This window comes from Ischnura elegans, chromosome 2, assembly GCF_921293095.1.
Source record: "Ischnura elegans chromosome 2, ioIscEleg1.1, whole genome shotgun sequence".
In the NCBI taxonomy this organism is placed as follows: domain Eukaryota; kingdom Metazoa; phylum Arthropoda; class Insecta; order Odonata; family Coenagrionidae; genus Ischnura; species Ischnura elegans.
In genome coordinates this window covers 72265389-72372074 of record NC_060247.1, presented here as the reverse complement: position 1 = coordinate 72372074, position 106686 = coordinate 72265389, and the positions used below count along the sequence as shown (strand labels likewise).

Sequence of the window (106686 nt, the reverse complement as noted above, 5' to 3'; positions counted from 1 at the left end):
ATCTGACTTCTTCTACTATAATTTAAAATTTTTAGAACATGCACTTAGTTGCTATACCTAGTTTTTATAAATATTTTTGTGATTCTCATTTTATGAATAATTTTTTCAATTTCTTATATTTGCGAGCCATGATAATAACCATGGTAAAACGTGAGAGGAAGACAAAAAAGAAAAAATATTTTGGCTTCATACTTGGCGCTAGTCCATTCTCAACCTCTCACCGTCCCAAGAAGGGCCATTTATTGCCCTAGTCGAATGCAACACAAGTGGAGTGGGCACAAAGTTGTAACTCAATCTGAGGCATGCTTTATAGCAGGGGTTCCCAAACTTTTTTGTACCACGTCCCCCCCCCCGCTACACATATCAGCTTTCCATTTTGCAATACCCTATTTCCACGGAGCCGTACATACCAACTCCTACTTGTACAAGTACTTGTACTCGTACAAGTATGTGCCTGCTTGATACGGTAGATTTTAGTAGATAGTAGGTAGATTTTATTGTTCACTGTTGAATGCGGTAACGCAGAATGAAAAGATTCAATAATTGTACGTCTGATCTGAGGAAATTATTTTTGTAATTTTTTTATTTATTTCATTAGGGTGTCACGCCCCCCCTGGACTTTCTCCACGCCCCCCCAGTTTGGGAACCCCTGCTTTATAGGATAAGTGGTTCATTTTTTTATCCTGGACTGTGCTATACAGTTAAGGTTCTTCCTTATTCTGTATATTCTTTGCACTCTAGCAAAATCTTTAATCAGTGAAAGAAAAAGCTAAAATGAAGTTGTGCCACGTTGTAGTTTTTTGTTGTATTGTTCTCTGATATCTGTTATGAGCTGTTAGTACTACTGTTTAATAATAACTACAGAGCTTAAGTGTAGTATGAAAGATTTAGGTTGGTATCATATATTGATTGCTATTGTTGGTGTCATATTAAAAATGTACTGTGCCTCATTTTTCTTTGTGAATACAAGTTACGTCATTCGCCTTGTTCATGCAATCTGGTCCGTGATGAACCAGAAGATGTGTGCGCGAGGAGGTGTGCCCCAAGTTATGCTTAATAAGGGCAAGGACACCTTTAATCAAATTCGCTTTATTTCGCACGCGACTTCCAGTGAAGTCCATGCCAAAAAACTCCGCATCCACGCGCTCCCAGCTTTTGTAAAATACTGATTGACACCCACGCCGAAGGCAAGGGCATGGAGGAGACAAGATTACTGACCCTCGAGTTACGGCACTGCCTAGGAGCCCTCACTCCAAAAGGGTGCGAGTCGAGTCCCCTTGGTGGAGACTACCAGAAAGGAGAGAAAGGACCGAACCTGGAAATACCCTGAGCACGGCGACACTTGCGGAAAGAGCTGACAGGGAAGGGGAAAAGGACCCAACTCGCCTTGACCAGGATTCGAACCCGGATCCCTCTATTTCTGGCCTAGCGCTTTATCCAGTTAAGCTACCGAGGCGTCATTTTCCCCTGTGGAAATTTGTGCCCTATACTGGACAATCCCGAAATTTGTGGACTATACTGAACAATCTGAGGGATCCAGAATCGAATCCCGGTCAAGGCAAATGATTTTTTTCTCAGTGGATTTTTTACACAATATTTGCATAGTGGGTGACTCTGTAAAGTTATCACTGTGGCTAGTCCTGGTATACTTAAACAATTACATGTTACAAGTGTTTTGAATAATCCATTTTTGCTATCTGCACCACCTGAAATTTAACTGATTTGAATTTAAAAAATTTAATTTCAGCAACTCTTGGGTTTGAAGAGGAAACGAGATGATCCAATTGCTCAGGCAAGCTCTGCCCTTTTAACTCTGCAAGATGGTGGAAGCACATCTACCCCTCCCCCGCCACGCAAGCCCGGTGTGAAGAGACAGCATGGATCCATTGGAAGTTTAGCTATAAAGCATGGTAAATTATGAAAAGCCCTTCTTTTTATTTTCATGGGTTCCTTTTTCGTTCAAATGAAAATTTTACCCTTGGAAATCATTCGGAAAGAAATGGACATGTAAAAAAACAGAAGCAGTAAGTACATACAATGCCATAAATTTTTGTAAGCGATTGGGCACTTTTTTCTATTTTCCCTCAATCATATATGGGTTATGAAATCATGATCCCCGAGTTCCAGAGCTCCAAATTCAATGGTGCACCTCCTTACTTTCATTTGTTTCTTTTAAGTGATTAATTGGTGTTAGGTGCATTTCTTCACTTATTATTAGTGATTATCATCTTACGCTCATGATGCCTGGTGATTTTTTGGTCCAGTGATGTCAGTTTCTTACATTGTCATCACTTAGATTAATTGATTTGTGAGCATAAGAGATCACAGAATCTGGCTGAATGCATCCATTGCGCTGGTGGATTAAGGGGGAGGTGGCTTCGTCTCGCAATTTCAAGAAAAATGGAAAAGATAATCTTTAGGGTGGCTCTCCAATCAAAGTTTTTATTTCACTAGCGTAACAAACTATGTTTATAAATAATTTATGAACTTTTAAAAGCCACTAGTCTATGTACATCAGACCAAAGCATTATCACTGAGAGTAATTGCATATCATAAGGGTACCGAGGAAAGTAATGAATAGCACCCTAAATACACCCCAGACACATGGTCACTTTAAGTTAGTTTTATGTGAAATGAAAAGTAGACAACCTTGGTAACTTGTTTAAAGTTACCAAGGTTTTTTATTTTTCATTTCAACATGTATTTTCACAAAGTTAAAGCCGAATCGATCGATTTCTTAGTTTAACGTGATGCAAACTTCACAGTTTCATATTTTTTGATTGTTTTCATGTCTATTTTTCAGAACCACCAGATGAAAATACTACGCATCTATCCTTCCTGGATTGGTTGGGCTCTGTGGCTGAAAGGATTAACCAAACAATGCACTATCAGTTTGATGGAAAACCAGAACCATTAGTCTTTCATATATCTCATGTGAGTTGCCTATTGCTACAGTGGTAAATTATCGATATTCTTCTTATACCTATATCTTACTCATTAATAGTTAAGATTTAAAGTTTTATTCATATTTAGCCCAATATTTGGCTCACTAAAGTTTTGTACATTGAGCAATATATGTAGATATGATGCCTTTTGAGAATCCAGATCATAGTGGGTTTGAAGGCCAGCCTTCAATATGAATCTAGAGATTATATATTCATTAGTGGCTTCTGGCCACTGTACAGTAGACAATTAGAGAATTACCGACACTCAATTTTTATTAGCACTGATTGGAGAAGAACAGTCTGATTATAGGTCTCATTTATTAGCTAGAAGATGAGATCTATAAGAGATATTATAGTCAAAGGATTTGAATAACTATGTCTGTAATTCCCTGAACACTAGAATGTAGGGTTCAGGGAAGTGTATGATTAGGATGAATGTGGTCATTTTCATCATTTTGTGTGGAATAGGTGAAACAATCAAAATGCACACTTTAAGCTAATAGTAACAATGTTAGATTTTACTATTTTCTATTAAAAGATTTGACTTTGTTTGTATAAATTTTTTTCTCGCAAATAGAAAAAATTGAAAATGAATTGGTCCTAATGGTTATAAATCCATCCTTAGAATATTTATCATCTACAAGAACAGAATAAACCAATTTTCCCATGATTTATCAACTGCCATGAAAAGCCGCGAAGGCTGGTGGTAGCGAATTTTTGTGAACCAAGATAATGTGACAATGGAACGAAATTTATTTGGTTTTGCAAAAATCCATGTTTCAGCACTTTTCATATGAAATGCTGGCCTAAGACAAAAATTCTGGTAGTGCAAATTCTTTCGCTGGGGTTTTGTAAGAAATAGAATCATCCTCCATCCAAACTTCAGTGTGTTGCTGTAACACCCACATGAGTGGTGAGCATAATTGAAATCTGGGAAAACCTAGAATTGTCTGAGAATTTTGAAATGCTGGAGAGGAGAGAATTTTCATGAAAGTCAGGGAAAAGCTTGGGTAGGAAACTCTCCTCATTTTGCTGCCAATGCTTTTTGTCTTTCAGTCTTTCCCTATCTTTCTTTCAATTAATAATACATATTAATTTTTGTTGGTCACAGCCTTAGAATATTACGGGTAAAATTCTGGTAATTCCACATTATGTATTTTCTATCTCAAAATTTATATTTTGACCTCTCGGATTGTGATATGGGAAGTGTTAGGTTATAAGTTTATAATAGTTATGGTCATTTATGTGCTCATTTATTTTATTAGTACTATTTTATACATTGCAGGCCTTCTTCGAATGCTTAAGGGAGCGAATATCTTGTGGTGGAAAGAAGAAAAGACTACCTAACTTTACCAGAGCTTTTGTGAGAAAGGATAAGCTGCCATTTGGGACTTTCACCAAGTACACTTGGCATATTACTAATGTTCTTCAAGTCAAACAAATATTTGACACTCCAAAGGTATGCAAATGTAATTGAATACATCTAATATACATTTTTGCTAACAAAATATTTGTTTGTAGATTTAAATTAAATAAAATCTAATATCTGATGAATAATTGTGAAGTTTCACAAAATATTTTCAGTAAACATACTCTTGTTTTCTCTTAAACAATGTCAGTGTCTTCTCATAAATCATGATGATTTTGCAGTGAACCAATGCTATTATATTAATTTTCTAGTTGTTAATTAATTAAAAGTGAAATTTAAATAAGCCCTTATTTAAGGAAGAAGAAAAATACAAAAATTATCAGGGTCACTATGGTACTATTTAGGGGTACCAAATTGCCCTTAATATGTGTATGGAGCTCATGTGTTTATTGAATTGAAGTAGCAGCTCTGTTACTATGTAGTTAAGCTAAATTTTAGTGAGAACTCCTCTCTAAATCCTTCAAATATTTGCATCAATTATACTTATGATTGTAATTTTTCCTTGAATCGATTCTACTTATGGGCTTTTTCCTATATCCTAAATTCAGATGCCACTGGAAGTCACTCAGAGTTTTGTTCAGAGGCGGGATGGCACGTACGAACTTTATGAACAGCCCCAGGACAAGAGTGAATTGTTCAGAAAGATGGAAGGCCAACCACTGATCAAACCGTTAGAGCTGAAGACTTTCTTGAAAGTTGGTGAGTCTGTTTTCTCAATGCTCATTTTCTAACTCCGCAATGACTGCTTTCTTCCTTGGAAGTAGTTTGTTAAATGCCATTTGAAAATGTTGTCCTTCATCATCATGAGAACTGAAGTGAACTTGATTATCGACGCTTTCAAACACACTTGCACATAAAAGGAAATAACCAGTGGCGCCGACTCCATGGGGCCTGAGCCCCCTCAAAAATTCGTTATGGGCGTGAGGAAAAAATGTGTCAGGCTTGCTGATTTTCCCCGGAGTGTCAAGATATCGAGATTCGAGTTTCAGGGTTCTAATTTTGATCATAAGACTCTTCTAAAATGCTTAAAAAACATTAAACTCACTACTTAAAAAATTTCCCGGGGCAAGATCCCCGGTTTGGGCTCCCCCAATATTTTTTCTGAGTCGGCATCCCTGGAAATAACATACCTGAATGATGATACTTTTTTGAAAATGGTGTGGTGCTGTGTTTTCATTCCTTAGGAATAGATAAGTATGCAAAATTAGATGTTCATAGAGAGATAGTGATAATAGTTTAAAAGGAAGAAATGGAATTGTAGTAAGGTGGTCAGATGAATGCTTTTTATTTACGATTGATCCTCTCTTACATTTCCTTGAATTCCTTCAAAAATATATTGTTTGCAAGGGCTGGTCCAGGATATTTTTCTGTGTGGGGGGGCACAAAGGGTCTGACAGGCAAACGGTCTTCTCATATTTGGGTTTAAAAACTGTATAGATTTTAATTAGGGATGGGTCGAATAGTAGATTTCTCGAATTCGAATATCGAATTCGAATATCAAATCATTGCTCGAATATTCGAATACCTCGAATTTCGAATACCTCGAATACTAAACGATGAATGTGAAAATGTGTGACTAGGTCGCTTATGCAGCAGGAAACCCAAGATTTTGGCGAGTAATTGTGACTACCTTTAAAGGATTCAAACAGGAATTTAGCTGATTAATGGAATATTTTAATTTTATATAAACAATAGGGTAGTTTCCTTTATTAAAGAAAATGAAAGGCATTGATTGTGATTTGTTACCCACCATTGGTGTATTCATAATATACAAATTATTTGGTTCTAGCAATACCGGTTTCGACCAATGGCAATGGCCAATTTTATCCTCATTTGAAAAAGGCCAGATTGGCACCCATGTAATGCCACTCCAGTTGACATCACAGGGACCTATTTTCTACACGAGAGGATAGGAGTTTACATCGTCTAAGGTTACCAATGCATGCATGAGGCACAAAGATCAGGGAAACATGTCTTAATAATCACTTATTAAAACTGGCTGTGGTCGGAAAGTTTTCTTCGCTTGATAAGGTATTAATAATCCTTATTTTAGCCAAGCGCTACCAGCTAGCATGGTGCTCGGCTACCTGCTAGCATCCTGCGTCGTGTTAGCGCTCAGAGCCTCGCCCCAAGGTCACCTCACTCGCGGCAGCGGGAAGCAGAACAACGTCACGCGGAGTTTTTCCCGGCATTCATACTTACCCGTCGCGTTTTCGCGCGCTTGAAAATTTTCACTTTTAATTTAATCGCGAAAAATAGATATCGTCTTATAAAAATCTAGAATCGTTAAATACGTACTCCAGGAGTATTAATATTTCGATTGAGGCTATAAAAAATAATAGGAGAGCACCGTATTTGAGCATTACGCCAAAATGCTAAGCCTCCGTCGTATTTCTTCGTCTTTCCGGCATTTATTTTCCTGCGTAAAATGCTTAAATAAAGTCAGAAATATGTCGTGTTTGGTCTTATTCTTTTTTAAATTACGCGCTTATTACTAATATTTCAATCCAATAAAAGCGTAATATCAATAGCCGAAAGTCATTGTTAGACAACTTTTGGGCTAGTAGATGACTCATGCAGCAGTTGACCTCCAGAAATGGGGAACTTCGAAGCAGGTAAGCAGAAAAAGGCCAGTGGGTGAGTAGAGGGGGGGCGTGAGACACGTTTTTATTGTTCTCGTGTAACTTGATATTTTTTTCGAAGCTAAGGTCTTCGTAATACGATCCCTGCGTGAGCTGGGACCTTTTGTTTGATTTCGGAGAAGAGGAAATCGTCGGAGGGGGTGGGGCGAACGCTGAATGGAGGGGGATAGCAGATCGTGGGAAATGCGCCAATGTCACTATCCCACGGCACTGATGAGTTCCTCCCTATGGTAGTTTCATCTCCTGGGGAAGAAGGGTGAAATGCGATTCTATTTTTTTCCGGTAACTTGATATTTTTTTCGAAGCTGAGGTCTTCGTAATACGATCCCTGGGCAAGCCGGGACCTTTTGTTTGATTTCGGAGAAGAGGAAATCGTCGGACGGGGTGGGGCGAACGCTGAATTGAGGTGGATAGCGGATCGTGGGAAATGCGCCAATGTCACTATCCCACGGCACTGAGCTTCTCCTGATGGGGGACACCTTTTTTTTCACCCGATCAATTTCGGTTCCCCACGTTGAACTCTATTCACCGCTCTAACCCGCGAATTTGATGTAGTTCGTCAGCTTGCCTAAAACGGCGCTGCATGCACTAAACGTCTCTAGAGTTCTCCTCATTTTTTCGAGTCAACTAGCAACGACGTGCGAGCGACAGTGTATGACGCAAAATTAAAAGTATTCGAGGTATTCGAGACGGCACCTTTGGCATAAATATTCGAGATCTCGAATATCGAATACTTTCTAGTATTCGAGGTATTCGAGTATTCGCGGATACTATTCGCACATCTCTAATTTTAATATAAAAGTTATTTATATGTAACTATTAATAAGTTTTATGTTAAAATATAAAATATATTAATATTCGTATTAAAAATCTCTTCTATTTTGTAAGTGCTGGGGGGATCACGTGCCCCCCCTCTAAATCTGCCTATGATTGTTTGTATTTGCAAGAAGAAGCAATGATTCCATAAGAAGAATCTATTTAATGAGTTCTCTTGGGCAAGGATATAATTAAATTTCAAAATTTTGAACAGGTTTTTAGGGCACAATTTAATTTCCATTGCTGTGAAGTGGTTTGACCCTTATTTGCTAGGTACTGTCTTAGACCCATGATCACATCCCTTTGCATATCTAAGCCATTGATTTGTGATTCTTGACAGCCAGCACTTAAATTAGTGAAACTCACTAAATTTACTCAATACAAGAAGGCAAAATAAATATGTAATCATTCTTTTGCGTAAATTCACTACATTGTGGATCCCTTGAATTTTGTTGTATTGAGGCTCTACTATAGTGTTAAGTTTCTTCTCTGGATTGGGTCCTTTTTTTGTGAAATAAAACTTTATGGGAGACTTTTTTTTTAAGGCCTTTCGGTCATGTGATTGCAGCTCCCTTGCCAAAACTATGCATGTGCCACTATTTTTTGTCATTTGGATTTTGTGAGAAAACTTCAATTTTTTTTTTAGGAAACATGTCACCTGGGCAGTCCAATCCAACTCCATTCATAATTGAATGGATCCCAGATTATTTGCCCCGGTCTCGAATTGGTGAACTCAGGGTTGAGTTTGAATATGGCCACCAGCGAAATGGTCTCTTTGAAAAGCGTGATGGATCAGTGAACAGTGTACTCTTGTCCACCCCAGAGAAGCCTTTAGTTGCTATACCTAGTCAGGTGAGTTTATGTTTCATTACAAGATAATTTTAGAGAGCACAAATGTGGATGTATGCTAAAGGAAAGAGTTCTTTAATGGTATGTGCAGCAAATAAGAATGTACACCCATGTCTCGTATAGCGCAAGGGATGCGTTCCTTGGGGTCTTTGCGCTATACGAATTTGCGTTATACGAGAGCATTTTAACATTGGGAAGATAGGGATGCGTTCCTGGTAGCATAGGTCTTGGGTATTGAATTTCCTCTAAAACATCTAATTCCCACAAAAAGCCTTATAAAACATTATTTAAATAAATTTTTATAGTTTAAAACATCTTTAAAGATAGTATGCACGCATTCGAAGACTTTTATTCACGTTAAAAAAAATTCTTACGTGCTTTTGAAATTCCCTCCTGACGTGCGGGTGGGCTAACATCTGCTATCTCAGGCGATCGTAATGCGTTGCCGGCAGTTGACGATTTTTCAAACTAGTCTAAAAAAAAAACCATTGCGTCACCCAGGCCCTTTTGTCGCTCATCGAAATGACAGGAAAATGCTACTTTGAATGCCATTTCATAGCTAGCGGAGTTTATGAATGATAAATCATTTTAATTTGAAGTCCTCCGAGTCATTAGCAGCTACGTGAAACAGTCTTTAAATGCCTTGAAACCTGACCCAGGTTTTCCTTCCCTGAAAATGAATGAACGAGATTGCATTCTTTTCCAAAACAATATCGTCTCGTCAACATTAAAAACTGGTTAAGGGGGAAAGGAGCCACTTTCAATTACAGCTTGGAGTTCATCAGAAAATGTTGCGGTGACTGCGCTATCCACACTTGCAGATTCACCAGATATCGCCGCACTGAAAATACTTGCTTGCCGTTTAAATTCTGGAACCAACCGGAGCTTTCACTAAATGTCTCGGAGCGATTACCACTCTCGTCTTTTTGTACTGATTCACTATGACCTTTCCGTATGTGTAGACCGCTTGGTTGAAGTTGGTGCGGCTGAGGTCACTTATGTTTTAACTTCGTCTTTATTCAGAATAAGGCATCGTGCGTTTAAACTTCCGCGCAATATCGCTTTGACGCTCTCCATTTTCAAAGCAATTGACCTCTTTCAATTCCTCTTCTAGGTTTATAGTTTTTCTTGATAAATTCTTGATTTTTCTACACGCATTCCTATTTTTTGCCATATTCTCTTGGTTTTTACTCTGTATGGCTCTATCTAAATCACCTTCCACTGCTGAACTGTATTCCTGAGACGCAAAAGGCCTACGACTGCGGGGAGGGAACGAAGCCATTGTGTTTGAGACACTATAGCGGACCCTTTTATGTGTTGATGCTATTCATGCGCAACTCGGCCACCTCTCCATTTCTCCCCCGTGAATACCGATGACCTTGAAGGCTTTAGCGTAGACCCCCTACCTGGAAGTCAACCGCCCGATAACCTGTGACGGAGAAAATACGTCTCAAACCGTATTGCTGAAAAAAATCATTTCCACTAGCCCCTTGCATAATTAACGATCTAAATTATTTATCATCATTCTGTTAAGGAGACGGGATAAATTACTTCGGTAGGCTGGCTATCTGGACCCAATGACGAGTAATACTTTTGGCCATTGCACAGCAATTGATTTCGATTAATATATAAACAAAAAAGAAGAATTGAGGCAAGCAATAATATTAATATGCGTAAAATGATAGAAATTTCGTGTGTACTTAGCGCAAGTTCACGTTTTATCATGAGAGCGTTTAAGATTTTGGATTAGGTTACACTGCGTTGCAATGTTTCCCCGCGAATTTGCGCTATATCGAAATTGCGCTAATCGAAATTGCGCTATACGAGACATGGGTGTAAATGGATTGCTGTAAAGTTTGGTCTTATTGAATATCTGATCAATCCTACTTACTTATTTTAACATAATTATTTTCAAATGTATTTTATCCTTAAAATCAATTTGAAACACGTGCTTACCGTATTTCTCCGAATATAGTCCCCCTCTGAATATAGTCCCCCCCTAATTTTTTGGCTTTAGTTTCGGGAAAAGTTGAAAAAAATGCGTTTGAATGTTGTCTTCCCCTTTACTTTTACCACGGGCATTTTTGGAGAAAAAGGGGGGACTATATTCAGACATATACGGTATGTATCTAGAAAATATTTGTGGAAATATAGGTTTTAGACTTATGTATGGTGTTTACTTTCCTCATCATGTAGACTATTGAATTATGTGCGGTTAATTCAAGTGACACGAGTCATAGTGGTTCACTTGGGTAATTTTTATAAAATTTATGTAATCATTGAGCATCATTAGTATTGTGTATTGTTCTATCCTCAAGTTACTCATTACTTACACCAAAAGTGAAAGCTGGAATTATTTATATTCCTTGATATGAGAAAATATCAATATGATGTCAGCTTTTTCTCACTACATCATCTAATCTCTCACAGGTGACTACCTTTTTCCTTTGTCTGTAAGTATATGTTTCGCTGTAGTTTAATCTAGTAAAGCAAAATAGGTGAAGGGGTCACAGCAAGGTATAAATATGTACCCAAACGGTAATATTATGCAGAAACAAACTATGTGCTTCGGTTAGCTTAGGTATAAAATGTGAAATATTTATGCATGGTTTTAGGAAACAAATTTGATTGAGGAGTTCATTATTTACTTTCAAATTTCGATCAAAGAATATTAATTAATCAATTTACAAATCGATGCTCTAAATTTTATTCCAGAAGCCATATTCCATCTCGGATATTGCAAGAGCTTTATGACCTTAAGTTTTAGATTTTTTCTGTGTGGCTGATGTCTACTTTGTCATTTTTTCTATTTCTATAAATTTCACGCAAGGGAATAGGTTTTCTGAAGTGTGAGAGAGAGTATTTAATTAGTGGATAAAATTAATGCTGTGTAGCAGTGCATAAAATTACGTGCAAGGAAGGCAACGCAAATTTCGCCTAGTGCCATTGGCAGTACTTGGTACCGGCAGAAAAAGAAAAACAAAACTCAAGTTCAAGACATATTAAAATGAAGTCAGGAAGCATGTAACCCTAAGCACTGAGTACACGGGTGACTGGTAATCCCAAATCTTTATGTAATTTTTGCGGTGTTGGGTGATGGTGAGGGTTCAAGTAGTTTCAGTTTTGCAAGTGCAAATTCCTTAAAATATGCTCTGCTATGCATCAGTCTACCCTGTCTATCAGTCTACTGTAATTTATATTTTTAATTTACATAATCCTGATTGAAATGGATGACATAAGGCCACTTCAACTCTTTAGTTTTTGTAGAAAACTGTAAAATTATTATTCCATTTTTAGAATTAATTGCATTACATTGTTATCCTTTTATCAGGCAAGACAGAGGCAAAATAATTCATCACTGGTTAAAGTGGCACGCAAGGAAACAGCCTCACAAAGTAGTTCAACAGCTGCAAGGACAACAACGCTTGTGACAGCTGATGGCAGTTTACTAACTATATCGTGATGGGAGAATGTGAGGAAATTAATGGTGGTTAAATTTAGCTCTTGGATCATTTGGGGTGAGGTGATATTTTTATCTCATTTGATCTGCTTTAGTGATGAGATTTTTTTCAGACTGTACTGATGCTAAAGTCTTTGTATGTATTTGAAGCTGGAAGTGAAGATTTTAGTTGTCACCTTTTCATTTTGTGCATTACTCTGATAGATATTATGAAGGGTGTTCATGAAAAACATGGTCTGTGTCAATTCCTGTACAACACAAGTTTAGCATCTGCCTGTAACATGGGAAAAATATGTAGCCTTTAGTGTGAAGGCTGCTGAGCAATGTTTTACTGTGTAAATTTTAATTTTGAGCACTTGGGCTGAAGTGTTTTGTCATGCATAATTTATTTGCACACCCTTCTTTTGGAGAAGATTCTGATTCTTTTTAATTTATGCATATATCTGATCATGATTCCTAATAAGTCTCCATGGAGTTATGCATACTATTGAGCAGGTTTGGCAGGTTCATATTACATATTGCTCTTTCAGTCCTCATGATTGCGATATCATTGATTCTTGTTGCCATTACATATTGTTTTTATTTTTGGAATCGAATATATACAGTATATTGCTGTCAGTAAAAAGTTCCCTGTTTTGAGTCACACGCTTATTGGAAAAAAGAGATGATGTATGTTTGCTATCTTTCTATTTTCTTGAAAGTGCCAGATATTAGTTGTATCTGAAAATAAGAAAAGTTATATCTGCTTGGGTTATTTCTCGATTTCAGTTTAAAATTCTTATTGGCCATACATTGTTACTGAAGTGGTGATCATTGGATCGAAAGGTGAAATTTTCACTTTTCCATTATTTTGAGTTATTTGAAAACTTTTTCTTGACCATCATTTTTGCTTGTGAAGCAACATCATTTAGCTGGTCGCAGTATGATCAACTCCAGAAAATGTTGAATTACAAGGGAGTCATGGTCTTCAACAATTAAATATTTATAGGAAATATTTGGTTATCATTGTAAAGGTCATTCCATAGATGAAATATATCCATTATAACTTGATGGAGGCTCATGTATCCCTGGTATTGTTGAAATTTTCGCGGAAAAAAAATTTAAAAAATTTACACAAATTCCTATTGCTAGTTTTGGGGATATGGTTTGCCAAAACCATTCTTTTGAAATTGTCTTTGAGACTCAAGTGGAACGTAATGTTAGCCATACAGCTGATTCTGGATTCTGTGTGGATTTCCAGGTTTGAGTACTCCATACACACGTATTGGGTTATACATTCAATATCCAGCAAGTGCAGTATCTAGTCAATGAAGAAGGGAAAGCATTCAAGTCTTCTATATTGGTCAGTTTTGTAAATATGTAAAAAGAGTGGAAATGGGGGTGTTTTTCCCCGCAATTTATTTGTAAATAGCTTATTAATTTTGTTGTTAGTGATTTTATTATTGAAGCATTTTATTGGACAGTTGTTATGAGATGGTATTATATGTGATTAGATGCATTGCCAGCATAAATAATGGAGACATTTTGTGTAACTGAAAATGAAGAGGAGTCATCCTAAATAATCCATCTGACAATATTTTTCACTGTATTCCACATTTTATTTTCTGTAGTCTTTTTTTTTTATATTATCACATTGCATCTTTTTCCATTTAGTATTTCTATCATAAATTTATTTGTGCATAATAACAGTTACTTCCTGGTACACACATTCTGTATACCAAAAGAGTTGCAGCTAAATTTTGTTTCGTCTGAATGCATTCATTTAGTCTAAGAATAAGAATGACTAACAATTGTATTGATTCATAGTGAATTAATTTACTTTCAAAAGCAACTTGATCGTTCTTATAAATGAATTGTCATTGGTATTGTTACATAATGGCTTTCATGAATAAAGACTTTGGCTACTCACATTGAAGAAAAAAATATGTCTTATTAGTTCATCAAAGTGGTTTTTATTCTTCAAATTGAATTAATTTTTAGTGTCTCGTAATTAATGCTATTTGGTAAATTATGAAATTTTTAGTTGGATGTTTTGCTAACATATTATCTTCTGCTGGAGCATAGCATTTTATACACATCTTCACACAGTTCAGGCGGGATTCAATCTTTTGTTCCAGGTACAATGTTTTGGATCTTGTTGATACAATGGAACCTTGTAACCACATCATGCTTCCTCAGGATCCTTGCAATACTTTCCAATACTCCCGTGATGTATGGAATTGAAATTTGTGATGCAGGCTTATTCAATTCCCCTTCCTCGGTGACCTGGTGTTCTGCAGATGGTCATGAGGGCATCTGCTTCACCTTTGAAAAAAGACAAAATACCACTGGTCGAGAGGGTGTGATCAGGCTTGTAGGGCTTTGGTGGCTTTAGCCCTCCCTCCTTCCCCACGAATTGTTTTCCTTTCTAGTGACTACCCATGATACATATGCTGAATAGGCCAGTATCCTAGAGGCATCTATCATCTGACAATCCATTATCTGATTTTGCAACATTTCATTATGTCTGCCGATATCCAACGATGAATTAAACATTCAGCATTGTGAAAACAGATTATATTGCTTTTTATACGAAATATATGATATCTGATGAATTGAATGTGCGAGTTGAAAATAAATATCATGATTGGCAACCTGCACAAAACCTAGTGAATTTCTGGGTTCGTGCCTCGGTGTGATGCTTCCTCTTAACCTCAAGTTCTTTCCAAGCAACGTTACACTAAACCGCATGACTTTGGTCTTAAAGTGATTTATGGAGATGGATAGACAAACGAAAAAGTAGCTGACAATGACCTCAGAGTATGCAGAATTTTGCGCGTAGGAATAATACGTCAGTTCACATAAAGTTCTTACTATATGCCAGTCGATGCAATCATGAAGGGAAAGTAATGATTACTTTCAGAAAGCAATTAGCAAATTACCAGGAATAGGTGCATTTTTTTGAATGCAATGGTTACAAGTACATAATTAATACCTGGAATGTAACTCAGTTACCGGTAACGGTTACTGAGCTACATTTACTCACAATCGGTTATCCCCATCTCTGGTAATTTGCCTTTGGGGTACCTAGCGTAGCCAGCATTTTGAAATAGGTGGGGGGAGGGGAAATTTTTACCGGAGATTTCGGGGCCCTTTCAGATCATACGGAAAACACCCCAGGGCAAAGGGGGGTAAGCGTTTTTTGATGTTGAAAACATGATTTTTAGGACTCAAAAATATTAATTTTGTATGAGTATGTTTTTATTATTATCAATAAGGCCATCTTAATTGTTTTTGGAGCCCCTTTAAAAGGCTCAATGGTGGGGGAGGGGAGCTCAAGGGTTGTAGCCCAGAAAAGCCCCCGTGGCTATGTAGCCCTATTCCTCTTACCCAGGGCCGGATTTAGGATGTGGATGGCCCGGGGCACATTTAGGGGTAACTGTTTAGCTTTAAATTTGTAACTTAACAGCGGGAAATTCAAGTAACACAATTTTCAGCAAATTTATTAACAATATACACACATATAACCAGTGGCATAACTAGGAATATGCTTTGGGGTGGGGGGGATGGAAGGTCCTGGGGTCCCCCCCCCCCTAGTCAGGGAAAATTTTTGAAAAATGGCATACCTGGAAATAAAGTTTACATCATCTTGGCTCTTAAAATTTAACTTTAAGCAGATATAGAGATGTAGCTATTACATATATGCCAAAACTAGACGATAGTTTTAAATAATTTATTATTTCTCTGAGGCTTTGGGGGGGGGGACTATCCCTTCATCCCCCCAATAGTTATGCCAGTGCATATAACTATCGCACAATCACAATCCAGGCACTTTACTTGATTTCTGTCCTGCAAATTCAGCGATGATGCCATGCTGACGACTGCAATTAACAGAAAATCAACCCTGCTTCACTTCGAATTCCCTCATACATGATGGTATTTTTTTTCTATTTTTCCGATTTTGTGAGATTTGCCCCTATGTTGGCGGAAGGGTCATGCTTCGTGGGTGGCCCAGAGATTGAGCCCCCACTTTGATCGGGTCTTGCTCGTACCGTTTATTTGAGGCAGAAATGGGAGAGGAATAACAATGCAGGTTGACCTCCATCCCCAAGCTTTGTGTATGCATGGGAGCCTATCCCTCCCTTCCATTCCTATCCTATTTACATTGCTACCTCTGATTGTGGTCGATCCTTGCTGCGAAAACATGATACACATACATGGTGGTGACGTGCCACCAGTGGCGGATACATAAGGGGGGTGCAGGACAGTGGCGTAGTCAGGAATTTCGTTCGAGGGGGTGTCCGAAATCAGGGTGGAAAATTTTTTCAAGATACTAAGGACAGGGTTTTAAACTAATTTTAACACTTTTCATTAGCAAAAAAACTTCATTTGTCTAATAAATCTTATGTAAATTCATAATTTTTCAATACTTTGTTTTCTTTTATCAAGGAAATAAATTGTGTTTTTATATATTTGGGGGTTGGGGGAGGTCCGGACCCACCGGACCCCCCCTCGCTATGCCACTGGCAGAGGGGGCGCGTGCTCCCCCCTTTGCAGGGTGGTTTCCTTTTATTTTTTTATTGACTAAATCGACGGATTATATCTCCTGGAGTACGTATTTCACGCTTTTAGATTTTTAAATGACGATACCTATTTTTCACGATGAAATGAAAAGTGAAAATTGTCAAGCGCACGAAAATGCGACGGCTAAGTATGAATGCTGGGAAAAGCCCGTATGACGTCATTCTGGTTCCGGCTGCAACTGTGTGAGGCCACCTTGGTGTGAGGCTATGAGCGCTGCAACGATGCAAGCTGCTAGCAGGTAGCGCTTGGCTTAAATATGGATTATTATTACCCTATCAAGCAAAGGAAACTTTCAGACCATAAGGTATTTTAATAAGTGATTATTAAGAAATGCTTCCCTAAGCTCTGTGCCACATGCATGAATTGGTATTCTCAGGCGATGTAAAACTCCTGACTACCTCCGACGGCACATAATCCTCCGTATCTAATTCGTATGTAGATAGTATCCATTGACAAAAAGCGACGGAGAGGTAGTCAATGGATACTATCTGCATACGAATTAGATACGGACGATTCTGTGCCAACTGGGACTCGTATAGCATCTAGGTCCCTGTGACGTGGGGTGGTATTACATAGCCACCAATCATGCCGTTTTCAAATGAGGTTAAAATTGACCATTAACATTCGTCTAAACTGGTATTTCTAAAACAAAAAATAATTTGTGTATTATGAATACACTAAAGGTGGGTAACGAATCACAATCAATACCTTTCGTTTCTTTGATAAAGGAAACTACCCTATTGTAACTTTTTTTATATCATAAGTTAGCATTGTCTTGAATATGCGTATAGTCAGTTTAAATAAAACTATTTTACATTTTGTATGTAACTTGCTTATTTTTCATTACGATAAAAATATAGGTTGCTCAAAATATCTTTTGCGCCCCCCCCCCCTTTAGTTTTTCCTGTAACCGTTACTGCGTGCCACGGCGTGGTGGGAGCGTATTAAGATCATTTTTGTTGTGGGGGAAAAAAGCTCGTGACTTTCCCCGGCGCCCTCGTGGTGTGCAATACCTCTCTGCGATAAGGGGGCGTCCATCAATTACGTGAGGTGATTTGGCGATTTTAGGACCCCCTCCACCCACCTAGTGAGATATCGTGAGATTTGGCTCGACCCCCTCCCTCTAATCTCCCGTGCGATAGTTCAAAATACGTATTTTCAGCGTAAATACAATGTTCTATGCTTCATTTCGTTGGGTATATTAAAAAACAATTGGATGAATAATTTTCATTTAAGATTCGTTAAGACTAGTATCTAAGATTACTAATTACGTGCTCAATAGGGTAGTTTCCTTCATCAAAGAAAACGAAAAGCATTGATTGCGATTCGTTACCCACCATTAGTGTATTCAAAATATACAAATTATTTCGTTTTAGAAATAGCGGTTTAGACGAATGGCAATGGTCCATTTTTATCCTCATTTGAAAAGGGCCAGATTGGCGCCCATGCGATGCCACTCCACGTGACGTCACAGGGACCTAGTTTCTATAGAAGAAGATAGGATTTATACATCGTCTGAGGTTACCAATGCATGCATGAGGCGTAGAGCTCAGGGAAACATGTCTTAATAATCACTTACTAAAACTGGCTAAGGTCAGAAAGTTTTCTTCATTTGATAGGGTATTAATAATCCTTATTTAAGACAAGCGCTACCAGCCAGCAGGGTACTCAGCTACCCGCTTGTAGCCTGTGTCGTATAAGCGCTAAGCCTCGCCTCAAGGTCACCTCACAGGGGGTCAGCGGGAACCAGAAATAAGTCTCACGGAGAGATTTCCCGGCATTCATACTTACGCGTCGCGTTTTCGCGCGCTTGAAATTTTTCACTTTTCATTTAATCGCGAAAAATAGATATCGTCATTTAAAAATCTAAATGCGTGAAATACGTACTCCAGGAGTAATAATCTTTCGATTTAGGCAATAAAAAAATAATAGGAAACCACCCTATTCAACCCAGTTTTCTCGCAATTTCATCCTGTTTTTGTTGTGTAAAAAAAATTACGTGATGCTTGCCAGGACCCCCCCCCCCCCTATCCCCTACGTGAGATTGGATGTGAATCGGCTTAACCCCCGACCCCCCACAAAACTCCTCACGTAATTAATGCAGCCTAATGTGCTTTCTTACGCAATCGACTTTTGACATTCTCCAGTAATCTGTCAGCGTTGTTTGTTAATTTGGTGAATTAAAAATTTGCCTTGGAGATCCAACTTAATAATTACCATCCTTAAAAATTTTACAGAAATGACGGGGATAGTCCCCTAAATCCTCCCCCGAGGTTTGGACACCCCCAAATAAAAATCCTCGAAGATCGAGATAGCCCAGGGAATGTAACTGGCCCCGCTACCCTGAATGTGTGGTATTCATCCGCCTATGACCAAGTCTGCGGTGTGCTCTAACCTCACCTATCCATATCCATGCCTATCTTTGGGTTGAATCATTTAAGTGAGGGTGATCGTGACCAGTGGCGGATCTAAGTGAGCTAAACCCCCCCCCCCCCCCCCATTGGGTCGAAACACGAAATAGATAAAAATGAAATTTTAGGAGGCTGCCACTTTGTACTAAAGTGCCGATTTAGTTATATGTTCTGATATATTTACGTACTTTATCGAAACAAATGAGTTCTAAACTTAGGGCCTATTTTACACGCGTTTGGTATATTACAATCCAGGGGCAGATCCAGAGAGGGGCTAGGGGTATCCAATTACACCATCCTCCCCTTAGGTATCCAATTTACACTAGATAGAATGGTAATTTTTCCCGGATCCCCTTTACTGCTGGGATGTTACCCCACCTTGCCCCCCTCTTGTTCCTATCCTGGATTCACCACTGATCGTGACTAATAAAAATGTAGATTTATAAACTCTCTTGACCGCTGGCTTAGAAAACCGCAAATCTCGCAGATATGAATCCACGACACGAGTACCTACTTGAGGAGTGAGATATTAAATTCATTACGAGTTGGGAAGTTCTTCGCGAGAGAAATTAAATCGATTATTTTACAGAAACATAGGTCATGAGGGCGGTTGCATAACTTTGAATCTGATATTCATTTAAAGGGTAAAGGAAACTACGCGGGAGTTCGTATTTGTGGGACTTGGAAATTATGTCAGCATGACGACCGCGTAGTAGGTAACCGCATCGGCCGGGAAACCTTATTGTCTCAGGCTCGATTCTTGCGGCGGGCAAGTTTTCATCCAAGACGTTGCTCAGTTCAATTATTTAATTTCCAACAAGAAATGCCGAATTACCTATGCTCGCTTTGAAAACAATGCCCTTTTAAGGATAGGTGGGAAATGTAACTTTTAAAGTCAAAATATCTTGTCCTTTGTATATTAAAGTGCAGCCTGCTCTTTTTTTTTGTGTAGGGGCTTCCTCGAACCATCTTTTTTCTACGATTATCCTTGTAGTAATAACTAATTGAAGCTTTCGCAGCTCGTGATGATAAATTAGACTTACGGGTGTATGCCACGTGATTCACCAAAATGTTTGGCCCTATATTTCTTTAATCTCCGCCGGTCACCTACACATGGGGAAAGCTTAGATAAGCGACTGATCTGATAACGATAGGAAATCAACGGTGAGAGTGGCCGTAATAATGACGGAATTGAGATGAAATGAAAGCTTTACATGCCAATTTTGCGGTACTAGGAGTTGCAGCTTTAATCATCCCTGATCAGGCATACAACAATTGTTCTTGTGATTTAGAATATAACAGTGAAATGCTCAAAAACTATCCGCCAAATACCTGATGCGAATCTGGCTTGCGGATCAGTAGGTACTATTGTTTTCAATAATATGTCGACACCCACGCCACCCGACCCATTTTACTGATGGAACCGGGTCAGTGAAAAATTGGAGGGTTGGCACTCTAGGCAAGCTGGATCCTTTACTATTACGCCATCAAGAGCCGATGAGAAAATACAATATTAACTTTTTCTTGAGTCAACTTTATAGATTGTTGTAATTCTAAGAATGCATCTTTTACATTATGAAAAATAATTATGATAACTTAGAATTCTAACCCTTCCAGAACCTCATACTCACTACCGAGCATTGAATTTACCAACTCAGCTAAGTCTTTGTTAAATATAAAAGGTGAATCCAAGTATGAATCTAAGGAGAGGGAATACCTTGCCATGGAGCCCGAAAGAAAACACTCCGACGGCCCAACGTGTGTGTGCGGACGTAAAGTTCCTCAGTGCATTCCTTCCTCTGGTCCTTTTTCCCTTGGAGTTACGCTCCTTTCACACAGCACGGTTTCGCCCGTACGGGGGAAAACCGTACGGTTGTAAGTGGTTTAAAAGTAGTTTTCACACAGCACGGTCCCGTCGTACGGTGAGAGACTTCAGTTGAGCATTGGCTTGAGTCGGATGTGCACCTGTCTGTGTGTACTGCTTAGCTAAAATGGATCGAGAACAAGCAATTTTTTAAATTAATTATTATCTATCGATGACATCAAAATCAGGTTTCGGCGCCAAACAAACTCCAAGCATTTCACGTCGCATTTCTATATTTAAATACTGCAAGAGTCTTGTCCCACAACACAGGCTTAGATTCTACCAAAGATATAAGCACCTGAGCGTCAATTTCATACATTTTTCCACAGTGAACTGAGCAGCGTGCACTCACTAGCGAACCAACCGTACGACTGAAACCGGGCTGTGTGAAAGGGGCTGTTTACTCCAATGCGCTACTACGCAGTTCGACGGGGACGGCGACCGTATGGTTCTAGTGGCAGACGGCAGCTGTATCACGGCGATAAACCGTCACCGTATCAGTGTGAAAGCTCCCATCTGATTCTTTGCGCCACTATTGGAATGTGTCCCGTACGGTTTTCCGCCGTACGGGCGAAACCGTGCTGTGTGAAAGGAGCGTTAGACTTCAGGTTCGCTATCCCGGTCGTATCCGCGTCCATTCGTCGCCGACACTTGGATGAGTAAAAACGAAAGATGCAGCTAACCTTGGGCGTCAACCCTCCAAGTTTTCACCAACCCGGCAGCATCATTAAAATGACACTCGTTTTATCTACTTAAATATTATTGAAAACGGTGGTACATAGCTAGATTCTATAGTAATTTTCGATAGGCTATTAGTCGCCGACTCATGGTCCGCGCCATAATTATATAACAAAGCTGTTTTCCCATGAAGTAGTGACCAGCAATGCCTCAAGCACGTAGTCAAAAATTCTACTTTGGGGAGAGCTAAGGCTGCACGCGAGCTAAGATTGACTAAGCTGATATTTTGTGTCAGTTCGCACGCATTCGGAGACCTTAAATTTCATTATATTAGCAATATATATCGTTTTAATTATGGCGAAAGTTAAATTCATCGTTGTTTATTGGCAGACATTGACAAAAAATTTAACTACATGTATCTGAAAATGGAGTCTCAGAGGATAGGTGCCCCTTGGCCATGTCTCCTCAATACATGTAATACGGGCAGTCGCTACGAGGGAAAAATTCGAGGGAGGGCCTTTTCCCCTTGTCTCCCCCCTCCCTGGCTACGTGCTTGGTCGCGGAATGTCAGGCCTAAACTCCTGCGCGCTGCGTTCATTACGCGGCGTACATCCGTGTCCAATTTATCTACTTAGAACACGATTTACACTCCACCACATTGGTGCTTGTGCAAATTCCTTGTACTGAAAATATTATTTTATTTCTAATAACACTTTTTTCACAAATATAAAGTTCCTTCAAATACCCAACTGGCATTGGAAATGTACAAAAATGAAGTGAACAGTTTCTGGTGGCATTACTATTGAATTACGTCATACTTTCACTCTTCTGGTAATAGCGGTCTGCCAAGGAATTATTCGCAGCTCATCAGAACGCGTAAATTATCGCAAGCGTGGCGTAGGTGGTGGCTATCAGCGAGTCTGTTGATCTTTTTCCTTGATAAATCAAAGCCACTCTGCGAGAAAAAGACAAACAGGATTAATCTAGATACCGGTCGACGTGAAGAACTTGAGTATATATTACGATTGTATAGTACATGTTTCCACGAGTGTTTGCTGCTTCCATTAGTATGGTGAGCGCATTAAAATGAAGCTGTTTCAATGTTGCGCGGAAGAAAAATTATAAATAACGATGGGAACTAAAATCGAAGTGATTACAAGCATCAATATTACGCATAGGTACCTTCATAATTTATTTTATCCCTCTACTTTAATATCTGAAGTTATTATTTTCTATGTGCACCAGTTACATAATCACCCTTCACGCACTGAAATTTAAATTTGTAGAGGTATCATGTGATTCTTGTGTATTTGTCTAGACACCGAATGAGTGAATTTCATAAACATATTTGAAAACTTAATGCTTTCAGTGAAATCTATAGAGAACTTAGGTAAGCCGTTTTTAAGTTGATGACTCCTAGCGGGATAATAGCATACAAATTTCCCGATCCGATTAACCATTATACCACATTCATATTTTTCTTGGGCTGCAAGTGTTCATGATTTCGGGATATAGATGGCAGAAAGGTTTTCAGTGAAGAAACGTATATTCAGCGTAAACTATCGCGATTCAACGAAAGAGCCGGATGATTTCGGAAATTCGGATACTCTACTAGTTCGATGCTTCGTCACCGATCGGGCATTAACTTGAACTTTATGGTAACTATTCGAAAACCGGAAATACACATCCGAAAATTTTCTGGGATCATGGTGGCCTAGAGTGTTTGGCTGCTGACTCGTGGGTTCCGAGTTCAAATCCACGGTGAAGCCCATGAAGACTCCAATGGAAATCCTCGCGGAAGGAAAGGGAACTACCTGTAACTCCTACTGATTGTGAGTTTAAGTCCAAGGTGCACAGCGTTTGGGGTGGGGTCTTTACACAACAATCAAAAACCAATCTTTCGCATGAAGCGCTAGGGGAGTTTAAAAAATCTTAGATTCCATTCCATTGTTTTTTAATTATTCCTCCGATTGCGGTAGGTTCACAAGACTACTAAGAATTACTATGAAGAATATTACAGAACTACGCCGGCCTGTCTCACCTTTTTTTCATTTTTTTCATTCTTTTTCATTTAACATCAGGGCCTGCTCGCTTAAATTTAATCCATTAGATTAGGTAAGGGGTCTCCTCACAACAGCCCGCGGGGCCGCGGAAATTTGATTTCCAGGGCCTCAAATCCAAGTCATAAATGTTTGCTATTTTAGTATTCAGGACATAATTTCACGATTTTTGATTACACGGGTGCAGTGTATCAATATGTTATTGAAGAATGACCGAATAAAGTAATATGAAATAAATTATTTATCATAACGTTGTTGTTTTCATTATTTTTCACGTGGAGCTCGAGAGTGAGTAGTCGTCCCCAAAACTGTTCGAAGATTTTCGCGACGTGGATCAGATGATTTCTCCATTGTCTTCGGGTTCTCAGTGCGTCTGTTGGCTTTTGTTGACAACAGTTTCGATGTGAAGACGCTGGCTGCAATGTTAGCGAAACTTTTGTCAACAAAAGAAAGCCAACGGACGCTGTGAGAATCCGAAGAAAATGCAGAAATATTCTGTTGTTTGATAGTCAATGCGGTCCTCGGGTTGAAAACTGTGAAGACACCTGGATACGGGAATAAAAACATTTGATGAACTAAGCCGCTCTATGCGTGGGCGATGCGAATCGAGGTTTTCGACCCCGCTGATTCTCTTTGTTTATTTCCCTCGCAACGGCAGTGCAGCGGCGCGGTTGAAACCCCATGCCATCCATCCATGAGTTCTCAACGTTCTCATCCCCTCCCCTCCACTTCGCGTGCATCTTCCCCTTCACACCCTCCCCTCCTATCCCCCACCCACTCTCTACGATCCCCCTCCGTGCGCTCCGCTTTCCATGACCGCCTCCTCCTCGTATTCAGCGGGCACCCATCCATCGGAACTCTACTGTGGACGCGGACACGCGAAATGGCAGATAAGCTCTCGACTTTTTTGCCCCATCGCATTCTGGTTACTCCTGGTGCTTCCGATGGTCGTCCACTTGCGGAACCGTCGGAACGTGTCCAGTGAAGAAAAGAAGAGATAGACGCCGATAGTCCTTATCTGTGCGGGTTTGGCCCATTTTGATTATTCGTGTTAGCGTCTTGATACTGTTTTTGCTCCTGCTCCACAACATTGGCCGCTTTATCGAGAACTGGAGGTGGGCTGGAAAACTTTGTCTGAGGAGGGAAGTCTGTAAAAGAAAGTAAGTTGGAAGTAGGGGGCGTGTTTTGCATTTTTTTGCGACTTCTCTGATTATTGCATTAGTCCGCACTATCGTGTTATTTATTGCTGCGTATCGTACTGTGGAACAGCACATGGCTCGTGGACTCTATCCTATGTGACACCTCGGAGGCGGTATCGCCATTTGTTATGATTTTGCTCCCGCGATCGCTGCATCCTCTTAGCTCCGTGTGTGAACCCGTGTGACATTTAAGAGGAAGAATTGAAGTTAGGCGTGTATCTTGATCGTTGAGAGACCTCGAAGCGTCTTAAAAGGAGACTCGTGTCGGCGGTCCTACTTCAAGTCCCGCTTACATGTAGGTACCTCGCTTCCTGGTTTAGTTTTTTGGTCCAGGTTAATGGCCACCCATTTTTAATCGTCCATTTCTGGGATATTAACGAGTTACAACCGGATAGTGTTCTTGTTTCTCTCGGGGGCCATTCAATTTCCACGAAGGCGGTACTCCTGAGTTTTTTGATAGGCTCCGGCATTTCGGCTCGTTTTATATTTTGAAACTTTCACTTTGAGATTGCCCTAATCGTCTGGCTGCGTCGAGTGGGGGATTTTTCGTGGAACAATTTCTGTGTCTCCTTCACCGGGACCTGTGGTGTTCGCCCATAGAAATTGCAATCGCTTCATCATCTAGCATATTCATCGATCGTCTAGTCCGAGATGTGCGGGTAACTTTGACGATTGTTCTTCTGGCGCTTTGCATTCCGTTCCTATATTTGCCGTGGTGAACTCAACGGCTGCGCTCGTGCGACCCTGAGTGAAGTGAATTTCGCGAAAGGAAACGGGCATGTATGTGCTGCGTTGACTCACCGTCTCGCTTGAATTCTCAGGGCCAAGGGCAGTGTTTCAGTCACCTGGGAAAAGGTGATAGATTCTAAAATATTACCGTGTCAAATCGGGACAATTAAGGCGAATAAGGTATCAAATTAGAGAGTGTTTGCACCTTTTTGCCTTTCATCAGCATAACACAGTATTTAATTGACTGAGTGAATCGTTATTGAAGGCCATAGTTGTGTTTTTGTGGTACTTTTCCGCCTTCGTCGTTTTATTTTGGAATAAATTTTCTTTTCGTTCCTATCTGTCTTCCTCCAGCTTTTGCAAAAGTTTCTTGAGTTGAAGCCACATCATCTTTCTTTCCTGTACTTAATTTAAAATTTCACTAAGATTTCTGAGGGAGCGTTTAAGATTTTTTTGATGGTATTTCTACCTTTTTATTTTGTTTTACTTTCTCGCTTAGGTTTGCCCTTTTTCTACCACTGGATTTGTTTTAGTGGAAATTAATTACTTATCATCTTTGGAAGGAATCAGTTACGTTAGTTGCGTTTGAAGTTTTGGGAACAGCCCGTTGCAGGCGCGTACTCGCGTCTCACAGTCTTTCGTCAATGTCTCCCCCAACTCACCCGCCCCTCATTGCCGACAGCCATCTCGAGAACTGCCTCGAGGATCTCGGTCGATCCGTCGCGTCGGAAGTCGAAGACGCGATGCGGCCGGTGGGGCCTCGCGAAGACGACGCCGTGGTCGCGGCAAGCGAGCCGACGTCGCCGCCGTACGTCTGCACGTTGCCCGAGGATGCGAGGCTTTGCGCGGAGAAGGAGCTAGGCGAGGACGCGGACAAGAGGGAGGAGCTCATCCGGGAGGTGCAGGAGTGGCTCAAGAGGGAGGCGGCATACCTACGCGCCCGCACAGGTCAGTATTTTTCTTATTGCATGACCGTTGGGAATTTATACACAATCATGGTTGAAATACAACTGGGCGTATGAGCTCGAATCGTTAGAAGTTTATTCCTAAATTTTTTGCGGGTTGTTCCTGACACTGATCGGAATTATTTCGATCGATTTTTATTCCGAACGGTTAATTCCGAATGGTTAGCAATGCGATCGGAATTTGTTCTGCTTGAAAACGTTCATTCTAACAACGATATGAGCTCTCGTACAGAGCCGCCGGAGTGGAAATTTTCAACCACGTCAAATTTCGACCGCATTGCAACCAATCATTGTCAATTATTTGGAATGGAAACCGATCGAAATAATTTCGATCAGTGCCAAGCACTTACCCCCCGGAGGAGTATGTTTGACATTGATCGAAAATATTCTAATCGGTTTTCTGACGGTAAATATACGGTAAATACGGCACGAAAATATTCTAATCGGTTGTTTAAGAATGGTTATAAACGCGATCGGAATTGGTAGTGTTTGACCGACGACGATATCATCATTTAAATGGGCGCTGACAGTAAAGATTCGATGGCGGCGGCGTCCGGGCATATTTTTAGCGGCGTCCGGCGATCCAGCGTTGGTTGATGATGTGATTGGCGTTCGATGTAACCCTGATACACGAGAATTAGTATTTATTTTCATTTACCTTCGCTAAATAAATTTTCCTGTAAATTTGATGACTATAATGTAAAATCGTTAATGTTGGCAAGCTTACTAAACTTTTATTTGCGTATAAAAACTCTGACTTCTCTTTGACTGTCATACTGCTTTAGGAAAATATCATGGCTAGTGGCAGTTATTTAAGGGTTAATTTAATGCCAGGTATCAGGGGTGGATTTCTTTCTGGGGGGGGGGGGCACAATCAAGGCTATATCTAGGATTTTGTTCTTGGGGGGCACAAGAATACCTCGTAATAGATAATGAACGCAATGATAATGGGACCGTATTAAAAATCTTGCATATTTTTTAAGGGTCTGGGGGGGTGGGGGGGCACGTGCCCCCCTTGATCCGCCTATGCCAGGTATTTATTTTCCACATTCTTGTGGCAATTAAGATTCTGTTTCATAACCAAAGATTTAGCCTGCAGCAAGAGCTCGGGATTTTTCCTTTCCGAAATCAGTCTCTGGCGATTCAAGCACACAACCCAAAGTCCCCGATATTCAGTATTTTAGGGCACCGTAAATCACACAGCTGACCGTGGGACGTTATTTACACAGAGACTACCATTGTTATAAGCATTTTAGTAATTTCAAGAATTCATGAAGTGCCGTTTATAGATCCTCATTTCGGGGACGGCCCGGCCGTACTCTCTTATATTCGCTCCAAAGAGGACTTCTGTTTGCAATTCTTTAAATGTGTTTGGCCCTAAGGTTTACTCATATCAAAGGAAATAACAAGATAATATGAATTGTGTATATTTAAATATATACGAATAAAATTAAATATGGCGAGATATCACCGCATGCCGCCGTTATGACCTCGCGCATAATGCATTAATTTCATTCGGACTACTTTACTCATTTTATCTCCTTATTTTTCTATGTACATATACGCATAATCTTTATTGATATGCATATTTTATGTATTTTACTTAATTTTTATGCATATGTACATAGATATACGCAAATTATGTCGTACATTATTTTAAAGACTTTGCTCATGAAATGCGTCTCCTGATGTTGATGGTTTTTTGTATACCGAATTAATGGATGATTAATTTAGAATCTAAAAACGAGTCTCCGTTAAACACACAAGGCGTACTCACTGAAAACGAATAACGTAAGCGTATGTGATATCACATAGTTCTGCGGATGAGGTAAATGGATGCTTGACATAATTCTTGAATTCCTCGTTCTTGAATTTGATTCTTGAAATTTGGTTTTGGAAATCTTGAATTTGTATACGATATTGAATTCTCCTCTCTAACCTTCATGTCACCAGCATTTCGTCTTCGGACGTGGTGACAGCAGAGACAGTCAGTTGATACGATGTTTGCAAAAGTGGTTTTGTTCCACTCCGCCCACGCTAGGCGTCGTACCGATCACTGATTATTGCTGGATTGCAGGCCTCACTGCGAACCGCTTTGGCTCTTTTGCTCGCGATGGCTCGATGACCATCGCACCTCTTATCTATTCGTGGCGTGCGTTCCTTATTTCTCCCGTCCACTCCTGTTTGGTCATCTCCTTAGAGTAAGTGCATGTAGATATTCAAGAGATCTAATGACGGCTGCTCAGTAATCAAAAGCTGAAGAATTGAATCGCTCAATTGTAATATTGCTTTGAGAATCAGAAAAAATTGTAACTTTAATAATTATGCATACATTTTATTAAAATAGTCATACACCTCCCTCGTGTGTGTAAAATTTAAACGATACATATAATTTTCAATCTAAAGCATAAATCACGCGGTAATTTTTTCTATCCCTTTGAGCTCAAGCGATGGCGAAAAAATTACCCTTTCTGGCAATCATTTTCGGCGTTGGATTTTAATGAAAAAAAAAATCGAATGGCAGTTGTTTATATGGAAAGTGACGCAATTACAGATGGCGAAAGGGACGGTGGGAATGACCGTGTGATTCAGAAAATCATAGGTCGAGTGATCATTTCTTTGGTCCCTGAAAAGCTATCGCTGGAGCTATTTCTCAGAGGGAAGGAAAGAATGATCGAATGATTCAGGCTTAAATAAAAAGACAAGGAAACAAACGCTATCGACGGAATCGGCCAATAAGCGACCTCTTCTGACAGAGGAAATGTGATTGGCTGAGGTGTGAGGTTCTCATGATTTCGGATTTTCCCAATTCTATCTTGTTGGCATGCGCAGTAGCCGACGATTGCTCTTGTAGGTATATATTTACTCTGGAGTCTTTTCTGATGGAGGAACATTTTTCTTGGGGTCGCTAACGCAATTTGTCTCCATGGAGTCAATGTCATCACTAGAAGAAATGCGGGGCGAACAGGGAGATAGCAAGCAGCACAGGTCGACGCCAAAATAAAAATTAATAATGTCTATAAATCTATTTAACTCTGTTATCACATTTTTCAGCCTAGTGAAAGATGTTTACCGTTAAAATACTCATCATAGTATCCATGATTTATTAGTTATTTATTAGAAAAATGTTATAGTTTTTCCTTGTGTAATATCTCCTCTAGATCGGCAAGGGGGTGAAACCTACCTTGGAGACACCTCTGCATGAGGTAGAGCTTCAATCTGAAGCTTGAGATTTACAAATTATGTATAATTCGTCCAGATAATATAATATACACTGAACATTTTTCCTGCATTCATTGCTAGGATGCGGTAAATACAGATTTTGTTTTACGATGTCTGTAACCCATAACTTCATGTTGTTGAACTTAAAGTGTCATTTGTAAATTACTTGACCTGGTATTGCTCATTCTTCAAATAATTGCTTCTAAATACCGGTCGCTTTTGCAATGTTCAATTAATTGTCATTAAAATGCTATCAAAAATCAATTACTTTCGCCATTAATTAGGAATATTCAAAATGTTTTCTTGCAGTACTATCCATTTAGACGATTACATGTGTGCCGGAAAACAATTAGTCGTTGCGTGTATAGAGTAAGCTGTATAAACTTTATTGATGCAAGCGCTACCATGATTCCTGACAAAAATCTTTGGTCCTTGGATCTTATGGATCCACTTCACATGATAAAGTACGCCGAAGGCGCGTTTCCGCTGTTCCGGTAAGCCATGTTTACCATAATCAGCCCGTTTACAGTACAACATTTTTAGCACATTTTTTACGTTGTGAGTGTAGTATAATGTTTGCGGTAGCAGAAACTTAAACTCTAAATATTGGATGATTTTTTATTAATACATGATGAAAACAACTGGAAAGATTATTCAATTAATCCACATGCTACATAGTTTTTTTGTAATAAGCAATCATCTTCATTTAACTTATTTATTATTGTAATTATTATTCAATTTTTTTATTATTTTGATTTATTTTCTTTTTTTGTATTGATTTTTTTTCTATTTTTTGTCAATTTTTCGTACAATTACATGGTACATAGAACGATTACCGTAAATTTACTAACACAAAAGAAGGCAAGACATAGGATAGAGTGATAGTTCCAACACGATTAACAGTTTTTATATTCGAGGATTGGCGAAGTTTTGAAATAATGCCGTACTCGGAATGGTTCTTTCATTCATTTTCCTCGGTTTCCAAATCAGGTTATTCTGTTTTTCCTGTATGAGTTCAGCTCCTCTGCAATATGTTATGTCACGGCTATAAGTCGACCCCATCACGCATAGTGGTAAATCTGGCATTGTAAACCAATTGGATAAGATGATTGTTGCATGTTAGTCCAATAATGTTAGTCTTCCCGCTATCCCATTCATTTTCGTGAGAAAAGAGCTTACAATTAGATCTAGTTAGCGGAAGACTTGTAGGTACTTCTTCACTCGGGGTGCCAACGCCATTAATGAGATTGCCTTCACGGAGGTGTGACGTAATTTGTCAGTGCAATGTCTCCCTGTAGCGCCAATTAATAGGGAGGGAGGGTCAATACCGCGCGTCAAGCAGTAAATTTCCATGCACGGATCTCTTGCTTGGAATCTTTGAGAGGCGTAGATTGTTGGATGCGACGCCGATTTTTATTTGGTTGTAACGTGGAGGTATTTTTAGCGGAATCATTATTAAGATATATTGCAAATAACATGAGAGAAGCAGCAATAAAAGTTGTTGTTTGATTGAAAATATGGGCGTACCCAAGGGGGTTGATCAGGGAAGGACAGAGGTCCCTTAAAGAAGAAGCCGTTGATAATTTCATTAGCTGCTTGCTGAATTGTGCCAGCCACTAGGTTCCTTGCCCCTCTGGAATGGTTTGGAATGAGTCCTGGCTTGGCCCAAGAGTGGAGTTAATTTCTAATTTATTGGCAAATGAGAGCCTGCTATTGTGGTTTAGAGATGAGTAATTTGGTAAAAATATTACGGGGCCAAAAATGTACGTATATTTATTGTTTTTATCTATTTTATCACGTAGTAAATATTTCCGTTTTTTGTTGAGTCGATGAAGTCAGAATTACTTAACTAATATTAGCTTAGGTTTGAATAGGTACTTACATAGTTGAAGTTTTAAAAAAAATTTTTAATTTATCTTGATTAAATGTCCCAAGACATTTCTCCGGCTGCAAAATTTGATCATAGCTTGACTTCGTCCATTGAATACCTCACCATTTTTTTAAAATAAATGACAGTTTAAACGCATTTTTCCCAACCATACCTACCTTCCTATATTCCCAACGCTGTTTCGTCGCACAAAAATATTAATTCAATTGACTAATTCAAATAAATGATTATATTTCGCACAAATTCTGTCCATTTTTCGGGATAATGATGCCAACCTTTCTTTGGAAAAACGACGGTGTAAATGCTTGTTAGTGTTGAATTAGTAGTAAAAGTTTCTTTTACTTCAAAGTCAACTTTTACTCTTCCCTTTTTATTTAAAAACTGGACTAGATTTCGGTAACTCATTATAATTGAAATCAATTAAAATTTACGGAGTCTAGACCCCAAACTTTTATGGTACGATCGCAAGTGATCGTCATGGGGTCATAACGGCAGTATTCCGCACATCAGCAATCGTCGTGGGGATACCGCACCAGGGATCCAATCTAAGTGCCTGAAAATTCTAAAAACTTTCCGAATTCTTAATACCTTTCTTTCTAGACTGTCCTGTCCTCGATGGAACGCGTGACTTTGATGCAATAGGGTGGTTTCCTTTTATTTTTTTAATGCCTAAATCGAAAGATTATTATTCCTGGAGCACGTATTTCACGCTTTTAGATTTTCAAATGACGATATCTATTTTTCGTGATTAAATGAAAAGTGAAAATTGTCAAGCGCACGAAAATGCGACGGCTAAGTATGAACGCTGGGAAAAGCCCGTGTGACGTCGTTCTGGTTCCCGCTGTCGCAGTGTGAGGTGACCTTGGGGCGAGGCTTTGAGCGCTGATTCGATGCAGGCTGCTAGCAGGTAGCTGAGTATCCTGCTAGCAGGTAGCGCTTGGCTTAAATAAGGATTATTAATACCCTATCAAACGAAGAAAACTTTCCGACCTTAGGCAGTTTTAATAGGTTATAATTAAGATATGTTACCCTGAGCTCTGTGCCTCATGCATGCATTGGTACTATCAGACGATGTAAAACTCCTATGTACTCGTATAGAATCTAAGTCCCTGTGACGTCACGTGGAGTGGCTTCGTATGGGCGCCAATCTGGCCTTTTTCAAATGCGGTTATAATTGAACATTGCCATTCGTCTGAACTGGGATTTCTAAAATCAAATAGTTTGTATATTATGAATACACTAACGGTGGGTAACGAATCGAAATCAATACCTTTCGTTTCCTTTGATGAAGGAAACTATCCTATTGCCGGTTGTCTCGACTGACATTTTTGATTGGTGACTTAATTGACGTTTACTTTAAACGTAAATAAAGTTATTATTTGACTATAGACAAAATTTAAGTCTTAAATCCCAAGAATTTAGTCCCTTTCCAGCAATACCGAATTCCCTCTTACCAACTCTTTTGCTCCACCAAAGTTGATTAGCGAAGTGAATTTGTTTGAAGTATCTATTTTAGCGGAGTCAAGCGTCGTGTTGATGCTTGATGTCCTTTGTTAACGTATTCCATGCTCGCTTTATTTAGCTCTTTCCAGAATTCCTTAGGTACATACACATGGTGTCCGAAAATTATGTTTTGACAATTTTTTTGAGAAATAAGTGTTTTAGCTCGTTTATGAATAAAGCCAACCCCTTCTCTCCTACTTCATATTTTGTCATCACTAATGATAACCCCGAGTACTGGCTAGCTGTAATCCTTGTCACTACATCAGACTTTCTTATAGAAGCATAGACTCAGGATTACCTTGTTTCATGAAGTATTAGGTGCTCCTTATCTCTAACATAGTGAGGAATGCTTACGCTAATCACAGATTATGATTAGTTCCCCTTTATTGAGCTATTATCGCAGAGATACGCTGGAAGAAAAGGTGGAACAATTGACTTAGAAAACTAAATTTTTTATCTCATATTCAAGTCATCATTTCTTATACAGTCTATCGCTTTTCGTCCGCTATCTAAATGTGATTGTTCGAGTCGTGCGTGGAAACAGGCACGTGGGTAGCTTACTTATAATTGTCAGGGGTTAAGCATATGATTGAAGAGGGAATGGCAAAGGTACCCTGTCGATAGTCTGGGAAAGTATCCACAGTAGGATGTATAGAATTTGATTTTACCTCCGTTTCTTCATGGCTGATGGCAATCTCCATTTCAAAGGCCGATATAAATTAATTCTAGTTTGTGAGAACCTCGTGTCTTTTCTGTATCCTTTCATAGGAGCAACAATCTATTTTATACGTTATGTCAATAAAGTACCAGAAAGGAAATAATATACTCTTTATTCTTCTTCAAGAGACAGTTGTTTTTCTTCGGTTATTAATGACTAGCTGGACACCCGGCCTTGCTCGGGAAGAATAATACTCAGAGAATTGAGAAACCTGGAACTTAGAATTCATGGTCACATAGCAGGATTATTTTGTTTTTTTCTTAGATCGTGTCAAGAGGTTTGCCTACCCATCAGGTTATCCAACTCCAGAAGTAGTATGAAGTGGCGTAACAAACGGTAATGAGAAATGATGCGTCTGACGCAACCGAATGTAGCACTACGGGATATAAGAGCATGAGATACACCTATGTACCAACTTCGGTCGCAATCCTTTCATCCGTATGGAAACGAATAGCGGACAGACAAACAGACTCCTCTTTTAAGTGAAAATTTCTGCAATGGATATATGTTGTTAGGTATGTGAAAAATATCCACAGGAGATACGTAATTGGATGAGAAATACCTGGAGCGCGGTCTTCGTGAGTTGCGTTGGAATTTCTAAGTCTCGACTCCTTCAGCATGCGATTAACGTATCGCATGAAGGCCATCACGTTCATCGGCGTTTAGACGAAGCTCCAACTTGGGGGACCTCTGTGCCTCACGAGTCCCTCCGTCGGCGATTCGACCTTGCCATCTTCTCGAAAAAAAAGAGAACGCGTCGATTTTTGTTCGCCTTTATTTCTTTCCTTAAAGACAGGTCAGTATGCTTGGCCATCGTTTTCCGCGAGTCTCGTCAGCGATAAAACATGAGAGGAGGAGGTTAGGGATTTCCTGGAGGGTAATCAGTGGGAAATGCGTGTATGCTTTCAAGGCCGCTGGGTGGACGGTTGCGATGGGCCTCTCTGGTGGCTTCTCAGGGCGTGCCAATTGGTCGGTGGGGAAGAGATTTATTTCTCGAAGACCTAGGACAACACGAGACGCTGAGTCTCGCGGTGTCCCGTTGGGCACCCATTTCGCCGGTTCCAATGCATTTCTTCACCAACCTTGTTTTCTTTCGGCTGCGGTGCTGTGGAATCGAGATTGAGAGAGGCTCGATCGAGACAGTACGGGAACACTTTTAGAAATGGGGACCTGCGGACAATAAGGAGTTACTCAGATCTTTCTATGAAATTTATATTAGGACGCAAATGATGACTTTCTAAATGCTCTTTGGCATTTACTTTGACTTCTCGCCCTTGCGGGCTTTAAGTCATTAGGGCTAATGTGCGCACCATTCCAATGCTTGCACTTGCGTTTATGGTTGGTGGGTGGCCAATTTTTATTTCCTTCACCACACCGAAAAGATCACTTTACAACAGGGTACATTAGCAGTCAATGACGATTGGGTGTCGCGATCATGTATGCCCAGGAACCTAGGAGGGACTCGAACTCGCGACCTTCGGTTTGACAGGCGAGGGCGTAATTCCACCGCCACTACTTGAGGCCGGGATTATATAGTTGTAACAAACACTCCTGTTGACTTATTAGCAACTTATTTGCGGAGACGCAACCTTGGCTAGTGTAAGTGGTTATTTGCTGGATTAGAGGACTTTCTAGGCGGACTAGGAAGGTCGGGAAAATGAGAAGACTGAATGATGAAAGCATTCGATTTGCAATGATATATAATGGAGGTTTGGCTTTCAAGTAAAGGTTTTCAACGATCAGTTTTCTCTGAAGAGATATTTTTTTAAAATAAGTCTGTTTGGAAAACAAGTTTAAGCCCTTTTCAGGCAATTCACTGCATGTCTGCGACGCCCATGCTATAATAGTTGTGGGGATGCAGAATATCAAATTTGAAATGCACAAAAATTATCCTCTTTTTTTTCTAAGAAATATGTGTTTTTACTTTTACCATTAAAAGATAAATATGGCATCACGATCTATGCTTTTTAAGTAATGAAATTGTTACATAAGCTTCGAATAAGGTAAAAATGTTGCTTTTTTTAAATTGTACAAGTTATGGTAGAAAATTTGGTGTAATGAGTGATTTAGTTTTTGGGACAAGGTTTCTTGTCTCATTCAAGTTTGATGTGAAATTGGTCAAAAATTAAAAACGTATTGAATACATTAATAACTCTCAGCCAATATTTTTCCGAGTATTTTAAAAGAAAATGTATGAGTACAATGCTTAAGCAAAAAAATTTTTAAAAATTATTCGAGAGTAACTCAAGGGTAGTGAAATTCATAGCTGTAAAGGTATTAATTTTATTTAGCTATAAATTTCTTAGCTACCTAAATTACTGATAAACTTAAACTGATAATTCAGGATAGCTTTAGGACAATCGAACCTATCGATGTCGACATATTTTGCTTTACGGATTGGTAGTATGATAGCCTTTGGTCGAGCTGAGTTGAAGATAGTCATGAGCAGGTCAACTTACTATTGATAATTGTAATGGCTGTTGATAAGGGAGTTCATTTTTTCTATGCAACATTTTGCACGTTTGCTGTGTAAGCCTTTATCGGAATTTTCTTTATTAGCGTCACGCTGTCCAGTTGATTGAGTATAAAATATACCAATTGTATCCATTTTTGTTGGTAGAAAGCTACACCCTAGGTAAGCCTACAACACTATTACTAATAATATTATCAACTTACCTACCCTCGTATTGAACTGATATTTTAGTCCACATGGACGCTTCCATGGAGACTCGAATATGAGGAGACGAGTGTACCGGGATTTCACACGCATAATTTCATATATCGATGGTTAAGTTATAGCAACACGTATCTCAAAAATGGCAAATTTTCAGGAGAGCAAAAGAAACGATTTATATCTTTAATTGTACACTGAAATTAACAACCAAAAATTCATAAAACTGAAAAAGGATACATTAACAAAGAAAGAGTTTTTTTGCTTGAATTTTATTTTTTAAATGTCATTACACTTTGTTTAAGATACCTGTCTCAAACTGGCTAAATTTTGAGATTCGTGTTGTTAGAACTTAGCCATCGATATGTGCATAATATTACGAAAATACTGAAGTTGACTGCTTTAGATCCACTACAGTTGTCAGTATATATATAATGGACCAAAGGCAGCCAACCTGAACGTTAGCGAAATATTATCTAAAGATATGGATAGATGCGGGGAAGACCCAGAGAACTAGCCAGTTTTGTTTACTTATTCGTTCGCTAAAATGATCAATTTGATATGCTCATTAAAATGTTTTTCCGTAGTCTTCACGAGAACCATTTTACTGGCTTGCGTTTTTCCCTGTATTCGAATCGGAATTGTCATTCTATTTGCGATACTGAGATAGGACCTGTCGTTTTGGATCGTAAAACCTTAATACACTTTAAATCAGCCGCAATACGATGGCAAACCACGCCATCGAAACATCGGTGCCATGGACCCAGTGGGAAACCCGAGAGTTCTTCCCACTATTTTTTTTAAATATTCGCTAAAATATAACGTCAATGAGCAAAGGTAGGCTTTGAAAATAAAACATCAGCTCCAAGTTATTGTAATAAATTAGAGGATCACTTGCCGCAGTAATTATCCGTAAAACGGGTTCAAGGGGCTCTTTCTCTCATCGCCACAGTTTATAAGACTGTCTTTCACTTCTCTTCTGGGTTAACTCAATTAATGAAGGGTCATCAATATACCATCGTGGCGGCTAAAGAGCTAAGAGACTTGGGAGAGATCGAATTATTGTCCCAGATCACCAGCTGGACCTAACAGTCGCACTCGTGAGGCAGAAGTGACCCTCCCCCTAGCATTTAGGCGTACTTGATGCAACTATATTTTTAAAATTACGTTTAAAATTATACTTTTTTCAAATACATATACCTGAAATTCTAGTACATAAATCAGGGAAATGTGATGCGGTCACCATATAATTAACTCATTATATATAGGAAATAAAAAAATGAACAAAATATGTTGTAGTTTCGGCATGATGTACGTTATAATATTTTGAAATAGACTTCAATGAAGATTTAAAATGTGGAAGAAAGAATGAATGTGGACTTGATATGATGAAATAGACATAAGTAGAGTGAAGCGCCTTGGACGAGTACCTGCACTTCTGTTTATTCGATTCCTCCACAGCAAAAACGCTCAACAATCGCCCACCGAATCAAATCTGCTCAACTAGTAGCCCAACAATACGAATCCGCTCAGCTGGCAGTGTCCGGAGCATAAAGGCTCATCTCCGATTCTCCAAGCTTGGAGGTGAGCGTTTATGCCCCGGACACTGCCAGCTGAGCGGATTCGTATTGTTGGGCTACTAGTTGAGCAGATTTGATTCGGTGGGCGATTTTTGAGCGTTTTTGCAGGGGAGGTATCATATTGTTTGTTTATGGGACGGTTCCTTTCGCAAGAGATCCCAAACGGCCTTTGCATCTTGTAGCCCTCCTGGATCGAGCGGCTGGGCTGAGGATTAGAAATTTTGATTTCTCTCCGCCACCCTTTTCTAGGAGTTGATACGATTTTTGTCTGGGGAGTTTGGGCAGTATGCAGTTGAACTGGGCAAAACTACTTGGGGTAACCAATACCCTACTTGCAAAACTGAGGGTTTAGATTCTACGGCTTCCAAAACTGTGAAAAAGGAAAAAACTCAAATGGCTGTATAATTCTCCCGCGTCTCGTCCACCGTACAAGTAAAAATTGTCACTGTGTTGGAGTGCGGGAAAGGGGAGAAATTCATCGCAGGGACCAAACCCCAGCCTCTCAACCGGAAAGCCAAAATCACACACACATTCACTCACAACGCACAAACAAAACAAGATCCTTTGTGAGGGCTGTAGGGACCTCCACTAAGGATTCTTGTTCCACAAAAAACCGGGAATCTTCACAGGATAGGCTTGATAGGGATAACCAGTGATTTGCGGAAACACATGCACTCAATAAGCAGTCACACACACATTCACTCACCCACAGATGGCTTCAATCTTCAGGTAGAAAAAATAGCTCCAGCGAGAGCGTGGTCAAGGTTCGGCAAGGGGACGAGGAACCACACGCATACGTATTTCGGCTACAAGGTAGCCCTCTTCAGCGCGCTGAAGGAAAACAAAAGCACTTCAGCATAGGGGTTTGGTCCCTGCGGTGAATTTCTCCCCCTTCCCGCACACCAACACAGTGACAATTTTTACTTGCTAGGTGGACGAGCCGTGGGAGAATTATGCGGCCATTTAATTTTTTTTCCTTTTTACAATACCCTACTAACTCAGTGGTGTACTTACTTCGTTGTCTAATTGGGGCTACTATGTCGCCCGATACCATTATCGTATTCCTCTCCGTAGCCTCAGACTGGCGCTCAGTATTAAGTTTTCCGTACTACTGCAGAAAGAACAGGACTAGCCTGTACAATTGTTAATTGGTAATATTCATTTCAGTGTTAATGTAACAGCAAATAACGTTTTTTTCTTTTGCTTAATATGCTCCCATGCAGTTTCCAACGGAAAAGTTATAATTTCACGTAATTTCGACTCAGAATTTCCTTCTATATTTGCATCGAAACTGCATGAATATTTACTGAATTTATGAATTGTACACATACTGTTTAGCATTTTCCCACTAGCACGTCCACTGCGTTAGCGAAATAACACTCAAAGCTTGAGCTCATGCCTTAAAATTCCAAAATGCAGCATCGAATAGTGTTTTAAAGCAAAGATAACAGACCAATCATTGCAGTTACTTTTCCATCGAGGAGAAAAAGTGAAACTTCTAGAGCTCCCATTATATAGTAGATAAAGGATTTCCCTTGACCCCAGATTTCGTCCTGAATCCTCGTTTACCCTGATGTCCTATAGAATGCTTAGCATGATGTGATCTCCTTTCTCGCTTATCAGCCGCCTTCTTGCAACAAAGGAATGCATGTGCAATGAAGTTGACTGCAGTGCTGGGTTTATTGATCTGGGATTTTATTGCCCCTTAGTCGTTAAACGCTTGTATATGGAGGTTATGTGAAATTGAAACAGTGCTCGTTTGACCTCTCTCCACTTTCTCCAAACGCGCAAGCTGTGAAGTACAATCATTGAATGCCCAGACTGAAGAATGCTCTGCGACTTTGTGTCGCGATTTTATCAGTTTGGCATTCATCTTAGGCGTCAGTCGATCAAATAAGCTTATGAATTTGATATAAACTGTGCAGCGCGTCTATATCACTTAATTTTTATCGCTAATTGATTTATAACATAAGTAATCTTAAAAATCGTAATTACAATTAGTTGAATGGCATCTTTTTAAGAATCTCTAACTAGTGGGAAATTAAAATATTGATAATTCCATAAAATCAAAAAAAACTATTATCACAATTAGGGGTTTTATGGCATCTTCAGGCAAGGTAAAAAGCGGCACTTGGGTCGTGATTTAAGTTTTTATTTTGTGGATTTAAGTATTTTTTATTTCCTGGAACGTTCCCACACCATTATGTCAGAATATGTCGAATTTAATTTGACAAACGTTCAATGGACGGCACCGTCCCCCCTTAGAACCACAAACTCCATTTAATTTTCGAAAAATTATTTTTATACTTTCCTGCTGTTAGGAAAATATCATATTTACTCCTACTACGCGTAGATCTTGTGATTATTTTGGCGGTACGAGTGCCTAATGGATGAAAATATATTGGTGCAAGAAAAATTGGTGTCAACTACTTTTTTATGTCTCATGTGCATTGCATGTATCAGAAGAAAATTGCGCATAGATGGTTGAAACTGATAACGTTGCGTGATGTCCCTAATGCGGTTCACCACTAAACGTAATTTAAGACCTGGCCTTATGCATAGAAAGCATTTAAAAATCATTAAACCAACACTTGCGGCCGTCCGAGGCATGTAGAGAATAATAAGAAGGATTAATTTCCAGTAAAATTGAACTAATGGAGTCTTTACGGTACTTTTATAAGTTCCGGTGTCGTAATGGAAATTTTAATATCCTCTTCAATATTTTCCCTATTCTTGTTTACGTTTCTATCTTGTGATATTTGATGTCACGTAGCCCTGTAGCATATATCTGCGGATGCTGACGTTTAGTTCCTCATCGCTGTATAAGTCACATTTTTGTGGTATAGTTGAGTTATCAGATTTATTTCGTTGGCTCTGTTTCTAAAGATTTCATTAAAGACATTAAAATATTGAAAAAAAATTACATTCCACTATTTTTTAGCGTAATAAGATGCGGAATAATTTCAATTGAACTCCTCACGCCTATTGTAAAATTATCTTTATTTTGATTCCATTCAATTCCCATAGTATTTTCTTAAAGGAAGTTTTTTTTCACTTCCTGGGTGGAAGCCTGTATTTTATATGTTATTGTGTGCAACTATGATCCCATGAATATTTTAAAACCGTTCAAGTAAAACTATAAAGCAGTTCTGACTTGAACTCTCTATTTATAATTTTCCGAATTTTGCCCTAATAATGTAAATTTTTATCAGTTTTTGTCCTTGTTCTTAAAATGATTTCATCATCCTTCGACATGTAGCCTGGTGTGGTAAATTCATTTTATAAATTTTATTTTCGATATTTGAAAATATTGTAAAATTATGTCCACAGGAATTAGAAATACCTCGATTCAATATTTTTAGCGAATTGGAAATTTACTCCAATGAAGTATCCGTAATTAGTATTTGAGTCTGCAAGACTCATGCTTGAACCGCGATATCGGAAATTTTCTATTTTCTTATACGTAGTGTATTGTGGCAATGACCTATTTGAGAAAATATCTCTCCCATGCTAAGTTCTCCTGAACTATTAATTAATTATATTAAAGAAGACGAGGCATCCGGCCACTCTACTCCCCTTCCATATAACATCAACTCTGAAAGCACCTATAGTTTTTAAATTAGTTATTCAACCAGTTATTTATCCGCCGATATTCCATTAAGATATCTTGGAAAAATTACGTGAAAATTGTATTGAATTTGAAAATATAATTTAATTTTCCAGGTTTTTTGCGAGGAAATAAATGTAATAAGTTTCGTGTGAGAAATCCTTAAGAGCGATGAAATAAACAGTTGAATACGATTTCTAGGAAACAGTATCGCGTGCAATTTCTATTGAATTGTACTTTAAGTCAGGAATGCAGACTATTCTAAACTGGCTTTATACGTTTAAATACGTTTTTTATTTATTTTAGTTAAAGATGTCGTCCCTGTTGAAGTTTGTCGTTTTCAGTTGTCAGTTTTATTTTTTTTCACCCGACCCTGCATAAATATTTGTAATTTGTTTCGGTTAGAATTCGATTCGAAGTCTATATTTCTTCTGAAAATTATTCGCTTTTAAAGCCCGTTTCACATGGACACGGACGGTCCGCGCTACGCCCGCGGTTAGGTTCCATTGACGTTAATCGATGCTTACACAAAGTGTTCAGGAGAAACTTTCCGTTTTGAAAATTATTTTTAGCGATCCTGTTCGAAGTCAAATCCCTGGTTCGCAAAGAACTGCATTGTTTATTTTCGACTTCTCGTACCCTTGACATCTTTGACTCACTCGAGATGGTGACGTTGACGTGAGGAAGGGAGAAAGAATGGCGATTGCATTTCTCATGGATGGCGATGTCGCTTATTATGGGAGATGATTAATAGCGTGAGCAGCTGACAGCCGTGAACATACTTACACTGCTTGTTCCATATAACTTGAGTTCGCTCTGCTCTTTCCCTGTTTATTGTGCGACGGAATTCACCGCGGTCTGTTTTCTCTCACTCAGATATCACAATCTCAAAAACATGGATGCGGATTTATCATTAGAGTAGCATTAGAGGAGTGGAGTATCAAAAAGAGGATATTTTTAAGCACTCGGTATAATATGTAGAAATGTAAGACTGACGTTATTTCCTAAACAAATTTGTGAATTTCCTAAGGATTTTATATCTATTTATGTCCACTATTGTAAAGAAACATGAGCATGTTTCTCTATGGGAGCGAGGCTTGGACGTAGAAGGCAGCAGAGAAGTCAAAGAGTGGAAGCATTCGAAATGTGGTGCTACCGAAAAATGAGAAAGATAAAATAGATCGACTGAGTAATTAATGAGGAAAAGCTAGGAAGAGTGGGAGAGAAGAGAATTCTTCAAACAACCTTAAGGAGAAAATTGGGCAACTTAGTTAGCCACATTATGAGGCATGATGGTCTGATGAAAACAGTCGAAGAAGGACAGCCGGAAGGGTAGAAGAGCAAGGGACGGCCCCTATTTAGTTACATTGGACAGATTATAAAGGATGTAAAAGAGAAGAAATTATTCACTATGAAAATGCCAGCAGATAGGAGAGAGGAATGGAGGGCTGCGTCAAAGCAATCTTAGGGTTGTTGATCAATCTTGATTATGTCCAGCAACTGATTGCCTTTAAGCAAGCATCATCTCGACAATGACACTCAATTTATGCGTGTCTGTATGATAAATTTACTGTGAAAATTTTCAAAACTGCCTCTATCTTAATACTTCTTGACTCATGAAATGGTAGAACATTCTTCTTCCTGTTGGAGCCTGGTATCATCGTCGACATCCTCTGTAAGGTGCTTATTAAGGATAGAGGAAAAAAACAATTTATGAGCTCCGATATCGACGTGAATTTGACGTCTGAACTTTTACAAAATTTGTTTCGATTCTTTTAATTGATCTTCTCTTTCTTCATATATTTCTCTCAGAACCCACGATGACTCCAAGGTCGCGAAGAACATGCTATTGTTTGTGCGGTTCAATGCTTTTTAGATTACTCAGCGGTACGCGCATAAATCCTGTTTCTTCTTTTTGCTGCGTCAGTATTACTAATTATTAAATACGCCATGGAAGTAGGCGATTCCAGAGTATAATTTCCGAGTTGCTGCAATATGAGGACTCGTTAGTTTCAGACCATTATTTTTGACCTTTTATCGTGCGTAAGGAGAATTAACTCACCAATATAACTTCCGCGCTCGTAAGTAAATTACTTTGCTCTAATGAAGCATAAGTATAACCATGGAATGGTTGCCAAGCATACTGTTTTATATATAAAAAGTAAAATCTTCACATTGCTGTTTTTGACCCTCCATCTTGCTACGGTTTTGGGTCAGAAATAAAATAACATGTGATCTACCGACAGAACTTGGTCTTGAATCGCCAGAGAAAACTTAAAATGATCCTTATTCAGGATAACTGAAGGAGCTGGTTATTTCTAAAACAGTAATTTAAAAAAAATCGGAAATAGTATTGGCATAGATGACACAACAATTGATCCCTAAGCAAACAATAAATTCATGGGTGCCCCTTATTACTATTATTTTTTAGGGTCTCTATTTGTCATTGGAATGTGAGAATGAGATTGAATATTATTATAAAGAATTGCTGAGAATTCTTTTGCACCAATTTTCTTAATTCTTCACGTCATAAATTTTCTTTCACGATCTAAAAAAATATCATATTCTGTGAATGCCCTCGGTTCATTTCGTTTACCTCGTTGTCTACCAAATTACAATGCATTTTATGGTCCAAATGTTTTCGTCATTTTCTCATGCGGTTAACGAAATTATCTACGAATTAACTTTTTGTGAAAATATAAATGTTATTGCTCTATTTAAGTATCATTCATTTTAATCATCAATGCATGTCGATTATCGTCTCAGAAGAACTCATGTCCTTGATTATATTTCTGCAGAAACACCACATTAAAATGTCAAATGCAGACTTATGACTGAATTTCAGTCAGTTGCCCTTGTGCTATCCTTGATCCCAAGAGGGACTGAAGTTCGACGCTGATCAAGCTTGCTAGCTGTCATTGTTGAGATTAAGAGGTAAATATGTGCATGTTCCGGAAATGAAATGTAGACTAGCGATATCATTTTTCCCTTCTGTTTTTCCTTCCAATTCTTTCGATGTTCTTTCCAGAATTCCTTCTTTATTTATGTCTCATATCCTATATGTCACGTCTCTGATAGGATAAAATCATTAAATATGTCCTTTTTTGAGCATAAATCTAATGATTGTTAATTATTAACCGAGTTACTCATTTCTAATGGTTCAGTTGCTCTCGCCTGTTTTCAATTAAAAAAAATAACGACGCAATAAACCTTCTTTGACGGATGTTATCAGAGGGCTGGGTGCCAGAGGTTATTCACCAGCCCCATACTGTCCTCATGATGCTATCAATTTTGACTCATCAATGCCAGAATTAACTATTTCCCTTGATCTTTGTTTTCTGGCGTGCGAAACATTTCATAATTCTATAGTCTTGTTGTTGAGGACATAATAATACAACACGATTAGATTTTGTCTGTACTTTGGTTTCCATTATACATGCGCGCGCTTTTTCTGAGAATTTTTGTATTTTAAAAGGTTTTTTTTTTTAACTTGATCTTTCGTTCCTTTTCGAATTTCTAATCTCGACGAACATAGTTACTGAGGTAACTGCACTGAGCTGGGCCCACATTCATCTTAGATCTCATGATTAATTCGGAAGACATTTTATTTTATGACCATTATTATTTATTTATTCACAGTTTCATTGCAATAGATATTACCCTTTCAGAAATGCAAATAGAAAATATTTACGGGAATAAGATTAACAATTGAATCTGAAATTAAATTGGGATTATTTTCTTTATATTACAATTTAAAGTACTCACATATTTGTCTGTTTTCTGAGGCAATAAGTAACGGATATTTAATCGAATTCTACTTGCATTTTATCTGAATATTACAATTTTCGTTAGAAGAGGTAATATTTTCTTTCCATAACCTCGGAGGCGAGTTATATTCTTGTATGTGATTAATGTATTCATCATGTAATGCAAGTACTTTAAATAAATGCTTATCATGTATGGCGCCGATTAACCCGTCGCAGTCGATGAATGTGCAGAATTGTGATTGGAAAATTGATCTAGCATATACGGCAACCTTCAATTGCATCACAAAGCAGGACATGATTTTGAAACGTAATTACTGATCCGTAGGTATTTCACCAGAACTACGTTCAGGGATATGAGTTTCACTAAATACCAACATGATCCTATCACGTGCCAAGAATTTAACCTTACCTGACCCCGTAATAATCAGCTATCTTGGCATTGGCTCCACGGAACACAAACATCACATTGTGCGTCTCATGTCGCACATGGTTGACAGGGTTGGCAGTTGACCTCAGCTGGGCACCGAGTTCAAATTCTAAAAATTCGAATATGATGGATCCGTGTACAATTGCCAACACCCAAGATCCGATATTCTTCATTAGAAAAAAATCATTCCCCTTTTCACTACATGCGCGGAATTTTATTGATGAATCAGTGATCTTGAATTTATCGCATAATTGCCACAAGCATTTAGTTTTTTTTTTAGCTTCAAAGCGGCACCGTAAAAAAAACTCTTAAAATTAGTCCGAAGTCCTGTACAAAATGACGAACATTCTGGTTTTCTTGGGTAACCGAAGTATTTCTACCAGTGTTGGATTAATTTTCTCTCCGGAGAGGAATCCATACATGAGATCATATTCATTATAGAAGAAATTGTCGAGGTATTGTAAAAATTAGCTCGGATACGATGGAGATAGCTTCCTTCGTCAGTTGGCAATGTGCTGATCTGTTTAGCTAATATCTTATATTCTTCATCAGAAAAAAATCATCCCCCTTTTCTCTGCATGCTCGGAATTTTATTGATGAATCAATGATCTTGAATTTAATTGCCACAGAAGCGTCGTTTGAAAAGGAAATATAGCTCCATATGAGGAAAGACACATTCTAAAAGTTAAGAGGAAATTCTGAGATGAAGGAAGAATTGACTATCCTCTTCATTACAGTAATTTTTTTTCGGTTTAGTTGTGGAAATTTCGGAGGGCGAGGAAATTTATATTACCAGAATCGTCGCTCACCATTTTTTTACTGACTTAGGACGGCATACTTTTTTGTCTGAGGTTGAATCAAAATCGAATTTCTCTAAGTTTGATTTGGTACTTTAAAAGTTCTAAAAACGGTTTACTTTCTAACAATTTCATAATTCTTCTGATATTTGATCCGTCTCGCTTCGATAAATAGTTCCTGATCCGCACGTGATAGCAGGTGTCCCATAGATTATTTCGCATGGATCACTTCAGCTATAAAAATGATCTTTTTCCACTATTCCGAAATGTTTTAGGGATTACTAGAGTATTGAATGTTTCACAGCTTAACCTTCTGTTCTGCTTGTTTGGAAAGTTAGGAAAATTTTACAGTATTACCAATCTAATCACTGGTAAGCTTTATTGACGCAATATCTCATGTCTTTCACAGATGACCTCTCCGTGCTGAAGTTCCTGCGTGGGTGCAAATTCGACCGAGTAGCCACCCAGACGAAGCTGCGGAACTTCTACGAGATGAGGGCTAAAGTCCCTGAGTGGTACAGCAAGAGGGACCCCGAGCTTCCCGAGGTCCAGGAGATGCTCAAGATGGGGTGAGTGACCCAGCAACCTCCGTTTGCCACTGCTCTTTTCCGTGTCGCTGCATTTTCATCTAGTGAAATATAAAAGAGGATGCCTGTTTGTATGTCCGTAAATAATTTACATACAGCTGAACGGAATGCAACCAAAGTTTGTGCGTAGGTGAATATGATGCTCTCAAAGCCCAACGTGCTACATTTGGTTGTGTCCAACGCGTTCTTTGCGTCGTTTTCTCATTACAGTTAGTTACGTCACGTCATTAAAATTATGTGGTTGGACATCCTGCCGGGTAGGCACACCTTTTGACAGACGAACGAACAGCAATTGATTTTTGTATAGATAGAGAGATGAAGGTGAAACGAAGTTCATTGGGTCATCTGGTATTAGTATATAAATTATTGTGAAGCACTAAGTCTTTCAGGTGACAAGAGAAATGAAATACTTCCTTTCCAATAAGGAGCGAGGAAAATGCCGCTTTGATGAAATTTACTCAATATGCTCTTCTAATTGAGTATTATCGAGTGACGATAAAAATACTAGCTGCCAAAGCTCTTTTTTCTATATGTTGGATGAAAAAAATCAGAGTTATTTTCATAGACTAATGCCATAGGTGATGTTGGTTTTTTTCTCGCAGCAATTCCTACCGCAGAATGGTTTGGATCGGTGAGGTTAGAGCTCACCCCAGACTAACATACTACATGTGAAGACCAGTGTGATATCACTAAGTCGAGGTATTTCAGATTGTTCTTTTCCCTGGAGCACCTCGCTCTTGGAGGTTTTTTGTTTTGGGGTTTCGAAAGGCTTGAGATTTTAACCTCGGATGTTACCATGCTCCCCATTATACTGGTCTTGACATAGGAAAAATATTGATTTATAAGTGAAATATGTCTTGTTTTAGAAAAGATAATATATAGTTTATTACAGTGGCGTAACTATGAGGGGATGAGGGGATAGACCCCCCCCCCCCCAGAGCCTCAGAGAAATAAAAAAATATTTATAACTAATGTCTAGTTTTGAGATATAATTACTGCATCTGCTTAAAGTTGAAGATCATTTATTAGTATCAGAGCAGTAAGTCATTTGAGACTTTGAGATGAGTCATTTTTTAAAAAATTTTACCCCCCGACTCTGGGGGGAGGAGGGGGTCGCCCCCCAGGCCCCTCTATCCCTCCCAAAGCATATTCCTAGTTACGCCATTGGTTTATTATACCATTATAATGATAAAATAACACGTATGCACATCATTTCAATATTTCTTGAATAATAAGTGAAAGAATGATGGAATTAAAGTCGATTTAGTTACTCGAAATGGCTCAAGGTTTGGCTAGTTTAACTTGAAAAATTTTCTTTTCAAGTTAAACTAGCCACTTTCCGGGTACTCTTTTTTTGCTATCCATCAACAATTCATTTCATCTGTGATTGCAAAAGTTTTTTTAATAGCATTATGCAGTTGTTGTTCAGTTCCTTCCGTGTTTTGCATTATCGAGCCAAGTAAAAGTTTTTGTCTTATGTTGTCGTACAAATGCAGATCAATTTTTTCGGTGTTCCGACCACGTACGATGTCTACGGCATTCATTATATGTGGCTGATACTGCGAGAAATAATTTTTCTGTGATACGAATGGAAATATAACATCCTTCAATGTTTTTATCCTCTGTCTACTTCGGGAGTTACCGGCGACGGAACATCGTTCTTACTTGATGTCTCCATGTTCCTGGGTTTCACCGCGTGGATTTTCTTTGTGAAGACAGTTTCGCCGGTATTCCAACCGGCGTCTTCAGGTCGATGTCGGGATTCAACTTTTGGTGACTTATATAGTTCATTTTTCGCGCCAATTTTTCATGCTGGATGCTGATTGGTCCACCTTCTTTTCTCTCGTATGACCCTCTTCCACGAGCTGTGGAGAGGGTAGTCGTCTTCTCTATTCATGTTTTCTGGTGTCTTGAATATTTCGATAGCCTCCTTTATTAGCCTGGGGTAATATCTATTTTCTTTTGCAACAACTGATGCTTCGTCAAAGAGTATCTGGTGTCCGGGTTCGCTCCATGCATGCTCCGCAATGGCGGAGAGCTGAAATCGCTTATTTCTTGTGGCTCTTCTGTGTGCATGCATGGAGCGATGAACTATATAAGTCACCAAAAGTTGAATCCCGACATCGACCTGAAGACGCCGGTTGGAATACCGGCGAAACTGTCGTCACAAAGAAAATCCACGCGGTGAAACCCAGGAACATGGAGACATCATCTAGACAACGCCGCGGAAAACTACGCATCAACATCGTTCTTACTTTTTAACGTTGCTCACATATTCCAATTGATTACCATGAGCCCTTGGCCGTGTTCATTTTTTCTGCCATCTTTCGGAACCCAGATAACGTCTCAAGTTTTGGGAGTGGGCTGCAACTTTTGTAATACTTTGGTCTTGACCGGCAACCGAGTTGTTGAATGCAAGGGATTTTTTTTGCTCGAATATTTTCCCTTTCATTCGCTTAATTCATTATCTTACTTCAGCTTCGAAATGGAAATATCGATGCCATCACACCTTGATATTTATTTTATGTTCTGCTGAGATGATAATGTGATAGGCTTTCCACATCTCTGGGTCATCATTTTTACACGGATTTAACGTAATGCTAACGAAGACTCTTTAAAATTTATCTTTTACCCATCGTGCTCTAACCAACTGAGTGTCCAAATTGTAGTAGTAATAGATTTTAAGAGGATGTAGTTACCTAGAAGATCTTATGAATAGAAGACCAGCATATGATGTCAAAACTCTCTCGGGTATGCAAGCGCTAAATTGGAAAGGAAAAAAATGGAAAAATGTATGGGAAGCCACTCTACGATTAAAATAAAAATGGATAAAGATTAAATAGAATTTCCTTATGAAAATGTGAAAATCTTACCAAATACTTTCTACCATAAACATATTCATGATGAAACATGGATATCCGCGATAGGTAGGTGATATGAAAAACCTGGGAACGAGGTTACAGCAGCAAGGTATAAAAGGGATAAAACAGAAGCTCGTTCGTGGATAGCTCGAGGCGCTGAATGCTGCATAGGCTGCAAATAGGTCAAGATAAAAAATGGGACAAAAAACAAGTATAGATAAGGGAAAAGGATGACGAAAGATAGACCAGATTATAATGATAGAAAATTTGTAGGATTCGTTGCTCTTGATGCAGAAGATCCCATTTCAACCTTCAGCATTGAATTGCTGTGGAAAAAAATATGAAAACAAATACGAAAAAATAATCACACGAATTAGTTGTGTATGAAAAGAGAACTTAAATGAGAAACCGCCGTTTATCGAAGACAGTGAGTCACTCATTGAAGGCTAACGGAAAGCAAAATAGGTATGGAGGCATATCAAGTTATTATTGTAGTAACGGGAAAATGGCTCAGAGAAGCTAAAAGGAACTACATCGAAGTAAAACACTGCAAGGAAGTGAAAGACCGATCAAAAAGAGTACATAAAAGTATTTTTTTTTCAAGGCAATACGATTTTTCAAAAGCTGTTATCGGGGGGGGGGGGGAGGGGTAACCAGTGGAGTGAAGGCTAACTTGGGGGGTATTGTTTATTATTATTAATATTATTTTTATTATTACTATAGCAATATTTGTTACAAATCGACCATAAAGTCGGGTGTTAACATAAAATTAGAAAATATATAAAGACAAAAATATAAGGTACGAAGTACCAGCTTGGTTGATAGGTTTCATCACACACAAAAATATACAAAAACCAAAATACAAAACATAAAATGCTAAGTACAAAATATTTAAAATTTTATAAACTCGAGTAAGATATGAAAATACCTGTTCAGTGGTGAGTTTAAGTTGAATAAGTGAAATGAGCCCTAAAAATATGGCTACCTGTTAGTTGAAGAGCCAAATTAGGAGCAATTATCTTTTTTTAAGTGCATTAAAATAGATAGTCCACAAGAGAATTCGAGTCGAAAAAAGTCTCCCTTTCATTCACTAAAAAAATTAATGCACTTTTGTAAAACCTCTGGGACTATCAACCTCCATTAAAACCTAAAAACCGCCGATCCAAATGTGCCCATCCCTTATCCCTATTCCTTTACCCCTCTCCAAGCTTTTTCAAATGCCATGACTCAGTATAATCAAAACTTGATCACATTATTGCTCCTGAGACGAAATTATAGCGCAACGCCAAGGAGTAAGCTAAAGCAGCTGGGAACGGCGACATTTAAAACAGTGATATCTACTTGGACTTGGACTAAAAGCCGATGATAAAGCATAAGTTGAAAAATTTCGCTCCATTGTTCAAAAAAGTATTTTTTTAATCATAACCAAAATGCTGGAAAAAGGCCACGATCCGTAATGTTCACTTAAAGAAAGCAAACTACATTAATTACAACGGTATAGCTCTGCCGAAAAGAACTTAAAAAATTCTTCCCAGAATAATAAGTCATACGCATGCAGGAGGACATTTATGAATTATGATGAATGTATCTGAGGAGAATAGAAAGTAGGAAATTCCGTAAACAAAAACTAAACTGAAACAGTCACTTGCGTTATGAAGGAAATATAATAAAAAGACACGCACTGTTTTTAGGCTGCTAGAAAACTAATGGCAGCGTAAATAGAAAATTTGGGAATGGGTTGGAAAAATTGAGATGTACCATAAAACGTATGGATGAATTTAGAAAATTTTTGCGTTACAGAATCCCAATTCAAATCCAAGGATAACGATGGATTCCTAACAGAAATACTTAACAAACTCGTTTTTTAAAAAACGGGAGATGTCTTGCTACCATTTGAATATTTGAAATAACGCCGAATCGTATGGGTGAAACCCAAATTTGGGATAATGGATCACTGAGACTTTATCATTGTTTCCAGATTAGTGGGAAATTTTTCATTTTTTCACTGAATATCCGTTTTTGCCCTCTGTTGAAAAAAAAGCTTGGGTTGAAAATAAGTGAACTTCCACATCAGAAAGAATCAGTTTAGCCCATCAACAGATGCGTGCTCCGTAGTGAAGAAATTTGTTCATCCCCTTGCAAATCTCGCATAAAATAATGCGACACTTTGTTGCACTTGCCAGTCGGAACGTCTCGGTCCCACTCTTTGAGGTCGAATGTCATTTAACTGTGTCAAAAAAATAAGACGAAGAGAGATAGTGAGCCGTCGCATCCGTTTGCCGATAAGTGAGCGAAGCGCCGACAACCCTAGCGATGAAATGTGAACGGCGGCGTAAGTGGCCGAAACGGAATTGCGACACTTACTCGAGCCGAGAATCAATAGTATCTTTCCGCTGATGAACACAATGGGCTGTGAGGTCAGCTATACGTGTACATGGCGGCATTTTTTTATGTCTTGTGTAGCCACCGCCGAGGTATTCCGCAACTGGGTCAGGCAGGAATCTATACGCATGCATAATAATCTATACTCATGCATAATATCTGCGAACCGCCTCTAGGGTATTTGGAAGGGGGTTACCAATCACCAACATATGGCATACTACAGGATCCCAACACGATTACCACACGGTCATTAAAAAATCATGCAACGACAAAAACAATTCATGCAATCCGAAATCGCAACAAAAATGTACTCGCATAGAAAGCCAAAAACTTCTCAAAGTTTAGTAATTTATGTAGTATATCTATGCATGTCATCCACAGAGGTATTCCTCAACTGGGCTAGGCAGCAATCTACTCATGGATAATACCCTGCGAGCCACCTCTAGGGTGTTCGGCAGGGGGTGACCAAAGGACTGCATAGAACAAGTGACTTTGTGCACAATCAATTGCTTTATGCAGTTCTTTGGAAAACGTCCGTCGCGGAATAGCGACAGAGAGGGGTTTATTCTCGGACAATGGCTTAGTAAGCACGACCTTAACCTCCCATACCACAGTGTAGACTTGAGATGCCAACACCTTGTTCGGTTAACCCAGTCTGAGCTGACAGTTTGGTGATATGACAGGTAGCATACCTGTTCGGCAATCGGGAGATCCGGGTTCGAATCCCGGCTAAGCCAAATGATTTTTTCATGGAAAATTTCAGCCTTTGTGGTGACCAATCACCAACATGCAGCATGCAACAGGATGCTCAACACTCGGCAATTAAAAAAACCACGCAATTATAAAAACAATACGTGCACATTCATGCAGGTGTTGTGTGCCCCATTAAGATTGCATCGCTTCATGCAATCCAAGACCGCAACATAAATATACTCGCATAGAGAGCCAAAACCTTCCAAACGGTTAGTAATTAATATAGTGTATCCATGCAAGGGTTGAGCAACGCACTGTTTACCGTGAAGAAACCACGGGACAAAAAGTTCATGCAGGATCCGGCAAATACTGTATTGTACATTTGTATTGTTCATCCAATATGTGTGAAATTTTGGATATAAAATAATATTTTTGCCATTTAATTTTCGTTGCTAATATTTTGTTTTTTAATTCATTGATATTTCTCCTGCTCGAGGACTTGTATTAGTATTGATAAAGAACTCTTGAGCAACGTTAGTGAACGGATTTAGTATGAGAGGAAATGAACTAACCGATTAGGGATTCCAGAAATTCGATTGAATTATAACAAATATTACCTCAGGAGGGTCATGACAATTGGAGGTTATGAATACTTATTAAACTAGATAAAGCCTACCTTAAAATTTGAAAATGTTAAAAATTTAATTTTTTTGGAGTTCTAAGGCTGTAAAATTGATAATGTATTTTGGCCGAATATATGCTCTTAGGCGTAACTGTAAAAATTGTCATTACTAGAAATTTCTCTGGGTCACACTGAAACTGCTTGAATTCTGTCAGAGAGGAGATTCTGTCCATCACTAGCCCGAGTAGCTATACGCGCGACTGTCTCCTCCGTCAAATGGGCTCGGATTATTTGGCATTGGATTACCTGTCACCCGTGCACTCGGGGCTCCGGGTTTAACGCTCCCTGACTTCGATTTAAACCCTTCCACTTCAATTTATTTTATGAATATCGTGCTCCTATCCTCTATTTATTTTTTTCCGTGGTTCTTTCTAAATGAAATGGTAGTAATGAAATGGTATTTTTTACTTTGTAATCAACGTAGAACAGTGAAATAAAAAGTTGTTATTGTCATTTGATATCGCAAAGTTAAATACAGAGACAAAACAGGTATCGTTACTCGTATAAAATCATTTAATTACTTCCAAGGATTCATATTTCATGAAATATGAGAGGGTGAGATGCCAAGGGGTACAAGTAATTTTTTCTGAATAGAGTTAGGTAAAGTTAATAGCAAGAAAAAATACACGAAAATTGGTTGCCTCCCTCCCCCCCGAAACATAAAAACAAAATTATTTTCCTTCATAAAAGAAAACAAAAAATTGAGAAGTCATGAATCAACAAAATATTTCTTTAACAAATGAAGTTTTTTTCGAATACGAGAAGTGTTGAAGATAGTTTAAAACTCTCTACCCTGTTTTTCAAAAATTTCTCCCCCCCCCCTGCTTTTGGACCCCCCCGAATGAAATTCCTGGCTGCGCCATTTATTTCGCAAAAAAAAACTATTTCATAATGCCGCTTGAATGACGTTGCATTGTTTAGCATCTGAGTAGAACATATCTACAGTAGAACTGTGATATAAAGAAAGAACGTACAGAAATAGATGAAGGAAAATAGTTTGTGCGGCTAAATGTAAACATGTAAACTAATTGTAAGAAGTAGTGACCCTAGGAGTGAGTGCGGTGGAAAATTTATCGTTTGAAATCCACGCAATGGGTAAAATGTATGGAGGTCGGAACAGAATTATACCTTGCTTCATCTGCGCCCGTGCGCGGTGCATGTAGACCAGCATTGAATTGTGTTCAGTGCAGTGCTTTCAAATGTAATTACAAGCATTGTCTCGAAACCAGAAATATTGAGTACAATAACGCACATCGTAATATAGGACCCTCGAAAATAATCGTTTTTCGAATCGGTGGTGGGAGTTCTGAGTGGCTCACTTTTCTGAATGTAATGAAATTATTGTTTGATAACGGATCATCCAAGAAAGGAAACATATTGTACGCCGGTTATCTAATGAAAAATTGCTGAAATTTTCAGAAGAAGAGAAAGTGGTCGGAGTGGTGACGTTGCAAAGCGAGGGCATCATTTGTACGAGCGTTGCACGCGTGGTGATAAGAGAGATTTTTATCACAGTCGATGGGACCGCCTTAAAGGGGCTTCGACCGGTGCGCATGATACTATTTGGAAATTATCAAAGTAAGAAAGGTAGTTATTAACTATTGATGGGATAGAAGTTAGACTTTATGGTAATTTCGTCTTCAATGAGGAATAGGAAAGGGTGCATCTTAGCTTAATCGCAGAGGAAAGTTGTACAACCAGAATCTGTTCATAAAACTCATTGACCGCTTTATTAAAAATTTTCAACTTCCTCGAAATTTTTTGTTTTAGCCTTAGGGCAGAGCTTGGGTATTATTTATATGTTTAATTACTTTCTGATTACTGGAAGCATGTTGTAATTAGCTATTTTAGGCGTGACTTTATGGAATCTACTTAACATAATGATATAAGTTTTCTTTACTTTTCATTACATCAAATAATTTTGTATCCGGAGACATTTTGAGATTTGTGATTTTTTACCGAATTCTTTCTTCTTATTGTTAGTATAATTACTTAAATGTACTCATATTCCATGGCTAAAGAGGCATTAGTATTCATAAACGCTGTGTGCGGCTGTATACTTTTAAGCAGAATGGAAGACAATTAGATTTTCAGTATCTTATCACATATTAATGCGAATATGATGAAGTAAGCATTGGTTTATTTCTTTACAAAGACTATTATGAGGGGTTCAAGATGAAAAGGGTTCACAATAAAGTGTGCCAAAATATGAAATCCTAAACTTACTCACGTTAGCTGGATTTGTAATGTCTATAGAAAACTGTACTATATTGAAGGAAAAACGAGGAGAAAAGATTGTATCCGTATCTTAATAATCAGTTTCCGAGCAATCAATTCCTTATTTAAACACATTGAAAGGCAATTTTAATAGTACTAACAATAAGATGAGTATTCTTATTTATGTTGACGCTGATATCATCGCCTCTCTCACAACTACGCTAATGCAGATCAAAATTATCAAATTCAAAAGTAGTGACTGTACAAGCACTTGGCCACATTATTCAGCGGCCGGTAAAACATCCTTTAAGGCCTGTTTACGCGATACATCTACACGTGCAAGTTAATGCCTGTTTGCGTGGATGATTTTTTTGGACCGGAACGGAACACGTACGAATGAATGGACCAAATTAGAACAGGTTCTATTTTCCGTTCATGAATTCGCACAAGTTGGGTGGGTACATGGTGCATTTTCGTGTTCATTCTCGCGTTCATAAATTTATGCATTAGCCCGTGCGGGTTAATGTACCGTGTAAACAGTCCTTTAGACGTATCTGGGCATTTTGAGCTTTAATTCAGTAGATACGTCGCTGGGGAAAAGGTATTGGTTCCAGCATCAAAACTTTCATAAGGAGAATGCTCTAGACCTCTAGCATATCACGCTCAATGATAGGCGCTATGTATGCGCAACAACATAAAAACCATGTTAGGAATGTGTTCCTGAGGTAAAAGCATAAAGTGTCACGTCAGGGGTCTGGTTTGATATGGAGACCAACCTGTCTCATTGATAAGTGCGTAATGGGAAATATCTGCAGAAATTCTTCTCGGGTATTCAACCGGATGAATATTTACATATTCCAGGTTTTGACAGCTCACTCTGATAATGCTTCAATCATCGGCTCTCTCTACAATGATAATATTTATGAAACTGTGCAAATTCAATAGTAATACCTATGACGGTTAACAACCCGAGAAGTTTTTGAGAAGATTAACCACCGGGAAATTTTCAAAATTTTCACCAAGGGCGTATGAATTTACGTTCTTCATCTGATCTTGAGGATAATAGCACATTGCGAATCGTAAACAACGCAACGCAGCGGCGTGTATCAACGTGATCACTCGGTCGGACACGCGAGATTTCTATGTACCTATTGTTAGCATAAGATGGAAGGATTTCATTCAGTTTAAAGTTTAATTTGGCTATGGCGAAATTCATCATTGACATGACGATGCTCACTACTTAAACAAGGCTTTCGGACTGATAGGAATCCCGCACGTGTACTTTGACGCGTGTCGCCCGTCGGACCAGCCTCAAATAGCAAGTACCTACTCTTCAGTGGTGGCGTGTGTCAAGGTGCTCCAGTTTGAGTTTGAGTGTTTTTAGGCTCGGATTTTTTTTCAAGTTCTCGATAAGATCATTGATTATCCTTTCGTTTCCTTTCTTCTTTTGCTCTGAAGTGACATTATATCAGTTCATCGGATAAATATAGTCCAAGAATATTAGTAACGCGAAATATTTATCCAAACCTTCCCTTTACTATCAAATATATGGTGAAGAACAGTGCTTGAAACTCTATGGCCATTGATAAAAGAGATGTCCCCTAACGCAGCGCGTGTCCACTTTTTTCACTTTGCGTGACTAACGTTATAGTATGTGGGATATCATGATAAAAATGCGTTCTGTCCATATTTAATGGTATCTTTTATATACAAACATGATACGGAAGACACGTGCAATATTTGTTCACGGCGTGCTACCTTGAAAAAAGTAGGTAGGTAGATAATTCCGGGAGCACACGTGGATAAAATGTACTGCAATGTTTCAGATTAGACATATTGTCAGTCAAAGCTTAAGAATATGACGACATATGTTTCAGAAAAAAATGCGCGATAACGAAAGCCCGATGAATGGATAATAAGGGTTTGTTTGTGATGGTTAATTCATATTTCAATTTAATCATTTTCAAAAACTTCTTACTCTTATATCTGTCTGACTAATGATATATGTTTTAGTAGAGCTGGAAATATCCATATTGTAAATCAAGAGATTAAGGATGTTTGAAGAGCCCTTAGGTATAGGGACGTTTACATGTTCTGAGGTTTAGTGTAATGCAAACTCCTTCAGAGCGAGTAATGCAATGGAAAAAAGGAATTAAATAACCGAGTAAACACAATGTAACGTTTGTAGCTTTATTTTTTTGGGAACAAGAAATAGGATTTGAAAATTCACTCGGTATATTCCATGAACATTGCTTTGACTGTAATTTGTCATTACTATGGCAGTATGACCTTGATATATTAATGTCGAAACCATGGTCTGTGATGAAATTGTGGAGTGGACTGTACTAATGAAATTTTCGTTTCCGACCTGTATGATGATATACTTTACATAACGAAGAATTTCGTGACATAATTAAATGCATGACTATACATCATCAACCCATATATTCTTTCGCATATTACGAAAACATCACTGCTTCGTAACTATATTAAAATTTTGAAAGATGATACAGTAAGGATGAACCCCACGGAAACCAAAAACAAAATCTTCGTAGTGCGAGGTGGCCCAGAGGAAGGAATAGACCCCCGTACCCGAAATGTGTGATATTCACACGCCTGTGTCTTAATCTGGGATCAGCTCTACCCTAATCTAGCAATAACAACTTCCGGGTTTAATCACTGAGTGAGTGAGAGAAAGGATACGAATAGGATTACAGAATTTACTCGAGCAGTGGTACCGTGAAAGAATGAATACAATAGGAAACAAAAGTAATGACAGCGTTACGAAACCCATGCCCACTAATCACATATTGAGAGCGTCATTATGAGTTCTATTTTTCTTCTATACAGTGGAAAGGTATAACGAAGTAAACCGTGAAGTCATTAGAAATATATACGACGATTTAGAAAGAAAATCCAAAAGATTTAGTAAAAGAAACGCAGTACCTTGTGACAGAAGCTATGTTTTGGGGAGGAGTCGAGGGTTTCTCCAGAGTTTATATAATGCTGAGACACGTGGCTCGACAAATTTTCCAGTCGACACCTTCCAGTAGTTCCAATATTCACGCTTCGATTACCTTGACAGGTTCGTGATCCAACCTCACTTTATCAAACCCATCTCTTTGCTTTGATACACAGAATGATGGATGAGTAGACAGATTTAGTAGGCGATTTAAATTTTTCCTGGTCAATTATATTCTGGCATTATTCTCAGGCTCTACACCGGGTTAATTCAGTCGTATTGGCCGACGTTTCGGAAAACGACTTGTCTTCCATTATCAAGGCGTGTTACTGTCTGAATGTACACTGCATGAATAAAATCACTAATGACTTATAATTAGTGTGCATGTAGACAGTCATTAATTTAATAATTTAATTATTTTATCTTTACAGAATGAATTTGGACATGGCAGAGTATGAAATAGAGATATTTCGGAGAATAATAGCAACATTCTCCGATAACTTTAACTCCCCTCAAATGTATTAAAAAGGCTTTAGGGACATAAATGCATCCTCTGACGTCCCCGCCCGATAAAATATATTGTGGCATGCGTAATTTCTGCTTCATCTTCAGTTCATTAGAGAGTGATATATATATTGTTTTCGTTTTAATCAGCAGTATGTGGAGTTATTTCGAGTACTATCAAACCACTCGTAGAGATACGTCACCTTTGAATGGGGTATTAAATCTAATAAAGTGGACTCTAATCGAATTATTTTTTTAATCTTATCTCAGCGATCATGCCTTCCGAGTGATGACGAAGGGATTCATAGAAGTATGGTAATCTTATTCATTTTACCGTGGAGGAAAAAAGTAACGCAAAGCTCATTGGCGTCTGAAAGTGGCCAGTTCAGGAACTACTTGTCATTTTTTTTGCCCTCGTAATGCTCTCGTTTGGCCGGGAATTTTAAAAGCAATATACCCCTTTTACCGGGGAAATAATCACATCCGTCGCATTATGACAACAAGCAAAAGATCCAGTTATGAATTCTTCCCACATTCTCCGAAGTGTACTTCGCTCAAGACTCACCTAGAATGAAGTTTACTCTCTTCGGGACAACTGTGGGCGCAGCCGACATATTGGGCATTGCTGCACCCACACTGCGGACATTTTTCTGATCTTAAACCTTTTAAAAACCTATCATAAGTTCCAGAGGATGTTGCATGGCTATTTAATTCTTATGCGCTTATTTATTTGTCGAAATTCAACTCCTTTATTGCATAACCAATTGGGAAGTTGACTGTGGAGTCAATGTTGACTACCTTTTCGCTTCTACGCTTCGAGGCCCCTAACTTTAGCCGCATGTGCGATGTGTCACGACTCCTCCTCCATCTTTTCAAGGGAAAATTCAGCGCACGTTCCGCAAAGCTGAGCGAAGGCAGAATATCGAGCCGCCCAAACTCAGTAGTTTTCTATCGGGTAATTTTGGGCGTCTGTGTATGTATTTCGTCAGAAACATTGAGAAAACGATCGAGGTAACAAAATGTTACGCTTGCCTTTAAAATTTCCGACAAAATGTGCACTACACATACATTAAAAGAATATTTCATCATTATCTTGCTACTAATTTTATTTCGAAGTCACCGAAATTTTTGACTGTTGGCGTTTTATGTTGTTTATTTAGTGCCTACTTTCAGCTTGTGATGACTTTTTAACAAACAACATAGGTTTAGTAATGGAATAGAGCTCAATTAAACGTGGATATTTCGCCTCAGAAAGGTGGTTGTGAGACAGTAATTTTAATTTTCATACTAATTTATAAAACCCCCTAATCTGGTATAGATTTTTGAAATAAAAGTGGGAGTATAGTCGGTTTATCTGTTACAAAATAGTGCTTACTATAACATGTAAAATAGTCGCTGAATCCCTAAATTAGCGGAAAGGGTAGAAGGTGAATATGTGGGAGAGAAATATGGAGCTGAAAGAAGGGTGTTTTGTCATTGGCTGGACATAATTATCGTTTAAGGGATAGGGAAGGAGATTACGGGGGAATGGATAGGTAGTACTATTCCTATACTCAGATATACTTCCACTATTAATTTTAAAAAAATAAATAAAACGGAAGGGCTTCATTTAAATATAAATTATACATGGCTTTACTCAATGGAGAGCGAAAATAAACTCGTACATAAAATACAGTCTACATACTACGTGTATTGTTAAATTTTACTCCTTGTTTACGTGTCATTTCTTTATTATTTGTGTGTCATACTGCTTTATTGTTATTACTTGATTTTTTTCGTGTACTTCGACCTTTATGATGAGCAAATTATTGTAATTTGTGTTTTGCTCCCAGGGTATACCCAGAGCATGAATAAAATATATATGTATTCTATTCTATTCTATTTTACTTGTTTTCCTAGTACTCACAGTGGTCACTGACTCCATCATGGATATATACTCTTAAAATTGGTTTGACGTTGATCTCTACTCAGTTCTCGCATGCGTTTATCATTTACATTAACTAATGTAGTTATTCACTTGATATATCTATATTTACATACTGGACATCATAATATTTGAAAATTTGCACAATACCTAAGTCAGGTGACGGTATCAAAAATATTCAAAAATATAGACACGCCAGTGCAATGAACGACTCCGCACACCGATAATTGTTAGCCGTTTTGTCACCTTCATGAACTCAACCTAAGGAAAACTACTGCGTCTACAGCCGACAGTAGGTTGAAGTGATGGGTGGGTGAGGACTGTTCCACGATTCATGGTGTCTAGTCCTCGCTCATGTTTTTCATAGCCCCGAAGTCGATATGCTAAATTTTTCTTTCACAGATAATTTATATTCATTGTCTGTATTTTCTATAAACTGGCCTTCTATGGAATTTCGGTTTGACCAAAGTTAATCATTAGCCAATTTTTTTTAACCCTGATGAAAATTTGCAAACCAATCAAAGCGTAAGCAAATATTCTTTTCTATATACTGAATAAAACCCAATGCCGACCACTCACGGACGGACTCACTCACCCATGCAAATGTTTGGGGTGGACGTGACGAGGTATGACAATTTTCATCGGAAAGATCCTTTCTTAAATCATCTGAAACCCAGGAATAATTGTCGAAAAACTAATTTTTCTATCTATTGCAGTGTTGCCAACAGTCTGTAATTATTGAGGGCATTTTGGGGTAAAAATCGATGGTAATGAGGAATTTGAACATCGCGGGTAATCTTGTTAATGGCACCGAATTCATTGTGGTAGGCATTAGTTCACGCCATGTAAATTAGTTCACACCACGTAATAGTCAGAAAGCCTGGAAGCCGATAACTGTATGGTATTCATAATATTCAATTTAAGTTGGTGAGAAATCAACGAAAAAAAAATATCCTTGAGTGACAAAAATTGGAATAACTAGCAGAATGACCAGAAAAGGCCGCAGGTCTTTCCCGAGGGATCTAGCGGCGAGCGAATGCGAGTTGTATTGTACGACCTTGTGATTAAGAAGTCCCAAAAATGCTTATTAAGAAGACCATTTGCCGCAACTGTATATTATTTCTTCTTATCATCTCCTGGTGATGAAAAACGTGCACGTGCCATCCCTTTCTCTCCCACTGCATGCTCGTGGATGAAACTGCTTCGGTGGCCTTCGATGGTGGTGGTCGATGAAGTGCTCGACGTTCCGAGATTCGGTGTCCTTAATTTTGAAGTATCTCTCGTGTTCTGATCCACGTGTCTTAAATTACCGACCCCTCTCCTCCAATTCCACCACGTCGTAGTTGTTTCTTTGAGTGAGTCTCCCCAGTGGCGCAGCGAGGGGAGGATTTTGGGGGATAAACCCCCCCCCCCCCCCAACAACTCAGAGAAATTTTAAAGTATAATCCATTTTACTTGATTGGATTAATATTAATAATAGAATATTGTGAGGATTAATTTAATATCCCTTAGAAAGCCGTAAAACTTACCAATTTGAACCATTTATCTTAAAATTCCGCAATTTATTAATCTCGCACCTACCGCTTATCCTGGTGGGTACCCCATACCCCCACACACACCGGTATTAGTTGCTCCTAAACCCCCCTCAGCCTTAATTCCTAGCTGCGCCACTGACTCTCCCATCTTTGTGAATGCTTTGTTGGGATTAAGTTGAGAGCAGTGCACACCATCAAGCACTAAATGTACTGTTATTCGATTCCGATTCGTTTCGTGTAACTTCGAAGCCAAAATAAATAAGCTTCAGAGTGGTAAAAATTTATCTTACTCATCGGCGATAAGAGTGCCAAAAGCAATTAAATCACCCATTTAGACTCTTAGCACAAGAGTTTTGAACACTTTCTACTCGCTGCAATCCGCAGTCTTCTGAAGGTGCCAGATTCATTTTGAAGATTAGAACGGTGTGCCGCGCCCTGAACTTTTGGAAGCCATTGAGAAATGCTGTTTTCTCGCCATCCTCCTTCCATCTTTATGAGCGCTAGAGAAAGTGTTTTGGGGGCCTGGACTACCTCTCGTACATATGTCTTTGAAGCGGGACTGTGAGAACATATATGCTCGTGAATGAACTTTAAGCCTAGTATTTTCCATAGAAGTTATACAATTGCCTTATACTTACGTCTTGTAATAGGTACTTTTGCTGTCTTTGTAACCGCTGAACTCATGTGACTCTTTTCACTAAAATTCCTTTAAAAAATATTCTTAGGCTTTGATTGGTGAATTGGTGTTTGGATGAGGCTACCAACTACTGAGGTCTTTTCCACCAATCTTCGCTTACTTCGATCCAAAATTATGTTACTTCTAACATGAATAGATACGAAAAAAGTATTAAAGAACTAGGATTTTAATGAAATAGTGGAAGAGAAGAGGCGGCCACCAAACTGAAACTAGGAAACCATAGACTTCTTCTTCTTTTCTTCTTTCTTCACTGCTATTGCTGATGGTGATGATGATAAGTCTCGGCAAGGATTTCGCATGTTCACAACCCCGAGGACCTTGCCGGCCTCGCTGCCGTGAGCGACACCCGCCCTTTGCGGACGGGTCCCGGGCGATGAGATTCCGAGGCTCATTTGGTTGTATTCCATGTTTTCAGGGAAGAGATAGTTGGTAGGCATAGGCGGATCTAGAGGGGGGGGGCGAGGAGGCACATGCCCCCCCAGACCCTTAAAAATATGGAAGATTTTTAATACGGTCCCATTATCATTGCGTTCGTTTAGTATTACGAGGTATCCTTGTGCCCCCAAGAACAAAATCTTGGATACGGTCTTGCTTGTGTCCCCCCAGAAAGAAATCCTGGATCTGCCCCTGTTGGTAGGGTTTCCCACTTCCATTCCAACAGTGTTTTCTGGGTAGCAGAGGAGAAGGGGTTCCGCTGCTTGGGTAGCCGAGTGACCAACGGTGGACGGAGCAAGAAAAAAATAGAAGAGTTCAAGTTAAGAGGGCGTTCATTAAAAAGAGGAGTTTCCTTATAGCTGAAGATATAAGCGTTGAAGTTAGGAAACACTTTATCAGGACTTTCATACGGAGCATGCTCCTCGACGGTAGTGAAGCATGGACGAAGGCATGTTGGAGAAATCGATTTGGAAGCTTTCGAAATGTGGTGTTGCAGACAGGGTCGGATTTACCGTAAGGCAAAATAGGCACGTGCCAAGGGGCGTCTTCACGGGCGGCAGTTCAATCAGTTACAGCAGTACGTAATATTTTTATTTTTGGGGTTACTCTTCTATTTTGTTGTATGAATTAAGGCTAGGCCTATTTTGGAAAGGGTACTCATACAGTGTTTTAGTTGCATAAAAGTTAATCAATTTCATGTAGTTTTACTCCAAACTGTTTTTCTTTAATTGAATTTTCTATGTTTTCCCTGCGTAAAAATTCAAGCATAAAGTTATGCTGTCAGCCAATTATCTTTTCATTCCTTTTTTTTGAACATCACCTCATGCGAGTGGCTATGCCTTATCATAAAAATCGGGAAGGGGAGGGGGCTCAAGTGAGGAGGGGCGCTCAATGGAGAGGTGCATATAGCGTAACTTTGGGTAAATCCGGCCCTGGTTATAGAATAATGATGTAGGTTGAATAGATGGATCGTGTGAGTGGCGCAGAATTTGTGGAATAATGAAGATAGAAGAGGTGGGTAGAAAAGGAGTCATATGTAAACCTAGGGAGGAAGGCGTGACAGTTAAACCGCCCAGATCATGAGACTCGATGATCTAATGAACATTGTATCGTATAAATGACAGGTGAAAGGGGAAAAAGTGGAGGTAAACAAGGGATGAGCTAAATAGAGCAGGTGTCGAAGGATGTAGAGCAGATTAAGGCGTTAAAAGATTAGCTGATAAGAGAATTGCGAGGAGATCTGCGTCAAAAAATCATAGGATTGATGACTGTTGATAAACTGTAGATGATGGTAATTTTCTTTGCGCTCTGAAAGCTGTCCTTTTTCCATTCCCGTCATAATGTTGGAGTGGGTGTTTTCATTGCTGGCCTCAGCTTTTTGTCATTTCGCAGTCACATTGGGCGCTCTCGTTTGCATGTACTCTGAGGTTTGCGCTTAGGAAACCTCTCAACTCTCCATCAATTCAGACTACGGACTGCTGTCCATGAAGTTTCCTCTGCACCCCACGCAAATAGAAATTAATCAAATTCCTCTGCCACCACTGGGTTTAAAGCCAGGTCTTCTGATTTGAGAAGGAATATCAAGTCTAAATCAGGTCGAATTCGTATAATTTAAGCTACTAAGGGCGCCTTCACTCCTGCGATGGCTTGTAAAATTTCATTCTTCTAAAAGCTACCATAACAAGAACGGGTCAAGCTTTCTTTATAGAATTATAGCTCTTTTATCCAATTCCGGGTAGCATCATACGTGTACATTTCTGCAGAGTTTAACCGTCTCTCTTCTTTTCCTTATCAATTTCATCGTAAAAATTTATACAATATTCTATAAATAATTTTCGCGACGCCATCGCTCCTTTTTATCTTGCAAAGATGAAACACGCTTGACCATTAGCTACTCGTAACTTCTTTCATCGAGATTGAAACATTAAATTGTAAATTAACTTAGTAACTGTGTCGTAGTAGGAATTAATTATTAGGTATATTATTGGTAAGGACTCGATTTAGAAAATGAATGGCAATTTTGTTCATGACCCTAACGGATCATCTGCATCACCAATCCGCAGTAGAAATGCTCGTCAGAAAAGCAACCGAGAAACCTCTTTTAAACAAACTTAATTGTAAGATGAAACCTGGTCAGACTGGCGTGTCTACATCCTTCTATATCCTGCAGCCTCCCATTAGGTACGCCATTCTATTCTTTCATCCCATTTGTCCATTGAAATTGAATTATTACCATTCTTTGGCTGTAAACACTTCACCGTCATCCTCGCTCAGCATAATGTAATTTTATTCGCATTTTTTCCAATTCATCACTTTCCTAATAGGTTTGACCAGGGATAGTTAATCGGCAACGCGTTTCTCTTTTCGTGAGACAATATTTTGGGATATGAAAGCAAATTTTTTTCTTCTAATGTTATACTATGATAAGAGATCGCATGTTGACGACGGTCAACTACCGGATTAAATATTTTTTGTACCGAATTCGTCGTTCATTTTTTACTCGTGCAAGGGATAGTGAAGACTTAGAAGAGTCGCATGTGAGATGGTTAGAAAAAGGCATACATCAACTTACTGTGAGAGATTTTCCTTATTCGACACAAATGACCTATAAAAAGTCTACGAATTCATTGGCCAAAAACTTGTTTCGGGAAAATTTTCGAAAGATAGTTCTATCCGATACCGTTTTTAGTTACTGCAAACTTTTCATAAATGGATTCGGAACAAGGTGTCCCTTCATTGGAGTAATTCCACAATGGTGAAACAATTTACTTTTGGAAACTCGTCTTAGCTCTCATATAGGTTCTTTGACTAGCTATATATAAATGGATAAAATACTATTCGCAATTGTCTACAAAAAGAATATATTTTGTGCATAAGAAGAAAGTACTGTAAAAATATTTTTTGTGAAAAAAATGTTTTTATCGCGAGCTTAAAAGAATGCAATACAATAGCGTACAAAGAATAGATTTTAAAAAATCAACTTTTCAACGAATTTTGATGTAAAAAATTATTTTTAAATGACTCTCCATCATTCTCTTTCCTTTGTGTGATCGCAGCGCCTCCATCGTATTTTGGTGGCAATTTTTTCACTAATCTCGTTATTTCATTTTCAATTCGGAATAACAATCGACAAACAGTTAAAATAATTATAAAAGTGTTGGAATTGTCGTACGGTTATGAGTTACCATGAAAATGCCAGCTTGAGAGTTAATCGGAGAGTGGGTTGAAACTGAGTTGCAAGATTTGACCCGGAAAAGATGACGAGCAACAAAGCGATGGGAGTTTATAAAAATGTTACCATAAAAAAAGAGTGTGAACTTTGGCTCAGCATGAAATTGGTGAATCGAATATGAAATAATCAAGAAAGTTGCAGCTGACACCGTAGCTTGGCTTCATTGGGCAATAAATGGTCCCATGCTGCTTGGTGCGTGAGGAGATGCGGAGTCATAACACTTTCCCTTTCAAATATTTGCAATATTCGGCGAGGAGAGGAAACCGAGGCTTAGGAGTTGAGGAAAACTGAATAAAAGCATTCATTCGCGGCGGCAAGCGAAAATTAACGGGGCAAGGTCGAGGGCGTCTAGATCCTTAATGTGATAATTTGTTACACACGACGGCTTTCACACCAATGTATTCAAATTTAGTTTTACTGTAAGTATTTTAACAATTTTTAGCTATGCGAAATTATGATCGAACGATACGTGGTAAAATAAATTCCTCTGTTGTATTTAGGTATTTATGTAACTTTACATAATAAGGATAAAATAAGAAAGTAAAAAGAATGTGAAATGTGGCTCAGCATGCAACTGGTGAATCGAATTGAATGATTGCATTCAGTTGCAGCTTGCTTCCTAGCTTGGCTGCTTTGGGCTATAAATGGTCCAATGGGTGCTTTGATTGTGCGGATATACGGGGCTGTAACACTTTCCCTCTACAATCGCTAAAGGAAGTGCAAATAAGCCCTGAAGAAGGTTAAGATAATATTGATACGTCGGCAAACATTTTCGCATTTCATTCCCTGATCTGTACTCCAAGACGTTATTAATTATTACATAAATTGAGGTAATGAAATAGAAATCGACAATAAGGAGTGAAATTTGTCAAAATTTATTATCCATTTGTGATCTTGGATAAAGTAGGATGAATTCATAAGGAATTAAGATTAAATTTGGAGGTTACATAGCTGGTAGCCTAACGCTCAGAAAATCGCACCTAGGAACATTCCCACGGGGCAGATTGTAGGTGGATAACTAATTGCTACAACCTGAAGTTCATGTTCATGTTCAATCAGGTCTCTCACTGAATATCTTGCCGAACTAAAGTCAGACCTCCAAACTTTAATGATTTGCATGTAGTTAAAAATAAAAACTAAATCACTCGGCGCCATAAGCGGTTTAAGGGGGGGGGGCACATGCCCTCCCCCAGACGCTTAAAAAATAGACAAGATTTTCAATACGGTTATCGTATTTTGTCGTGGGTGAGGAAGGCTGTCTTTTGGCTGATGATGTTTGTATCCTCGTATGTGTTCTTTTGTCCTTGTTGACAATCCTTTTTTTAATTGCGGGATATAGATCCGCTGTCGTAGCCTTCAAGACGTAGGATGGACTTCAGCTTCATAGTTTCTGAAGATTTTTATTAGGGTCACTCAGCCGGATCGATCGTTCAGTTGGTGACGTCATAATCGCGTTGAGTTGGGGAGGGTGATGATGAGAATTAGCAATAAGATACCGATTTGTTGATCGGTTTTCTACATACGGCGTGTCCTAGGTTCCCGTTGTTATCTTTCTCCTCCAATACGTCGAGGAATGGCATTTTTCCTGCTTTACCTATTAACATGGTGAATTTAATATCTAATATTATGACTATTGAAATATTCGAAAAATTCCTCTAACTTCTGTCGACCTTGCTTCCAAATGATCAATGTGTCATCTGTGTATCGTAACCAAATTTTCTGTGCAACTATTCCATGTATTCACTATCCCTTGCACGAATCAAACATTAGTGACGACTCGGTACGACTAATATTTAATCCGGTAGTTGACCATCGCCAAAATGCGATGTTTTAATAATATAACATTAAAAGGATAGCTTTTGCTTTCGTTTGCTCTCGTATCGTCTCTCCCGAATTGTTGTCTCACGAAGAGAGAAACGTATTACCGACTGACCATCTCTGGATGAATCTATTAGTAAAGTGATGAGTAGGAAAAAATGCAAATAAAATTACACGATACAAATCAAGGTGAAGTGCTTACAGCCCAGGAGTGGTAATAATACAATTTCAATTGACAAATGGGATAAGAAAATGGAACGACGTGCTAAATTGGAATGAATCATTCGTTCATTCACTCTACTACTCTTAAGTGAGTTGAGTTTATGTCCTAAAATCCGAACTCTAACTAGACTTGAGTCTGAAATACCGATGTATAGAGAGGAATCGGGATAAAACTACTAAGGTTCGCGTATTTCCCGGGATCCTGGTTCCAGTCGGAATAGTGGAAACGGAATCTATCAATCAGTGCCCCTAAAGAGCCTTTACGAGTGATGTTTCTTGGAAAATTCTATTTTACTTATACCACTACTTTTGGTACTTTTTTAAAAAAAAGTAGTGATATAAGTAAAAGTGAATTCTCCAAGGAACCTTAAAATGGAATACCACACAGTTAACAATGAGTTTGTGAATTTTGTTCTCACGAGTGGCTTCGAATGGGCTCATCTATGACTACTCCGAAGCTGTTACCATACAGTAAATATACTTACTCTATGCTGTTACTATAGTAACAGCATATATCATCAGCTCGCCTCGTAGTCGTAGAAAGAATCCAAATATCATTAAGAATATAACAGCTCTTCACTCAACTCAATCAGTATTGATTTTACAACGCTGAGGTCATTTTTCCTTTTAGTGTGCACCTACATTCTCAAATGAAGAATGAAATAATAAAAAAAACATGAATTATGGAGTGCATAGTACGAAGATTTTCGAATGGAAGATAATGGGAGTATTTCAACACATCTCTTTTTTCTCTGTTGTGCACCGCGACTAGATTATAAATATCATTTGAAGCATAGTTTATTAAAATAACTTTATGGAGATTAATTCTTATCTCTTTAATATAGATTATAAAAACAGTTGATTTGGTCATATCGCATCCACACGCTTGCGGCGTCAGCACACTCTCCGCCGCCGCCGCGCCGGCTGGAACCCGAGTCAACCGCACGCTCGGAAAAAACGATTTGAAATTCAGGATTGCAAGTATGGGCAGGGTTTTACTTTGATTGAGCAGGACTGTATCAGGTTATGGAATACGTCTCCAAGTATCTTGTTTAATAACTCCCAAGGGCATGCCTGTGTGTGTCTTACTCTAGGAGGTTGTCAATATCTGGAGGGGGCTCCACTGGTTTCGAGCGTGGAGCGAAGTGTGGCCGGAATGGGGGTGCTTGGGTAGGACGAGCCACGCCCACTGTGACCTAAACATTGACAATCCCATGAGGGTCAATGCTTACTATTTGGTGAAATTTTTTTGTCATAACTCGGTAATACATTATAATTAACTATGGAACGCGCAATTAAAATCTTTTTTCTGACTTCATTGATAGGCTTAGCGAATTTATGACTCAAACATCTTTTCCCTAGGAAAAAATATTATCAATCACCACGGTTACGTTCTACAACCAGCAAATTAAAATAAAATTTTACGAGAGTAAAATAGTCATTTACCTGCACTTGTACTGGCATTGAATTTCATTACAGCCATCGGAAATTAACAATTAAATTTATAAAGTATATTTTCAAGGATATCCCCACCAGTAAAGTGGCTAACAGACACAGAGTTAATACATTACTAGAAGTATCGAAAATGATGGGAAAAATCCTATGACAATCACCGGCGAATTACTAATGATTATGGTAGCATTTTCACTTAATGTAGTTCATTTTCAGAGCAAAACTTAGCCACCTCAAAATATCAGTTGAGAGCTAAGTCCGAAAATTGTCAAAACAAGATGGCGGAACTTTGACCACGCCAAAAACTCGTAAACAGCGCCTCCAGATATTTACAACCTCCTTTGTCTTACTTGTAAAATGTATGAGAGGATTTTTCATCTCTAATTTCGCAAGTAAAGTAGAGGCATATTTGGGGGGGTGAGACACCAAGTGATTTTTTTCTTACCAGAGTTAGGTATAGAAATTGAAAGAAGAAATTTACAAAAGCGTTGTGGCCAAGGGATGCGATTGAGTCTCTGTTCTGTGCTGACACCGAGATGAAAATCAAGCATACTACTGCTAAATATCTAGTTCATCTCGTTCGACTGATTCCTTTACCTAACTCTGTTTGGGGAACAAAATCACTTGCACCCCTTGGCTTCACACCCCTTCAATATCAGTGGCGCAGTGAGGTTTTGGGGGTCGAAACCCCCCCAGAGTTCAGAGAAATTTTTAAGTTTAATCAATTTTATTTATTTGGATCAGTATTGCTCATAGAATAGTGTAAGGATTAATCAAATATCCATCAGAAGGCCGTAAAACTCGCCATTTTGATCCATTGTTCTTAAAATTTTTCTAAAGGCCGTTTTACACGGGGCACGTACTTGCGTAATCTGACGTGTGTACGAAGGCGCAGTCAAAATTGCATCATGTAAAGCGGTGAATTGCTAGAACACATGCGAGAATGCGTGGACGTGAGATGGTAAAATAGCCCCTGCTCTAATTTTGTTCATGCATTCGCGCAATTCCACGCCATTTTAGAAATTAATTCAGCTCTAATCTGCGCAATTCCGTGCCCCGTGTATATCGGCCTTAAAGGAGGGCCCACGCAACTCCTGCTTACCCTGGCGGGTATGCAATGCCCCCGCACCCCTAAGTATTATTTGTACCTAAACCCCCCCCCCCCTAGCCTTAATTCTTCGCTGCGCCCCTGTTCAATATAACTTTTTAGTGTTTCTATCTTGAGGAATGATGTCTGTAACTTCTCTCATATCCACAGGACCTTCCTGCCTCTGCTGGACAAGAACGATAGGGGACAGCAGGTGGTGCTGATCCGTGCGGCCGTGCACGACCCCCGCAAGCACCAGCAGAACGACCTCTTCAAGACGTCCAACATGCTCGTGGACTTGATGGTGCACGAGGACGAGCTCATCTCCGTCTACGGCGTCGTGGCTATCGTCGACCTCAAAGGGGTGTCCCTGGGTCACGCTCTGCAGATGACCCCGTCCATCATCTGGAAGGCAGTCCACGCGTGGCAGGTCAGTCAACTGGCAGCCAATACCCCATCTCCACTTGTAAATAGCACTTCCACTGTAGTGACTTTCTACTCGCGAAATGCTAACAATCGAAAACACAAAAAACGAATAAGAATAGTGGAAGGCTGTTAGGGTTTTCCATTGAAATAATCTTCAGCCTTGAGTATGGAACCCACTGGGTTTCCGAAACAGTGGTAGCAATTTCATCATTATCCCGATGGAAAACTCGAATAGCCCTCCACGAATCTATGCACTGGGAAAACACAAGATAATGTTTCACAGAGGGAGGATTAAATGCACAGAACTTATAAGCGTACAAACGAATGAAAATTAATACGCGTTTGCTGTATCCCTAAAGAGCAACTACTTCAAATATGACACATATCCCCTTCGCAACAGTTAGTAGATACCTTTGATCGACCTGTATACGGTTGATTAAACCAGTATGGAAAAAATAAATAATTTTGTAGAAGATCATACACTCACAAATCACTTCACTTGTCGCTTCACTCTTTAATTCATCGTCTATATACAATCAATTCACTTAGGGGTTCACTAAATGCACACATTTTGTACACTTACACTAGAGGCACAAGTTCACTGCACTTCGTACTTTCCTTGCAGCTATTAAAAAAATTTCAATTTCTGTCAAAAATACACTACATACTGCCTGCCTTACTTGAAGAATGGATTTCCGTGTTCCATTTTGGCACAAATGCGTAAAACATCTATAAGAGTGTACGAATAGAACCGGAGTCAATCATCCACAATACAAATTTAGTAACTCTGTTAGACAAGGCCGGAGGGCGACTAATAGCCGGCTACTAATACTAAGCTTAGTAGTCCTTAGTGACGATCTATGAATACCATTGTGCTAGTATGCTACTACTTAGAACGCTACTTTACGCGTTAGTAGCTTACTAAGGAAACTATGAATAAGGCAGAAGGTATTTTAAAGACATTTAAAAAAATCGGAGTTCATCTTTTCCCAGCGAATGGCGGCAGTAAATTCTTCTCGGTATGTCATCCGCTTAGATGATCCGCAGTTAATTTTTAAATTCTGGAGCTGAATTATGTCTAATTCTTTCTTCTCTATTTTCTCCAGGATTGTTATCCAGTGAGAATAAAGAGTATGAACTTCATCAACGCTCCCTCCTATGTGGATGTGGTGCTCAATGTCTTCCGGAAATTCATGACCAAGAAGATGGCAAAACGAGTAAGTTTCTTTGCTTTTTAATGCATTTCCTTCATTTTTGAAGTTTCAAGTTCAACTATCGCAAAATTCTCTACTCCTGAACTTGTAACTGTAATAGAAGAACCTTTGATTGGGAATGAAAGTCTGGCCTTGTTCTACTCGTAATGAGTAACACATAAACCCTTTATTTAGTCCTGTTCATAAAAGTTTTGAACAATATGGTGCCGGTTGTGGTACCTTTTTTTAATGAATACTGATTATGGCAAATCGGTCGTAATTACTTCCAAAACCTTTAAAGATATTGCCCATGGATACATTGAAGTACACGTAGAACCACTTTACCTACTGACCAATGCTATGTAAAATTTTCCCTATGAACTGGTTCAAGCTTTAAAATTATTTCCTCTATGATATTGAATGCAGCCGAGTACGCCGCTTACATAATTCCCTCTGATTTTCGCAATCTCTATCTCACAAGGACACGTCGCCAAAGTGATGTTCAGGATCTGGATACGGATGTTATTTTCTAAAACTATATAGGTAAGGTAGAAAAAGTATCACGGCTTTCTTTCACATAGGCCCGGGTTCGATAGATATTCGTTTGTAAAGACTTCGCGCAAAATTACATCCCTTGAGTAATCGCCGAGGTAAGGCACAATTCGGAGTTTCGTTTAAACTCCATAAATTGATATTAAATTTGAAAAAATCACTAAGTAACTAAATAAAACGAATGGGGATAAAATGTAGCAGTGATTTCAAAAATTAGAAGAGAGAAAAACACGGCCGTAGTTAAGAGGTACCGATTACTCAAGGGATGCAATGCTGCGCGAAATATTTGCAAGCGAATATCTCTCGAACCCGAGCCTATGTGGAAGAAAGCCGTGACACTTTTTCTACCTTACCTATATAGTTTCACTTAATAACATCCACATGCAGATCCCGAACATCACTTTGGCGATGTCTCCTTGTCAGTGAAATCTGCCTTGTGTGGCAACATAATGCATACCCTCAAAAACACTAGGCTTGCACTAATTTTCAGAATATTAAAGAATATCCTCCACTTGATTTTAGATACTGGCATAAAAGGTAGGGTTGCGGGAATAAATAATAAAGTTTACCTTAAAAAATCAACGTAAACGATCTCTTTTTATATGTCCCAAAATTCGGGATATGCCAGTTTCAAGAAAAGACAGGTTCCATATTTAATAGGTACAGCTGTACCATATCTCTGTTCGTATTATTCGGTCGAGCATCGCATTTGGTTTCTTATGTTATTTCTGGATGTGAGATTGACGTATGATGATCATTCCGCAGATTCTTGTGCATGGCTACAACATCCAGTCTCTCCACAAAGTCGTCAGTCCGGAAATTTTGCCCAAAGAATACGGAGGAACCAAGGGAAAGTTGGAGGAACTGATTGGTAAGTGATGTTTGCTTAGGTATTTCATTTATGTAGTGATGAATCTTTCCTTTTAGCCATCCATTACGATGAAATAATTATCTCGTCGAAAGGATTCTATCATCGAAATGCATATAATTAATTATAATAAAAATGATATCAATACTAAATGAATTTGAGGCTTGTAAGGGCCGGTATTCGAAATGACGATGTTTTTTCGTGTGTTATCACGGTAAGCAGCCTTCAACTTTTGTTTATCATAGCGGAAAAGTATCCGCCATTCCACGTTCCGATCAATCACAATAACTTGATTAATTTGATCTTGAGTCTATTATAAACTGCCAATACGATATTTGACTGGGATTATTCTTCGTCTTCTGAGTACTAGCTACCAAGATTTTCGTGTTTTCTCTGCTTCAATTTCAAAATGCTTTGTATTTTCCTCAGACATGTGTTGTCATTTTTAGTACTCCCGGATGTATCATTACATGTACTCATTTTTTCACTCCAGACACATTCGTCTTATAAAAAGTTAAAATCAAATCGTCTTACCTGCCGATTTTTTTCATCGCAAACACCACTTGAATTTAATGAAATATAATCAACAAATTTATTAGGGATTAATGGGCATCACTTCAATTTCGGAACTTTCGATTAATGAGATGCTCTTTTCATGCACCCATTTCCTCACACTCTGTCATGAAGTCTTCACATGCTAATAAATTATGTATCTTTATACTTTTATGATTCAATTTTTCTGCTTTTGAATTGATTCATTCTTCGTTAAAACAACAAGACCAGAAGTATTCCTATACAACCGATGTAATAATAAATTCTAATCGGTTGGGAGAAACTAAATCAAAGTACAGAGGTGTAACAAATTGGTTAGGGTGGGAAACAGAGTTTTTTTCCTGATTTGTAATTAGGTTATTTGTATATTTTCGTCGGATGATCAGTGTGTCATGGAAATTCTGGAAGAGTATCGTCAAAGATATCTCTCCTCCACGTTTTAGCTGGGATGAAAATATCTTCGAACAAAACATCTGAACTAATATTTTTGAACTTAATAAATCTTAACACGTAATGAATAGAGCGTAAAATCATTGATTTTCACAGACCTTGAACTAAATAATACTCAAAGCCGCTCATACTGTCAATGAGACCGATAATTTCGAATTTTTTTGTCGTATTCAAAGACCCAGAGACTTGATCTCATTTCTTTTGCCCAAGGCTTTAAATGCATACGTAAAGGGACTATCACGTTTTGTCGTGGGAATTAAATGAAAAGTTCCATTACCTTTCAAGTTCAAAGTCGCCTCCTTAGACAATAAGAAGGGAAATATGCTAACTCTTTAAAACACTCTTGTTGTATCGTATCAATTTCACTGTCGAGTTTGTCAGGTACCTCTTCTTGTTGGAATTCCCATGAGCCCACTTACGTTTTGGAAAATACGTGGAATCGTTATCATGCTGAGAAAAAGTGATACATAACATAGCTAGATAGAATTGCAATGCCGTAGTCGATATCGTTTTTTAAGAGAATCATTTCTCAAAAAAAGTCATGATGACATTATTGGTACTTGAGTTCAGATGTTTCTGTATTATTACGGAGATAAGTAAGTCGCGATATGCAATGGAGTTTTGGCGGCAAACGTTCGGTAGGCAATTAGAAGTAATAATGCATAGAATTTTTCCCTTTATTTAGGCAAGGGAACCTTTTTTTGTAAATCGTTTTAAGTTCATAGTTAAGACTGATCTGCTTTACCCTACATTTTTACACAATATAGTTATATCATATTACTTATGCATCACTAAGTTTCAAGGGAAGACTGGTTGAATGACCATGAAAATCTAAAATGCGGAATTGAAATAATACTTGCAGTTTTCCACGATTATTAACTTTATTACAGGTTTCAATGTTACTAGATAACCTTAAAGGCCTTTAAGTGATGATGTAGTAATATTGAAACCAAAGTCGTGATAAATTTTATAATCGTGGAAATTCTCAAGAATGTATTTCAATTAGGGAAAAAATCCACTCCATCAAGCTTGAATCTTCGGCATTTTATTTCAAAATGCAAGCCTAAGATTAGTTTTATGAAGCATGGTATGGTTTGCAGTCGCATTTCTTGGCCTTACTATTCTTTTTATAAGTATATGAACGAAATGGTAGAATAATATCCCATACATAACAGAGAAATTCAATTAAAATCATTTATAGCATACATTTTTAATCTTAATTTTTGAATAATATCCATTTCTTACCGTTAACACTCTATCAATCTCCATTAATGTCATGCAGAACTCCCTTTGTCTTCCTCTCCTTTCCATTATTCTTCAACGATACTTCTTATCACCAATATTTTCAAGCCATAAGAGCATTGCAATTGATTTAAACTACCCATTGTCTTCTGTGACTTATCGTCGTACTTTGACCCCTGTCGCTTAGCTTTTCTTAAACTGGAATCGAAATGTTTCTATAGAAGTGCTGAAAATTTTCGTTATTGAAAATTTAAAAAAAGTTTAATAAATATAAAGATTTTTTGCCTATGATTATCTCCACCCTCACCCATCAAACCAACATCTTGGGCTGTATTACTGAGTGACTTCACTCTCATGCCTTTCAATGCCTAGCTGCGTGGTGTATGGTGCCATGGAGTATAGAAAAATTGGTTTGCGCTTATTCTTGCTCAGTTATAAAAGGGCATAGCATTAATAAACAAATAATATTAGGGTATGATCATCACTAATCAACAATCCTAAGATGATTTGACACAACTCTCCTCTCAATTCTCGTATTAGCTAATCTTTCCACACCTACGTATTTCTTCTCCTTCACATCCTTATTAACACGTGCCATATTTTTATTCGAGGTCTTTCTTTTCTGCTCTTTCCATCTGCTTGTCCCTTGACGATTGTCTTCATCACAACATAATGTCTCAAGATATGGCCGATAAGAATGTTTCGTCTTCCTGTCAAGGTTTTCACTAGCCTTCTCCTCTCTCCTACTTTTCCAAGAACCACCTCATTAGTTACTCGGTCGATCTATTTTATTCTCATAATTCTTCTGTGATACCGCATTTCTAAAGCCTCCGCTCTTGATTTATTCGATGCTGTCACTAAGGCATGACGAGTGAAAATACGTAGTTCCATGTGAATGCGTTCATTTTTTTCATGATTTAAGATAAATGGGAGTGGGCTTTCATTGTAATTCGGCGGAAAAATTGTATCTTTTAAAAATATTGGCCGTCTCCTTTGAGTTTTAAGTTATGTTGTCGTAAGAAACTTTTCTGAGTAGGGTACTTGGAATATTTATAACAGATTTCAACAAGTAAACGGGCAAAAAGAGCTCTTAAGTTTTTTCTTTGAACATAGAGCAAGCGTCACGAGTTTACGCTGAAGAGACGTTCCCTTTAGCGGTAATATTAGAACAGGAAACTGGAATCGAATTTATGTTATGTGTGGCGTTCGCAAGAAGAAATTTGAGGCTGTGAATAGTTCTTATATAATTATAATCTTACATGCATCACCGGTTATGTACACCTTAATAGCCTACGTAACCTACTAGCCTGATAACCAAAGGAAATGGAACTCTCTGCTGGCGCATCTAGCGAAAACACGTTCTGTTAAAAGTTGTGCATATGTTTTACCAACTTACACTCAAAAACACGTGAGATACAGCTGGAAAGTTTTTCTAATGCGAAAACAACTGCATGATATTGGTGTACTCACATATTCAATTTGCCAAGGAAAATCCACGAGGCAATGTTATCATTGCCATGCTCGACGCACAATGCAGCATTTTTTCAAACAACTACTGTACTACACCCGAAAAAAAAACCTTTTTGGGGGTGAGCGATCAGTGTAAGTTTGCGCGAACCCAAACGCTGCGAGTACTCATGAAGTCATGCGCGGTAGATAAATTGAAAAGCGTCGAGAAACATGCAGAAGTATGAACGCTTCCGATGATTATCGTTTAAATCTCCGATAAATGGAAAAATGTCTCGGTTATCGATTGCTAGTTTAATTGAAGTTGATGCTAATTTAATTATTATAAAGTGAGCCTTTGGCAAACGACTCTGGATGAGGTTCAGTCTGGTCCTTATCGGCCTATTTCGCACTGCTTTGGATACTTGAATAATTGTGATAGAATTTTCCGCGAGGCTTGAGTTTAGGTTCACTCTGGTTGATTTTCATTGATTTTCTCTTTGATTTTCGAATGATCGTGTGATAAATCCCGGATTTATACTCCGAATCTGGAAATTAAGGAGCATCGTGCCTTCTTTTTTGAGATAAGAATTCAAAGCATATCTCTAAAATAAAATGAAAAAAAAACTTAGATTTTGTGTGTTCAAAGTTAAATGACATAGAACTTATTTTTTAATACCAATTACTTAACCTGAAGGCTGCAATAACGTTTTCGCTTCGTTTACCTTTTCTTCAAACTAATATTATAAATAGAAAGCCTTGGTTTTGTCTTCGCCAATTGAACATTTGTTGCGGGGGTGAATTCATTGCCGACACTGGGTTGTTGCTAGGTGTGGCGTTGAAGCATTTGTTTAAACAGTAAAACAATGGTAGCTGTATTAAGTATCCACCCATTTCCGCCCAGCAAACTTGAAACTTGCGTTTGTGGAGACGATATTTAGTTAGGTTGTTCCAAAGGCCGTCTTTAGGATTCCAGTGAAATATTTTTTTTGGTGATATATCTACTTCTTTCTCCAGAATGGCCCTTTGCTATATACAGTAGCTACACTGGATGATAAATTACACTCTGAAAACAACGGACTTTGATCGAAAGTATGACGAGAGAGGTGTGATCATCAGATTTGTCCTCTTGGTATGATTTGTTTTCCTCATACCCCACGATAATATAAGGGCTTAGACACAATAGCGACAAGGAATAATGACTCAATTGTCAATATTACGATAACCATTTTAACCCATTTCCGCCCAGAATAATTTTTCCTTGTAATTTTTAAGATATATATAGGTACGTTGCTCCCATGGCCGTCTTAAGTAATACAGTGAAATATTTTGGTGATACATCAACTTGTTTCTCTAGAATTACTCGTAGTCATACAGCTACACTCGATGGTAACGAGGCCAGATCGCAATGTTGTTCAATTTCTACGAGTAACCTTGATAGAAAGGAAAAATCTTCAGGAGAAGCACATTTATGGGTGAAGGAAAGTGATAATAATCTATAAAATGCCAGCTCATGTTTACTTTTATGATACTCGTACGTAAATCGTAGACAGTAGGCGTCCATATTGAATTTACGTTTCGCACCCGTCACTTTCCGTCAGTGGGCTTATTTCGACCGGCTTCAGAAATAAACCAATAAATAGATTAAGTTAATACATGCTGCAACTAAAAATTCGTGAAAACTCTTCAGCATAAATGACTGCGGGTTTTCTTCAAGAGACCTATGCTCAGAATGGTAGGATGTAGTCATATGGCTACGGTAGGCGGGGATGGGTTAAAAAGGACTTTTTAAAGTTGATATCATTATTATTTTCTATTTCTAAATTCAGTGTTCCTATTATAATTACAAAAGTAGTTGGTACTATCCTTACCAAAATTTTTCATGAGCCAGGGGGGTGCAAGTTCAACCCTTTGGACGCCCCTCCCGCCGCTCACAGATTGCGGATTACGATAACTAAACCTTAATTCTTTATGTCTCGGCAGCTGACGACATGACAATATACACTGCGTCCTCTTTTTTTCATAATGTAAAGCAGCTTTAACCCGTAAGCATGTAATAATATTTCTTCACCGAAACTATGTGACATACTGATACTTTTGGTGATTCGCGAGGGATACCTATCATCAAAGTTTATTACGTAGAAAGGCCTTGCATTCTAACTTTTAGTTCTCAAATGAATACTCCGCTGTGAAAATTGTTAATACTGCCAATCGTTATCCATAATTTTGAAGTCTGTTTAACTCAGATCTTTTCTTCCTTTTCAGGCTATTGGAAGAAGGTCGCCATGGAGAAGAGGGAGTGGTTCATTGCGGAAGAGAAGTACAAGGCAGACATTTGAGAAGTTGATGTGCGACCGCTGTGCTTCGTTTTGTCGTCACTGACATGAACCAGACGCTCACTTCTCTTACAACGCTCGTCCATGAAGACTTGAAACAGTCTTTCGTACTTAGCAAACTTACTAGGTGACGGCTACGGTGGTCATTTCCGGAAAATACGGTGCTAACATCACTTAAGCATGATTAATGATCTCCTTGACAATTATTTCGTGGAAAATTGACGTACCATTACATTTCACCCTCGTATTGAACGTCATATCCACGGAATAGGTATTTCTCAGGGCTGTTATTGAGACTGTGATTACGGCTTCAAAGCCATCTCTACAATTCCGATCTATAATTAACAGTGATCAAAACTCGAGTGATATTCTCAATATTATGAGATGGGAAAGCTGTGGCATCTTACCCACGGAAAATTGCTGATGACACATCACCCATGAAGACTATATGATAAGTTTGTATGCTATTGTAATTTTTTACGTTGTGTACTTTTATCCATAGTCATCATGTTTATGTGGAAAATATTTTTATATTTTGAAATAGGGGTCTTATGTGAAAAGATACTATATTTCGTGCCTAGTGTATGAAATGTAGTGTTTATTGTTACTGTTATTATTGGACGAGAAAGACATAGTGAATGTAATTCAAAACCTTTCTCAGCTGAATTTGTCCTTGAAGAAAGATCTTCTTGGCGTATGTCGGTGCAAATCGGTTTATATAATTGAAATGGTGTTTTTCATGCATAATACTTGGATAGCTTAAGTCATCCAAGTTGCATTGTTGTATTTCTATTGTTAATTTGTTTAGAATATTTTTTATCTCCATCATACAGAAAATTTCAATTCTGTAGGTTGGCTATGTCCTCCTCAGAAAGAATTGGTGTCTTAGATTTGAGGGAGGTACCTATTTTCATTTTCATCTACTGCTCATTTCCGAGTAGTAAGTGAATTTTTGACTAATCGTTTCACAAGAATAATGCGAAGATTATCAGGAGTGCTTTTACTCAGCTGAGCAGATTTCATTCATTGAAATTTTCTTGGTGCTGACTGGTGTTTCATTCACTTTGTTGAAAGCAATTTAGCGTCAGTTTCACCATTGCTACCTCTACCTTTTGACATTCATGAACTGAGATTAGCAGGGAAAATAAAACCATTGAGTAGTCTGCATTCCGCGCAGTTGTATCCACACCCGATTGGTAGTATACTTTCCTCGTAAATTTGTGATTGATTATCTGGAACCTTAAAATGATGTGTTGCAGCTGTAAAGGACTACAGTTATCTAGAGATGCGAATGGGTCGCTTTTCTTTTTTCTCCTTGTCTATTATTTCTGCATTACACGTGTAACCTTCACTGCAGACAGGGTGGTACTTTATTTTCATTCGCTCTGATCTTATGAAGTCTAAAACTAATGCTAGAGAGGATTTGTAATGAACAATGCCACAATTAAGGAGTGGCTTTTCTTTTGCCTGTTTCCCCCTTTCAGCTTATCTGAAGCCTCCTTTTATTACTTCCTTTTTTTTAACTTTTCATAGCAACTGAGGGTTTTTATTTCAGCATATTCTCTCTAAATCCCACTTTCAGGGGTCGCAGACATAAGATTCGGAGCAATTTTTCTATTAATTAAGAATCCTGTCTGTTGTGTTACCCCTCGGTACATAGCCTTTACCTCCTCCCGGAATCTTCGCTTGTCGGCATAAGTTTCTTTCCAAAAGGACACGTCTCGTTTGATGCATGCTTGAATTACGGAAACGCTGTTTAAAAACAGGATTTTCCCTGATCATCCCTTTAAGGACTGTAGATCAACACCACAGTGATACTCCTAACAAAAACATAAACCACAAACGAGAGTCTGAGCATGTTAAGCCTTTCCGTGTGGGTAAGGACTTGATCTTCATTTCTCTGCCAAGCGTTGGCAGTGTTTCCGCTACGGAGGTTATATAAGTTCCTTCTAACGGTATCCCTGCATGGAAACCACGTCCATGAAATTTTTTCCTGGTGATAAATTGTGATATATCTGAGTTTGTGTCGCTCAATAATTTACCGTGATCAAAACTCGAGTGATTCTCAATACTATGAGATCAGATAGCTGTGAAGTCTTACCCAAGGAAAATTATTGATGACATATCAACCATTAGGGCTAAGTGATAAGTTTATATGGTATTGACATATTTTACGCTGTGCACTTATATGCTTAGATAAAATTTATGTGAAAATATTTTAATATTTAAATTAGACGGTTGTTTTGGAAAGATACTGAGCTACGTACTGAGTGTGTAAAACACCGTGTTTTATTGTTGCTCGCATCAATGGATGAGATAGGCATAATTCATAACTTGTCCTTGGAGAAAGATTGTGGTGGCCGAGTTATATGAAGAGTGTTCTCATTGTTGAAATGGAGATTTTATTGCCCAGCAGGCGGATGGCTCAAATCAATGAAGTTGTATTTCTGATTTTAATTTGTTTCTAATCTAATTTTATCAAATATATTTTATTTTCTTCAACATGCTCATCCCATTATTTTGTGCTCCTATTCCTGTGCGCTTAGAAGCTACGCATGAAATTAATAATAACAATTATAACAAGAATTTAAGTTTATTCACGGGTAAAATTACCCATTCACGATATACACGATTGGAAAAAAGAAAGATTACTACATTACTACAATATGCAAAGTAACAATAACATTCTTTGGCCAGAAAGTAACATAATACAATATTTCAATATTCAAACTGGCAACGGAGGATCCATTTTTTATGTTTGTGGGCAGGGTATTCCGGTATTCTGGTAATAAACTGAGATATTAGCTGAATTCAATCGTTTTTTATCGCTCATTAAGCTTGACAAAACAATTCACGACTTTTATCATAAGGTTCGCCTCACTAAAGGACTTGCATCGCTAAAGTTCTTGTTGCAGCTGATTCATTTAATTACGTTATATAAGGGTATGATCGCTGCAAATTCTCACGTCCTTATCGCAGATCAACTTCCTGTGCCGTACAAAAGCTTGAAAATCACTTGCACTCTCAAGAGTGACCTTAATCGGGCATTGCTGGCTTGACAAAAAACGGCCGATACGAGACATTCGAATACGCATTTTGTAGTGACTCATCAGGATTCACTTTTAACATGTTAATCACTTTTACCAATTCATCAGCATTAGGTGTATCAGGGTCTTCCGCGAGATCAAAAAAAAAAAGAAGATTTGATGCCCTTACTATCTCGAAACTCGATCTCTAAACCCGGCAAACATGGATTCAACCATTTCAAAGGAAGTGAAGGAAATTTGGTGGCTATCACGAGTGGGAGTTTTCACAGTTTGAACTCCTTCCTTGAGTAATTCAATTCCTTTTTTCACGTCCAGTAATAAATACTTGAGTTCTTCAATCACATTTTTGCTGCGCTGCTAATATGGTCAAGGGCATACCCATGATCATAACTAGGGGGGGCAAGGTCAAGGGCATACCTATGGTCAAGGATCATAACTAGGGGGGGCAAGCCAAAGGATTTATGAGATTATTTCCTTGACAAAACATTTTTATTTTTGTTGCATATCTTTTAATAATATATATCATCTTTCGTGGGTTAAAAGAAAATTTGTTGAATACTTTCGTTTCAATTCAGTACTGATTTTTCTTAAAGACTTTTGCGATTTTTGCTTCTAGGGGGGGGGGCAGTGCCCCCACCTGCCCCTTGCTGGGTACGCTCATGAATATGGTGTCACCATTTGGTTTCACTCTACGATTAAAACAATTACAAAACCATTCGATGTCCGGCTGACTAATAATTATCGAGAATGCATAGTCTTTGAGTTTAGAACATTTTTTTAAAACCGCAGAGGCTGCATATAATGTGCGCTCCTTACAAATCTACTTGACGAGTAAGGTCAGCGCCATATTGCGGTTTCTATTTGCGATGCACAAGATTAAATGTAAAGTGATCCCGGTTATTGGCCCAAGAGCTTGAACTACAGTGCGAGAGGACGATATTATGTAAGCAACCACATTGGAAATCTCCCTCCCGCTAGGCAGTAGTTCTCACGGTATTCAATATTGACAGGAGCAAATGATTCGAATATATGTTTTCACGGGCTTGCAAATTTGATCTGTGTCTCCATAAAGAAATTAACTTATTGTAAATTTGCTGTTTTCTTCTTTTGTTGCTAAGAGTTGCAGTTACTATCATTATTGAATCATTCTATTCCTCTCCTTTCTTAGCAAATTTCTTACATAGTTACTACGGTTGGGTTTGCGAATTAATTGGAAAGGTCACAATAAAATTTCGATGATTAAATAGAATTGGCAAAATTAAGATAAATAGTTTTTCTTAAAATTCTAGGATTAATAAAAACACCCCTCAGTCTTTTTTAACCTTCGCAAACCAAGCACTCTCGATGACATTCTGAAATATACGATTGTTCGGAAATTTTCACGACTATAACCATTACCTTGGAGAGAATGAGGAAGATGAAGTGTAAACAAGCACGAAGCAAAAATAAAAAAACAGGTAGAGTCATTTGTAAGAATATGATTCCATCCCTGAGTAATTTGGTGTGTGTATTTTTAGCAAAATAGTTCTTATTAGAATGTTTGGTGCTTAATCCCATTTCACATATTTTATACTGCTTACCTTAAAACTAACATTCATGAATTCATTATCTAAAAGATGTTTGTGTTTTAAGGTAATTTGCATTACCCATCTGTACAGCTAAAGAAAACGTTTCGCAAAACTCGTCTCCTGGTGACCATTATAATGAATTTACTTTCTTTTATGAGATTTTTTCCTAAGGACTCGAAGCCATATGATGTCTCTGTCGTCTTTTCCTGAAAGAACTAATCTTTTCACACTGTTTTATATTAAAACTATTGCGATGATTTTACTTACAGGCCTCATTTTGTTTTGTCATTTTTTTCAAATGGGACTGAATATTTCGTATTTTTTTAATCAATAAATGCCCTTGATGTCGGTTGGTCGAAGTGGGGTGAGGCAGTGTGCGAAGCAAATATGGCAGTTTTTGTTGGCATGAGATGATAGTGTCAACGTTTCATATTTTGCCTCACCTTCTTGAGAAAAATAGAATATTTTGTCAAAGTATAGCAGTGTTATCTTTATAATTGAGAGAGTATGAAGCCAAGTGGTCCAAGTTATTTTTTAATAAACAGTTAGGAGCAGAGTTAGAGTTAGAATAAGAGTTAGATACAGGAATTAGGTAAACATAACAAACGAGAGCAACTAGATATTTTGGAGTGCATTTGATTTATCACTAGATGTCAGCACAGAACGAAGACTCACTCATACCCCTTGGCAGTGGCGTAACTTTTGGGGGGGGATGAGGGGATGGACCCCCCCCCCCCAAAGCCTCCGAGTTATGAAAAAATTATTTAAAACTATTTTCTAGTTTTGACATGTAATGACTTCATCTGCTTAAAGTTAAATCTTTAGTGCCAAAATGATGTAGAATGTATTTCCAGGCATTTAATTTTTCAAAAAATTTCCTGGACTCCGTTGCCTGGGGGTGGAGGGGAATGCCACCCCAGCCTATCCCATTCCCCCAAAGCATATTCCTAATTACGCCACTGTCCCTTGGCCAACAAGTTTATGTAGAATTATTTATTAATTTCTGTTCCTAATCCTGTTTAGAAAGAATATCTCTGGTAACCCTTGGCTTTTCACCCCCTCCATTGTGCTGGAAAGTAACTTTGCATATTCACGTCTCCTTTGCATGGCCGCTTAAACGCTATGATGTATTTACTAGAAGGTACTCAAGACGACTGCATTCCAGCTCGTATTAATGATTAGTTCAACATTTACTTCCCTCATTTAATTCTGATTATTGTCGATTATAAATTATTCTCGCCAGAAATTGCGTGAATTTCTTTTACGCAATTTTTACTCCTTTTCATTGCAATGACTGGTAATTCAAGCACTTCCATTTGTACCAATGTAAATGAATTAAATCGGCAGTTTAGTAATATGCTTTCTTAACTTTGGAAGGGAAGTTGGTGCACACACACTTATTGGTTGATTTCGTCTTGTACTTTGGGAATGACTTTATATTTTAAGGAATAACCTCTCATCAAAGAAGCATTAAGTTGCGACAGCATCATATTCCACCGATGATTATCTTTATTTGAAGACGATAAAAGTTCTATCAAATCTCCATACATGCCTCCATGATGCCAATTGTTATGATTTATTTAGCCGGGTGAGTTTTTTTTCCCGTTGCACTGTATCCCAAACAAATTTCGGAGATTTGGGCTGCAAATGATAAAAATCTGAGTTTAATCGAGAATGATAATCAGATTAATTTTTTTAATCACGCACACATTAGTCGTGAAATTATAATCATTGCCATAAATAATAACATGCAAACTCATCGCTTCACGATTTCTTGCGTAAGTTTCAACATTCCACCACGGCTGAAAATGACCATGAAGAACATTAAAAATTCGATTTGCTTTGAACGAGGGTTGCCCAAAAGTAATGCACCGTATTATTTTTCTTCGACAGTTATTCCTTGCACATAATGAGAATTACACACACGAAAGAATAATGTTTCAGCCATTTTTCATCGTAATCTCCGTCCCTTTCTATGACCGTCATCCAGCGTGAAGCAAGGACAACATTATGATCAGCCATTTAGATTATGCCAATGAATATAGAGCCTATTTTTGATTTAGTTCAATGCGTATATTCGTAAAAATTATGATAAATTAAAATCACTTGGAATACAACTCACCCCACACTGGGATAAATGCGTCTGCCTTGACCGAAGACCCTGAGAATCATAGCAGTGGCGTAACTAGGGATATGCTTTGGGGGGGATGTGGAGGCTTTGGGGGGGACGAGGGGGATTAGTGGGGGCTACCCCCCAGGAAATGGGGATTTCAGGAAAAGTTTTGAAAAATAACATGCCTGAAAATGCATTTTACATCATTTTGGCAGTTAAAATTTAACTTTTAGCTGATGCAGTTATTATGTATAAAATAATAATAAAAAATAAATTGTTTTATTACACTAAAAAAATAAAAAGTACAAAATAGAATTAATTACATAAAAAGGAGTAACTTTAGGTAGCCATCAAGGACAACCTTTTTTATGGCTACCATCATTTACATAGGGTCATACTGACATAGAAATATTTTAGGCACAGCATTTGAATTGAAGTAATTATTGCATGTTATTATATCAAAGAAAAATATCCTCCATACTTTGCAGTCTAAACAACCAAGACTGTTTATTTTTCATAATTGCGTTATTATCAAATCAAGACAAGATTTTCATATAATTTTTTGTTTTTTCAGAGGCTTTGGGGGGGGGGGGGGATACATCCCCTCATCCCCCCATAGTTACGCCACTGGGTCATAGGTTTGAATGCCCAAGTGCCAACTTATAATGGTCGGACTCTAGTTATTTCAACGAAGAATGCACATACTTTTAAATAGTTTAAATAATCCAATATGGTTAAGATAGCAGAGAGGAGAAGACACCTTATCTACACAATTCAACCAACGCTTACCAACTTAAAAAATATCACATGCAAAGAAACAGCTCGGTTAGGACTAAAGATGCAGCTAGATTGAACACTTAAGGTGCCTGCAGCATTCTCTGTGAATGCGGAGAGCTTTACACGGGAGAAACAGGAAGAATCATGTGGACAAATCTCAAAGAACATGAGCGCTTCACCCGGCAACCAGACAAAGACGACCAGACAAGTCGGCGGTGGCCGATCTCAGTCTTCTTCTTAGCCACAAAGTCCACTTGGAGAAAATAAAGCTTCTCTGGAGGTCCACGGGTTACTCCGATCGCATAGTTAAAGAACCCATCGCCATCACGTTTGAGGAGAATATAGGATGAACCGAGATAATTATTTTCAACTCAGCTGTATGTGAACACCAATTGTGAAACACATGAAGTTGACGCGGGGCACCAATCAGGTGGCACCTCCTCCGCCAACCTAACCTACATTAAACCATCGAAAATTTATCATGGCGCTCATTGAGTGAGCTGTCGAAAGGTCGCGACGCTAAAACGCGTCGGCATGGAACCAACTCTGACCCGTTTGGAGGCCCGAGATTATTTCTTCCTATTTCAAGTTGGAGGATGGAAATAGACAGAGAGAGACAGCAAATAACGTTTTAATCTATAGCAATAAAATCGATTTGTCAGGCATACAGAAAGCTTGTATCATAGCAGAAATACCTGAGCACATTTTATGCCGTCTGAAATGAGAATAGCAATCTCTCAATCACAGATTTTTAAAATTATTATTACGAAAATTATTTTTATAATTATCGTATATTATTCGTTTGAATAGGGTGTAGCTCATAGGCCTGCGTCATGAAATATGCTTCCTACTAGACATGATGCGATGTCCTCTCGATTTTCCAGCCATTAGAGGTATTTATGGGCAACAAAATTTTGAATTCTACCTCCTCCGTCATCGTGATTAACCATTTAATTGGCAAATGATAGTAATTTAGAACAAGGCGAGGGCTTACGCCATTGAAACTTCACTTCACGACGGCTGGTGGTACAAATTGATGTTAAACCCATCCAACCGAGGGAAAATTTCGATTTTTTACCATGATCGTATTAATCAGTGCACTTCAGTGGTTCGCTCGAAGTTTCTATGGCGATTCCTTTTCAACTTTACTGTAAGAACAGTAATTTAATAATATTTATTTCGAAAAATGTTAAGATATTTTTATGCACAAGATGCCGAAGGAATGCGATGATCATGATCTCCCACATCATTTACTTCAAAAGTATTTTTCTCGACACGCCACTCGCTATCATCTCGAACAGCTTCCTGAAACTGGTAATGATTTGCGGGTAGGTATGATACAGATGACTAACATCGCTTCGTGCACTGAACACTCTCACCCCTGTCTTCAATTTTCGGAGCCTTCACATACATATTACTCTAGTCTTCAAGAAGATTTGAGAAATCAACCAGAATTTTACAGAGGGCTAAAAAGTTTCTTGAGTCAAACAGCCGCTTCTCCACGCCTCTGCAAGGCAAGATTGCCGCAGATTTAACTTATCTAAACTTTGAAAAATGACAATTTGATTGAATTAGATGAAATCGGTGGTACCAAAACTATCTGCTCAAAATTCAAGATTCGTTCTACCTCATTTATTTGTCTATTTTGATTTTAAATACTTAGATTAAACCAATCGAAAAATTATAATTCTAATTATTGGGTATTCATTGGAAACCGATGTATGAAGAGGAAGATGTGATGAAAACCATAAGACAATCGAGAGACTGGCGAAAATTCAGAGTTAACGACTTTCATGTGAATTGCGTGAATAATGACATATGCCTGGCATTGCTTCATTTACTAATGCATAAAAGGTGAGTGTCCTTCATGCCTTTAAATGACTGATAGTGTTTCCCTCTCCAATGAAAGCGATTAATCTTGTCGATAACGGAAAACTCTTTGACACGCTGGAATTCTTTGCGTAAAACTCTTTGCCGTCCTATTTTAAGGGCATGAGTTTTGCCTTTCGTCAGACATCGTTATATAAGCTAGAATGACTAATTTGATTAAAGTAAAAAGAAGAATTTGAACAGGACACTTTGCAATACACTCAGATAAGAGGTGGTAACGGTAGATTTCTCTCGAGAGCTATAAAAAAAGCGAGATAAAACAGTAAGACGGGTTACAGTGTCGAGGTGAGAAAAAATATGCAGAAGTACATATATTGTAATGAGAGGAGCAAAAAATGTGATTTATGTACCCGCCTTACAAGATATGGTCTTGACCTTAGGTCAAAATATTCCCGGGTCTACGACCAATTAGAAAGGGACCCATATTGCCCCGGAATCCCTTAGGACCCCGACTAGGAGTCTATTAAAAAAACTCTTCTCGGGATACCGCGCGGGTAAGATTATATGAGAGCGCCGACGTTTCGGGTACCGACTCGCTACTCATTCTCACGGCTACATACATGTTGTTCGCCGGGAAAGTGTAAAATCTTACATAGGAGTCTATTGTTGTCAGGCGACAATTTCTCCCGACTTAGTTGTGATGAAATCAGGCGTTCCACAAGGAAGCTTCATCGGCCCCATATTAATCCTCGCTTTTATTAACGACAAACTCGAAGAATAATCAGGAAAAATGTAGTTCAAACTACCTGAGGAAATAAATGTTGCAAAAAGTATATAATGAAGCAGCTATCCCTGCAAAGATGGATGGAGGAATTTTTTCGTGGCATTCTTATTTTTTACCATCCATTTGATGGTGGTATGGAATGGTATTTGGAGGTGGCAACTGATAGCTGAGGTCATTTGCACCATGAGGGAAGGGTAGCTAAGGAATGATGGAGAGAAACCTTGGAAAAAAAGATGGCGTCGGCATTAGCCTGCTCTTAACGAAAGGCGCCAAGAGGACCATGCTTTCTATCCGACGGACGGAGTGCCTCCCACAAAGCACCCAAGAGGGCAGTCTGAAATTTCTCTGCCAACGCCGAAATTTGAACACGATCCCACGGGGTGGAAAGCCAACACTCTAGCCATTATACCAACCCGATCCCCTGTCAATCCGAATGTGCCACAGGGTTAATTTTTCACCTAGACGACTTGGGAACATTCCGTTATACTTTCGATGCTAACATGCACGGTTGGAATGGAATCTCACCAAGATGCACATCTCTGTGCAAATACGAATTACAGTATGTTTCGAAAATTAAAAACGTAGTGCACTTAGTGACTTGATAAGATTCTCATCGCACTCAAGTCCTTTTAAGTAGTACGTCATTAGAGAATACAACGGAAGGCTATGCATATTAATACGTACACCAAATATTATCAATAATTTAAAATTTACACAAACTCTGCGTGAAATTCTTCATAAATGAATTTGATAGTTCAACCACATTCATCAGATGGAGGTGAGATTTGAAATGAGGAACTGAGGCGTTTCCAGGACGACAGATGGCGAGTGTGTCGCGTGGCGAGCGAGTAAGTGAATGGGACAGGTGCAGATTTTTGGAAACACATGCCGAGTAGCCAGCGGTGAGCACAAACTAATTCATTCGCAGGTGCGAGACATTACAAAAATTTTATGCTTCCTATCGAAATTATTTATGATCGTTTACCACAGGGTGAAATAAAAGGGTAATATATATTCCAGCACCAGCCGCTACGTATTTAATATTAAGTTATGGTTACAACGACACAGAATATCCTAAGAGCCTACCTATATTTCCCTTGTAAAATTTGATAAAATCCTATGACCTGAAATCGATTATTTTGTTAAAGTGAAATAACAATTACTGTTGTCACTTGTCTTGAGATGATATTAATCCAGCATCAACTAAAATACACCATAATCTTAAAAGGCAGGGGTAGTTCAAGGTTGTTTTGGAGGGAGGGGTTCATTACTTACTGTGGTGGTATGCAATTCTTCGCAGCAATAATGCGTATGTGGTCTAATATGCGTATATAAGTGATATTTAAATTTACGTACTTAAAATATTTAAAATATTGTTTTTGAAGCCGGTGAGATAAAAACACAATGGAAAGCAATCTTAAAAATTATCATATTTTCAACTTTCCTAAAAATTAGAGGGGGGATGACGAGTGTGCCCTCTCTTAATCCGCCACTTTCATCCTCCCCGCTTGACCAATATATTTTCGTTAAGTATTAATCATTAAAATCTAAAGCTATAATTTTGCAATTTTCGGGGTCCAAACACGAGATCATTTTCAATATTTACCATTAAATCCAGTGTGATATTTTGCCCCAGAATTTTCTTAGATGTAAAATTTGCATATTGAATATCAAGGAAAACTGTCACTAATGCCAAATACGTATTCTCTGTATATTTAAAGAGACAGCTGAATTTTTAAACAAGCGAAACGTCACAAGGCAGAAAATATTCGACCGGTTGATACGAAGGCAGTAATGCTTCTTGACTGCTAATTTCCGGGTTCTCCAGCCGCGTCTGTCGTTTATAGTTGACAATAACATAATAAGTTAACAATATAGTCAACTATAAACGACAGACGCGGCTGGAGAACCCGGAAATTAGCAGTCATCGTGAACGACGCCGCGGAAACCTACGCACTAATTTCAGTAATGCTTCTTCTTGACGGAAATAAGTTTTCGCCTTCCCTCTCTTCTGTGGGTATCTTTTGAATTTAGAGAACCAGGACTCGATTATTCGGCATCATTACACAACAAAATTCTTACTTACATCGACATCTATATTTTACCCTGCATGCCACCAACAGAGGTGTTTGCCAGGGGGCAAAACTTCACCAACCAGAGGATTAAAATTTACTTTCACGATCATGCATTACGCAATATGTACGCTCATATGACAAGTAAGCTACGGGATTAATATATTTACTACTTATGAAGGTAATCTGCCTATTCGAAAAATGCCATTCTAAATCTCTCTCTTATAAAGCCTATCCCCCTAATTTTATTTTTATGATCTGATCTACCGTAGCATTTTGGCGTTCGTAATATATGGATGGCTAACTTCGTCGTAAAATGAACTTCTCCTGAATTTACGAGATAGGATTAGTCTATTTTTCAATCTAAGGTCTGACAGTGATTCCCAACCGAGTTATGTAGAGAGTCAATTAGTGCACATTTACTACATGACACAAGGAACATATCCTGAAAATTCCATCTATAGAGTGAACCAGTTAGTCACCCAGGACGTCTTCCTTTACATAAGAAATAATTGTAGTTTTTAAGTTAGAAAGAGCGATGAAACTGTGCCAAGTACCTGTTCTAGTCATATATCATATCTGATCCCGGTTGTTCTTCTTCAAGCCTTTATCGATACAAAAATCTTTATCTCCGATCCTATTATCCTCTACGCTTTGTGGTTATTATCCATGTAAAAGCATAAATCGTGAAATCATGTTATTCAAGCCAGGAGGTTTTTTTCCTGGTCAATTCCAGTTTATTGGCATTCTTAATTTGGGTGCTCTTGGTCCCGCTTAGGTGGCGTGCTGGGAGGGGAGATACTGAAAGAAGGAAGAGATTGAGAAAACATAAGAGGGTAGTGATTACGGCACGTACCTAGTGACCTCACTCTCACCCACGTTACCCCCTCTAGACATCGATGGCTCAAATAAACTTGAAGCGACCTCAGCCAAAAAATGAAAAACATCTCGATATCGCTCAGTGATTCGAGGATTGGTCGAGCCGAAACACATGCGGCTTCGTCTTCGGCAAGTCTTCGGAAACGGACCCGAAGTCGAATTCCGTGCCGAGTGCGAATCCGAAGACGGCCAGTATGGCTTTCCTTCGCCCATGCTTTTCCAAAATCCAAAATGGTCTTCGTCCAGAAACTCCTCTTCACGCTGTTCCATTCTACCTTTGATGATTCATGCCAATATTTGCGACTCTTGCATCTTCAGGCTTACTTAAAATCCTCACATTCTTCAGCTCCCTTCTCTTTGGAAATTGGTATGACGATGTTCTTCTTGAAGTGCTTTGAAATATATTCTGCTGAGCACACATAGCAAATGGATTTTTTTATTGCTGAGTTAATGTCTTTTTCACTGCATTTCTAATAAGCTTTCCCGTTATATCGTCGCTTCCAGATGGTTGCTTCATCCTCAAGTCGATTACTGCGGCGTAGAATCAAATCATAGAACTGAGGCTCCCATACTCATTCCGACTCTTTTCAACATACTCATTTTTATATTGCATAATTTTTCCAGGATCTGCTTCCATCTCTTCAGCTTGTCTTCGTTGTCAATCAGAAGATCTCTTTGACCTCATGGAGTCCATGACATTTGTATTAGTAAGCCGCAGGTAGTGCGGTGGCGGATTTAAGGTGGGTGGAGGGGGATGCGGCATTCTCCCATTATTTCTAGAAAAATTGTAAAGAATTTAATCTTTAAGATGACTCTCAGATGAAAGTTTTTATTCTACCTGCTTAGCAAACAATGTTTAAAAATATGAGGGTAACCCAGAAAGTTACCACTGTTTTGAAATGAAAATAAAACGAGTGAAGTTAGAACAATTTTATTATATACATCTTAAAACTAAAACTTTATTTGTCCACGCAGCCGCCAAATCGATTCAAGCACTTGTCGTATCTTTTAACAGTTTTTGCAATTTCCTCTTCATAAAAATCTGCCGCTCGTGAATGAAGCCAACCGGTCACTGCGTTTTGAAGCTCTCCGTCACTGTTGAATCACTGAAACCAGTGGCGTAGCCAGGGGGGTCCGGACCACACCTCCCCGAAATATAAAATCACAATTATTTTCCGCCATAAAAGAAAACAAAATATTGAAAAATCATGAATTTACAAAATATTTATTTTAAAAATGAAGTTTTTCCGATTATGAAAAGTGTTAAAATTAGTTTGAAACCAATTACTTAGTACCCTGGTTTAAAAAAAAATTTCCCCCTGGATTGTGAACCCCCCCTCTCCCCCCCCCCCCCCCCCCCGAACGAAATTCCTGGCTACGCTACTGGCTGAAACCGCTGAGTCGTGAATTTTTGTTCATCCATTTTTAATAAATCGTGCCCTATGACGGACTACACCTTCACCCATAGTGTTTAAGGCCATGAACCGCGCTAATTTCACGATGAATTTCGGCTGCCGATTGATTTTTTGCCCAAAGAAATCGTATAACACCGCGCACTTCATACTGGGCGGGATTTCCATAATGGCACTCATGTTTGTGGGCTATAACTGGATAACGCGTGAACGTATAATGCTCCGTCTAGCGGAGGCCGTTTGAAGTCCAATGCTCCCATTTGGGAACAGGTTTATAAAAATTCACGAAAATTATATTTAGAATCTGTGATTAATTTTATAGCTTTCGTTACGTAAATAAAATAAGGAAGTATTTTTTTAAGTGAATCGCATGACTTGCGTATACGTTGGTCATTAATTCCTTTTCAAAATTGCTTATTTTCATCACCACTGTAGTGAGTATACGGTTATTCGATATTTTCTCTACACTCGCTTTCCAGAAACAAATGCTCATTTATTCAAAATATCAATAAGAATTAAATTGTTAAACTTAGTTAATTGGTCGAGTGTATATTTATTTTTCAAGTAATACAAAAAATTTTGCGGCGTGTCCCCATTGGGGAACATGCTTGAAAACGCATTTAAAAATTTTTGTTCGGGTTTTCCTTAATATAAATAATATCTCTTAATTAGTTGTGAAATAAATAGGATACGCAAAAAATAATAATAATCAGTTGGTAAGTTAGTCCGGTCTTAAAAGGGTCAGAAGCGTACTAATCTATTGCGCGCGTCGATGTCAACATGACGGCGCTACCTCCGCTTTTTCTCAAACTACTACACACCAACGGTGGTTACTATCTTGGTAATCCTCGTATGTTAAAATAATGTTTTTCCTCGGACGCAATATCGCTGATAGGTATTGCAAGCCACCAAAGTGCAGAGGAAAGTAATGAAACCCTCCTCCCCCAAAAAAACGACTACAATCCGCCCCTGATGTAGAGGCAAACAGTGAGAGATTTCAACCATCGTGGAACGCATAGGGAAGACAGCACACGAGGTATTCTTACAGCCCATTTGCCCGATTTTCCTAATCCGTTATTTCCTTCAGCAACATCCATTTACGCAACCATGGATGATAATACGACGGTGAGTCAATAAACAAGTCGTAAAACTAAATTGAGGCAAAAATATCCAATGTAACTTTCTGACATTTATTTCACTTCTCCACTTATTCACCTCGTACATTCAGACACTTATCCCATCTCTTAACAAGTCCTTGAAAGCCAGCAGCAGAGAGGCTCCTAGGGGTTGCTGTCGCAGCCAATGTGTAACGTCATGGATAACGGCATCATCCCTATCAAAATGACGGCCGCCCAAATGATTTTTTAGGCGCCCAAACGGATGAAAATAACTGGGGGCCAAGTCAGGGCTGTACGCTGAATGGATTTGCTGGAAAAATATGTGCGCGTAATTTTACAAGAGTACAATAAATAAGTCGCACACACGTTTGCGACTTATTTATTGACTCACCGTCATACATATACATAATAAAGATATTATCTATGCATATGACATGTGCGCAACATATGTCTCCCTAGTTAGAACACCCTAATATTATGGGCAAAGTTTTATGCTAAGAGTTTTATGTTGGATAGGGGGGGAAGCAATCCTGTCAGAGGTTTAGGAGCTATGTAAAACCTCCCCAGTGAAACAGGGGGATCCCCGGGACCCTACCATGGATTTTTTTTTAAAATTAACCTCTGAAAACTGCATTTTTAGTGCTATCTAAGACTCAATTTTATTAAAAATTTGACATTTTTTTCATTGCACTTGAATTTGCACGTTGCGTTCATTCTTTGAAACAAATTACCAATTAATTTTGGTGGGCCAGGCTTCCTCTGCCCCCACCAAAACTCCGCCTATTCCTAGTATATTCTCTCGGCATGACGAAACTAATTCAGCTGCGCGAAATCAAGGAAGCTTATTTTATTAATTTGAATCCATCAGCGGAACATATATTTACACCCCAAGGGCGTACCCAGAATCAAAGCCTGGAGGGGGGGGGGGCAAGCCAAGGTTGTTCAAGTTGTAGGTAAGGTTTAAGCATGGAAAAGGTGAATGAAATCAACATTTTAAAGGAATTATAACAGCTCTATATTAGTTTTTAAAATTATTTGCTTGAAAAAACGAAAAAAAATATTATTTTCCTTAAAGACATTTGCGATTTTTGCCTTTAGTGGGGGGGCAGCTGCCCCCTCATTCCCCTAGATGGGTACGCCCATGTACATGCACACTAGGGTGGGCCGAAAAAATGTTTTTTCCCTGATCAAATTTGCCCTATGCGGGAAAGTTGCGAAATGATATAAGGATCTCGCACACAAAATTTTTTTCAAATCGGATAATATTAACCACTGCCGCCCGAGCTCTAACGTTTAAAATTTTGCGAAAAATCAGGCTGATTTCAGAATCAAACGGCTATGAAAACGAATTTTATGAAAATATGGGATAATGGATAATATCAAAGAGTGGATGCATGTTTATAGTTTATGAAAATGAAATTTGAAACTAGCACAGAGCTACTTAGTGAAATGCTTGGTGTTCAGGTCGAGTTTTTTCTCAGCCTTGGCTGAATTTCTTGTTGAAAATAGCTCCACAGGTACGTTATTCGTCATTATGATTGATGTTAATTTCAAATAATTTACCTTGTTATTACTTTTTGTGGGATTATTTATTACCGTATGATGACTTATTTGATAAAAAATGAAATTCAATCGAAACAAATATTATTTTACCTGCAATTTAGCCCCCAAAATGGAATTTTAGAAACGTAGTCAAAAATGAGTTGTGTGGTGCGGGTGGTCTTTACTATAATTTTGTTGTTAATTCATAGACAGTTTTTGAACCATAGATTTTGTCAAATAGACTTCAAATTTCATTTTCATAAACTATAAACATGCATCCACTCTTTGATATTATCCATTAGCCCATATTTTCATAATATTCGTCTTCATAGCCGTTTGATTCTGAAATCAGCCTGATTTTTCGCAAAATTTTAAACTTTAGAGCTCGGGCGGCAGTGGTTAATATTATCCGATTTGAAAAAAAAATTGTGTGCGAGATCCTTATATCATTTCGCAACTTTCCTGCACAGGGCAAAATGTACACTCTCTTTCTTAACACTTGCGATCATAACACAATTCATTACTGCTGAAACGGGCAATGTTTTCATATGGATCTTCATGGAATCATTCAGCGAGCACTTATCATTAAAGTTGGCTCATTTTAGCAGGCCTGAATCCCCCCAATTTCTCAGTGTTCCCTTCCCCAGGTGAATAATGTTGAATCACGCTACTGTTTCCATGCCCTCAATTGTCACCGATAATTTTTCATGCCACGGTCACCATAAAATTCCCTTTTAGCATTTGTATGTCATTATTTTATATCCCAGCTTACATATTTTACAAAAATTTCATCAATCTATTCAGAATAAAGCAGTTTTTAACATTTTCTCGAATGTGTATAATTATTCCAAAATTTCTATGGCTATACGAGAAGATAGGAGTTATACGTCGTCTGAGGTTACCAATGCATGCATGAGGCGCAGAGCTCAGGGAAACATGTCTTAATAATCACTTGTTAAAACTGGCTAAGGTCGGAAAGTTTTCTTCATTTGATAAGGTATTAATAATCCTTATTTAAGCCAAGCGCTACCAGCCAGCAGGGTACTCAGCTACCCGCTAGCAGCCTGCGTCGTATCAGCGCTCAACTCGCCTCTGGGTCACCTCACAGGGCGGCAGCGGGAACCAGAAATACGTCACACGGTGAGATTTCCCGGCATTCATACTTACGCGTCGCGTTTTCGCGCGCTAGAAATTTTTCACTTTTCATTTGATCGCGAAAAATAGATATCGTCATTTAAAAATCTAAAAGCTTCACGCTCGCTTCACGCTCGCTTCACGCTTCAAGCAATACGTACTCCAGGAGTAATAATCTTTCGATTTAGGCAATAAAAAAATAATAGGAAACCACCCTATTGTGAAGGCATTGGTATATTAATTATGAATGAACAAGAACACGAAGAGAACATAAATCAAACAGAAGATGATGTACCACTTCCAACACCTGTGAAACGGGAGGCAAAGTATCATCCAAATATTTACAGTGAATATATTTAAAGATTTAGCCAAAGGCAGCCATCAATTTTTTTCGAATCTCGTGTAATCTAGTCGTAGCCAGCCCACAAGTTCCCCGAGGCTCAAAAACACTTCATAACAAAGCTCCGACTAGGTTTTTTTTAAAGGCTTGAAGCACAGTTTTTATCTCCCTGGTAAATTAGACCATTAGGAAGCTGTTTTGCTTGAAGCTGAAGGATTTTGTCTTTCTTTATGAAAATTCTTTTTCGGAAATTGATTTTTATATGGCAAATAAGAGAATAAAAATAGAAAGTTCACTATAAATATATTTAAATAAACAATAACTAAAAATGTATTTTTTATTTTTTAGATATATTTTTAATTTATATTAAAAAATATTAATTGTATTAAAATTATATAAAATATATTAAAAATATTAAATTTAAATATAAATTATATTAAAAATATATTTTAAAAAGCACCCTATGTTTGGTAGTTTATCAAGCATTGGTTGTTTAAAAAAATATATTAGTGGTCCTTGGTGCTATTTAAAATCTATTGGTGAAGCTTGCAAAGTTTCTTCTTTTATTCTTACACAAATAAAGACTGACGATATCAGTTAGATTTTTTATTTTTTTCCGTTTAAAAGGTAAGTACACCTCAATGCAGAAAGCAGAGGAGAGCAGATAATAGGCATCTAAACAACTTAAATAAGCTAGTAGGTAAGTGAATTGCATCAAATATATTTCATCCTTCACAAAAAAATTTAAAAAATAGTTGCTTCATTGATTTACTACTGTAAAAACAGCTTCAAACTTAACCTTCAGTTTTAAATGAAATGCTAGTAAATATGCGGCAACATATTTTTTTGCCTATATTAGTGCCAATATACAAAATTTTGAAAAGAGATGATCAAAAATTGCTGCAATAAATCCATGCAGCAGTGGCAATATTACCGTTTACGAGGATACCTTCTGATATATCATACGACTCTCAGAGCCGGCTTCGAAGATGCCGTCTTTAGAGCGTATTCGGAGTACTAGGGACCAAAATCGGTGGGATTTGAGGCTTATATCACCACGGCGAGAAAAATGTGTAACGAAGGATCCCTGTTTGCCCCATTTGACTTCGTTGTTATTGGCGGGCGTATCCAGCTGAGGGAGGCAAATATGAGGGGTGCATTACGAGAAGTCAGCCGATAAAGTCGACAGTAAACAATGCCGTAATCTACAGATGGCAACGCAAAAACGTAAACAAATTCTAATTATACCATTTACGAGCATACCTCTTGACATAGCATACGACACTAGTAGCCGGCTTCGAAAATGCCATTTTTTAGAGAAAACCTGACGTCCCAGAGGCAAAAATATGCTATTTGAGGCTTTTATCTCCACGGCGAGAATAACATATAAGGAGGTATCCCTGTAAGTTGCCCAAATTGACTTGAGATTTTTCTGTCGGCTGACGACAACTCACCCTCCTCCCCGATGCTCTGACGTTGCGCTCAGCGAAAAGAGGATAAGCGGAAAGGGTGCATTTCGACTACCCAGCAGTTCAATGGACAGTCAAGAACCACGAAAGCTGCAGAAGGCGACGCTAAAACGTAAACAAATTCTAATGATACCATTGACGAGCATATGCACAACGCCCATGGTTCAGGGAACCTTTATTGCTTCGTAAGAAGGATTCTCGTACTTAGGGTGATCGTTGCGCCGGAGGAACAAGACGAGGCGACCATACCGCATAGGCTGCCAAATGAAAATGTTCATATTGTGATTTCTAAACGTTCTTACCGTGAGAATATAATCCTCAAATCGTCGGCTAATCAGGAATGTGTAGGTTAAACAAACTAGCAATTTGATATCAGCTATAGTTCACCATGAGTACCTAGTTTGCAATTTGCAAAGCCAAAAGCAAAAACAGAAAGAAATTTTTGCATAATAAGTATGCGTAAAAAGGGAAAATTTATGACTTCCATCAAAACTGTTTTTTATTCATATTTTAAACATAAAATTTAACAATTACAGATTAACATTTACCTTATTTTCGTACTTTTAAAAATCTAAAAATTCGGTATCATGATTGGCATAAATTGTCTGTATCAGGGAGGCACAAAATATTTTGGTCTGCCGAATATTTAATTACGCTTAGCTTCAAACTCGGGCCGTGAGGAAAGTATTGCCGCTCATTTAAAAAACACTTAATTGCACGCAAAAGTTTTTTATTTTTTTTATTAAAAAATTAAATTTTTTAAAAATTTCCAAATTTTAATTCTGGAACGTATTTTCCAAATTAATATCGTTATTATTTTCAAGAATATTTATGCCAGATACCTTTCCTCCGCAGAAAATAATGAAATAATGAAGATTTTGTCTGTTTACATATCTGATAGTTATCTTAAATAATAGTCAAATAAGCTTAAAAAAGCGTTTGTAATAATTTCAACACCTATTTAGCGAATTGTTTTGGCATTTCAGTAAACTGACCACGTGACGAAAGGATGTAAGGAGGGTACCAAAATTATTCATGTATGCATCGGGTAATAATTGTTACTTTCCGACATAAAAATACACTCTGTTTCTGATTATCTGCTGCACTCTTGAATGAATTCTCTTGTATTAAAGTTCAGTCCCTGACAATGTATTTTTTACCATACATGACCACCATAGTGTAACATCCTCTTCATATTGATGCCATAATTACCAGCAAGGCAACCGTTAAATCTGTAATGATACGTAAAAAGATTTAGCGTTCTCCCGGCTTTTGGTTTTGGATTGCGTGAAGATTTCTCGGAATCACACCAAGTCTTGGACTCTTCAACCTGTAAAGATACTATTATTAAAAGGTGTGTGAAACGTACTCTGTTTCCTTTTGTTCTACCACGGATATTAATCAATTGCACCAAGTAACTCCGAAATATGCTGATTTGAAGGAGAATATTAGAGTTGGTTTGAATAGATACCGCGACATTGAGGATAGAAAGGGAGAAAATAATCCAGGTAAAGAATTACAAAGGCATTAAAGTGAGATTTGGGTACATAATATAGGAACCCCGAACATCAGACTCCCATGATATCACTTTCAACGAGATTATGCATGTAGTATCCCGCGGATGATGGGACTAATCGCACCCTTCCTCCGATGTCTAAATGCAATGTTACAGTTACCGTTCATGATAGTGCAACTCTTGCTCGAACTTCGAAAATGAAAATAATGGGTTTGAAATTTTTAGTAAATGACAATGGTTTCCACTGAATATCAATCACATTAGCAAAATTTTCCCTTGTGATAGCTGTTATAATACAGATTTTTATGCATTGAAATGTTCTATAAATTATTTAATAAATCTTTTTGCCAATATCCATTAAAAATTGCTCAACTACAATCAGAAAAGTAATCTTTCCCTTGTCAGAAATCATCATGCCCGGGGTAATATCTCATCTGCCGTTAATGCATCACCCTTGCTAATTGCATAGGACTTTTATTTCGCACTTTAAAAGTCTAAATGTCATAGGGAAAGTGGAAATTGAGTTTTAGTATGGGTGCCTGTGGTAAGATCATGTGTTTGGACGAAGTATTGCCTTCGCATATTAATTTAGATTCCACATCGTTTTTGCATCATAAAAATTCTATTCGTAGGTTTAATTGAAACTTGAAGCTTTTACGTGGTGGAAGGGGTCCATATAAATAATGACACACACTTTGTTTTTTCCACAAGTTAAATTTGTGGAAGAAAGAAATTGTCTTTCATTATTAATATATTCGTTAGTGTTTATTCATGAAAAGTGCACTATAAAAGGTCGTGAAGAAACCACTTAATGTTCGACGGATGTTTATTATTTTACAAATTCAAATCCACTGTTAAAAATTATTTTATTTTTCGTAAGAATATCTGTTCTGAATAAGTGTTCTTAGTTCCAGAAAGACGTGTGGCTTTCTTGAGGTCATGATTGTACCAATGAAATCCCATGGATATTTTTAGGTTAGCGTCTATTTTCTCCAACGATGAAGGCAAATTCTTAAATTTCCGAATTGCGTTCAGCCATATCCAATTCAATAATTTTCTGGCAAACACGCAAAAAAATACTGAACGTGAAGAAAAGCTAAGTTTCATTCAGGTAACAGATGCTATAATTCATAATTTGCATTTAGGGTCCAACGTTGCAGTAAACAAGTGTTATTTTTTATAATCAAGAACATAGATGACTGCAAAAGATTATTTCCCCGGGGATGTTTTTTACGGACCGGTAGCTATCAGGCGGTGAAATACTTGATACTATAAAGTATATAAGAACTTTTAAGGTTGGCCACCTGGCGGAAATAAATGCCTTAGAGGTTTATTTAACTGTTCATATAGTGACTATGCCAGAGCGTTCTCTATGATAATTACTCAAGCGCGAGATATAAGCATAAGACTGTTAATAATGTCATTCTTGAAGTGAATTTTATTTGCGGGAAGCAATAATAATGAAATGCAAGGCATTGCTAAGAAGGAATGCATGATTGTTACTATACTTAGCTTACTTCCGTCCTTAGCTTGTCGCACTGATGTAATTCCTCTATGCGCTTGCATGAAAAATGCCATATCCATACTTAATGCTTTGAATTTATAATTAGAATTAACGTTTTCGGTGTGGAATTGTAATATGCATTCTGATCTAAATATGCTCGTACTATCAGTTTGAACTCAAAAGTAATCAAAGAGGTATATAGGAGATGTGTTTATTAGCAATATTCTTGCGGTAGGAATTTGTGAAAATAACTGACGCACTAATTGTTTTCAGAAATCAATTTTTCATATAATGGACCAAATGAATCTCTGCGAAATTATTGTTCAAGTGCGTGGCAATATTTTACTTCTTTGGTGATATCATTCCATAGATGATGAACGCTTGTGTTTAGAACACCCCGAAATATATTATACGACTGTCAGAGCCGGCTTCGCAGATGCCGTCTTTAGAGCACATTTGCAGTCCTGAGGACAAAAATAGATACCTGAAGTTTGCCCCGATTGACTTAAGCTGTTGTTGGTGGTGGGCGACTACTCACCCTAATCCAATACGCTGCGTTCACCATTGGCTGGCGTGGTATCCATCACAGGGAGGCAAAGCGTAAGTGGAGCGAACATGAAATGCTTTCCGTTACAGCCGACAGTCAAGAAGACCGAATGCTGCTGAAAGCGACGCAAAAACGTAAACAAATTCTAATGATACCAGTTACGGGAATACCTCTTGACATAACATACGACACTAATAGGCGGCTTTGAAAATGTCCACTTCAGAGCAACACTGACGCCTCAGAGGAAAAAAATATGCATTTTTTGCTTTTATCTCCACGGTTAGAATAACATAAAAGAAAGTATTAAAGTAAGCTGCCCAACTTTACTCGAGCCGTTGCCGTTGGTGAACGACTTCTCAACCTCCTTCACAGTGCTCTGTTTACAATTGGCTGGCATACTCTTCAGCGAAAAAAGGACAAGCGGAGGGGGTGCATTGCGAATATCCAGCCGTTCAGGGGGGAGAATAAGCAAGCCGTTGAAAGGACACGGACAGTCAACAACCACAGAAATAAAAGGCCTCTGGAAAAACGTAAACAAATTCTAATGACACCATCTACCAGCACACCTCCTGACATAACATACGACACTAATATCCGATTCCGAAAATGCTCTTTTTAGATGAAGACAGTGCGAAATATGCGAGCTTTGAGGCTTGTGTCTCCACGGCGAGTAGAACATATAAGAAGGTATACCTGTAAGTTGCCCAACTTGACTTGAGCTGTTTCTGTTGGCGGACAACTATTCAACCTCCATCACATGGCTATGTTTCTTATTGGCTGGCGTGGTTCTTAGTAAAAAGAGGATAAGCGGAGGGGGTGCATTACGACTAACCAGCCGTTCAGGGGAGGGACAATAATCCAGCCGTTCCACGGCCAGTCAACAACCACTAAAGCTGCGTAGGGCGAGGAAAAACGTAAACAAATTCTAATGATACCAGTTACGAGAATACCTCTTGACATAGCATACGACACTACTAGCCGGCTTCGAAAACGTCCTTTTCAGAGCAAAACTGACGCCTCAGAGGCAAAAATCTGCAAGATTTGAGGCTTTTATCTCCACGGCGAGAATAACATATAAGAAGGAATCCCTGTAAGTTGCCCAAATTGACTTGAGCTTTTTCTGTTGGCTGACGGCAACTCACCCTCCTCCCCGATGCTCTGCCGTTGCGCTCAGCTAAAATAGTATAAGTGGAGGGGGTGCATTATGACTAGCCAGCCGTTCAGGGGAGGGACGATAAGCCAGCCGTTCAATGGATAGTCAACGATACCGAAAGCTACAGAAGGCGAGGCAAAAACGTGAACAAATTCTAATGATACCATTTACGAGCACACCTCTTGACATAACATACGACACCAATAACTGGCTTCAAAAATGTCCATTTTAGAGAAAATATGACGTCCCAGAGGCAAAAATCCGCGAGATTTGAGTCTTGTATCTCCACGGCGAAAATAAAATATAAGGTGGTATCCCCGTTAGTTGCCCAACTTGACTGAGCTGTTTCTGTTGACTGACGACCACTCACCCTCCTTCCTGATGCTCTGGCACGGTGCTTAACAAAGAGGATAAGCAGAGAGGGTACATTATGACTAACCAGCCTTTCAACGGGCAGTCAACAACCACGAGAGATTGAGAAGGGGAAGAAAAACGCAAACAAATTCTAATGATACCATTTACAAGCATACCTCCTGACACATCATACGACACTATTAGCCAGCTTCGTGAATGCCCTTTTAAGAGCAAAAATTGGCGTCCCAGAGACAAAGCTTGCGAAATATTGGTACCAGTATGAAAAATTTTTCATCAGTAGCTTGTTTTAGATTACTATAATCTATTCACTTCATGTTTGTGGTTGAGCTTTCTTGTAAACCCGGGCACTCTTGGAAGGTTT

At 38.4% G+C, this 106686-nt stretch overlaps 2 protein-coding genes across 3 annotated transcripts in view; both read left to right on the top strand.

Annotated features, from left to right (window-relative positions):
* The window catches only part of LOC124153946 (uncharacterized protein C2orf42), a 21263-nt gene extending 7199 nt beyond the window's left edge, over positions 1-14064 (top strand). The window contains exons 9-14 of the mRNA XM_046527375.1: positions 1748-1910; positions 2804-2934; positions 4231-4404; positions 4923-5073; positions 8479-8684; positions 12013-14064. Of these exons, the coding sequence (XP_046383331.1) occupies positions 1748-1910; positions 2804-2934; positions 4231-4404; positions 4923-5073; positions 8479-8684; positions 12013-12144 (957 nt within the window). The 3' untranslated portion in view covers positions 12145-14064. The remainder of the gene's footprint in view (positions 1-1747; positions 1911-2803; positions 2935-4230; positions 4405-4922; positions 5074-8478; positions 8685-12012) is intronic.
* Positions 14065-24543: 10479 nt separating this feature from the next.
* LOC124153943 (retinol-binding protein pinta-like) lies at positions 24544-83647 on the top strand. 2 transcript variants are annotated; one of them, XM_046527368.1, is made up of 7 exons: positions 24544-24877; positions 26328-26593; positions 47200-47359; positions 72252-72510; positions 73613-73723; positions 75017-75122; positions 81075-83647. In XM_046527368.1, exons 2-7 carry the CDS (start codon positions 26389-26391, stop codon positions 81146-81148), a joined length of 915 nt encoding a protein of 304 aa, XP_046383324.1. In that variant the 5' UTR covers positions 24544-24877; positions 26328-26388; the 3' UTR covers positions 81149-83647. The 2 variants fall into 2 exon arrangements, with proteins under 2 accessions (XP_046383324.1, XP_046383323.1); XM_046527367.1 differs by having other exon boundaries at positions 26145-26593.
* The last annotated feature ends 23039 nt before the right edge of the window (positions 83648-106686 follow it).

Coding starts and splice junctions, on each gene's coding strand:
- LOC124153943 (XM_046527367.1), top strand. CDS start 26,290: ATGTCTCCCCCAACTCACCCGCCCCTCATTGCCGACAGCCATCTCGAG. Junction 47,360..72,251: donor CAGGAGATGCTCAAGATGGG/GTGAGTGACCCA, acceptor TCATATCCACAG/GACCTTCCTGCCTCTGCTGG. Junction 75,123..81,074: donor AAAGTTGGAGGAACTGATTG/GTAAGTGATGTT, acceptor CTTCCTTTTCAG/GCTATTGGAAGAAGGTCGCC.